Below are 144,179 nucleotides of genomic sequence, written 5' to 3' on the forward strand. Positions count from 1 at the left end.
CGCTTGTGTAATCTATACAGACGGACATGCTCAACCCCCCGTTTGGGGAGAACAAGCATACAACCCCACATGTGAGATTACAAAAGAAGTGTGGCGCGGAGGTAAACTAAGACCTCTATTAACAAAAACACACTCAGTAGAAACTAATTCAGAACAACAGACTGAAATAATAGCATTGAAAATGGCGCTAGATAATGCAGATCGCGAATTCCCGACACTTATAGTGTCCGATTCATATTACTGCGTCAAATCATATAACAACGATTTGCAGAAATGGATTCAAAACGGTTACAAAGATGACACAGGTGCAACAATAAAGCAAAAACTGCTTTGGGAACAAATAGTTCTGTTAAAAAGAGAACTACCAAAGACTCACGTGATACACTCACTGAGTCATCAGCGTGATGGCGTTCACGTTGCAGGGAATTCATTGGCTGAGAAAGCCACAGCGGTAGCAACTGAATCGGCTTCCGTAGCTAGAAAAAAGCGTGCAGTAAAATACATTGACGGTGAAACAATGCTGGCGGTGAAAACGTCATCAAAAGGCGACTGCTCAGCGTTACCGATCAGTTACCCACTCAAATATACATACATAATCGATGCAAACTCCGTTCCTTTTGCTCGAATCCCTGGAGTGGGGGATAGAGTGATTCCAAACATGGACAGGAGAGGCTTGTTAATAGCAGACGCACATATGGGCGAGGGTCTCAGACACCTCAAACTAAAAGATTCTCTGGAAGAGTTACAATCAGTGTACTGGTGGCCAGGCATGGGCCTGCATCATACCATTTTTGTAAAAAACTGCCCAAACTGTAACAGAAATCGCAGTGGTGAAAGAAACGGTATATTACCTTGGCGTTTCACACCAGAAAGGATCAACAATAAAAAATAAACCCAATATGAAAAATGCGTCGTATTAACATACAGAGACTAGTTTTCACTTATAATGTAGACCCCAACTTTCGGCTGACGCCAGAACTGTTATATCAAGATTTGCAAGTCTATAATGGCATATACGCTAGAAGCATGCTATGTACTGACCAATATCTTTCCATTGCCTCTCGGGTTTGTGGGGAGTGCTTGGCCAGAATGAGCATTGCATTTGCGGGAATCTTCTCACTTCTTTCCTGAGGGATACGGGATGGTGTAAAGAAAAAACCAAAGGCAGAGAGCGATCTATAACAGCAAAGGTATTAGGTTCGGGAGCTGGGTGGGTCAAACATCTAATAAGTGTCCAACGTAGTCTAAACAACCTGCCAAGAAATTCTCTGAAGGGATTCAGTCTGTACGAATTATTGTTTGGGACTAGGATGTTAGTCTTAGATCTTGACAGTCAGACTTCAGTGGTGAAATAAAAAAGCTTTGATATCAAAGATCGTTTGGCTATTTTGCAGGACTTAAACGAAACAAGAAAAGACCTGAGCAACATAAAGTTGAAACAACAGCCAACAACCACTGAAGAAACACCGCCTGTCCCAGCAAGACCTGTCTGGATTCCAAAAATCGTGGATCTAGTCAGAGAAAAGATCGCGGTAAAGAAGGAATTTGGGCCTTCTTACAGAAAAGCAGTTCCTGTCTTGTCCATCAACGGGACAAGATCAGTTGTACTACCGCCGCTTGCTGGTAAAAAGGAGAACCGAGTTGTATCCATCGACCTGGTAAAACCACAATCATGTGGCCGATAACAAACAGTAGGCCAAGCGGACTCCCGATAAGTAGTAGAACACCGAGGTTTGCTACAAGTACAGAGGTGCTAACTAAAAGGCTAATCACATTCGAAACGCCTACAGAACAACAACAAGGACTATGCAACAATGCAATGGAACTCACACCTCTGAAAACCCAAATAAAAACGTTTAGTAGAGACACACCAACCTACAATGAAGTAACAAATGAATATGCAAGAAACAGTAATCCTGAAGCAATTGGAACAATTGATAGAACAGCATCTGGCTACTTCATAAACTTCAATGATTCCTCTGAAGACCTCAGTGTATCAAAGACACAGCCATCAACAAAAACCCTTAATGAAAAAGCTAAGGAACTTTTGAAACAACTGAAAGAAACCTATCTGATTTCTCCATGGATTGAATTTTGGGTGTCCTTTGGTGTATTTATCCTCATACTTTGGCTCATCATGGTACTATGCTTGGGACGCTTCATTGAGGGAAAATATGCAAAAATGGACACAGCAAGCCAGAAAATCAACTTGATCCTCAAGCCACACACGTCATCACACGTCGAGAAAAGAGACCTTTCTTCAGTCAACTTCACAGCCAATCCTATACCGGGTGGGGTAGCATGGGACAATACTGACTATGAAATTTATGGTCCGGTTGAAATCCTCAAATATCCACACCAAATCAAGATCTCGTTGAGTGACTTTGTAAAACCAAACTCATTTGCTGATGATTGGGACTTTGAAAGTATTAATGACATGATGTCTGACCTAGTGATGTCTGCTAAATTTACCAAACATGATTATTTGCAGGGTTCGTCTAATTATGATAGTATGTACTGCTACAACCACTATGGTAACCATTTTCTACATAAATCTGCACAACCTAGAAATGTTTTAAATTATAATCAATGGGAACATTGTGCAACCCCTCCAAAAGGAAGCTCAAGAACCTTTTATGACAAATATTCATATTTTTCAGGGTTCAATACAAGTAAAGCTGAAACATTTTATTTTAAATTGTCAAATAAGACAGGAACAAAAACCATGCTTACAAACACAAAATTGATATATTCGGACTCATTTTTTGAACAAATGAATACATTTGGTTTTGATTATTGGGACAAAAATGTGGAAGTGAAAAGTGTTTGGGGTACAAGAGAATGGCAAGTTCAGGGTGTAGAATCATTGTTTCGAGCCTGCATGATCCCAGAACAAATTATATTCTTGAATGACACTATTCAACAAACTACCTGTCTTGGATTAGCCAAAATCAAAGACTTAAATAAACCGTCTATTCCAAAACCAACAATGAACAGCAATAACTCTGCAGATGAAGAGATAGACGTAAACTATGTATTAAACCAAAACAGAACAAATCCTGATTGGAAACAATGGTTAATCTGGCCCACAGATACTAATAACTGTCAAGACAGATTCCTGAACAAAACACAGGGGTTCACATTGACCAGGCCAGACCCTAGATATTCCCAAAGACAACACCCAGGGATAATCACCACCTACAGTGTGGGCAAACTCTGCCTTCAATGGCTACAAACTTCCACACTGACAGAAATTAAGCAACACCTAACTTTACTTACTGATGGTGCTGACTTGCGTGATTTCATTATGGGACCGCGCAAACAGCGTCATAAACGCTTCACAGCAGCCTCTATATATGCAGCTTACAACGAGGCCTGGAAGATAACTCAAATTGAGACAGCAGAAAGTATACGGGAAATTGACCGTATTAATTTGGAAAAATCGCTTTCTGTAGTGGACAATGGGTTAATGACTCTGTCCTCCAGAATTTTTTCATTGGACAGCATTGTGTCTTCAGCAATCGACATAATATCGCAAGACTTACTGTTGTTACAACACGGCCAGTCGCAATTGCGTTCTATTGTACAGCTTGGATGGACGTTACAAAATCTGCGTTCAGGCTATGTGCCTTGGCGTTTAATCAACACAACGTCACTATTCAATATCTTTAACCTTACTGATAAACAAATCAGTATGGCACAAAAGGGTGCTGATTATACAATCCTGAGCATTGAGAAACTCGAGAGATTACCATTGACAATGTCAGAACGACCTGTCATTGAATGGATAATACATGGGATAATTAATATTCCGATATCTACTTTCAGGTTTCAATAATGCCAAAAATATATACAGGCTGGCATGTACGAAAAATTGGGAAAAGGGTACATTAAGTCAACATGGAACTTGCCCTATTCACATGCATGTGTCAGTAATAAAGGACAGAAAGTGTTCCTTAGTGGCAATAATTGTGCAATGTCACTAAGCGGTACACTTCTGTGTAATGGAATTAGTTTGCATGGAGCCTGTGAAGGGAACTCAAATAACCTTTCATGTCACCAGCTAGGCACACCTGCAACACAGATAGAACCATTCTTTAAAAGACTCTATAACGGTAGTTACATCCTAATTGTGGATCGCAGATGTTGTAGTCTACTGCCCGGGGTTCCTTATCTCATAAGTACGACTGCGAAGGTCATGTGCTGTGGACGCTTATTGTTCCCCAGCTCCTTTCCAGACAGGGAGGCAAGGACATGGCCTAACTTGAAAATTACTTCTATTCGAATTGATACTTTAAGCAGAATGAAAACAGTGCTTCTTCAGACGCCGACCAGGCTCACGTCATCAAAAGAAACGTATGATCTCCTAGTCGCAAGGACGACTGCAGAGATTCACTCATTGTTATCAACTAATTCCCCCATACATTTCGCAGAAATCCTGAATGAAATCTTAAATATTTCTGATACCAGTGGAGTCTCAAATGTATTTAAGACATTGTTTTCAGGGGCATTAACACCATTCAAAGCCATACTGGGTATTTTTCCAGACCTCGTCCATTCGATTTTTGGAGGAGTTCCCCTCATTTTGGGACTAATTGCAGGAATCCTATTCTTGGTCCTTATATTTCGTTATGGCAAACCATGTCACAGACAAAACACCTGCGACAAGGGAAGAAACAATCCGAGCCATTGGATACCGGGACCGGATATCAAAAATCCTGGGACTAACTCGGCTTAGAGACCTGAACATGACTTGGTTTCTTTCATTTCGGCCGATATGGCAAAGATGTGTTTTACCTGTATTAAGGTGCATGCTGTGCGGAGAAGAATGCGTGTTGGACACCTGTCTGACGCTACAATCGGATGCGCCAATGGATGCAGAAACATTGTTGGGTCCGGTAACGGCTCATGCATTGTGCTGCCCTCAACGGCTGCCAATCCTGATGACGGCATTCGTGGAAACTTCACCACTACGATTGAGGGGTAGTGAAGATCAAGATGAAAGCAGCATCGATCAGGCACGACCTTCTGTCAGCAATACTACTCAAAACGTCAATGGAGACAATCATGCACATGGATGCATGGTTACATCTTATTCCGAGTTAGTGGAACTCTCACAGGAAGCTGTTGACAGCTTTTTCAGCAGTCTCAATGATATGATGTTCTCACCAGAGCAGAAATAACGACTCTTGAGCAAGCTAGCACACGGCGTTCCCGACACCTTGAATTTGGCCTTCAACTTTAATAATAAAGTAGCAAGAACAATTTTTTCCTCCAGTTCACGGACAGCAATTTTTTTAGCAGCCCCAAAATATTTTTATACATTTTTCGGGACACTTATCTTCTGCTTAAAGTAAGAACTATTCTTAGAGAACTAATTTCTATTTTAAACAAAAAAACTTCATAGACATTAGCTGCCCGCTGGTATGTTCATAAATATTTTTGAACTGTGATGAAGTGGTCTCGAACCTTTCTTCTGTATTAAGAGCCATTTCATGTGTAATTCTCATATTCAATTACTAATAATGTATACATATGCGTGATTAATTTAGCATTATTCTACTGCTTGAGTGCATATAGTACATGTGACTATTTTTTTCCCGTATATTACATAATTTCAAAATGCATTATGTGTATTTTGGGGTGGTAAGGTATACACGATACTCTACAGTATGTTTTACTATGCCTAGATTCGTAAATATGGCCATAGTTAGCGTGGAGTGGGTGTGATGTATTCCTATAGGTTCTGTATAGATCCCCCTATTCCTGACCCTATTCTGGTTAACAAATTAACTAGCAGCCATCCCATGATGCAGAAACCGTTATCTGATTAAGCCAGACCACGGCACAGGTGCGCGTTATCTGATTAGGTCATAACGCTTGCCATCTAATTAGGCAAGCAATATTCCTCCAGCCCCTGATAAGGCATACGGAGTTCTCAAAACAAATCAAACCTATGACAACCTGGGAAAATCCCTGCGGCCATTGTTTTGATTTCTCAAAGAACTTCAGTAAAAGAATGTGCTAACGACCAGCTCGTATGACATCCTTATTGACGTATCTATGTCCATCCTTACGTCAATCTCGGCACCTTACAGGTATAAATATTACCGACATTGCCTTAAGCAAACACACGCGGTGGTGACGAGATCGGAGCAGCGAGACTTGCCGAAGCCCAGCAGAGAGCGAAGCCCACTGGCGCTGCCCCGCCTTCCTGACGCGCTGAGAACGAGACGCTGCCTTTCTCCTGCCGAGAAATCCAGCTCTGGCGCTTCCGAGCAGCCCTTGCAGGCAGCTTGGAATATCGAGACTACAGACGAGAGATACCATCCCTCAACCATCCTAGATCTCAGGTACAGAACTGAATAACCCCTTGCAGAGAATTCTTGAGTCAGTCACTTGGCAAAACAAACTTAACTCAAAACTGCTACTTTCTACTCCAGCCCACGTATTAGGCTTAGGTCAGGTACACCGGGGTAGGCGTGGTTAGAAGCACCAGTTGAGTACGATTAGTCGAATGTATATGTGTATGTATATATTTTATCCATTTTAAATAGCATATGGCTTAGAAACCATATCAATGCTTTTACAGTATTATTTTATACTTCTGCTTTTATTGTATGCACTTTACTTAACCATAAGTATTGCAATAATATCGATTCATTTCTCTTGTACGAGAAAAGAGACTGATCAATAAATAACATCTTTTATTGAACACGCCCGTCTCTTCCTTTTCTCTACAAACTGGTGAAACTAAGAATGCACGTACTGACTGAGTAAAATAAGTTGTCTTTTGTTTTCACACGACTCTAGAGATACACTCTTGATTAGGGGAGAGCAAAGTTGTCATGTTCTATGGTTGTCAGAAACTAAATCCCTTCTTGTCTATCCAGGGAGGTTCAACTCCTCCTTGCCTATTCGAGAAAGTTTCTAGTGAACTCTGAGCTAGCTGGCAAACCCAAAACTTTAAGTCTAATATCGACAGTAGAAGACCTAGTTAACGTCTGGTCTAGGTCTATACTATTGGAGGTATTATTCCAATGCGCAGAGCCTATTGGGATAATAGGAACTACACTACAAAGTTTCCTGCACACATTCGCTGCTTCCAGCCACTGCTGCCTGCGACCGTCACCTCCCCCTGCTGCTCCTGAGCTATCCAACAACTGCTTCTGTAGTGCCACAGTCCTGGACCTTGCCATGTCGAGAGTGCGAGAGATCCGGTCTCGTCCCTTCACCGCAGCGGAGCTGGATGTCCTTGTGGACAGTGTGCTCAGCCACTATAAACGGCTCTACGGTGCCCCCGGACAGGTGGTAAGTGAAGTGGGTAACATGTTGGTGGGCGTGAGGTGGTCACTGTCTCCTTGCTTCTGCAAGCTTGGCGGTGTGCTGCTGGACCTTCACATGTGTTGTACTGCGCATGGCTGCATGAAGATACGTGTTTCTGCAATGTATATTATTGTGAAACAGTCCACGGACGTTACCCTCTTGTCTCCCATCCTGGTAGGTGAAGCTGCACCTTCGCAAGGCCGTGTGGAGGACCATAGCACGTGATGTACGGGCAGTGGGGGTATGCAATAGACGACACACACACTGCCACAAGCGCTGGGACGACATATCCAGACTCAGCAAGAACGTTGCGGAGATGACACTGGGGATCATTCCGAGAACAGTCCGCCTTGCCCGACGCATCATGACACCTCTAATGCACCGCATAATTGCTGTGACGCATCCTGACCTGTCCGCCCGGCTGAGAGGGGATCAACACCAAACTAGCGGTAAGCAGACTGTATGTGTCTGTAACTTGTGAGTGAATGCATGTATCCGTGCTCAGACACAGTAGTGACATCCGTGGGGCGTATCTTTTGCATATATTGCATGTTGGTGTCATTAGCAGAGTGAGCGGTAGCACCCATGTCCGCCAGGTGGACATACCAGTTGATTTGTATTTGAGGGTTCCAGGACATGCCGTTGAGGTCTGGTGTCCCATGGCATGACATGTGTGGTGGTCTGCATGCACTTGCCCTGTTTGTATGATGTACAGGTTTCACAGACACCCATGGATCTATGATGTGAGGATGTGTGGTAGGGGTGGTTCGTGTACAGGATGGGTGCTACATGTCAATCGACTGTAAGAAACGGTGTGACTTTGAAACCTTCAGTACGTGAGTGTGTCACTTAGGTTAACATCTCTTCCCTCTCTCTTCCAGCTTTGGCCGAGGGCACTGAGACACAGACGACGGAGATGAGTGGTGGCAATGCATCCGGATCCGAGATGACACACACGCAGACTGAGACTGAAGAGAGCAGCCACGGAGAGGGGGACAGAACCGTCCCTGAGGACTCACATGTGGAGACACCATCGTCCTCATCCTCAGACAGTGTTGGTGAGTCAGAACCGTTGTCACAGACAGGGAGTGGGCAATCGACACCTTCAGTCGGGACACAGCACACAGGGCCCACACGGCCACCCACTGCAACATGTACTGCTCGTGCTCGCCAGAGGAGGGGGAGCAGAGTTGCCTTCGGTGCAGGCACCGCAGAGCCTGCCCCTGTGACACAAAGTGCACTTTGTGCTGAGGCTGTTGATCTGCTGCGACAGATGTGTGTAGGGCAGACCAACATGATCAATGCATTCCAAGACCACGATAGGAAGTTAGGGGAGGTGGTGGCATTCATGGAGGGGATGCATGGCGATGTTGCTGGTCTCCACAGAACAGTTCAGTCATTGGCAAACACTGTGTCCTCAGCCATTGTACAGTCGCATAGACAGGGTGCTACTTCTGTACCACCATCCACACCACTTGATGTTACAGGGGAGAGTGAGTCGTCAGACCAGGCCTCTTATTCAGGTTATTACACTAGGAGCAGCCACAGGCAGCAAGGCAGGGCACGGAGGGCACAGACACCATCCCCTAGGACTGGTATATCTTTCTCCGAAAACGACGTGAGCAACACTGCAGTTGACACACAGGATCATCAAGGGGTGTTGGGGGAAATGGATTCACATGCTACACAGGCATCCCCCACAAGAGGGACTCCCAAGCCTAGGGCACCTCCCAAGAGCAGGGATACTCCTAAGGACAAGGACACGTCCAAGGAAAGGGCACCTCCCAAGAGCAAGGACACTCCCAAGGACAAGGACACTTCCAAGGAAAGGGCACCTCCCAAGAACAGGGACACTCCCAAGACCAAGGACACTTCCAAGGAAAGGGCACCTCCCAAGAGCAGGGACACTCCTAAGGACAAGGACACTTCCAAGGAAAGGGCACCTCCCAAGAGCAGGGACAATCCCAAGGACAAGGACACTTCCAAGGAAAGGGCACCTCCCAAGAGCAGGGACACTCCTAAGGACAAGGACACTTCCAAGGAAAGGGCACCTCCCAAGAGCAGGGACACTCCCAAGGACAAGGACACTTCCAAGGAAAGGGCACCTCCCAAGAGCAGGGACACTCCCAAGGACAAGGACACTTCCAAGGAAAGGGCACCTCCCAAGAGCAGGGACACTCCCAAGGACAAGGACACTTCCAAGGAAAGGGCACCTCCCAAGAGCAGGGACACTCCCAAGGGCAAGGACACTTCCAAGGAGAGGGACACTACAATAGACAAGTCTGCACCCAGGGACAGGGCACCGGCAAGGGATCAGGGACATTCCAGGGACAGGAAACCTCCTACGTCCAAGGCACATCCCATGGCCAAGGGTTCTCCCATGGACATGAGCACCATCAAGGACCGGCATATTTCACCCCTGGCTGCACTGAGGATGATGTTTAAAGAACGTACAACAAATGTGTCAGGGGTGGAGTCCCCCCATACCTCTACTCCCATCCACGCCCCGCAGAAGCAGAGGAAGGAGTACACTGTTGTTGTATCCCCCATTACACATGATGCAGAGGGCAGAAGGCAGGCCCACAGCAAACGGCAGGCAGGGTCCAGCATGTCCCCAGAGAGCAGACCACCACAAGCACATGATACACCTTTGATGTCTGATGATGCCACTCCACTTACCAGTCCAGTCAGGTCCGGGGTGGCCCAACATTTCACAAAAAAAGGAGGCACACACCAGTGACACATGACCACCCAGATGTCGCTCCAGTGCAGCTTTCCCCAGCTCCCAGGGCCACACTGCCTCCTGGCCCATACAGCCCTGTGGCTCATCATTTCAGTGGTCCTAGTGAGTCAGCTGCAGTTCACTCTCATGTGTCAGATAGTGGCACTGTGTCTATTGTACGCTGTCATGCATCATGTAGTAGCACTGTGTCAGTTGTGCCCTCGCCTGTTGCAGGTACTGGCACTGTGTCTGTCCGCCACTCTCATGTGTCAGATGCAGGCATGGTATTTGTTGGTCAGTGTACAGGGACATGTCCTGGCCCTGTGTCTGGGTCTATGGCTCATGTGTCAGTCAGTAGATCTGTGGCTGTGTCTCACACTCCTGTTTCTGGTGCTGGCGGTGTGTCTGGGTCTAGGGCTCATGTGTCAGTCACTACAGCTGTGGCTGTGTCTCACACTCCTGTTTCTGGTGCTGGCGGTGTGTCTGGGTCTATGGCTCATGTGTCAGTCAGTAAATCGGTGACTGTGTCTCACACTCATGTTTCTGGTGCTGGCGGTGTGTCTGGGTCTATGGCTCATGTGTCAGTGAGTAGATCGGTGGCTGTGTCTCACACTCCTGTTGATGGTGCTGGCGGTGTGTCCGAGGCGAGTAGTTCAAGCAGTCCACTAGATTCTATGGTGTGAGGTTTAGTTGCCACCACTCACATGTCATTTTACTTTGTGTGTAAATTGACGAATGTAACCACCCTGACATTATTATTGTCCTTGTGACGGGTCGCTTGACACACGTACTTGGGTAGCCAGTGATGTACCTGCTCTGTTGTCCACAATGCCCTGTTGCTGTTCTGATACTGCATTCTGCCCTCTCACGTGCTGCCAATGATGTAGCTGTTCTGTGCAGTGGACTGTTGATGCACTTAGCCCCTCTCATTTGCTGCCTCTGATGTACCTGCTCTGTTGTCCACAATGCCCTGTTGCTGTTCTGATACTGCATTCTGCCCTCTCACGTGCTGCCAATGATGTAGCTGTTCTGTGCAGTGGACTGCTGATGCACTTAGCCCCTCTCATATGATGCCAATGAGGTAGCTGTTCTGTGCAATGGACTGTTAATGCACTTAGCCCCTCTCATTTGCTGCCTCTGATGTACCTGCTCTGTTGTCCACAATGCCCTGTTGCTGTTCTGATACTGCATTCTGCCCTCTCACGTGCTGCCAATGATGTAGCTGTTCTGTGCAGTGGACTGCTGATGCACTTAGCCCCTCTCATTTGCTGCCTCTGATGTACCTGCTTTGTTGTCCACAATGCCCTGTTGCTGTTCTGATACTGCATTCTGCCCTCTCACGTGCTGCCAATGATGTAGCTGTTCTGTGCAGTGGACTGTTGATGCACTTAGCCCCTCTCATTTGCTGCCTCTGATGTACCTGCTCTGTTGTCCACAATGCCCTGTTGCTGTTCTGATACTGCATTCTGCCCTCTCACGTGCTGCCAATGATGTAGCTGTTCTGTGCAATGGACTGCTGATGCACTTAGCCCCTCTCATATGATGCCAATGATGTAGCTGTTCTGTGCAATGGACTGCTGATGCACTTAGCCCCTCTCATATGATGCCAATGATGTAGCTGTTCTGTGCAATGGACTGTTGATGCACTTAGCCCCTCTCATTTGCTGCCTCTGATGTACCTGCTCTGTTGTTCACAATGCCCTGTTGCTGTTCTGATACTGCATTCTGCCCTCTGGCGTGCTGCCAGTGATGTACATGATCTGTTGTACCCAGTGCCCATGCTCTTGAATAATCTGATATTATACACCTATTATGTTGAATAAAGCTAATAAATCATGTGTTGTTGTTTGTCGTTGTCATTCCTGGTTGTGTACTTAAATTGTGTATATATTGGTGCGATCGTCAATGTATTTCCTCTGACATGACACTCCCCCTTCCAAGGTCACTACCCTGGCAGGTACTCCCCTTCCGACAGCAATTGGTGGGTTAGCGTACCTGCGTCGTCGTCGATGATGGTCCATGACTTGCTGGTGGTGGAGCACGAAGAGTATCGGAAATGCGTGTAGCGCTGGGTCCATGACGGCGATCTGCTTGTGATGTGTGTCTCCGCTGTGGTGATTCCGCCGTGTTCAGGCAGGTTGTTTTTCCGCTGCGAATTTATATGGGTTTTCCGCCATCGTGATTTGGAGGACGGTCGGAGACGTCATTCCGTACGGCGGTGTGTCTGGATTGGTCACGTCCGCCGCGGGGTCGGGTGTAGTTCCGCGGCGGTGCGTGCTCTCCAACCGCGTACGGAAATTTGGCAGTGTTTCCCATCCTAATTTGGCGGACGGAGTGTCCGCGGCAGGCGAACGGAAAAAAGGCTTTTTCCGCATACTCCAGGACGGCGGACGTCCTTCCGTCCGCCATCCTAATCGACCCCCAAGTCGGCCATCCAGGCCACACTGTCCTTGACCCATTCTGCACAGGCACAGGCTGCTCGCACTGCTTTCGAGTTCTGTGCGCATGTGTACATCATCTCAAACTCGGAGTCGCAGACAACTTCCATTTTGGGTTTAGGCCGCATAGGCCACAATGGGAACTATTATAGAAACAAACACAATTAAACGTTAATTTTCAAAATATAGCCCTTCTGTTTACCTCCCCCATTCTAAGGTAACACAGTTAGTTATTACCTAGCAAATTTAGCAACACATAAGCATGGTTTACTCACCATTCTCCATCATTTATGACACAATTAGACAGACAAAAAGCATATCCATGCAAATTTTGGCTAAATTATGACACATGCGCACAAATTAACTTGCAACTTCACATAATTAGTAAATTATGGTTTGCAACATAAGCAAATTAGTATCCCACGTGTGTTTGTGTGTGTGCATTCTATTCTAAGTTGGCTAATTTCAAACCCACACAATTAAATTCATGTTACTGTGGTGGAAAAGTAATTTCACGAGGGGTATACCAGAATTTTTGTTTCCAACCTCGCTCCATCAACTCCTCCTTTGGTGATTTATCACCAAATAACTCCCAAAATGTTGTAAATTTTATCTCAACATGTTTCAAATTCTTTTAATTAGTGTGAGTTATACTCTAGTTTCTTCTATTTTCTTTCTGTCTTGATATAGTTTATCTTTGAACTCTTCCATCTCAATATCACCTCTTTCAAGTTCCCCTTTCTTGCTGCTCTTCAATTACTTTCTTCATGGACCTTTTGACATTCCTTCTCTTTTTGAGTTTACAACCTAATCTTAAAATTAAAATTACTACTATTATTATTGTTAATGGAATTAGTACTTTCCCTATAATAGATCTACCCATTTCATAAAATCAATTTTTAACGGCTGAAAAACTTCTACCAAGTTTCTCAAGAACACCGTCAACCTCCAGTGGTTCAACTTCCTTATGCAAATCTGTAAGATTTGTAATATATCTTTCAATATTTTTACTTTTGTCTGGAATGTAGGTATAGCAGGTTGTACCTTTACAATTCCACAAACTCCTCCTTCTTTTGCCGAAATTATGTCAAGAGCAAGTCGATTTTACATCACCATAGCTCTCATAGCAACCATTTCAGTGTTTACCATTAAAAATCCTTCAGCTGTATCTGTTGACAAACGATCTACTATCGTTGACAATTTCCGAATTCTGTTTGCATTAAAGGATATACCCCCTGCTGGTATCAGTGCTCCAAAAACATCACCTGTTATTTCTATCACACTTTCTCTTTTTCTACGACTTAAAGGTTTACCTATTTCATGAATTCCATTAGTACCTCTAGCGACATGGAAAATTTTAGGAAAGAACAGGCCTACATAACAGGACCCTACCAGTGATCAGGCAATTTATAATAAGCTTTGTTCCCACACAAGAAATAAATCCCAGGAAAGACTGGGTCATTGCCACCTTTAAATCCCCAACCCCCTTTTATAATATATGTTTCTTCACATTGACTTGCGCCCACAAAATAATTATCATACACAGTGTTATATCTCCAAATACATAATTTCCCCAATAATCGTGTATCTATACTTTTATACTGAATTATTCTCTCTTCAACCATATCTAGAAAGGCTTTTTCTTCATTTCTCATTTTACAAGTCAAATTACGTTTAAACCCATAATCATGGGTCAATTCTTGCACTTCCAAAAAATATTCTCCCAAAACTTTTGCAGGCTTGATTTGATTCAACTCAGCTACAATTTTCAGTTTAGCAAAAACATTATCAGAATTTGAATAATAATACTCTAATTTCCCTGTTCTATAAAATAAACTTGTTAATACACTACATGTAACTCTATACGTTAATGGAAGATGGTGGAAGGTCACACCCTCTGATATTGATGCTGGCAATTTCACACAGACAGTACAATCACTGGCATCCATAGTTTTCACATACTCAGATAATAACCTCGAAAATGTATTTCGAGAGAAATCACTGATGGAGTTATCTTGATGAATTTCAGTCTTATACGCATGCAATATGTCACCTTTTGATTCATTATTCTTTTCTTTCATACTCTCATTTACTTTCAATTTTTCGAAATCTGGCCTAAAAGGAATATTAATAGCTCAAATCAACCATACCAACATTAATAATCCAGTACATATTAACCACATTCTACACCATTTTCTGAAAATGGTACACTTAGATTTAGTTACATCATTAGTAGCCATTTTTTTTTACACAGCGGTTTCCACAATCTTTTCCACCTTTATATTGTCTCTTTTTAAACCTTTACTTTACACCCACAGTGTCCTTTCCACCAAAAATTTCAAAATCCTGTTTCTTTATGCTTTTCTCTTCTACAGTTTCCCAGTTTTAAGTATCTCTTTTCTTTCTTTGAGTCACAGTTTACTCACTTTCTTTTTCTTCACCTTGGCAACTCAGATTTTCTTGGCTGCTATTTACTTCATTTATTGGAGGCAAAGCCATGTAAGTCCACTCAGGTGACTTGTATTTTTGATTTGGTCTTCTCACTCTCTTTGGCCTTTGCAGAATCTCTATTTTCCTTCCCAACAACTCTTTTTGACTGGTTATTTCATTTACTTGATCTTCTGGTACTTTTGTTTTATTGACCAGTTTAAATTTCAATCCATCAATTTCTTTAGGCCAATTATCTCCTTTACGAGCTCTTTTGGTTTCAAGTTCGACAGTGTCACCTTCCACTCTCCAAGCTCTTTTTCTTGAACTCCTTCTTAATTGAGTTTCATCATCACTGTCATTAGTTTCAGTTTCAGATCTCTCTACAGTTTCATTTATGGTGAACTTTACAATGTCTGGTTCTTTCGCTGTACTTGTTTTCTCTTTGGTCAGTGCTTTCACTCTGTTAGGAACTTTTCCATAGCTGGTACTTGGAAGCTCATCCTCATCGTGAGTTATTTCCTTTTCACCAGTTTCAAGATTTTGGTTCCTGCTTTCAGAGCTTTGAGACTGTTCTTCAGTATTTTCCTGACTACCAGTTTTATCTTCACTTTGCTTTCATCAACAGGAGAGTCAGGGTTAAAGATAGTTACTCTTCTACCCCACTACAAAATATTTCAACAACAAAAGAGCAACTAACGGTTAGATCACTACGTGTAAGTGAAAAAACAGAATAAACAAATCATTATGGAGAAACAACCTATTTGTAATGAAAAAAAGGTACTATTTGTAAGAAGAACCCTCACTCATCCTAGTGATGACATGCTTCATCATGGGGTTCCCACGGGGGAAACCGAGTATCTCCCCCGTGTGCTTCAACGCCTGCAATTGCAGCGGAGCAGGTTGGTAGTGAAATGAGTGCTATGTGCTAAGTGATTGTGAGTGAAAATTTAAAAGTAAACAGCAGTACCTCAAAAAAACTTTATTCGTAGGTCTGCTGATCACATTAAAAATGGGTGGGGAGACCGTTATATTGATTGTAATAATCACTATCTCCTACAGAATTAATACGGTCAACATGTTTCTGCTGTCAAAAGAAGCCATTTGTGGCGCAGCTTTCATCAGGACCATAAATGTGTAATCCCCCCATGTTCAGAGAACAGCGTTTTTCCAGATTAGGTGGACGGCGGCGAGTCGCTGCGGTTGAATGGACACGCAGCGTGAAGACTGAGCCGCGCTGTTTCTCTAAGGGGCATATCTATGATCTGATTTGATGTTGGGCTCCGGTTGATTTACCGCGAGTACATTACGACACGGTACAAAACCGTAAGTCCCTTTTTCTTGTTTTTCACATAATATCTTCACGGTGTGGACGTGCCTTAGCGCGCACGGACCCCTGGGGGATTACACATTTATGGTCCTCCTGATGAAAGCTGCGTCACAAATGGCTTCTTTTGACAGCAGAAACATGTTGACCTTATTAATTCTGTAGGAGATAGTGATTATTACAATCAATATAACGGTCTCCCCACCCATTTTTAATGTGATCAGCAGACCTACGAATAAAGTTTTTTTGAGGTACTGCTGTTTACTTTTAAATTTTCACTCACAATCACTTAGCACATAGCACTCATTTCACTACCAACCTGCTCCGCTGCAATTGCAGGCGTTGAAGCACACGGGGGAGATACTCGGTTTCCCCCGTGGGAACCCCATGATGAAGCATGTCATCACTAGGATGAGTGAGGGTTCTTCTTACACATAGTACCTTTTTTTCATTACAAATAGGTTGTTTCTCCATAATGATTTGTTTATTCTGTTTTTTCACTTACACGTAGTTATCTTCACTTTGCTCAGTGTTCTTACTGGAATCAGTTCTTACCAAATCTCGACTTTCAGGTCGATCTTCAAAATTTGGTACTTCAACTGCTTCACTTTCTTCTTCAGACGCAGAACTAAAATCCGATATCTCCAGATGTCAACGAACAGGTCGAGCTTCAGTATCTGGATCTTTTTCTGGTTCACCCTCAGAATCTGAATCAGTTGTGCTTTCACCTTTGTCTTGTGGATTTTCAGGCTCAGGCACACGGATGGTGTAGCTGGCATATACCCATCTCTTTACTCCAGCACATTTAACTGCAGTCGTGCTAACCAGAATGACTTTTCTGGGTTTCTGCCAGCAAGGCACTAAGCAGTTTCTTCTCCTGTGTACTTTTATCCGAACCCAATCTCCAGGGACTAGATCATGAGTTGGATGTTTTTCTTTCGAGTTACCCTCAGTTCCCACCTGATGGAACACAGAAGTTACCACGTCAGATAGATTTTTGCAGTAATCCAGTATGATATCATCATTAATAGTCAACAGTTTATCAACTGGCACAAATGCTTGTCTCATGACTCATCCCATCATAATCTCATGTGGACTTAGTCCTGTCTTTTTATCAGGTATGCTCCTTAAGGTCATCAGAACAAGTGGTAAAGCATCAGGCCATTTCAGTCCAGTGGCCAAACAAATTTATGAAAATTCTGTTTTTTATTGTTCCATTTACTTGCTCAACTACCCCAGAAGCCTCTGGTCTGGAAGCACAATGCAATTTTTGGCGAATATCCAGTGCTTTACAAATCATCTGCATTAGTTTGTTGTGAAAATGTATTCCAAGATCTGTCTCAATAGTTACTGGGAAACCGTAGCGTGGTATAATTTCACGCAACAACAGTTTTGCAACAGTCACTCCATCATTTCTCCTTGTAGGGAAAGCCTCCACCCACCGAGAAAACAGGCAAATGATCACAAGTACATATCGAAGTCTGTTACAAGGTGGTAGCTCAATAAAGTCCAACTGCATTCGTGTGAATGGACCTCCCTCCCGTCCTATGGTTCCCAGACTCACAACTGTTTTTCTTCTTGGATTCAATTGTTGACAAACAAGACAGTGCTGACATAGGCTCTAAGCAATCATTCTAGACTTATTTATACCATATCTGTCTGAACATCCTTATCATAGCGTCCCTTCCAATATGAGCTTGACCATGCTACATTCGGGCCATGTTTGAAATCATGCTATCAGGCATTACTGGTCTTTCATCTTTATAAACCCAGATTTCATCCTCTTCTCTCTGTCTACATCCTGATTTTAACCGGATGTCTTTCTCTTCCTCACTAGCTTCTTCCTGCATTTGTCTCACTTCCTGCCAAGTCTCAAATACTGTGGTTAGCATTAAAGGACTTGAAACATGTTAAGCTTTTCTGTCCCGATTTATAGATGCAAGATTTTTAGCACAGTATTTTGCAATTGAATCAACGTACCGATTACCTCTGGTGACATAGTCATCTCCTTTCTTGTGAGCTGCACATTTCACAACAGCAATTTTATCAGGTAATTGAATTGCATCAAGCAACATTTTCACAAATTCAGCATTTCTAACAGGGGATCCTGCAGAAGTCAAATAACCTCTTTGGGACCACAGTTGGCCACAATCATGGACAACCCCAAACCATACTGACAGTCAGTCACTATGGTGACCCTTATCTCTTTTCCCAGTTCACATGCTCGAATCAAAGCAATCAATTCCACAATTTGAGCAGAACGAATTCCTTACAGACAAGATGCTTTCAGGACATCTGCCACTGTACATACAGCATATGCAGCACTCAGAGCACCTTCATCTGTTCTCATGCATGAACCATCAACAAACATTACATAATCAGATTCAGGCAATGGTTCATCCTTGATGTGAGGCCTTGGCTTGGTACAGTATTCAAGAACATCCAAGCATTTGTGATCAACTTCATTTCTCACTTCAACATCCATAACATCAGGTAGAAATTTCGATGGATTTACATTCACACATCGCGAGATTGTCACATTATCTGCACCTAGAATTGTCTCCTCATATTTTGTCATCCTGTTATTGGTAAGAAACTGCGTCTTCGTCCTAGTGAGGAGAATCTCCTCTGAATGAGGTACATATACCCTTAAAGGAAATCCCATCACTATACCTTCACTTTGTTCCAAACTCACACTTGTAGCAGCTACTGCCTTTAAACATCCTGGCAATGCTCTTGCGACTGGATCCAAAACAGCTGAGAAATATGCAATTGGCTTTCTCAGGTTTCCTTGTCTTTGAATTAGAACTGACAATGCACATCCTTCTCTCTCACTGCAACACAGTTCAAACTCTTTTTCATAATCAGGCATTCCTAATGCGGGTGCTTCACATAGACTAGTTTTTAGTTGCTCAAAAGCTTCCATTTTAGCTTTATTCAGCACTATTGGATCTTTTACATCTGCTTTTGCCAATCTCTGTAAGGGTTTGGGTGTTAGTAAAAATCCACTAATCCATTGTCGACAGTAACCTACCATTCCTAGAAACATTCTCACTTGCCTCTGTGTTTTTGGAGGCTGCATTCTTTCTGACAAAACTGTAGTTTTGATAGGGACATCTTATGTCCTTCGTCTGCCAAATGGTTCAGTAATGCAACAGTGTCTGAAACACATGCATCTTTTGTTTTTGATGCCACCAACAGGTCATCAATGTATTGAACCAAAACTTATTCTCCAGGCATGCTTAAAAACTCTAATGATTTCTTTAGCAATTGATTAAAAATAGATGGACTCTCAGTATACCCCTGAGGAATTCGGCACCATGCCGAAATACGGTCTTCAAACCAGAAAGCAAATATTGACTGGCTATCAGGATGTAATGGAACAGTAAAGAATGCATTACACAGATCAATGACTGTATACCATTCTGCATCATGTGGAATTTGGTATAGGATTACTGCTGGGTTTGGCACAATTGGACAACATGGGACAACAATTATATTGACTTTTCTCAAATCCTGCACTATTCTGAACGTTCCATTAGGTTTTTTCAGTCCCATTATAGGTGAATTACAAGGACTACTTTCTATCTCTCTCAAATTCCTTGTGCAATCATTTTGTTTATCACTGGGGTTATTCCTTCAATTATTTCAGCTGTCATTTTGTACTAAGGAATATTTTGGTAACTCACACCTTCCTTTACAGGAACTTTCACAGGATCTACATTCTTCATTAATCCAATATCTTCTCCTGTGAAATCCCACACATGTTCTTTAACTAACTCTTTCAATTCAACAGGTATCTTTTCTCGACCAAACACAGGAAACATACCACTCTTTTCTGATTCTATCAGTGACATAGTCATTTTATACAGGCTATCTTCATCTGGGGTTTGAAGCTCAATGCCATCTGGTGAACAGTAAATGGCACAATTCATTTTACACAGAATGTCCCCACCAAGAAGGTTAACAGGACTACTGTTACATACCACAAACCGGTGCATGTCTTTGAAATTTCCAATTTCTACTTCAACTGGTTTCATTAGGAATGTTTTGATCTGTCTATTTGCTGTCTATTTGCTACACCTACAACTTGGGTGCTTTCTCCAGAGAGAGGAAGATTTTGGACTTCTACTGATCTGACAGTAGAGCGGGTAGCACCTGTGTCCACTAGGAAAGTCACTTTCACATAATTCACCTTTCCATTCACAAAAGGGCCAGATTGATCTACCTCTAGAGTGGTGATGGAGCGCGCAGGTCACCCGACCAACAATTTTACCATAGGAACACTTGGGCCCATACATTTCAATTTACCATATTTATTAATCGGGTAACCTACACTCTACTACCAGTATCCCAGTTCCTTCCTATTTATTACCAATGTACCCGACTTACCAATCCTTGTCAAGGGTACCTATGATCACAATGGATCAGGGAGCTAGCTGTAAAAGATAAGCAGTCACCAAAAGACAATCACATTTATAATATTTGCATTCTTTATAATAACCACAGACTCGGGAAGTTTTGAAAATCTTTATCTAGTCTTCATCAAAAGTAGAAAGCATGAAGTTCACAGCGAGTAAACTATCAATAAGCAAGATCATGAAAATCGTGTAACCATGCAGAAAATAGATTATGCCAACCATTTAGAACTCTAAAGGGAAGGTAAAAACAGGGAACATGCTAGTAAGAAATTTCAGATTTTAGACTGGGTATGGTGTGACTAAAGGACGGGGAAAATAAGGAACATGCTAAAATGTCGCAGTTTGAGTACTCCTCGAAGACTAGAGGATTTGGGAATAACCATGTGACTATAGGGAAAGAAAAATGGAACACGCTAATAATTCAGTGTAACCACTTTAAATCGACTAAAGGATGGGTAAAGAAAAGGAACATCTATATTTCATGAACTGTATGTCAGGATTTTCTTAAAGGATGGGGAAGAATGGAACATACTAGTAAACAAACCAGAATGTAGAACTTTATCATTGGTCAGCACAGGGAGGGTAAGAAAAGGAACAACGTGCAAATAAGACTTTTAGCAGTTTCAGGAAGCAAGAAAAGGACGTAAGTGTATTTCCCGCACAGATTTATATTTACCTAGAACGGTGTGTAGACCAACCCTGGCCACGGGTCAGTAAGGACAGGAGAAACCCCAAGGAATGCAGTCGCCAGTAGGCCAGCAGGTGCAGAATGGAAACCCAGGACAGGAAAACCAGATTAGGATCAGGACAGGACCACCAAGGTAAGACCAGCACCCGCAGTTCAGTTGCAACGCCTGCGCTACACCCTCTCTGCAGCTATCAGTCAAAACCCCGATTGGGTTCTCGAATTCCCCAGCAAAATGCTTCGCCAGCACTTAAGGTTCTCAAAATCCCGATTGGGTCTGTGAGTCTGTCTGACAGAGTGCTCCGCAGCACCTCTGTTTCTCGATCAGCTATTGAGAAACAGTGACAGGTCAGCTATTCGGACAAGTCGGACAAATTCTCTAGCTAAACTAGGCTCGTTATACTGTTTTCGGGTCAGTGTTCCACCCCCCAAATGTTGCAAGTGTAAGGATCCCCAATTTCTTTGGACAAATGAAAGGACAGGTCATCACACTTCCTGGGATTTGACCTTCTCAAGCCCATTATTTGCATTTTCAAGACCGCCCCTTGAATTTCAGGTTCCCATGACATGTCTTTTACACGTAACAATGGTGAATCTATTAATTTATACATTGTAATACATTTGGTACAATTCAGCTTCTGTTTTTTCACTTACACGTAGTTATCTTCACTTTGCTCAGTGTTCTTACTGGAATCAGTTCTTACCAAATCTCGACTTTCAGGTCGATCTTCAAAATTTGGTACTTCAACTGCTTCACTTTCTTCTTCAGACGCAGAACTAAAATCCGATATCTCCAGATGTCAACGAACAGGTCGAGCTTCAGTATCTGGATCTTTTTCTGGTTCACCCTCAGAATCTGAATCAGTTGTGCTTTCACCTTTGTCTTGTGGATTTTCAGGCTCAGGCACACGGATGGTGTAGCTGGCATATACCCATACTTCAGTATCTGGATCTTTTTCTGGTTCACCCTCAGAATCTGAATCAGTTGTGCTTTCACCTTTGTCTTGTGGATTTTCAGGCTCAGGCACACGGATGGTGTAGCTGGCATATACCCATCTCTTTACTCCAGCACATTTAACTGCAGTCGTGCTAACCAGAATGACTTTTCTGGGTTTCTGCCAGCGAGGCACTAAGCAGTTTCTTCTCCTGTGTACTTTTATCCGAACCCAATCTCCAGGGACTAGATCATGAGTTGGATGTTTTTCTTTCGAGTTACCCTCAGTTCCCACCTGATGGAACACAGAAGTTACCACGTCAGATAGATTTTTGCAGTAATCCAGTATGAAATCATCATTAATAGTCAACAGTTTATCAACTGGCACAAATGCTTGTCTCATGACTCATCCCATCATAATCTCATGTGGACTTAGTCCTGTCTTTTTATCAGGTATGCTCCTTAAGGTCATCAGAACAAGTGGTAAAGCATCAGGCCATTTCAGTCCAGTGGCCAAACAAATTTATGAAAATTCTGTTTTTTATTGTTCCATTTACTTGCTCAACTACCCCAGAAGCCTCTGGTCTGGAAGCACAATGCAATTTTTGGCGAATATCCAGTGCTTTACAAATCATCTGCATTAGTTTGTTGTGAAAATGTATTCCAAGATCTGTCTCAATAGTTACTGGGAAACCGTAGCGTGGTATAATTTCACGCAACAACAGTTTTGCAACAGTCACTCCATCATTTCTCCTTGTAGGGAAAGCCTCCACCCACCGAGAAAACAGGCAAATGATCACAAGTACATATCGAAGTCTGTTACAAGGTGGTAGCTCAATAAAGTCCAACTGCATTCGTGTGAATGGACCTCCCTCCCGTCCTATGGTTCCCAGACTCACAACTGTTTTTCTTCTTGGATTCAATTGTTGACAAACAAGACAGTGCTGACATAGGCTCTAAGCAATCATTCTAGACTTATTTATACCATATCTGTCTGAACATCCTTATCATAGCGTCCCTTCCAATATGAGCTTGACCATGCTACATTCGGGCCATGTTTGAAATCATGCTATCAGGCATTACTGGTCTTTCATCTTTATAAACCCAGATTTCATCCTCCTCTCTCTGTCTACATCCTGATTTTAACCAGATGTCTTTCTCTTCCTCACTAGCTTCTTCCTGCATTTGTCTCACTTCCTGCCAAGTCTCAAATACTGTGGTTAGCATTAAAGGACTTGAAACATGTTAAGCTTTTCTGACCCGATTTATAGATGCAAGATTTTTAGCACAGTATTTTGCAATTGAATCAACGTACCGATTACCTCTGGTGACATAGTCATCTCCTTTCTTGTGAGCTCCACATTTCACAACAGCAATTTTATCAGGTAATTGAATTGCATCAAGCAACATTTTCACAAATTCAGCATTTCTAACAGGGGATCCTGCAGAAGTCAAATAACCTATTTGGGACCACAGTTGGCCACAATCATGGACAACCCCAAACCATACTGACAGTCAGTCACTATGGTGACCCTTATCTCTTTTCCCAGTTCACATGCTCGAATCAAAGCAATCAATTCCACAATTTGAGCAGAACGAATTCCTTACAGACAAGATGCTTTCAGGACATCTGCCACTGTACATACAGCATATGCAGCACTCAGAGCACCTTCATCTGTTCTCATGCATGAACCATCAACAAACATTACATAATCAGATTCAGGCAATGGTTCATCCTTGATGTCAGGCCTTGGCTTGGTACAGTATTCAAGAACATCCAAGCATTTGTGATCAACTTCATTTCTCACTTCAACATCCATAACATCAGGTAGAAATTTCGATGGATTTACATTCACACATCGCGAGATTGTCACATTATCTGCACCTAGAATTGTCTCCTCATATTTTGTCATCCTGTTCTTGGTAAGAAACTGCGTCTTCGTCCTAGTGAGGAGAATCTCCTCTGAATGAGGTACATATACCCTTAAAGGAAATCCCATCACTATACCTTCACTTTGTTCCAAACTCACACTTGTAGCAGCTACTGCCTTTAAACATCCTGGCAATGCTCTTGCGACTGGATCCAAAACAGCTGAGAAATATGCAATTGGCTTTCTCAGGTTTCCTTGTCTTTGAATTAGAACTGACAATGCACATTCTTCTCTCTCACTACAACACAGTTCAAACTCTTTTTCATAATCAGGCATTCCTAATGCGGGTGCTTCACATAGACTAGTTTTTAGTTGCTCAAAAGCTTCCATTTTAGCTTTATTCAGCACTATTGGATCTTTTACATCTGCTTTTGCCAATCTCTGTAAGGGTTTGGGTGTTAGTAAAAATCCACTAATCCATTGTCGACAGTAACCTACCATTCCTAGAAACATTCTCACTTGCCTCTGTGTTTTTGGAGGCTGCATTCTTTCTGACAAAACTGTAGTTTTGATAGGGACATCTTATGTCCTTCGTCTGCCAAATGGTTCAGTAATGCAACAGTGTCTGAAACACATGCATCTTTTGTTTTTGATGCCACCAACAGGTCATCAATGTATTGAACCAAAACTTATTCTCCAGGCATGCTTAAAAACTCTAATGATTTCTTTAGCAATTGATTAAAAATAGATGGACTCTCAGTATACCCCTGAGGAATTCGGCACCATGCCGAAATACGGTCTTCAAACCAGAAAGCAAATATTGACTGGCTATCAGGATGTAATGGAACAGTAAAGAATGCATTACACAGATCAATGACTGTATACCATTCTGCATCATGTGGAATTTGGTATAGGATTACTGCTGGGTTTGGCACAATTGGACAACATGGGACAACAATTATATTGACTTTTCTCAAATCCTGCACTATTCTGAACGTTCCATTAGGTTTTTTCAGTCCCATTATAGGTGAATTACAAGGACTACTTTCTATCTCTCTCAAATTCCTTGTGCAATCATTTTGTTTATCACTGGGGTTATTCCTTCAATTATTTCAGCTGTCATTTTGTACTAAGGAATATTTTGGTAACTCACACCTTCCTTTACAGGAACTTTCACAGGATCTACATTCTTCATTAATCCAATATCTTCTCCTGTGAAATCCCACACATGTTCTTTAACTAACTCTTTCAATTCAACAGGTATCTTTTCTCGACCAAACACAGGAAACATACCACTCTTTTCTGATTCTATCAGTGACATAGTCATTTTATACAGGCTATCTTCATCTGGGGTTTGAAGCTCAATGCCATCTGGTGAACAGTAAATGGCACAATTCATTTTACACAGAATGTCCCCACCAAGAAGGTTAACAGGACTACTGTTACATACCACAAACCGGTGCATGTCTTTGAAATTTCCAATTTCTACTTCAACTGGTTTCATTAGGAATGTTTTGATCTGTCTATTTGCTGTCTATTTGCTACACCTACAACTTGGGTGCTTTCTCCAGAGAGAGGAAGATTTTGGACTTCTACTGATCTGACAGTAGAGCGGGTAGCACCTGTGTCCACTAGGAAAGTCACTTTCACATAATTCACCTTTCCATTCACAAAAGGGCCAGATTGATCTACCTCTAGAGTGGTGATGGAGCGCGCAGGTCACCCGACCAACAATTTTACCATAGGAACACTTGGGCCCATACATTTCAATTTACCATATTTATTAATCGGGTAACCTACACTCTACTACCAGTATCCCAGTTCCTTCCTATTTATTACCAATGTACCCGACTTACCAATCCTTGTCAAGGGTACCTATGATCACAATGGATCAGGGAGCTAGCTGTAAAAGATAAGCAGTCACCAAAAGACAATCACATTTATAATATTTGCATTCTTTATAATAACCACAGACTCGGGAAGTTTTGAAAATCTTTATCTAGTCTTCATCAAAAGTAGAAAGCATGAAGTTCACAGCGAGTAAACTATCAATAAGCAAGATCATGAAAATCGTGTAACCATGCAGAAAATAGATTATGCCAACCATTTAGAACTCTAAAGGGAAGGTAAAAACAGGGAACATGCTAGTAAGAAATTTCAGATTTTAGACTGGGTATGGTGTGACTAAAGGACGGGGAAAATAAGGAACATGCTAAAATGTCGCAGTTTGAGTATTCCTCGAAGACTAGAGGATTTAGGAATAACCATGTGACTATAGGGAAAGAAAAATGGAACACGCTAATAATTCAGTGTAACCACTTTAAATCGACTAAAGGATGGGTAAAGAAAAGGAACATCTATATTTCATGAACTGTATGTCAGGATTTTCTTAAAGGATGGGGAAGAATGGAACATACTAGTAAACAAACCAGAATGTAGAACTTTATCATTGGTCAGCACAGGGAGGGTAAGAAAAGGAACAACGTGCAAATAAGACTTTTAGCAGTTTCAGGAAGCAAGAAAAGGACGTAAGTGTATTTCCCGCACAGATTTATATTTACCTAGAACGGTGTGTAGACCAACCCTGGCCACGGGTCAGTAAGGACAGGAGAAACCCCAAGGAATGCAGTCGCCAGTAGGCCAGCAGGTGCAGAATGGAAACCCAGGACAGGAAAACCAGATTAGGATCAGGACAGGACCACCAAGGTAAGACCAGCACCCGCAGTTCAGTTGCAACGCCTGCGCTACACCCTCTCTGCAGCTATCAGTCAAAACCCCGATTGGGTTCTCGAATTCCCCAGCAAAATGCTTCGCCAGCACTTAAGGTTCTCAAAATCCCGATTGGGTCTGTGAGTCTGTCTGACAGAGTGCTCCGCAGCACCTCTGTTTCTCGATCAGCTATTGAGAAACAGTGACAGGTCAGCTATTCGGACAAGTCGGACAAATTCTCTAGCTAAACTAGGCTCGTTATACTGTTTTCGGGTCAGTGTTCCACCCCCCAAATGTTGCAAGTGTAAGGATCCCCAATTTCTTTGGACAAATGAAAGGACAGGTCATCACACTTCCTGGGATTTGACCTTCTCAAGCCCATTATTTGCATTTTCAAGACCGCCCCTTGAATTTCAGGTTCCCATGACATGTCTTTTACACGTAACAATGGTGAATCTATTAATTTATACATTGTAATACATTTGGTACAATTCAGCTTCTTCTACTAGGTGAAGGTGCCTCTTCCCAGGCGCATTTTGGCTTGGACCTCTGTGTTAGCTTGGGTTCAATGTCACAGAGTTCATCCTCTGGCTGAAGACTGTCATGCGCAGAAAGGCTGTTCAACATGGAGTATTCCCGTCCCTCATGCCCAAGGATTACGATACATGAAAAGTAAATAGAAACAGTTTTAAAATACAGAAAACATGAATGCACTGTATACCATGAATCCCTACATTACTCCCATTATTTCATAATGACTGTAGCCTTAATGGTTAATGCGGAACAAACAGTGTAGCGAAAGCAGCGATGCAAGCTTGCAGGCATGTGAGAACACAAAGCAGTCATCTTATCTCTTCTGCGCAAGTGCAAAAGGTTTCCCACCAGAACTACGAGTACGTCACGTCACATGGGTATGAGCGACGCATGCGCAGAAGAAATTCCCGCGTAGCAGCAGCCATTTTAATCTGCAAGCGTATTACTATTAGTAAACACATAAGAAAGCTTCACTGGGACACCCCGATGTCAGAATAAAGGGGAAATTAGTAAAACAAACAAGTTGATTAATACTATTAGGGTTATTTGAGGTTCATGAGTACAAGCAAGTCGCATGTATGTGCGAATCCTTGCTCCATCAGTGGCGCCAAGTATGCACTCTTCTCCCTCTCTCAGGCACCATCAGAAGCTGTCATCCGACTCACTCCCATCTTCATTCAATCAATACCAAGAGCTCACATTCACTCTTGGTGATCTTATTACCTGTTCTCCTCCGCAGAATCCTGTCTCTGCACTGTATTTCTGTAGGTTTACACTGTGTGGAAGTGGAGGTTGTGGCACCTGGCCTTGTTGAGTAACTACCTGCTGCTGTGGCAATGGCTGTTGAATTACCTCATTCTACACCTGCGAATTCAATGATGTATTTTCGGGATTAACCTTTGTTGGGTACTTACACTCTTTCTTCCAATGCCCTAACCTGCTGCAATTATGACAAGGAAACTTTTTCTTAATCTCATCCAGATTTCCCATTACTTTTGTTTTGTTGAAATTTCCCTTCATTCTTCCTTGACTTCCTTCTGAGTTTTTAATTCTCTAATTGAGTTACTTGATGTTCAGCTACTTTCACTTGCGCCCACATGGCTTTCTCTTTAAGCTTTCTTTGTTTAACCTCAATCTCATCACCACAATATTTTGCATGTCTCAAGACTACATCTACCGAACATGACTGCCATCCCATCAAATTATGTTTAATCATGTCTCCTATTTCTGGTCTTAATCCAAACACAAAGCGATACACAAAATGACTCATGTCCTTTTCAGTCAACTCTTCATATCCACACTAATAGTAGTCTCTCATAAAATGCATGTACCGATTCTTTCGGTTCTTGCAATGTCCTGCCAATTTTTACCCAATCTGTCTCTTTTGGTGGGATTTTGTTTTTCAAAAACACTATTACTTGTTCATACTTTCGCATTACTTCAGGTCCAGGAGAACCTGTTTTTGGATCTCATGGATATTCAGCTCTTGGCCAGTCCACTGAAATTTTGCACTCGGACCATAGGTCTGCTGGTACTACTATGTCAAACAATCCATCTAAATCCTCCCATAGTACCTTTGAAACTTTTACAAATCGATCCAACTGTCGATACCATTCCACTGGCTTCTCTCTTAGTCTGGGGAAATCATTTGTGAACCACAATATATCCTGTCTAGTCCAAGGAACATGTACATACCCTCCTCCCGATATTTCTCTCATAGGGAATTAATTTGCTACTGATTCTTTTTCTCTTACTGGGAATGCTAATGTTATTTTATCACAGCCTTCTTCTCTTTTCTTTGCCCATTTCACTTTCCACTTATCAACATCTCCCCATTTTCTCAGTAATACAATTAGCTCTTTTATTTGGGTTAATCTTCCAGCAGTATTCATGTTTTCAATGTCCTTCTCAGTGAAATTTACTCTGTAAGGTTTCTGTAACACCTTATGCTTTGTGAAATCTCACTTGCCAATCCTTCTATTTTTTTATTTTTATTTTTTTATTTGGATTTTATTTGGCAGTGGAAAGTTGCAAAATACAAATACAGAAAGTAACTCATAATAAAAAACATAAAGAGACAAAGTAAATGCATCGGCATTTTCACATGAATAATACAAATTTGGTACCAAGTACAAAAATAGCTTTGTCCTAAAAAAGAAGGCAGGTACATTTTTAAAAAACAAAATAAATCAGTTAGATCCAGTTGCTAATAGGTGCCCATAATTTTTGACCGAACAGCCTCTTACGCCGGCCTTTGAGTTTATATACCGCATTTTCCAACCGATATACACTTAACAACTTGGATTGCCAATGATAGAAAACCGGAGGGTCTACATCCAACCAGCGTGAGGTGATACAGTATCTATACACAGACATAGCTAAAAATAAAAAGCCTTCTTCTTCAATTATTCTGATACCAACTTGTTCAGCCTGGATTCCCAGTATCACTAATTCTGGTGACAGTACTATTGTTGATTCTAGAATGCTATCTAGGAAACCTTGCACATCTCGTATAAATTGGTTCAATTTTGGGCATTGAACAAACATATGGATTGAGTTAGCAGCAACATGACCACAACGACTACATGTTGTGCCCCCTTTAGCTTTCCATAGCGCCAATTTCGATGGTGTATAGTATAAGTCGAAAACAGCCATAAAATGTTGGCTTTTAAAAGACCCATTGAATAGCACCAGACTGGCCATTTCTAAAGATCTAGAAATGTCAACATCAGCTATTCCGAAGTTCCTTTGCCATTTATCAGCAAATAACTCGAGATCGTCTTTTAGCCTATTCAACATCAATTGGTATATTGTGCCAAACCTATTTTTCCTGATACAGCTTTCAAGTGCATCCATTTTATTCATAGAACTGTTATTAAAAAGATTTTTAAACACTATGAAGCTATGGATTTGGAGATATTTAAAGAAATCGCTCCTTGTTAGACTGTATTTATCCTGCAAGAACGAGTATGGTACCATTTGCCCATTCTGAAATAGATCCCCAAAAGAGCTGATCTTAAGATTATTCCACCTCTGCATAACAGAATCACCAAAAATTTCCGGGAGCGATAAGTTTTTCAAAAATGGTGTGTAATAATTCAGCTTCGGATTAAAGCAAAACTTTTTGCTAAATTGTTTCCAAATTTGCCAGGCTGAAATCAAAACTTTAAACTTTGTTTTTTTATAATAGCTTGGTTCTAACAATCTCAGAAAGCACTGTCGGACCTCTATTCCTAGCAACATTTCATAAATGAAGGGAGCCATTGCTTCCTCCAAACAGATATCTGGAAAGATAAGAATACCCATTGTCTTTAAAAAGATTGCCCAATAGTATAGTCGAAAGTTTGGGACCCCCAGTCCTCCTCTCAATTTAGACACAGTACACCATTTCAGAGATCTTCTTCCTCTCCGGTATCCCCATATAAACCTGGAGATGGATCTCTCTAGTTTATTAAAAAAGGCAGAGGAAAACAAAAGTGGAATAGTGCGGAACAAATACACAAATTTGGGGAATATAACCATTTGTATTACATTTGTACGACCATATAATGATAAATGTAAATTGTTCAGCCTCTCAAGTGTCCTATTAACAGAAACTAATAAGGTGTCTGTATTCAGGCCAACAATATCTTCAACTTTAGCAGAGATTGTCACTCCAAGATAAGATGCTGTAGATGCGAATATTACATTTTCTGGTCTGCCTTCAACTGAATGTAAAAGCTGGGTCTTTGTCATATTTAATTTATATCCGGAGAATTCCCCATAATCTTGGGCAAGTTCTATGATTTTAGGTAAAGCAGTTGCTACATCTGTCGTGACAATTGCCACATCATCGGCATATGCGAAGACTTTATGAGCTAAATGATGTAGCATGACCGGGGTAATCCTAGGTTCATTTATTAGCCTATTTAAATATGGCTCTAGATAAAGCGCGAACAACAGGGGGGAGCAGGGACACCCCTGCCTTGTCCCCCTTGTGATCGGGAAAGAATCTGATGTACCAGTGGCTACACGCATAACAGCTTTTGGGTTATTATTTAACGCTTGAACTGCACAGATATATTCTTTGGGAAACCCTTTCCAAGGCAATACGGTCCACAGAAATCCCCAGTCGACCCTGTCAAAAGCTTTTTCAGCGTCTAGAAGTACAACGCCGACTGGGGATCCTGTGGCCTGTGCCCAGTCTAACAAAGTAATAATGCATCTGACATGATCAGTAGTGTCCCGCTTTATTATAAAACCATGCTGGATCTTAGATACTATCTTTGGCATTATATCAACTAATCTGTTTGCTAAAATTTTTGAAAAAATGTTGCTGTCTGATGTGATCAAAGAGATCGGCCTATAAGATCCCATTTCCTTACTATCCTTTCCTTTTTTCTTGAAGATCACTATAGTGGCCAAAGACCAAGAAGTAGGGGGATACCCTAAAAAAGCTTGCTGAAAGATCTCGAGTAATTGAGGTTTAAGCATGTTTCGGAATGTCTGATAAAACTCTAGGGGAATCATATCTGGTCCCATTGCTTTTCCTGGTGCTAAACCCAGAATAGCCGCTCCAATTTCTTCCCAAGAAATAGGAGCACTTACAAACATTATGTCTGAGTCAACAATGGAAAGATTATCAATGCTCCTTAAATACTCTGGTGGAGCCCTATCTTGAGTGTCCTCATCCTCCTTTTTATTATATAGTAGTTTGTAAAAGTCGCTAAACGCAGCCAGTATCCCTGTTTGCGTTTCTTGGGTTACACCAGCTAGGTCAATAATTTTTGTTACTTCATTCGAGACTGCTTTTTGTCTCAACCGTTGAGCTAGAAGTTTACCTGTCTGATCATTAAATTCATAGCATTCTGCTTTATGTTGTTTGAACTTAATAGCGACCTGATCAGCTAAATATGTATATAGAGCGGCTCGTTCAATAGTTAAGAGGCGTTGAGCTTCCTCAACTCCAAAGCCCCTGTTGATAGAGATAGCTAATTTAAGCTCTGCCGACCTAACCAGATCAGAGTTATTTTAGAATTCCTCTTGAATTTTTTTCCGATAAAAATTAGAAAAAGTAGTAGTTTCCCCTCTAACGACTGATTTAAATGTATCCCAAACAATCTGGGTTGAGGCCGTCCCGCTATTGCATATAAAAAAGTCCTGAATAATTTTAGCCATATGTAGCAGATATTGATCATTTAAAAGTAAATTCCTTTGGAACGACCATTGGCGGTTGGAATTACAGCCCTGGGAAGATGAGGATAATTCTAATATAAGTGGATTGTGCTCAGAAAGTGATTGAGGCATAATGTCAATATTAGCCCTGTCCAAAAAAAAAGAAGAGATAAAAAAATAATCTAATCGGACACATTTTTGGTGTGGTGATGAGAAAAAAGTATATCCAGGGTCAGTAGGGACAAATTATTCCATACATCAAATAGCCCATTTCCTACCACTAAAGCTCTCAGAGCTCTGTATGTCCTAATTTTTCGACCAGCATACCTCCCCTGGGCGCGGATATTCCAATCAGACTCCATGTTAATGTTCAGGTCACCACAAAGAATTAACGGTTGACTCCAAGTAGCAAGTTCTAAGTTAATAGTATCGAATACCTCATTGTCATCCAAATTGGGACCATATAAACAACACATCGTAAATGTATTACCTTCTACAATCATTTCCACCAGCCCCCATCTCCCCCATTTATCGGCTAATGTTCTAGTAAATTTCCCAACCCCTTTTCTCATGAAGATCGTAACCCCTCTTTTTATACCAGTCTGCTTAGAACAAACTAACAGGTCAAGACGCAGACTATTCAGTATGTTTCTTTTGTCCCAAGAAATATGCGTCTCCTGTAGACAAAGGATATCAATCCGTGATAGCTGAATTAATTCAGACAAGATCCCTAACTTTTTAGGATCATTAAGTCCGTTTATATTTAACGTACAAATTGTAATCTTTTTATCCATTATAAAACCAAAGTATTATCAAACTTGACATTAATGGCCTTCTTTGAGTAAAGTTTGTAACCATTATATTAACTTTTTTCATTTCTTTAACAACTACCACTGCCTTACACCCCCACCACCCCTCGTGCCTTCCACACCCCCCACCCCGAACCCAACCCCCCACCACCCTCCCCAACACATGAGGCTCAGGAACTGGCAGTTCCTGTTTAGGTATGGATACCGTACCCCCCCACCCACAGGTGCCCCAGGAAGAAAAGAACAAGGAAAAGAACAACAACAGAAGAAAAACTATACTCTTCTGCAATCAGATAGCAGCATAATGAATACATTATAAATCCTGTATCATAAGGCAACATAGCGCTAATTAACTCACAATACTTGCATAATTAGATCAAAACAGAAATAGGACTGAGTTATAATAGCTAAGCTTCTGGCTAAACCTTTTCATTAATTAATCCAGTCCTTATTTGTTTTATTTCCCTTTTATTTTTTTATTTTTTGATCCTCAGAGAGGATCCTCAGAGAGAATCTAAATGTTCCTTTGCTTTGATTTCAGAATAGAAAAATTTAGTCTGTCCTTTAATTACTATTTTTAGTTTAGCTGGGTTCTGCAAGAACACAGTGGCCCCCTTCTTTTGAAAATCGGGTATTAATTGCCTTAAGTGCCAGCGCTGGGAAACAGTGGCCTGGCAAAAATCAGGTCGCACGAAAAAAGTGCAATTCTTAGCCTCAGCTTTTTTATCAGGACGGGCTAGACTATAAATCGCTTCCCTAGCAAGAAAATTATTAAAGCAAACCAATATAGCCCTGGGGTATTCTTCCTCTCCCTGCCTAGGTTTTCTAACATTAAACGGAAATCTGTGTGCTCTTTGCACTTCTTTTGACCAATCCCAGGAAGTAAGATCAGGAAATGCATCAGTCAGTAGTTCAATAATAAATCTTCTTGCATCCATCCCTTCTTTTTTCTCTGGAATACCGAGAAAACGCAAATTGTTCCTGCGCGCCTGATTTTCCAGCCCGGACAGTTTCTATGAAATATCCTCCTGATACGCTTTAACACTGTCTAATTCGTGCTTTTGTGCCAAGGTCTCTTCCTCAAGTGCCGAAATTCTTGCCTCGGCCTCTGTTACTCTGCTGGTCGTTTCGGTACAAAGTTTGATGGCTCGGCGTACGGCGTTTTTAACTTTAGAGTAGGTTGCCTGTGTACGCTGATTCTCTAATTTACTCTCAGCGCGATGACTCATCATGGTTTGATAAATAGTGGTTAACGTTATTTCTTCAGTATTCATTGGAGTTGTCTCCTTTTCAAAATCTTCAACGGCCTTTAATCCTGTTTGATCCGCTGACTCCAATGATACAGGAGTCGTTCCATCTGATCCTTGAAATGTTTCGGGGCAGTCCTCACTGACCCTGACAATCGTGCGTTGTGACCCCTGTTTTTTTCATCTTTTGACAGTAGAGATATTTTGAGAGTGGCGATACTCCTTTAGGCCATGACCCTTCGGATTCTATTTCAGGAGAGCTGCTTTCATCGATGTACTCCGCCCAGTCTTTACTACAATCCACAGTCTCGTCTGATGAGCGGTCAGACAGAGAATAAAAGTTCTCTATTGCCTCCGGTAATATGGGATCCTCTAATGTCATTGGTGTAAACAATACTTCAACCAGGTCATGCACTTTTATATTCTCCAGCAGCACACCAGCACTAGAACCCAGCATTGCACTACACTGTTCAGTAGGAACTACATCCCCCAGAATGCAGCTGTCTCCTGTTGTCAAGACCGTTATTTCTGACTGCATTAGCCCGCCGTCAGTGACATCGCTGTTTAAGTTTTGTACAGGCTCGTCTGAAATCTCGCCCATTCTAGTTATTTTATCAGAGTCATGCAGCTCGCTCACCTTACGATTTCTAGCATTCTGTTTCTCGAACAGCGCCGGTACAGTTAGAGCCCTCACTTTCGCTGAATCAGATAAGTCCGTGTCAGCTCTGGTGCTTACCGGCATTTCTTTACCGCCTGCCAGCGCCGTATCTGTGCAATTTCCCGGAGCTCCTGTGGCAGCTTTTGAGGTAGTACTCCTGGTCATAGTTTTGGCCGGTTCTCTGGGCTCCTTAGGTGGCATTTTCTTTTTACGGGTCCGAGAGAGGAACAATCCGATCAGCATCCACAAGCCGCAGGCTGCGGGGAGCAGTACGTAATCACCAGCTGGGTCAGATGAGGCAGTAAATCACTCAATGTCAGTTACTCTGCATTACTTGCTACTTTCTTGCAGCAAACGCACATGAGACAAGCCGAGATTGAAGCCGAGATTAAAGTTTGTAAATATTCCTTCGCAGAACAGTAATGGGCTAACTGGTTGCAGAATGTTCTTCCTCCCCGGGAGCCTGGAGTAGGGAGCGAGCTGCTCACACAGCCCACGCCACGGCAGCCATCTTGCCTCTCCTTGCCAATCCTTCTAATCGATCATGCATAGTTTTCGCTCTCCAAATAATGTTTTTTACACATAAACATTAATTCGTCATCTTGGTATGCTTTTAACCTATCACTTCCAATCGTTCCAATTATTAATTCTTCCATATCAATTTTCAATCAAGCCAAATCTAATACTTTAGGTTCATGGTCTTTTACTTTCAAAGTATTAAGCCAATCACTTAATTCCTGTTCTGTCGGTCCTACTGGGGTTTGTGACAAATCAATGTTCTCTATACTTTTCTCAGGAGTCACGGAATCAGATTCCGCACCAGTTGTAAACTTATACGGAAAACTTCGGTTAAAAGTCAAGTCAGGCGTCGTCATATGGCCAGTACGCCTAACCTCAGACGAATCTGGATAAACCTTTTCTCTTACTTTTTGCAAACTTTGATTCAAGGGAATTGTTAAAGACGGTTCTTTTATTTTCTGATTTTCGAACACTGGAATCACAGGACCTATTGTTACTGGAACAGTTACAGCTTCTATATTTTTAGTGAGTTCCTGTATCTTTTCAGTTAATTCATTTGCAGAACGTATATATTCAGAAGTACTTGGTCGTTCTTCAATCCGTCTCTCTACTCTAGCTACACTTCCTCTAGTTTCATCATTTTGTTTAGGTGTACCAGTAAGTCTAGTTTCCATTAATGGGGCATTAGAATCATATGTCATTTCTACTCTTTCTGGAAGATCTCTAAAATTAGAAAATCATCTTGGGGCATCAGCAAACCTATCCTCCATTGGTGGAGCATTTGGGGTTGTATTTACAGAACTCGGTTGGTATGGTGGTGGTCTTCTATTTAGTATCTCCTCCAGCACTGTATCCTCGTATTCACAATCCTCATAACCTTTCCTTTCTGTCTCCACATTATTTCTTTTCTCCGTGCACTTACGACCTACCACTTCATCAACCATTCTAACCGGATACATCCCATTACACATATCAGCATTTCTCCATCTCCGCATTCTACTCTCATGAGTTTCTTTCCATAATCCATGAAATCTGCCTCTTGGTCCTCTAAACTCTTCAAACCTTTCTTGCTCCAATTCATGCATCTCATCTTCCCACTCAGCTAATGCTTCAAATTGAGTTGGTCTATGTCTTGGTTCAAGCTTCATCATCTTTTCTCTCAAATTTCGTAGTACTGCAAGACTAAAGGATCCTACTTCTGGAAAAGCTAACGCACCATCGTTTTTGGTATATCTAGCCCAATTTTCTAACCATATACATGTATGGTAGCCATATTTTGTCATCATGTACGATGCAGGCGTTTAAGGCGGAGGAAGCAATTGTCCCTCTCTTGTCACTATTGCCTTATCATTTTTAAATACATTTTTCAATTTTTGGAACCATGTAGATTTTTCCTTTTCTCCTCCGGAATAAAACTCAATTTTTCTGATGATTTCCTGACTTTCAAAACAATTGTGCACTCTTCTGCAAGCTATTTCTTTACACCAACCTCTCACAAGGCGGTTCACACTAACGTACCAATTAGAATAAGATACATTTCACTAACATACAACCAATGATTTCACAGCCTTAGCTAATGCACCAATAAACACTTACTCTGTCCTAGTCACGCGGACCAATCCCAGCGCGGCACTTTTGATGTCAGCCCTGCTCCGGCTTCTGCAGCTTCGACTGACCTCTCCTTTACAAAAATTATCAGCACACTGAATTTACACCTTTATACAACTAGAGCCGAACTGCACAGCACTCCGTGATAGTGACAGAGACTCTTGAGGCGGAAGCCGGGAGTCAGGGACTAAGGGCCAGATGTAGGAGCCCTAATACCGGTCGGAAACGGCCGATTTCGTCAGTTTCCGACCGGTATTAGGGTTTTCAGATGTAGGGGGCTGAAAATTACAGAATCGGTATATTTACCGAATCGGTAAAATTACCGAATCGGTAAATATACCGATTCTGTAATTCCAAATGTAGGTGGCACAGTTTACAGTGCCACAGGCCCTTAAGAGTCGGTATTTTACCACACAATCCTATTGTGTGGTAAAATACCGAATTCAGGTGTGCATGTACATCTGTGCATGCACACCTGTGCAATGTGACACACAGACATGCCCTTTGGGCATGTCTGTGTGCCACATGTCACACAAGCCTGTACTTGGGGTGCTAGAGGGTGTCAAAGTGACACCCCCTGCACCCTTGCAGGATTCGGTATTTACAGATTCGGTAAATACCAAATCGGTATTGCCCATTGATTCCTATGGGCTTCAAAGCCCATAGGAATCAATGGGCAATACCGATTCTGTATTTACCGAATCGGTAAATACCGAATCTTACAGATTCGGTTTTCCTGAATTCGGAATTACCTACATCTGCCCCCTTCCCATTTACAGACTCTTAAATACCGAATCGGTAAAATTCGGTATTTAAGAGTCTGTAAATGGGAATTACCTACATCTAGCCCTTAATCTTTTTAATTTGTCATAACGCTGTGATTTGTGTGTTACTTTTAAACTGTAGAACGCTGTGATTTTTGTGCAACCTTTTTAAAATACTGTTCTCGGGGGCGTGGCCAAGATGGCGGCGAGAGCAGACGTGTGAGTCCACTGCTCCCGCCGACGGCCGTATTGCAGCACCGGTTCTGGCACGCCGGGGTCCTCAGGCTTGGGTCCGCGGAGTGTCGGAACCGCGTACTTAGCAGAACGGGTCCGGAGACCCCGCCGGGAGAGAGGCGCCGCAAGCGCCGGGTCACCTAACACTCGGAGACCGCAAGGCGCCCATCCCCCACGGCGCTGAGAACGAGGCCCGGCTCAGAGCGGAGAAGGGGGAGGTCGGCCTGGACTTTGCAGGCCTCCGAGTTGGGCGGGCATGAGGCCGCTGCAATGCTATTGCCTGGAACGCCCAGGGGTGAGCAACATTACACCCAGCGGCGGCGGCCGAACCCGAACGGAGTGTGCTCCCGAGGCCTTGGAGACCCGGGGGACCTGTGGAGTTGTGGTGCAGCGCCGAGCGTCCCGGGGAGCGGGAGCGGCAGCCAGCGGTGCGGTGGAGGAGGCCTGGAGTGCAACTGGTGTGCGGGAGGCCCCTGACGGCCGCCCAGAGAGTTAAGGGGCCACGAGACGGCAGAGTGCACTCACCACGGAGGGCGTGCCCCTGACGGACAGGCCTTGCCAGGACTGTGGTTGGTGAATCGACAGAGGCATGTGAGGCCTAGGTCCCGCTTGACCGGTGGGGACTGCGACGCCATTTGAGGGTGCCCACGCGGTATCTGGGTCACGCGGCCTGGCAGCCCGTGGAAGCAGAGGAGGTCCAGAACTGGAGACCGTTGCCCGGTGAGCCCAGAGCAAGACGCCCACCGGCCCGAGAGCTGGGAAAATGTGAGGAGGACACCGTGGGGGCCGACTGCGGCAGTTGCAAGAGTGCCCAGAGGAGTGTGTGGCCCTCCTGGGACTGTGTGGAAGTGACCGGTTTCCCCAGAGGCTACGAGGCCGGGTGCGGAAGGGCGACGAGCGGGTGCTGGCAAGGTGCAGGGAGACGAACGCGCCAGACGTGGCGAACTGGAGGCCCGGATATTGCAGCGGACCAGAATCGCCCTGCAGGTGCGGCAGGGAAGGAGGCTAGGCCTACAGTCCGAGGGGTCATAGGATGTCGGCTGGCAGGGGACCCCGCGGCAAAACGGTGAAGGATGTTTTTGCGAAAACACAGACCCCCCCACAGAAATATACCACGGTCCAGGGCCCGAAGAAAATGGAGCAGGGCACGGACAATGGGTCAGAGCCCATTACGAAGGCGTTTTTGGAATCCCTCTTTACTTCCCTACGGGATGACATCCAAACCTTCCAAACAGAATTTGCCAGCGAAATTAAGGAAGTCCGGCGTGAGCTGGATGGCCTGGGAGAAAGGGTGTGGGACCTTGAGACCAAAGGCGACAACAAGGACACTGAACTGGCGGCCCTGCAGCAAGAAATCATCCGCCTGCATGACCAGCAGGTAGATCTTCAGGTTCACATGGAAGATTTGGAGAATCGTTCGAGACGACACAACATCCGTATTCGCAATGTTGCCATGTCCGAGGCCACCCAGGACACGTTTTGCTATGCCAGGGAGCTCTTCAATCACGTTGTGGTATATAAATAAATAATACCGGATCTATTTTTGAATGAATGAATGAATAACAGATAGCTCAATAAATAAGAGTCAAGATTCGAGGTAGTGGGAGTTTTGCAGGTTTAATACAGCATAAGGACAGGAACAGGACAACCTGCATAGGAATAGGATGACAGGGCCCAGCAGCTGCTGGGGCTCGATCTGGGATGAGCGCGCTAACTTTTAATAACAATACATGAGTATATATACATAGCGCAAACACATAGCATTACATTGTAGTAGGCGTAGCAGTGGGTGGAGCAGAAGGTGTGACGCGTAGCAGTCGCGAAAGATAAGAGTAAAAAGAAGGTGTAACTCAGACATGTGATGCAAACGTAACAGAATATGTCATGAATGGGCGGAAACATAGGAGGGGGCTACCTAAGGAGCCGGGACCTCTAACCTGGTGGTGCGCGCAAACTGGTAATGACGTGTTACGAGGAGAAGCTGGGGGCTATGAACTCTGTGCTAGGAGCAGAGACTAAAGTCTGGAGGGTCGGAGCGACATGTACCTAAACCCTATCTAGTATCTGATGTTTAGGGAACATGTTGATATAAACTAGAAGTCATGAGGGGAAAAGCTAATTGACTCTAAGACTAGAGCATGCATTTATTCTACATATAGTGCGTGATGAAGAATATTAAATGACCATTAAATACAGTATTTCTCTTAATATGGAGCCGCATAGGCTAGACAATGACGGAAACTATTGATGCAGTTCAGTAGCTTAGGAATGCAGAGAAGGAGGACTAAACTGATAGCTGGAATCATAACATAGTCTTGGCAGACTCAGAGGCAGAGCCAAGCTGCACCGGGCACTGCGAGGCAGGAAGTAAGTGAAAGGTCGAGGATACAGGTGGGGGCTGGATCGCTCCTCAGCGAGGCTTCAGGAGACAGGAGCTGAATCTGATGTCCGGGCCCTGTTGAGGCCTGGAAACGGGGACTTTATAATGAAATAACGTGCACACTGAGAAACGTGGCAACATAGCTTTACATAGGCCTGATATTCGTAGTATTCACGAGGACTGGAAACTAGCATACTAGAGGTGGACACAACTGTAATTGCGTCATTAATCGGACATGGGGAATGCATATGCATATTGATCATGCACACATAACATATGATGGATGACACGTAGGGACACAGAACATGACAAAATTTACTTTTCCACATTCCCTCCTTGTCACTACGTTTCCATCAGGAAACATCAATATTCATGATACCATCTATCATTTCATACAGTACCATTTGTTCATCTCGAATTGTCTTGGAACGAGATTTAGAACGGGGCTTGGGACTAGGAATACAAGAGGTAGCACACATTCCGCAAATCGCAGGGCCACATTGTATACAGAGGCAGCAGCTGAATATGATCGCTACTGCGATACCTAGAAAGGACAGGACTTTCCATCCCCAGGCGGAAATTATATTCCAGAACCAACCGGACCATGTCCAGGTGCCTGGATCTTGGTGTAATAGATGGGCAATTTTATGAAGTCTGGTTATAGCTGAATAAACAGACGGCGCGTTATTTGGAATAAAAATGCAACAACTGGATCCGATGACTCTACAGGCCCCGCCCCTATCGGCCAGTATGACGTCAAGGACGAGACGATTCTGTAAAACGACAAATCTCATAGCAGATTGCTCTTCAGTTAAATTACCTAGAGCGGAGGCAGTCTCACTTACTACAGCTTCGAGGGTTCTTGTTAATCTACGAATTAGCTTACTATTTACAACTGTGCCTAAATAAGGGAAAACACCTTTATCAATATCAATGAATTGCTCTGCAGCAGTTTCAGTATAATCGACAATCGGGAGGTTTCTCTTGTGTCTAGTATGTACTAGGAAGGAATTCCTATGGTAGTCAGGTGGGGCTAGGAAAACAGGTGGCAGTAGGAAGGCAATGTAACAGGTTCCCTCCCAATCGAGGGGCAGACGAATATATGCGGTCTGACCACAAATAAAATATGAATGACGTGAAGCTTTAAAAATAGATTTCCCACTGTCACTATACTTGACAATAGTAGTACAATCACTATGTCCTACGTGTACAGAACCATAATTACGGACACATAATTCGCCTTTGACTGGTAGTACTGAAATAGCAGGTGAGTCTGGAGTAGTATCAGACTGAACATTCAGGACCATGAAATTCGACGAATAATTACCTAAATTATACACTTCATTTTCTAGATCTAAACCTGTTCTGTGGGGGAGACCTTGCTTGTCTGGGAAACATGTACTGTTAAGAAAAGACATATCTGTTGAGGATGACGTTAACGTGGACCATGCTCCACACGAACCATTATGTGAAAAAGGATAAGGAAAAAGTGGCAGAACTCCCTTCGGTGTCTGGAAAGGGGGGAGTCGACCACACACCCAACAGTTAGTGGCATTGCTGGTCTGGTGTGAATAATGTAACATGCGGATAAATGTATTGTTACGCATAGCGAGGCGGTATGAATATTCGTGAGGAGGCAGATCACTAAACGTGTGTTCTACTGTAACATTAGAATGCTTATTTACATGAGGAACTGGAAAACACAGGAAAAATGCGTAACTAGTGCAGGAAATCATTATGCTGATGAATAATATGAAACTTAGAAAAAAGATACATCGAATTGAGTTTTGACTGACTCTCTCACTATGGGGGTCTATTTTATACATGTCAGAAACAGTCTAACCGTTTCACCTAGGGGAGGACTTAGACAATCAAACTGGCTGACTCAATTTACTAGACCGTAGTTTTTGTTTATACTCCTGCTGCGGAGTTTTCTCTAACAGGGGAGGGGTTGTGTCAATGTCATTTGCGGGACAGTCCTTGAGAACAATATTTTGACAAGTCTTGATATCCTGGGAAATGTTCTTGGAGACCGGCTTTAATCCGTAGAATTTCTTGACGTGCGAAAGGTGCACCCAGCCACGGCGTCCTTCCAATTTCACGGCTGTACGGGTGGTGAGGAGGACCTGACGGGGCTCCTTCCAACGTGGCTCCAGCGGACTTGATCTGTCAAAGTTCCGGACGAGCACCATCGAACCTGGAACGATCTCATGCGGTGCCACCTCGGTATTGTCTGGAAATGCGGCGGCAACCTGTGAACGACATGAGTTGAGGGCAGACATCAAGGAAGCTAGGTAATCTGTCAGCATATTACATGAAACATCAGTAATACTTCGGGGTCTAGGAGTACCCCACATGTTAGGGGGGCGGCCGAATACGACCTCATACGGGGACAGACCTGATCTGGAATGTGCGACCATGCGCATGTAAAACAAAGCAACTGGCAGAGCTACTAGCCAGTCCACACCCTTATCTTTACATATTTTGGCAATTCGAATTTTCAGAGTCTGATTATGTCTCTCGACTAGACCAGCTGCTTCAGGATGGCGTACACAATGAAACTTCCACTGGTACCCTAACAACAGGGAAACGTGCTTCATCAGTTCAGATGAGAATGGCTGACCGTTATCAGAATATACGACTCTAGGGAGTCCATATCGAGGGAAAAACTCACGAACCAACTGCTTGGCAGTGGTCGCGGCTGTGTAATCTGGGACTGGATATGCTTCTGTCCATCTGGACAAAGCGCATACAACTACAAGAACATACTTGAAACCTCGACATCGCTCCATCTGAATATAATCCATCTGGAGGACTTCAAAAGGGTGGTCAGGAGGCTGGAATCCACCTTGTTCCACCGGGACACTTTTACCTGGATTAAACTGACAACATATCATACAGGTACGGACTTTCTGCTTGGCTGCAGCTCGTAAATGCTTGTTGAACCAAATGTTCTGGATACTGTCTAACATTGCTTTTTCTCCTAAATGTGCTGGACTATGTGCGGTATTAATGATGACTTGAACCATAGAGTCGGGGAGAAACCATGCGGTTCTACCCTTTGTTAACCATCCCTGATCTGTCTGGACCCCTCCTTGTTCAGACCATTTCTTGATTTCATCGGGAGTAGCATGTAACTGGATATCTATGACATCCTGGGTGGGGTCCTTAACTGTCATACATGTAGTCAGATCTGGAGTTTGTGTCTGTGTCGGATTAACTTGAATGTCTGGAGTCTGTGCTGTAAGCTTGGCTGTGCGATCTGCTAGATCATTACCTTGGGAAATAATGTCAGTGACTTTCGTATGTGCTTTGCATTTCATGATAGCGATAGATGTCGGTAAATGTATTGCACCTAACAGAGCTTGGATAAGGATACCATGCTGAATCTTGGTTCCATGAGAAGTCATGAAACCTCTCTCCTGCCAGAGCACTCCAAAGTCGTGTACAACTCCAAATGCGTAACGTGAATCTGTGTAAACATTAACTTTCAGGTTCTTGGCGTGTATACAGGCTTGTGTCAGAGCAACTAGCTCTGCTGCTTGAGCGGACAGGGTATCAATACGGTGTGTCTCAATAACTTCGGTGTCAGTAGTCACTGCATACGCGGCGACTAGTTCTCCTGTACTTGTTCTCATACATGAACCATCCACATAAAGTGTCAGGTCAGGGTCTGGTAACGGAATATCTGTCAGATCTTGTCTTGGCTTTGTCGTAATGTTAACTACTTCCACGCAATCATGTGTGGCTGGATTTAAATTAACTGATGGTAATAGTGTAGCAGGATTCAGGATGTTGCAGCGTCTAATTTCTATGTGTGGCTGAAACAGTGTCAATTCATAACCTGTTAAACGTGCAATTGTCAAGTGCTGTGTTTGTGTTCGGTTTAAAAGAACTTCCACGGAGTGTGGGACTTGTACTGTCAAGGAGTGTCCTAAAACTATGGAATCACTTTGTCTGATAGCTAGTGCTGTGGCTGCAACTGACTTGAGGCACACAGGCAGAGCCTGGGCGACTGGATCTAGTGTGCTAGAAAAATAAGCACAAGGCTTGTATTGTCCTGCTTGATCTTGTGTGAGAACAGATAATGCTGTACCTTCACGTTCAGTAACGAAAAGTGTAAAAGGCTTACTGTAGTTCGGTGTAGCTAGAACTGGAGCTTGACATAAAGCTTTCTTTAACTCGTTGAAACTAAGTGTATGTTCAGATGTCCAAGGGAGGACAGTCGATACGGCTGCCTCCTGTGTCGTTAACTGTATCAGTGGCTTGGCTAGAAATGCATACTGAGGAATCCATTGTCTGCAATAAGAAGTAAGGCCGACAAAGGCACGTACCTCCTTCTGGGTTCTGGGCTGAGGAAGACTCGCTATCAACTGGATACGGTCTGGTGTCAACTGCCTACCCCTCTTGGACAGTAAGTGTCCTAAGTAGACCACTTGCTGGACACAGAATTGAAGCTTCGAAGGGGATACCTTGTGCCCCATCTCGGCTAGGAAATACAGAACCGTGAGTGACGCACGCTCGCAGTCACGTTCAGAACGGGCTGTGATCAATAGATCATCGACATACTGGAGCAGGGCAGTGTCAGTTGGCATGTGAATGTTGTCTAGTTGTCTCTTGAGTGCTTGACTGTAAATACTAGGACTTTCTGTGAAACCTTGAGGAGCGCGTGTGAACATATAGCTCCTTCCATTTAAACAGAATCCGAAAAGAAACTGGCTGTCTGGATGGATGGGAACACTAAAAAATGCATTCTTGAGGTCGATTACAGTGAAGAACGTGGCTTCGGAATCAATGGCCGTTAATAGGGAAGAGATATCTGGGACAACTGGGTACTGAGGAATAATACATTTGTTAAGTTCTCGTAAATCAATCACTAATCGATATACTGGGGGTGCATTTGGATCAGTACGTTTCATGACTGGAATGATCGGAGAGTTACATACATTGGAGTCAGTTTCTACAACTACTCCTTGAGCCATGAGCTCGTCTATAATTTTGGATAAGGCTGCTACAGCCTCAGGTGGCAATCTATACTGCCTGATTCGTGGTAACACTACACCTGGTTTGAGAGTCACACGATGGGGTGTGATTTGCATGTAACCTACATCAGTTGGACCTTGCGCCCATAAATGCTGCGGAACCTTAGACAGTCTGGAATCAAAATCTCGTAATACATAGTGACCCTTAAAGTCACGTAGGAACAGACGTATTCCCTCTGGGGAACAACATATAACTGCACCTAACTCTTTCAGTGTTTTAATGCCTAATAGATTTTCTGGACATGACTTAGTAAGTAACAGATCAGTAGTGCGGGACAATGGACCTACTTCTAGAGTGACTGGCTTTGAAATCTCATTAACGATAGGCTTTCCTGAAAATCCAAGGGAAACATTTCTTGAGCCTGAGAGCGGAGCCCCTGGAACTTCGGCATGACTAATTGTGGTCCTACTTGCCCCTGTATCAATCAAAAACTTTCTGTCTTTCCCTAATACTTGACTGTGAACATAGGGACCTTCTTGATCTACAGGTATCTCGATGAGAGGCAAGCCTACCTCCCTCTCTAGGCTGTTTCATGAATATGGCTGGTACTCTGGATACTCAGACTGTGCATACTGGTACATCTGCGATGTAACATGCTGTGTTGCAGCGATAGGCTGCGGTGCTGTAACTGTCTGTTGTGCATTCTGTGGCTGAGGAATCTGTGAAACTTGTTCCTGTCTAGGCGGACGTGGTCTTTCTTTAGTCTTACCAGTAGCTATGTTATGTTTCAGGACTGCACACTCATTTATAAAATGACCTGGCTGTTTACAATAATTGCAGTTCCCTTTAACGGGAGCTGCAGGATGACTGGCTTGATTCGGACCCCTCTTCTGACTGTCTTGAGGAACAGATTGTGCAACTAGTACTTTCATTTTCGTGTCTTTCATACGTTTTCTCTCGTGTTCTTGCTCTTCCCTGATTCTATTCTGGTGGTACTGGAGCATCTGGAGCATCTGGGACGGAGTATTTGCTTGCCAGGTGCTTTCGACTTTCAAAACTCGGTTTTTAACTTGTGGGCTTGAATTCTCGACTAATTTAGTAACAAAAAGGTGAGGGTATGACTCACTACTTGTCTTGAGACCACTGTTGATACTAAAGCACTTTTCAAACCTCGAATAAAAATCACTAATATCTTCATCTTGTTTCTGTTTACAGGCTGAGATTGCATCCCAGTCTTCCTTTTTCGTTGTTAATAATCTGGGTAAAACTTGAATCAATAATTCTGGTAATTCTTTACATTTATCTCCGAGACCAGTACCTGGTACTCGTATCTTATCTTCAGCTTCTAGGACTGCCCAATCGATCTTTTTCTCTCCCACCTCCCATTCTTTTTCTTTAAGCTTTTCATACACCCCTGCGGGTAGCAGAACCTTTAACATTTTAATGATATCTGGGTAAGTGTATTCTCCCATACGGAGCATGTCTTTTAATTCTCTATGGAACCCTGCTGGATCTTTGTCATGACAGGGAATTAATTTCTTCATTTCGAGGAGTTCCATCTTTGTGATCGGAGTGTATACAAACACTCGCTGCATTTCGCCACCCGCTCCTCTGACTGGGTGGACTTCTCGTAACGGATTCTGTCTGTCTATGTAGAATGATTTACTTTCTGGGGGTGAGACATGGACAAAATGCGGGTTCAAGAATGTTCTATATTTGTGACGCTGTTCTAGAATGACACTAATTAAATCGGTACCTAGACCTCTCCATTTGTACTGGAGTAACTCGTTCAGGATATCATGTAACGGGCCTGGATCAGAATGTTCACCCTCATACAGAGTAATGAGGTGCTGAATCATATACATACCCACCAGTCGCTGCTCGGCTGGGGGCAATTTCAGAAACATTTGTGCCACTATTTCGTCTGGAAAAGTGGTAGAATCAGTAATCCATCGGACTGCTGACCGAACTATTTCCTGTTCATGCATGGTACTTAACTCACTGTAACCGATTCGTGATTTCAGAATGTGATCGGTAGCTTGGAATACTTGTTCTAGGGAACCTTGTTCTGGTGCTGAATGATGGAAAGTAGACTTGGGTTCTAGACGTAAATGGCGATCTGGAAATCTAGGTTTTCCTACATACGCTATTCTGGCAGTATTCTCGTCGTCTTCCTCTTCAGGGTCAGAGGTACTTTCTTTCTCGCTTACTTGTGCGGCTTTACGCTGTTCGTGTATCTTTATCATCTCTCTACGAATTTTCTTGTACATACTTTCCATGGCACCAATGGTATTGTGCTTTCCTTCGGCTATATTATCACTCCACTTTGTCAGAGTTTTCATTTCTTCCGGGTCTTTAGACGGGTAATCCTGTTCTCTTATTAGACAGTTAATTAAGAACTTTAATATCATGCGCTGAATCTCGGCTTTCCTTTGAGACATGGCATCACTAATACTTTGTGGGTCATCCCCTGTACGGATGAAACGATATATCCTGTCTAGATCTTCTTTCATATTCGGCAAGGTGACTAGATACTCGGTCACTCTCCTTACGCGTACGGAATATAAAACCATATTAAACTCGCCTGGAACTGGGTCATAGGCACATTCGCCAAGGGCTTGCCTGATTTCTGCGACAGACTTATTACTCTTGGGAGTACGCTGTGATGCTTGAGCATGTAATTCGAGTGCTGATAAACGCTTGTATGGCGGCGGGGTTTGGGGAGGACCTCCTCCTGCGGCCCCTAAACTAGAATCATCAACTGATGCTTTCCGTCCTGGCAGGGTCGGTAATTGTAACGTGGGCTGGACTTGTATGGCGGGCTGACCCGGGGGGGCTGTTAAGGGCACCCCGGTGTCTGGAGGAGCAGGAATTACCTGGTTTACAGGGACTGGCGGAGTGCGAACAGGATTTGCATATTCGGGGACTGTGTCGTCCAGATAGGACGAAATAAAAATATCAGCTGCGGTCGGTTTGTGACGTAGCTTGGTCGGAACTAATGGTGGCGGGAAATTACTGGATGCCTCCGGGGTCGCTTTTGGCAAGCCCTCAGCAAGAAGAGGATACATACCCTTAATGAGGGCATTCCTCTGTCTGTCTGATTGCTCAGTTCTAACTCGTTCACCTATCTCGATTAATTCTCTTTCTTGGGCTCGTTCTTGGGATTCTCTACTTAGTTCTGACTTTCTGATTTCTTTTTCGGTTCTTTTATGAGCTTCTTTGCGCCATAACTCGATGGCATCTTTCTGTGATTGTCTGGCTTTCTTTTTCCATAATGCCTCTTCTACTCGCATGATGCATTCGGCATCCCATGTACCCGATACGGGCCATCTATACTTTTCTTCTAACTGTTTGGTATATTCTACCCATAAATCTAGATACAATATGGCGCTTATGCCATGTTTCTGATACATAAAGTGACCTGGACTGTCCCTGGGCGGGACGGGAACTGCTGCTTCCAGCAGACCCTTTCTAGTTTTTAACTGACGTAATTTTGAGAAGAGCGGCATGACTGGACTATAATCTGGACATAATACAATACACAATGAAAACACGAAATCACGTCGCACTCATACCACAACATTAAAATACATGAAGAACATTATGAATAACAGTTCGAACAGAATACCACCTGAAAATACTGAGAACAGAACACATAAATTTTCTCGAGAACAGAAACTGACTAGAACAGAAACTAGATGCACTGCTGAAACAGTACGAAACTTACCGGTCTCATAAAGAGACACGTCAGGACCCGCATCCACCGAAGTGGACACTTCGTTTGTGGGACTGTGTACCACCAACCCACAGACCAGAGTCAATTAAATTGACCCTGTCTAGATACCACCCTAGTAACGGTACTCACCGGGTAGCAAGAACGGAAGGCCTCGGACTGGACTGGACTGCTACGACGACAAACTTCGGACTTCGGACTTCAGTTACGGGTGGACCTCCGGATACCTCGGACCTTGGACTCTTGGCTTGGGCTCTGGTCGGGACTCGCCGCGTTCCTCCACCGTCTCGTCTGGATGCTGGACCGCCTCCTCCGTCTCCTCCGTGGGCCTGAGGGATACTTGAGCAGAAATATCTGCCACTGCGCAGAAGAGTTCCGTCACGACTGCAGAGGGTCAGGGGGTCAGCGTGGCTTCACCGACGCGTGGGGAAAGGGCAAGTCCCTGTTCGGGCGCCATTATGTGGTATATAAATAAATAATACCGGATCTATTTTTGAATGAATGAATGAATAACAGATAGCTCAATAAATAAGAGTCAAGATTCGAGGTAGTGGGAGTTTTGCAGGTTTAATACAGCATAAGGACAGGAACAGGACAACCTGCATAGGAATAGGATGACAGGGCCCAGCAGCTGCTGGGGCTCGATCTGGGATGAGCGCGCTAACTTTTAATAACAATACATGAGTATATATACATAGCGCAAACACATAGCATTACATTGTAGTAGGCGTAGCAGTGGGTGGAGCAGAAGGTGTGACGCGTAGCAGTCGCGAAAGATAAGAGTAAAAAGAAGGTGTAACTCAGACATGTGATGCAAACGTAACAGAATATGTCATGAATGGGCGGAAACATAGGAGGGGGCTACCTAAGGAGCCGGGACCTCTAACCTGGTGGTGCGCGCAAACTGGTAATGACGTGTTACGAGGAGAAGCTGGGGGCTATGAACTCTGTGCTAGGAGCAGAGACTAAAGTCTGGAGGGTCGGAGCGACATGTACCTAAACCCTATCTAGTATCTGATGTTTAGGGAACATGTTGAAATAAACTAGAAGTCATGAGGGGAAAAGCTAATTGACTCTAAGACTAGAGCATGCATTTATTCTACATATAGTGCGTGATGAAGAATATTAAATGACCATTAAATACAGTATTTCTCTTAATATGGAGCCGCATAGGCTAGACAATGACGGAAACTATTGATGCAGTTCAGTAGCTTAGGAATGCAGAGAAGGAGGACTAAACTGATAGCTGGAATCATAACATAGTCTTGGCAGACTCAGAGGCAGAGCCAAGCTGCACCGGGCACTGCGAGGCAGGAAGTAAGTGAAAGGTCGAGGATACAGGTGGGGGCTGGATCGCTCCTCAGCGAGGCTTCAGGAGACAGGAGCTGAATCTGATGTCCGGGCCCTGTTGAGGCCTGGAAACGGGGACTTTATAATGAAATAACGTGCACACTGAGAAACGTGGCAACATAGCTTTACATAGGCCTGATATTCGTAGTATTCACGAGGACTGGAAACTAGCATACTAGAGGTGGACACAACTGTAATTGCGTCATTAATCGGACATGGGGAATGCATATGCATATTGATCATGCACACATAACATATGATGGATGACACGTAGGGACACAGAACATGACAAAATTTACTTTTCCACAACGTGCTGGGGCGCCCATTGGACTCGACCCTCCAAATCGACAGGGCCCATAGAACCGGGCCTAACCGAGCATCGACAACGCCCTCACCAGATATATTGGTGTGCGTCCAGGACTTCCGTACCAAGGAGGAGATACTGCAGAAGGCATGACAGAAGCACCCACTCACGTTCCAGGGTACATCGCCATTGCTATTCCAGGATTTGGCAGCCCTCACGCTACACAAGCGCCGTCTTTTCAAACCGATCACGTCCCACCTACAACAAAAGAACATTCCATATAGTTGGGGACACCCCTTCCGTCTGGTCTTCAGGCTGGAGAACAAACAATACCAACTCCGGTCGGTTTCGGAGGCCTGCCGTCTGTTTGGACTTGAACAACCAGAGGACGAAGACGAGGTCCAGGGAGCCACCTCAGAGACGGAGGAGCGCAGGCCCCAATGGCGTCAGCAGCGGCGGCGGCGGAAAAGAGTGAAGAAACCTCCAGCGACGGAAATTGCAGCGGGCCAACGTGCAGCACTGGAGGCAGTGGCCATAGAGGGGGGTGCAGACCCCACAGGGTGAAGGATCCACCGAGGACTGGTGGCATATTTACCCGTTCAAACCACGCGGCCGTTGGCGGGAGAGTGCTCCTGGACAACCTCGTGAGACTACCCCGTGTTGAGATTTTTCCTTTTCATCTCTAGATGAAGGACTACCGAAGTTTACACCTTGGTTTTTTGGGGGGGGTTGGGGGGTGTAAGGGGTTTTTTTCATGGTAGGGAGGGGGGCTTTGTTGGTACGGGGGGAAGATTCCGGATCCGAGAATGGCTGGGGATTGCCGAGAGTGATAGAATGAGAGAGGGTTGTGAGCTGCGGAGACTAGGGGGTCCTGGGTGGTCGGGGCAACTGCGGTACAGATTATGGCTGATGTGTAGGCCAATGGCTGGCGTCTCAGGGCATGTACGGGGGATGAGTCCTCATGCCTGCAACTGAGTTGTGTATCCTCACGCTGAACGTGCGCGGCCTTAATAATCCCGTTAAAAGGCGGGCGGTGCTGTCTCTGCTGGAAAATTCTAAAGCAGATATCTGCCTCCTCCAAGAGACGCACTTACTAGCAAAAGACTGCCACAGGCTTAAGTCCCGTCACTGTCCAACGCAAGTTTTCTCCTCTGCAACCACGAAGACTGCAGGGGTGGCAGCGATTTAAGGGGAAGATGCTGCACCGGGGGACCGAGCTTAAGGGGCGACTCCTGTCCTGCAGATTTTCACTGGGAACTTACACCTTCACGGTAATTTCGGTTTATGCACCAAATGAGGGGCAAGAGAGGTTTTTTCACCAAGTGCTTAATGAGGCGGCGGCAGCACCTGATAGACACGTTCTGGTAGGGCGGGACCTTAATTTAGTTTTTAACAACCTCCTTGACAGGTCGGCGCAGCGGTCCACGCAAGCAGGTACCCTATCAGAGGGGGGACGGAACAGACTGACAGAGCTGGGCATGACGGATTTATGGTGCTCTTTCCATCCGGGTGACCGGGACTACACGTACTACTCCAACGCCCACAAAACCTATGCGCGCCTAGACTACTTTCTAACCTCTGCCTCGCTTCGAGCGCTAGCGTCTAGTGTGGAGATAGGGGCGGCAGCGCTTTCTGACCATGCACCTCTCACTGCGGTGTTCACCTTCCCACCTGCCGGGATCAGCGCGCGTTGCTGGAGATTGCGCGATACGTTATTACATAGACAGGAGGTAGTGGCCAAAATCAAGGGAGCTATAACCGAGTATCTGGTGCACAACCATCCAACGGACACTTCCCATGCGACTCACTGGGCGGCGCTCAAATCGGTCCTGCGGGGCGAATTTATAGCAACCGCGGCGGCAGAAAATGCGGAGAGGGCTCGTAAGAGGGAAGAGCTCTCTTCCCGTACGACAGAATTGGAGCAGATACATCAAAGGACGGGGGCGCCACGGGTGTGGAGGCAGCTGCGCATAGCGCATCAACAGCTGGCAGCCTTGGACCAAGATAGGGCAGAATACGCGGCACTGCGGGTGAGACATGCATACTACACAGGGGGTGATAGGTGCGGTAGGCTGCTGGGCCGCGCTCCCCATGAGCAACAACAGCGGCACACGGTGCAGGAGATCCGCACACAGGGCGGGGATATAGCGATCGAGGATGGAGCCATAGCGCAAGCCTTTAGTGACTTTTATACTGCATTATACGAGGGGGCTCGCCTTGATCCTGCGGATGGTGCGGCCTTCCTGGATTCAGTGTCCCTTCCGGCTTTATCGACGTAGCAGTCGGAGCTCCTTGAAAGAGCGATCCGCCCCGAAGAGGTTATTGCGGCGATTGCGTGCCTCAAACTAGCTAAGGCGCCTGAACCGGATGGCTTCACCGCCACCTTTTACAAAACTTTTTGCCCCCAGGTTGCCCCGTTATTGACTGCTCTTTTTAACTCCTTCTCCGACCCCGGCGCCATCCCGAGGGACCTGATGGGTGCCATGATAACAGTTATTCCCAAACCGGGGAAGGACCGAGCACAATGCGGTGCCTACCGCCCGATATCATTGCTTAATGTGGATCTTAAGCTTTACACCAGCATACTGGAGACACGGTTAAGCCCACTTATGCAGGGTCTGATTGACCCGGACCAAGCCGGCTTTATCCCGGAACGCCAAACGGTTGATAATACAAAAAGGGCGCTCAACCTGGTGGAACGGGCCTCTAGGCTGCCGGGAGAGTTCACAATGTTGCCGATCGATGCGGAGAAGGCCTTTGATCGTGTCCACTGGACGTACCTGGAGCAAGTGCTCATCAAGGCAGGGTTAGGAGCAAAATTCCGCACGTGGATCCTAAATTGCTATACCTTCCCCACAGCGTCGGTACGGGTAAATGGCTGCTCATCACCCACGCTCCCCATCGAACGCGGAACCCGGCAGGGGTGTCCGCTCTCGCCCCTGCTCTTCGCACTGTATATGGAACCTTTGGCGCAAGCCATGCGTACGGATCCCATTGTTAGAGGAATTAAATTCGAGGCATATATCCACACGATTAGTTTATATGCCGACGACGTCCTCCTCTCCTTTGCCTCCCCTGCGACATCATTGTCGGCCGGCGTGGCGATCCTGGATGCGTATGCAAAGGCCTCCGGTTTTAAAGTTAACATGGCAAAATCGGTAGCCCTCGATCTCTCCCTGGAGGCACAGACGCGCGCTTCACTGGAAGCGCAGTTCCCCTTCCGATGGGCGGACAGTGCAGTCCCCTATCTGGGCATACAACTGGCGGCAACTATGCCGGACACGGTGCGTATCAATTACGCCAACCTTAGTCGCACTATTCGTACGGAAGTCGGGCGGTGGCCTCATCACACGCTCTCCTGGCTGGTGCGAGTGGCGGCAATAAAGATGACGATTCTCCCGCAGATTTTGTACGTTTTTCGGGCGATCCCGCTTCGCCCCCCTGAGGGGTGGATCCGTCACACACAATCTGAGTTGGCGCAGTTCATCTGGAACGGGAAGCGGCCCAGGCTTAAACTGAGGCTGGCGATGCTTCCTCCGGAGGGAGGTGGTCTGGGCCTGCCGGATTTACAACTCTATTACCAGGTACCCAACCCCGGACCCTTGTGGAATGGAGTAAATGGGAATTGGAACGACATTGGCTGTTCCAGGATCAGGCGGTGGCGGGTCGTCCGTTACAAGAGGTGCCCTTCTTGCGTCGCCAGCATCCGCCCCCAAATCTATATGCCTAGTTTATTACGAGGGTCCCGCTTATGGTCTGGGACCGAACCTGCCTCCTGCACGACTTGACGACCTTTCCGTCCCCCCTTACGCCTTTGTTGGAGAATCCCGACTTTGGCCCGGGCAGGGATGTTCAGGCATTTGCACGGTGGCGCCCAGCGGGATGCCGGTGCCTCTTCCATGTGTACTCAGGTGAAGGAGTGATTCCTTTTGAAGAATTCCGGAAGACCTATGACCTACTGGAAATCGAGCGTCTTAGGTACCTTCAGGTCCGACACTGGGCGCTTCACCCCCTGACCCGTGAAGACGCAACGCGCAAGCTTAGCAAATACGAATACTGGCTTCTGACGCGCACTACAGACAAGCGGCTCATTTCAGACATATATCGGCTCCTACTGGACTGATACTCGCGCGTTTATAATGCAGGACGGGCAAGATGGGAAAGGGAACTAGGGCGGACCCTGAGCAACAAAGAATGGGAGGACATTTATTATCGCACTCGACACTCGGCCTACCACATGGGGTTGACGGACACATTTACCAAATTAGTAACCTACTGGTATTATACACCGGAACGCTTACATGAGATGGGCCAAGTTGGGGATGCTTCCTGCTGGAGGGGTTGCGGGGAGAGAGGCACATTGACACATCTTTTGTGGGACTGTAGACACATACAGGGCTATTGGAAGTCGATTCTGGAGGAGGTGGATACCCACTTTAAGACGAAGATCCCTCGATTTCCGGCCTATGTCCTGCTGGGGCTTCCTAATGCCCTAACCATCCCATTAAGAGCTCACAGGGGTCGATTGATGGCGATAGCGCTGGGCTCCGCAGCTCAGACCCTGTTGGCCCTGTGGCGAACCACGCAGGTCCCCACCCTTCAGTACTGGTTGTGGCGGCTCTGGTCTGTCCTTGGGATGGAGAAACTCTCCTTGGTGAAAGCAGGGGAGGGGGCGAAATATGCGGAGCTTTGCCAGCCTTTCCTGACCCAGCTGGCCACCGAATTTCGAGAAGTGTCTTGCCCTAGGTATTTAAGGTTGCTCCGATTGTCACAGGTGAATGAAGGAACTGTATAGAGGTGTGAGGTGGTATGCATGGTGTGAAATGTTGGATCCGGAATGTGGGAGGGGGTGGGTGGGTTGGGGAATGGTTCGGGGGGGGTGGGTTGAAGTTAAATTACTTTCTTATTGAGGCTCTAGGAGCGCTGGGCAGACTCTGCTGGTTGGGCTCGCAGCTCCCGAAGTTTGCCGGACAAAGTGACTCTATCATAAAGGGGAGCTCTGCTGATATTGCTATGACACTGGGCAAATTGTTATCTGCACTGTACCTTGATATTTCTCAGCTGTGTGTAAGAGCCTTTCTTTTTGCAATAAAAAGATTTAATACTAAAATACTGTTCTCTCCCTTACCTTCACACTCGCTCTTCCCGGGGGTCTACGCGATTTCAGGCGGCCGATTTGGGGCACCTGGGACGCGGGATTAGGCACTCAAGCGCATTTGCACAGGCGCCATCTTGGGTGTAGTTGAGGTCGGCTGGCTAGTGCTCAGGGCGAGTTGGCCCACGCACTACATATAGAGCCGAAGTGCACAGCACTCCGTGATAGTGACAGAGACTCTTGAGGCGGAAGCCGGGAGTCAGGGACTTAATCTTTTTAATTTGTCAGAACGCTGTGATTTGTGTGTTACTTTTAAACTGTAGAACGCTGTGATTTTTGTGCAACCTTTTTAAAATACTGTTCTCTCCCTTACCTTCACACTCGCTCTTCCCGGGGGTCTACGCGATTTCAGGCGGCCGATTTGGGGCACCTGGGACGCGGGATTAGGCACTCGAGCGCATTTGCACAGGCGCCATCTTGGGTGTAGTTGAGGTCAGCTGGCTAGTGCTCAGGGCGAGTTGGCCCACGCACTACAAAATGCCCCTTATAACGCGTACGCGCAGCGGACGAGCGCAGCGGGCACGCCATTGGCGCACCGGAGGTGCGCCAGAGGTAAGCCCGTCTGCGCCCATCCACGCCAGAACGGGCTTAGGGCCCAGCACTATACCCTCTAAACCTCATACCCCTCTAGAGTATTCTAGAGACTCCTTACTCCAACTGAGACAGACACCCCTGCCTCCTTGCGCCCACTCAATTATAATTGGTGGCTCCCGCAATTATTGCCTCCACTGCCCATATACGCTACCTATTGATGAGCCTGTTCTTACTCCTCATACAGTTATCAACATGGCTCTGTTGAATTGTAGATCACTGCCTAAACACGTGCTGGAAATCTCTATACTCCTAGAAGACTACCAGCTTGAGGTTCTGTTTTTAACAGAAACGTGGTTATCTTCTGACTCCGATCTGGATATCGTCCAGGCTCTGCCATCCGGCTTCCTCATCCAACATTTTGACCGCTCTAAAGGAAAGGGAGTGGGGATAGCTATGATATATAAAGAGCATATTTCATGCCTGTTGGAACCTGGGATGTCAGGTCACCTAGGGTAGCCTGGCCTAGGGTAAGACATGCAAATCTAGAGGCACAAGTGTGAAGGTTGCAAACCACCCAGCAGGAAATCCACGCAATAACACATAAAAAGGACGCTACACCAATGTTAGAAAAATAAGTACTCGTTTATAAAAATAATATCTTTGCTCTTTTCACACTAGAATTCACAGTTCAATATAATGCATTCTGTCAGGAGAAGAACCAGTACTTTTAAAATTGCCAAATAATGTCAAAACACAGTTCTATTAACTTAACAGCACATTACATTTAGATGTCTTGGAATCCGTAGTTCTACTTTCAGAGAGGTTAACTTATTTCAGTAATTATTATCAAAATGACATTTAATCAGACACCAACATTAACCAGATTTGACTTTGATGAGAAATTTCAGTTAAACTCGAAATTTCCTTAGACACCAGCAAACTCTGTGAGAAACTTCTGCCTTTGCTTAACCAGCAGGTTCCTTCCGCCCTCTATTTGCAGATGATTCCCCCCAAGCTACTCCCCACCTCGTGTCAAACAATGTAGGAACGACCAGTGTCTAAGGCACTCCCTTGTAGGCGCTAGCGCCCCTTTCCCCCTGCAGTTCACCTCCTTACTTGTACCAAAACGGGCGGTGACAGTTGTGCTGCGCCAGAGAGTGGGGGAAAACACTCGGCAGGACCAAAGGGAGCCACACGCTGGCAAGGTTCACCAGCCTCTGGGGCCCCTCCGCTCTCCTCTGCGTGGCGCCAAAATAAAGGAAGCCGTCTCAGTCGTATCTCCTAAGCCGCTTTTGGGCTCCACAGTCCTCCCCTCCCGCTCACGCCAGCCACAACAAGCGGCGCTCGAGCAGGGGAGAGAAGTTGCCACTCGCCTATGCCGCCGTGGGACTCCCGGCGTCACCCTCCACAACTCCCTCGCGCTGATCGGAAGGTAACACTGCTCCTCACGGCTGGCTCCGCCTCAGGGAGTCGAACGCACCACCGGGCATGCGCGAAGGGGAAGCGTCTCCCCGCTGAAGCCCGCGCTCTCCTACCTATGCTCTTCTCCACAACTCTGCCCACTCAGGAAGTCCGCAGGGATTCCTCAAGGTCCGCTCCTCACCTCCAAGTCGCCTCTTCAGCCACAACTCGGCGCCGATCCCCACGCTGTCACAGGGGCGGAACAGCCCGATCTCTCCTGGCCTCTGCTCCCTCAGCGCCCACCGCTCCTCTCAGTTGGCGCTCAACCACTGATCCAGTGCAGCTCACCAGGCGCTGGCTTCACTCCACAGCAGGTGAGAGATGACACTCTGTGGGGTGATTAAACTAGGGGACAGTCGCTGTAACCAGGGCAGGTTTTTATTGAGGTCTGAATAAAAAGGGGGGGGGGGCACAAGGATTAGCCCTCCTCCGTTCGAGGGAATCTCAGCAGAAGTCTTTTCACTGGGCAGAGGACTGCACCCCACAGTGCTGTAGTCTCCTTCTCCTGTCCACCTCCCTATTCTTTCAGTTCAGGGATTAGTCAGGCGCCCAGGGTCTCCCTAAATCATCCACAGCGGGGACAGGACAAGGATCCCAAAGGAGGAGTAGAGAAGTGGATTAATTAGGCTGCTTCCCAGTCCAGGAGATCAACCCTTTCACTAGCCTCCCCCCACCTTCCAAGATAGCCTGTCCTCCAGCTGACTCTCTCCGGTAGACAAAATGGCTGACCAGCATTCCGCCTTTTATAGGCTGACCCTCAGGAGTCCAGAAGGGACCAGAAGGTTCTGGAACGCCCTATACTAGTCTATGGGCAAGTTCTGGGTTTGGCAGTTAGGGCAGTTGGTAGCCACCATTTTGTGGTCCTAACTATTTTCCTGTCAGAACAGGCCTCTGGGCCTGAGGTGAAAAACTATGAGGGGGAAAAAGAACACCTATCCCCTTTACCAACATCTAGAAAAAGTTACTGGACAAAAATTATTAAAGGTATGAGGGGTAAAAAGGGGGACAAAATAAATAATAAATTGGAGGGACTACGCAAGAAGCCAGACAGGTCTAACAATGCCGTCTTCACGGCAGCCCCATAGCAGATTGCGAAAATGCTCACTTTGCCATCCAAGTATCCCCGTGTAAATCTCTCTCCGGAATCTTGATCTACCGCCCTCCAGGTGCCATTGGTCAATTCTGTAGCTCCCTTTTGGAAACTTCACTGGCTCTGCCTAGCACTCTTTCCAACCTTGTGATCTTAGGAGATTTAAACATCCACTTTGATAATGATGGAGACAAGGTAACTGCTGAATTGTTACTGGATCTAGCAGCCTACCAGCTCCATTTGGGAAACCATCAACCCACCCACACACGGGGACATCTTCTGGATCCCATCTTCTCCAATATTCCTGATCTTAAGGTGCTGGCACCGACTCCTGTTCCATGGTCAGACCACTTCCTTATCCCGTTTAGCTGGTGGATTCCCGTCACTTACTGCCCTAGATCTGCTCCCAGCATACTCGCACGCCCTTGGTCAAAAATTGAACCAGAAAAATGGAGACATATCCTGGAGTCTCCCCTCCGACCTGTGAGTCGGACCCTGTATCAGCAGACACCATGTTTTCCACGTGGATTGAAAACTCTCTGGACATAATTCTCCCGAAAAAACCTGCCCCTAAACCACGGGGCAAGACCACCTCGCCCTGGTTTACTCTGGAGCTCCGTCTCCTAAAAAAACTTTGTAAAAGATCTGAAAGGGCATGGAGGAAGAATTTCGACCCCCACAGAAAGCAGGACTACAAACTTACGATTCTAAATTATAAAAAGGCTCTCAAATCAGCGCAAGCTGCTTTTTTTTAAGAAAAAATTAGATCCTCTTCTAACTCGTCAAGAGACACCTTTCACATTGTGGAAAAGCTTCTAAAAACCCCTGTCCCTTCCTGCCCCGTGGACCCCTCTGATAACTGCTGTAACGAGTTAGCAGAGTTCTTTGATCAGAAAATTCAAAAAATTCTGAAGCATCTCCCCCTGTATAATATCGATGTCCACCTAGAACCATCTGCATCAGTACCAAAGCCTACTGAACCCAGATTGGACATGTTTGCCCCCATTACAAAAGATATACTCTCCCCTATTGTTCAATCAATTAAGAGCGGCTCTCCGTTAGACTCAGCCCCATTTAACATCTTAAAATTAGGTGCACCTACCATCCTTGCTCCCATGGTAAATCTGATTAACATCTCCCTTTCACAGGGCATTGTACCCCCGAGCTGGAAGAAGGCCATAGGTAAAGCTCTATTGAAAAAAGCCAATCTTGACCCTCTGGAACTAAACAACTACCGGCCCATCTCCCTTCTGCCAGGCATTAGCAAGGTGGCAGAAAAATTTATCAATCGCCAGTTATCCGACTACCTTGAATCAAGGGATCTGCTTAAGCCCTCACAGACGGGCTTTCGCCCGGGCCAGGGCACGGAAACCTATGATTGCGGTAGTTGAAGAGGCCAGAAAGATCATAGATTCAGGGGGATCAGTGGCAGTGATCCTTCTGGATTTGAGTGCAGCCTTTGACACCGTAAACCATCTGACACTGGTCCACCGTCTTAGGGATTTGGGGATCTCTGGACTTGCCCTGTCCTGGCTGAAATCCTTTTTACATAGCCGCTCTTTTCAGGTGGCTGAGGGCAATTTCATTTCAAACATAACCCCGGTACACTGCGGCGTCCCTCAGGGCTCATCTCTGAGCCCTACGCTTTTCAATGTGTACATGTATCCCCTTGAAAAAATTGTCACTCCATATGGAATCAAACTTCTGACCTATGCTGATGACACCCAGCTGGTTCTATCACTGAGTCAACAGGACCACCCTTCCATCGATCTTTATTCCTGTCTCAAGGATATATCTAGCTGGATGGATAGATCCCACCTCAAGCTCAATAGCGACAAGACGGAGATTCAGGTCATAGGGAATCAGTCTCATTTTCGCCCTGAGACTTTATGGCCCCCGTGTATGGGTCCGCCCCCGACCCCGAAGTCAGACATTAAAAGCTTGGGGATTTGGCTGGACCAAGGCCTTACGCTTAACACCCAAGCAAGGAAAACCGCCGTAACTTGCTACGGCCTCCTTCGTACCTCCCGCAAAATTTTACCTTTCCTGCCTATCCAGTCCAGGAAGCTTTTGATCCGGGGCCTCATACTGTCCAGATTGGACTATGGTAACGCTCTTTATCTTGGTGCACCAAAGAATGTGACGGTCAAACTGCAGGTCGTGCAAAATACTGCTGCCTGGCTCCTTACAGGCACTAACAACCACTGCTCAGCTAAACCATCCCTCAGGTCACTTCACTGGCTTCCCATACTGGAAAGAGTACACTTTAAGGCCCTCTGTACTACTCATAAAATTCTTCATGGTAAGGCTCCCCCTATCCTGAAAGATCTTATTTCCCCTTACAAAACCAACAGAGCCCTTCGGTCCACACATCTCCATCTGGCTTCAATTCCCAGGATCAAAAGGGCCCGATCTGGAGGCCGTCTTTTTGCGTATATTGCCTCCAAATTGTGGAACTCTCTTCCAATAGACATTCGTGCTCAGCCCAATCTTATGTCCTTTGGCAAACTCCTGAAAACCTGGCTGTTCCCTTAACTTCCCTCTCTCGTCCTCTCCAGCTCTTTCACTAGCGCTGGGACGCTCACGGGCAGCCATGCGCTCTAGAAATCAATAAATAAACAAATAAATAAAACCAGTTAGTAACCACATAAAACAACACCATTTGTCTGTTTTGCTAAAATCAAAGTGATAGTTTCCTCAATCACACAAGTATTCTGTATTTCCAGTAGACAGCGCTTACCTCTTCTCTACCACAGAATTTTACTTTCGCCGATAAAGTAGCACATCCCTCTACCTTACCCTTCTCTCAAGCTTAGGTTAAACTCTGTTACTCTCCTAGCGATAAGTTTTAGTCGGAAAATCCATTCTTTTGCTTAAAACCAGGATTTTATAGGTTGCCTTCACTATACATTCGCCACTTTTACACGTAAATGTCCCTAACTTGTAACATACGACTATGTCACCACTTTGAAACAGACTATGTGATGTGTGACTTACATGCCACACGTGTGAGACTTACATGCCACACTTCCTCTGCCTGCAGACAGAGTAACCAGTTTCCTACCTCCCAGAAACCTTAATTACGGATTACATATAAGGCAATACAGACTCTACATATAATGTTAGTCATAAAATCTGTACATCAAAATTCTGTATATATTGCCCTATACATTATATATGCTAGTTAACCTATAGCAACCAATGCTCTGCTACCAAGAAAATAACTGATGCAGCACAGCTCCAGAAATTCTCTGTAAACCATCCCCTTATCCTTAGAAAACTATTCACACATTACTCATCAGTGGGGCCCATAACACTGCGAATCATTTATACCCACATTCACCCTGCTCTAAGGATTTGGTGAAGGCCAGAGCAGAGCTGCTGGATTGTAGCGGAGTGTCTAAATTAATGCTAAATTTTTACATTATACACATCTGCAGTTTATCGATATTACCATGGTTTTATTTTCAAGAAAACATTTAAACACACCACCATTATTTGTCAATGGATCAGCTAGTAAAAGTTAACTAATGGACAACAAGACCAGCTTAATTCTCCATTTATTTAATTTTTATTTAGAGATTAAATCTCTTAGCATGACCTTTCTTTTATTCACTCTAATTTGATAGTCATTTAAACATCAATAAGCTAGAGAGGAAAAGAGGTTAAATTCAAACATTATTTATTAGCAAAGCAGTTCAGAAAAATAAGTCGAAAATTTATATTACCAAGATTTCAGAACACGGACATCAGCATAAGGACAGAATAGTTCCAAAAACACCACCTCTCTATTCTCTCTTGATGTTCACCTCCCATAAGGACTCCGCACCCGTTCAAAAGTTAAAGTTCGGTGAAATTTCAAAGTCCTTGCACCATAGAAAAGATTCAGCAATCCGGCAGCATGTCGGGGTGCAAAATTAAAATCGAAAAGCAAGCTTTTTTCTTACTTCCAAACGTCCTCTTTTATACCCTTTTTCCCTAACTTATCCATCTAAAAGATGTAACTTTTGGGGTCTTCGTCTGTTCTGATTGGACAAGTCGAGGGGTGGATGAGCACAACCTCATCACCTTATTGTTCGTATTTCCGCAAAGTCATCGTTATAATTAAAAAAATAAAGTCTCTATTGTCTCTTAGCAGTCCTTTCCGTTTGTGTCCTTTAATCCGTAAGTTAATAAGATTTTCCCAGACCCACGATGCTGACATTCAAATTTGTTGGCACTAAGTCGGGCATCCAGGCCGCACTGTCCTTGACCCATTCTGCACCGGCACAGGCTGCTCGCACTCCTTTCGAGTTTTGTCGCGGATGCGTACATCACCTCAAACTCGGAGTCGCAGACAACTTCCATTTTGGGTTTAGGCCGCATAGGCCACAATGGGAACTATTATAGAAACAAACACAATTAAACATTAATTTTCAAAATATAGCCCTTCTGTTTACCTCCCCCCATTCTAAGGTAACCCAGTTAGGTATTACCAAGCAAATTCAGCAACACATAAGCATGGTTTACTCACCATTCTCCATTATTTATGCCACAATTAGACAGACAAAAAGCATATTCATGCAAATTTTGGATAAATTATGACAAATGCGCACAAATTAACGTGACAACTTCACATAATTAGTAAATTATGGTTCGCAACATAAGCAAATTAGTATCCCACGTGTGTTTGTGTTTGTGCATTCTATTCTATGTTGGTTAATTTCTAACCCACACGATTAAATTCATGTTACTGTTATGGAGAAGTAATTTAATGAGGGGTATACAAAAAATGTTGTTTCCAACCTCGCTCCATCACAGTAAATGAGAGCTATGGCATGCATTGTTTGAGTTGCATAGCATAACTGGGAAATGTATGTGTGTGTACACACAACAATAAAAAGAACACACACTAGACACCTATATGCATATATATACACTTACGAGTACGTGTCACAAGCAAAATAAATTTCCGTGCTGGGTCATGTTTTTCGCAACTATCAAAGAAGTTCCAACGCACTGAATGTCTAGACAGGCGACCAAGAGGAATACTAATTAATGAGAAGCCACTCTGCAGTTTGTTTTGCACATCCAAATCAATAGTAAAGAATAATTGCAAATTAGCATCTGTCATAGACTGTGACTGACTTAAAATAAGGAATGGAAATGATCGCTTGAAAGTGTCTTCTCTTCACATCAACAATACGGTAATGCATTTTAAATGCTCTCCCTCATAAGGCACCCACAATGTTGCTGTCAAAACAGCACTCTGAAAGGGGACAGGGCAGGGAAGGAGCACACAAAGAATACATTAATAAATAAGATGTTTAAAATAGGCCTCGTTCATGTGCAGGAGTAAACCTTGTGCTCTTTATAAGCCTATGCGGAATGTGATATGCGAAAAGGCTCAGAGCCAATACAATATCTCAGAGTGGGATTATATCAAAATTCTTTACCTTCTACTCGGGATGGAACCTGCCGGCCCCCCTGCTGCAACGCTTGCCCAATAGACAAGAGGGTGCCAGCTCCAACCTAAGGCTTGATAGATATGCCTTGAGGCAGGGACGTAGATTCAGGTGGGGTGTTTGGGGTGTTACACTCCCTTGGCAAATGTATTTTTTTAAAACATAGTTGACAGATGCTTTCAGACGGGTATTGTGATATGTCTGGGATTTCAGCAGGAATTTGAACATACATACAGACAAAAACGCTCACACTTTCTCTCACTCTCTGTTCTAAAAGTCCTCAAGAATATTGGTTATATTACAAAATATTGTGTTTTCCCTCTTAGTACTCCTACCAATCAGCATTCCCCTTCCTTTCCACTGCCCCTTAGGCCCCTCTCATGCACCCTGCTTGTTGTATAATGTGTTTAAACATTCATTATCTGGCAGCCTGGGCTGTGCTCCCCGCCGTCAGAGGGAGCATGAGTAGTTTGCACTCCCTCCCTAGTGCAAATGACGACTTGGTCGGCCCTCTGGGGCCGGCCAAACAGTCATGTGCACTTAGCATGTTCTCCACTGGGCTGTATTGCCCGGTGGAGAACGTGCCCAGCCTCCTGGGTACTGCCAGAGCAGCCAAACAGGCAGCTCAGACCAATCACGGTGCTGCTCCTGTAGCGTCGTGATTGGCTGGGAGAGTCTGGGAGACTGGGTGCTTCCGGTCCTGGCGAGGACGGAGGAGAGACGTGCGGCTAAGAAGGTAAGTTTATATTTTTATTTTTTTCATTACCCCTCCCCTCAACCCCCGCTCCAAGGCAGCTGCTACTGCGACCCCCCAATCTTACTGACCAAGCTACGTCCCTACGTTGAGGTCTTACTGAGTACATTGTTGGCAGGTTGAGGAAATCACAGGGCAGGGACCAGTCCCGACATTGTGCAGCGCGCAGTCTCCCCTACCATAGATCACATGCAGTTCGGACCTGCAGGCAGGCAGTCAAACTGTGTTTTTCCTCCAGGGATATTAAACTGAATTGTCAGGTTGTGAAGTTCTTTGATTTAATGAAGGAAAGATTCAAGCACACCTGAACGACTCATCAGGACTTAATAACAACCTTGAATTGACACTAGTAACTGCTGTATTTTAAATTATTTGTACTGTCATATGGCGTTTTATATTTTTGCAAAGATTTTAATTAATCATATACAAATAAATATTACTTACTTACTTACCTACCATTGAGGCTCCTGGATCTATCCGTGCCTGTAATGGGCAGGGGCATTTTGAACTGTCTGCAGCGGGGTCAAGCTCCCACTGTGAACTGTCGATGGTAGCACATATAATGAGAGTGATCTACAAATTTGCCTGCGGCCCTCATTTTCTTTACTTTTTCCACCTTCCATTTATTTTTTTCACTTTTTTTTGTCTTTTCTCCACTTTCTTTCTGGGCCATTTACGGTGTTGCCCCTACATTTGTTAAGAGAGTGTTGCTCGGTTTAGATGCCCTCTGATATTTCGAGGTCTCATGCGGGCTTTAGAACACTGATGCTTTGAAATGGAGGGGATCTGCGTCAATGCACTGTGTTGGCACAGGGGCCCAGAAATCACTTCTTGAATATAAAGGGGTGAGTACCAGCACTCCTCAGCAGATGTGCAATATTTTAAATGGGACCAGGGATGTAGCTATGTGCAGTGGCACCTGGGCGAAAGGGTGTGAGGCAACTGCTTCACTGTAAGTGGCTGTTTTTTACTGCCCACCCATGGAACCCGGGGGCTCAACCTGCTTGCTTGTACTAGGGATCACTGATGCCTTGCTATGGCATTGGAGAGTACTACCACTTCTCAGTAGCAAACAGGTCACCTGGGGTAGTGAGTACATGCCCTTCTGTATGTCCCTCTGAAACAATGACTGCAGGGGTTTAGGCACAGCACTTCTACCCTTCCGGCTACAACAGTGAAGCACAGGATGAATAATGAAAAGAGAAATCACTTGGCAGTGAACTTGTTTTCAGTCTACTGGGTTGGGTATGCTCTCACAGCTTCCCGAGATTCCAGGAGGGGAAAAGATGTGCCGTGGGGCTGATTTTACCCACTTTTGTAGATATTAAAATTCCTCTTATTACATAATAACGAGGTTAGAGAAATCAATAGGTTGCCAATATGAGTTTACAAGACATGGGATTCTACAATCCGTATAAAAAACTGTCTATAATTTCTTTATAATACATGGAATTTTGCAGTCCCTGTATAAAAGCCCTTCTCTAATATATTTACAATCGACTTTACAGTGACTTGTGAATACCCAGACCCCGATTAGAGAAAGGCAGGTCAGGTCACGGTCATAAAGAAGAAGTTTAAAAAATAAAAGATAACATGTCTTTTGTTTTTTCATCTCTGTATTTCAACCTGTAAGGTGAAAGGAGATATTTATGGCAATATGTTTATTATTTGCACTCCTTAGGTAAATATAGAAAAGTTTGGATCCTTCTGCATGTTTCTGCACATTCTGAGAAACCACAACTTAAAAAAAATGTGATTTGCATGAAACTGATTCTAATATCTTTTTGCAACACATATTTAACAGCTTTTAGATGTGCTTACTTTTGCAATAGAAATTACATTTTATTCTTCATGTTTGCAAACATGCTTTGTCAGCTACGCACCAAGGATTCAAGTGGTATGTATTATAATGAATAAAGTACCCCCAGCTGTACATGAAAATGATAACACAAGTCAACTCGGAGTTCCATAACCTTATTAAGGAACTTGGGGCCAGATGTAGGTAGGATTGATTTACCACTTCTTAAATACCGAATTTTACCGATTCGGTATTTAAGAAGTGGTAAATATGAAGGGGGGAGATGTAGGTATTTCCAGATGTGGAAATACCGAATCGTTAAGATTCGGTATTTACCGAATCTGGAAATACCGAATCGGTATTTCCTATTGATTCCTATGGGCTGTGAAGCCCATAGGAATCAATGGGCAATACCGATTCTGTAATTACAGAAGCGGTAAATACCGATTTTAGCAAGGGTGCAGGGGGTGTCACTTTGACACCCTCTGGCACCCCAAAAATAGGCATGTGCGCCATGTGGCACACAGACATGCCCTAAGGGCATGTCTGTCTGTCACATGGCTAGGTGTGCATGCACACATGTGCATGCACACCTGAATTCGGTATTTTAACACCCAATTGGATTGGGTGTTAAAATACCGAATTTGTAGGGCCTTTGGGACTCTGAAGAGTCCCACCTACATATGGATTTACAGAATCGGTATATTTACCGATTCGGTAAAATACCGAAGTGGTAAATTTACCGAATCGGTAAATATACCGATTCTGTAAATTCTGAACCACCTACATCTCAAAAGCCAAATACCGGTCGGTAACGGCCGAATTTGGCCGTTACCGACCGGTATTTGGCTACCTACATCTGGCCCTTGGTCTTCGGCCTTGTTCCTCTATATGGTCATGGAAATGTGACATGCAATATTTTTATAATATACGACAGGGGGTATTTTATCCCATATATAATAGGTGACTTGTAGCACACCCAGTCATCTATTATAAAGAAATGATATCAGAACTGAACTGTAATATACTGCAATTGAGTTCTGATGTCACAATGCGTGCAGGCAGAGCCAGCAGCTCAGGGAAAAGGGCAGGTCAAGGACCATAGAAAAACAGCTGTTTAAGGAACAAAAGGAAATATTGCTTTTCTCCATTCTTCTCTGTTTTTATAGTGACAAGAAGAAAGGAGATATTTATGGCAACATTTATTTTTCACACTTCTGTAATTATAAAAAGTATGAATCTTTCTGCACCTTTCTGCAAATTCCAAGCTTTATATTTATATAACCGACTTGTACTTAACTGATTCTAATTTCTTTTTCCTAAAAATATCGATTAGCTTCTATTGTATGGCAGGGGATACTTTAACTTATATATAATATATCACATGTGGGATGGGTTAAAAATGTGGAGCTGCACTTGTAACACATTACAAGTACACAAGGGCAGCTCAGTCGTACCCAGCTGACCATAGGTGTAGAAAGGTAATTTTAATACACCTTGATACAAATTAAACCTCTCCTGAATTATCTACACTTGTTACGTTATCTGCATCCTGATCTCCCTTTCATAAGTAAGAGCTACTCACCATGGATTTAAGTGGTTTATGGCAAAGGTGATGGTGTATATAATATATAGGAAACAACGCGAGAGGAAGGGAAACCAACTAAGGAGTACTCTTACTCCCCTAAAAAATCTAGTTAAATCAACAGAAGAGTGTTGCTTTTCTTAAACAAAGAACAGATATGTAGAAAAACCGATTAGGTTTTTTAGAAAGCCCACACTCACCAACCTGGTTGGTGACAAGCTTCATCATCGGACTAGAGCACTCGCTGATCAAAAGAGCAAAACAAGGAAGGCCACCAAAGGTAATATGGGTCAATGGGTCTTTGAATGGCATTGGCTGTTTTCATAGGGAATGCAGATATGAGAGCTGGAATATTATCAGAGACTAACTTTCCTGCTCTGATAAAATTCCTTTGGTAGCCGTCAAAAGGACACCCTGTTGCACACCTGAAATCTGCCTATAAGTACATCTTGCACACGCACATGCCCCAAGGGCATGTGTGTGTGTAAAATGGAACTTTGAAAAATGCACTTTAGAGCATTTTTCAAAGTTTTTGCAAATTACCATGGTAAGTTGCTCCCCTTATTAGCGAAATCGCTAATTTTTTTTGTTTGATGCATCGCATTTAAGGAATCTCAATTTGAGATTCCTTAAATGCAATCGCAATTTAAGTAATCGCAATTTTGCGATTTCTAAATTGCGAAAAGTACAAAAATTATGATGCATCCCAAAAGTTCAAATTGCATTTGCAAACGGCTGATTTTTGCAATTCGCACCATTTGCGAATGCAATTTTCAATGATGCATGTACCCCTATATCCCTTAGCCACATCATTTTCTTCTATAGATCCTATAAGTGCACAAGTTCACCAATAGCAGCAAGTGAGATCAGTGTTACTGCTAAAAAGTGCACTACAAAGAGCACTGATGCATGTTTACTCCGCCGTGACAAGCTACAAAAGATTATATTTATGATACCTTTCTTTTGTCTTCTTTATTTATTTGTCTGTTACTGTTTGTCACCAAAAATTGTTTTAACAGAATAAACTTGGTTCCTCTCTAACTAGAGGGATCTTTTTGAAACCTAGTATTTTAAATAATTTTTTACACTAGTAGCCTCTGGTTAGGGTGGGCCTTAGCGTGCCCATACTGCCGAGGTTCATCACACTTTGGTCCTGATAAAACCTGATTAAACACCACACATAGGCAGAAACATGTTGACCACACTTCTAGGGATAAAACTGAACAATTGATTTAGTTCCTTATTCCACACTATATTTGTATTCATGTCTGATTGACAAAACTAATAAAAGATTTTTTTGACACAGTCTAGACATTTTTAAATTCACTCTTCACCTTTCACAATTCACCTGTTACCAGCTCTGCAGTAATTCTGGCGTTGCAGCACACCAGGGTGGCATTCGGCCTCTCCTGGTGGGGCTCGATGATGAAGCATGTCACCAACCAGGTTGGTGAGTGAGGGTGTATATAACATAGCACATGTGGGACGGTTTAAAAATGTGGACCTGCACTTGTAACACATTATAAGCACACAAGTACAGCTCATCAGTACCCATGTGCCTTCAGGTGTAGAAAGGACATTTTAAAGCAAGTACAACAGATTAAAGCTCTCCTGCGTTAACTGCACTTGTTAAAGTAAAGATAGAACCTTTGAAAGCCTGCTACCTTCATGTTCATACTATCTTTCTGACAGAATTCAGTGCTTAACTAGCTAACAGTCACAGAGACCTGTCACTCATTGTGAGGAAGACACATTTTGAGGTAGGGTTGGGCTGCCACTAACAGCAGACTAACGGCCAGATTACTAGTCTGTCGGTCCTTGGACCACCAGACTCATGGTGGCGCGGCGGTAGTGGAACCAGCCACTGCCACACCAGCGTCCAACAGCCCGATTGCGACTCGGGAAGTCGGACCCCACTAGGTCCACCGGATCTGCCAGGGAACCGCCGCTCCCTGGTGTAGGAGCGGTGGTCAGAGGCCGCAATATGTTTGGCAAGACCGCAACGGTCCTGCCAAGCATATTACGAGTTTCCTGTCAGCCAGGTACTTCATGGCGGTTACACAGCCATGAAAAGCCTGGCTGAGAGGAAACAAAGGGGACCCTAGAGGCCCCCCGCGCCTCAGATATATGTGGATGCACACAGAGGGGCATAACATGTGCCCCACTGTGTGCATGCACATCGGTTCCTGCACGGCATGGACTTTCGAGCCCATGCTATGCAGGAACCTTGTAAGGCGGTCCCATTGCAGTGCCCTTTTTAAAGGCATTGCCGCCTTTTAAAGGGCACCGCAGGGGGTACAGCCATGCCGCACGCAAAACCACCAAACAGTAGTAATCTGGCAGGCAGCGGCGACCTTTGGTGAAGTGGTGGCGCTGCGGTTTGCACCACCATGCCACCGTTCTGCTGTAAGGTCGTAATTAGGCCCCAAGTGTCACACCTAATGAGAAAGGCCAGCACCTGATCTTAGAATATGAATCGGTTTAGCACTCTGCTTTGTGCAAAGCAAATCCTGAGAACTGTAAAGGCTTCTGGAAGCTGTATCACCATCAACCCCTATCAAGGCCCTTCAGTTGATGGTATTAGTGCTGCTCCACAACCTGGTAATTTTTGTTAATCCCTGCACCGCGTGTCAGGCATCTCACCCGGTGAAGGTATTAACAAGGGGCACCTATGGTGCCCCAAGGCCCCCTACCGGAGCCCGCTGAGGCAAGGGGGCCCTGCCAGGGGCCCCCAAAGTTGCTTTCCGACATTATAAGCCTGTGGGAAACCAACATAGTAATCCCAATGGCGGAAACGCCATTCTTAAGGGATTACGTGCCGACTCCGACTGGCCGGCGGGCTCTTTGAGCCCATCGGAAGCCAGCCGGAATGACCGGCCGGTGTCAATTCCAGCCGTTGTATTCGTAATACGGCAGGCGGAATTGAAACCGAAGATGTCACGGCTAAATCTGATGCTAACACAGTAACCCTTCCTAATACACCTGCCTAGGAGAAAGCCTGTATTACAGTATCTGCACAGCAGGATAAAAGAGCCACCACTTCTAGTAAGTACATAATTTTATTACAGAACAGGAGGATCTATTATGCAATCTTTTTACCTGCTTTCTACAGCACATTTCAAAGAAAACACTACAATTCCCACAATCCTGCATTCTTGAGTAGCAAGAATTAACATCCAAGAAAGACACCCAGCACTATAAATAGGCGTGGTTCCCAAAAACCTTCCCTTTTCTTGATGCTTGCGAGTTTAAGTTTATGGCAAATCCGTGTGTGTTTGCATTTTAATGCTGCATTTTGTGCTTCGATTGTTTGTGTATTATTGTGGATCGATTGTTTGTGTATTATTGTTGCTTCACAGGAGCTATGTAATAACATCTCAGATTTCTTCTTTAATAAAATTGATGACATCTATGTGGCTCTTCAATCACAGAGGAACACTCTTAGTGAAGAAGACCTCTCTCGAGTTAAACAGCTTGAATCCTGGGATACGTCTTCTCCCCAAGTCTTGAACCAATTTCCCTTGCTCTCATTGGAGGGTCTTAACCTCCTGTTAGACAAAACTAAATCTGCTTCTCCCCTGGACCCGGTTCCTTTGAGAATACTAAAGGACTGTAGGGACACTATTCTTCCTCCAATGTTGGAAATTATGAATGGAGCTCTGGAGCAAGGTATCTTCCCGGTGGCATGGAAGAGGGCCATTGTAAAACCACTTCTTAAAAAGCCCACCCTTGACCCTGGTCTATTGAAGAACTTTAGGCCCATATCCCTTTTGCCGGCCTCTGCTAAGATGTTGGAGGCCCATCTGAATTGTCATCTCTCCAACTTCCTGGATGCATCAGGATTTTTGGATGGGTCCCAACATGGCTTTAGAAAGCTACATAGCACTGAGTCTGCACTGACGAAGGTCGCGGATAACATCCGTCGGAAAGTTGATCTTGGACAGACGACCGTGCTAGTGCTGCTGGATTTAACAGCAGCATTTGATACCCTGTCTCCCGGTACTTTAACATCTAGGTTAAGGGAGGCAGGGGTAGCAGGACCGGCCCTGAGTCTCCTGAACTCCTTTCTACACCAGCGAGAGCAACGAGTGATGCTTGGGGAGTACCTCTCCCCTGTCAAGTCGTTGCATTGTGGGGTACCACAAGGGTCGGCATTGAGTCCGACCCTGTTCAATATCTACGTGGCCCCCCTTGCAAGACTTGTAAGATCTCAGGGGATGGAGGTCGTGTCGTACGCCGACGACACGCAGATTATGGTGTCCCTGACTCACTCCGTGAATGTCACCGCGTTCAACTTTAAGTCCTGTATGCAACTGGTTGCAGACTGGATGATTTTCAACTCATTAAAGTTGAACGGCGACAAAACGGAGGTCCTGGTCTTCGGCAAAGACCAGGAAATGTGGTCAGGTGAGTGGTGGCCTTCATCCTTAGGCATCTGCCCCACACCCACACAATCTGCCAGGAACCTAGGCGTCATTTTTGACACCCGGCTCTCCATGGAGCTGCAGGTTAATAGGACAGTGGCCACCTGTTGGGGCGTCATCAGGATTCTGAAAAGAATCGCGTACTATCTCTCCCCACAGGCACGAAAACAGGTTGTGATCGCCCTTGTTGGCTCAAGGCTGGATTACTGTAATTCACTCTATGCCGGGGCCAACAAGGGCTTCCTTCAACGCCTGCAGGTTGTGCAAAATGCCGCGGCGCGCTTCGTTTTGGCCCTGCCATGGATGTCCTCCGCGACCTCGGCAAGGAAGAGTCTTCACTGGTTGCCTATCCCTTTCAGAGTCTCTTTTAAACTTCTCTGTCTTACTTATAGCGCCTTGAGGGCAGGCCCGACTGATGCCTTGGGTTCTTTGCTCTCTAGGTATGTGCCAACCAGGTGTCTTCGCTCGTTAGAGCTTAACCAACTGGTAGTCCCACGCGCTAAGACGGTAAGATGGGGGAACAAGGCCTTTTCTATTCTGGCGCCTCAGCTCTGGAATACTCTTCCCTTGGAGATTAAACTACAGCCCTCTCTTGATCTTTTCAAGAAAGCTCTGAAAACTTGGTGTTTTTCCAAAGCATATCAGTGAGCTCGTGTCTCTGTCTGCCAGCAGCTAATCTTTTTGAGTTAGGCGCCTTGACGCCCAGTGGGCATAGTAGCGCGTGAATAAATCATATTTCATTCATTCATTCATCTTAATTATATTGTTAAGAATGTTTTGGGTTAATTTGTTTTGAGACCGAAGCTGCTTCCTTCTGCCACTTCATTTCTCTGCTTATGCAATTCCGAAGAGAGGTGCCAGTGAAGCAACGATTTTGATTCGTTTTTAGGTCTCGCATGGCGTACTGCGCACATGCGCAGTTAAGCTCGTGAGATTTTATGTTTTTAGGAGAACTATCCTAGTGAGGGTTAAGGCCCGCCCCTCTTCTCCATTGGCTGGCCTCCTAAACAGTGGCCAGCCATTGGAGAAGACGTCCTAGTGACGTTCTTCTTTCTCTTTAAGCCCCGTCCTTTTCAGATTGGGTTCCTTGACTTACTGCTGAAGTAAAAGGTGTCTTATCTTCTTTATGAGTCCAGATGGCCCCATAAAGAAGATAAGGAACCTTTTACCCCAGCAGGAAGTCGGGCGCCCAGTCTGTAAGGGACGGGGCTAAAAGACAAAAGGCAGCGCTTGTTTTATTTGGGTGAGGGCTTGTTGACTTGGTCGCTTTGTTTAGGCCTGGGCTGGTTTCGCGTTTTCCCTGCTTATCTCGTTGCTATGCCCTTGCCAGCACTTGGTTGTTACTGTTATTTGCAGCCGCAAATATTGACATGGAGCGCAGCCCGCTCTTACCACCCGCACCGCCGTGGCCTTTCATTGCTGGTGGTTGCTCTGGGAGTTGTTACAGCTGCTGGTGTCAGAATGCAGTGCAGCCTGCAGTCACCGCTCTCCACCGCCGACAAACGCGATTTCCTGTGGCTGCTCCAATGTTCTTTGTAGCCTCAGCTGTGGACATACGGGGCAGCCTGCTCTCATTGCACCACTCAGCTGTGCCCTGGGGTATTACTGGCTGCTCCAATACACTTTGCAGCTACTAATCTAAGGTGCGAAGTGGTCCGCTCTAACGGATCCGCACTATGCCAGCTTCTGGCGGTATACTCTCAGCCACATGTTGTCCTTCGCCTCGCTCAGTCGTTTGGCTCCATTGGAGTCCGCATCAGCGCTTGTCTTGCCACTTTGGGCACTGTTTTAGCACAGCTTGCACTCACCGACCATTGTTGATCAGGCTGCCGGTCTTGGGCTCTGGTGGTGCCGCGGTGGTTTCATTTTTGCGTCGTGGCTAAATGAGTAAGTCTCTGGGTGCCGCCATTTTTGTTGTTTCCTTCGCCGCCACAGTGTGGTTTTTTGTTACCTTCCTGCTGTGACTCAGCGGATTTGACCTGCTTATATTGGAGCCCGTGACTTCAGGGGCTTTTTTTCATAGATTGTATGCCTTTGAACCGGATTTGAGACAGATATGCACCCCTCCTGTTTGCCCGGCATCCCCCCACCCCACACATGTATTCGGCGCTTCCTGCCATGCCTGGTGGAGCTGCCCCCGCACCGACCTACTTCGTCAGCCCGCCCCCCTCGGCCATAGCCTGACCTCCTTGATCCCCCTATCTCATACATTCCTTCCTTCGGATGGCCACTTTCCTGTAACTAAACCACCCCCGCTCGACGTCTTCCCTGGCTGCTCTAGGTTGGTGCCCCCTGCCCCCACTACCCCTGCCGCGCTTTGCCTCCCTCCCACCTTACTCCCTTAGCACTGCGCCTTCCAACGTTGCACTGCAACTCCCAACCCTCCAACTAATAGGCTCCTGCCCCCCCTGCCTCCCGACCTGCAGCAGCCCTAGGACTCTCCTAGAGTCCCCCCTGCCGCCAAGTCCATCTCCTCACTTAATTCCAATCTCCGCCCACCCCATCTCTGCACAGCCTGCAACCCCCCGGTTCTGCCATATGGAAAACAGTTTATTTATTTATTTTCCTTCCCCCCTGGATGCCTACTAACCCCCCCACGTCCTGCGCGAGAAGGCACTCCGAGCCAAACACCTCCACCCTCAATCTTCTATCCCTAGCGCCCAAACAGCCATCCTCCAGCATTCGTTCTTTGCCATGCCCTACCAGCCTAGACCACCATCAACGCATCGTATTCTGACCAGCGCCCGCAGTGACACCGCACCGCCCCCGATCCCTTGGCCTCAAGTCTGGCATTTTCCCTGGGGCACGTCAGCCCTCTCTGGACCAAGGGGCAAGGAGCACAAAGAGCCTCACGGGCGATCCCGTCCCCCACTCCCAGGTCGCTAATCACCCCCTACACTTTGTACTTAGACTCCTTGCGGCCTTTTTCTTAGTTGTTCACTTCTGTACTCATGGAGCATTTGTGCACCCGGCTCCTCCCACCTTTGAATCCCAATATGAAACACTTTGCTGCAACAAGCACCAACACCGCATCCTCCATCCCCCTCCAGCTCGCGCCCGCTCCGTCCCCCTATCGCCCGCCCAACTGCACTCCAATCAAAACCTCCTCAGAAGAATGAAAGGCCCCCTGCATGCGTCCACCCCGCTCATGGAAGGTCTCTCCTGCAAGCACTCCCCCAGCTCCTCCCGCGCACCGCCAACCGCCACTCTCTTCTGCCAGGCCCAGGCGAAACCGCAACCTAACGCACCCGTGGGTACAGTGTGGGAGCGCTCTCGGTTATGCATAGGCATGTCACATAGAGCCCCCAAGAAAGTGTGGTGCTCCGTCCTGCTGCTTGCACAGGCCATGTGGGGTTGTTGTGCTCTGCCAATGTACAGTCAATGGATGAATGTGTCTTCTTGTGTACACACTTTGAGCTATCACGGATTCAGGCACGTATAGCGCTTGGCAGATGGGGAGTCGAGGCACATGCAGCCCGGTGCCCACAGGAGGTGACATGCGCATGGGACGGTTTGCCTCACACTTCACAGTTCAGTTAAGTTGTGGCTCTGTGTTTTGCACCCAGTCTCCAGTTTAACCAGTAGCGCTTCTCTTCATAAAGCGCTACACCCACGTGAAGTGGGTGTTGAGTTATACTTTGGTATGTGATGATACGCTTTATTATATTCTGCCATGTGTATGTTATGTGTTGTCACGCGCTGCGCTGTATGCCATGGTGCACATCGTGCTGTGCTCTGGTATGTTCTATGTTTTGCTTTGCTATTGGATGCTATATGCGATCATATGTTTGTTATATATTAGTGTGTGCTATGTACCACTGCCCTGTGTTATGTGTCTTTCTGCGCTACGCTGTATGTTATGGAGTAAATCATGCTGTCATCTGGTATAGTCTATGCTATGATTTTCTATGTTAATCTATATGTTATGAAATGTTTTGGTATATAGTATACTGTGCCGGGGACAAAATCATAAGCCAATTGCGTTTACGAGGCATGAGGACACAATGTCATGAAGAGGGGTCGGGCTTTGGTCTGAGATCTGACCCCCAACATCCCTCCCCCCAAAACAAAAGCTTCTGAAGCTACCACTAATGCCCTGGGGAGTATGTAAAAAAAGAAAATGCCCACGAAACGCAGCAGCTCCCACCCTCCAGATATGAGCTGGAAACCCACATCCAATTCAATTCTTTATTTATGTTTTGGAACTCATAAGAGATCCACATAAAATAAATACAACATATATTTGTACATACACAAATTTTGCATAAAACAAATACTGACAAGCATTTGATTCCCAAGCCCTCTAATAAATATCTAGAAAACATTTAAAAAAGTTAAATATATTAAAACAGAACATTTCATTGGGCAGATTGTACAAAGCATTCAGAAAGGAACTCGCCGTCAAGAGACCCAATTTTAAACATATATGTCTAAACCACTTTCTACGTGATATCCGCAAGGCTGGACATATAAAGAGGACATGTACAATATCCTGGGTGGACATATTACAAAGGTCACAAATTGCAGGGGACCCATACCATCTAGATGTTAAATTATTTAGAGGAAGAAGGTCCTGCCTCAAGAGGAACCAAAAATGCCGTATACCGTGAGGTATATTCCAAAAAACATACGGTTGCATTTTCTTATATAGGCAGGAGTCAAGAAATGGGGAAGGGCCTTTTTTTGCAAGAATTGCCTCCCTGTCTAGGCTAAAACTCAATTTCCAAGTGGCCAGTTTTAAAACAGCCTTCAACTGGCCTGGGGACAATGTGAATAAAGTTAGTTCATCTAATTGCAGGTATTCAACCGCCTTTCTAAAATTCCTCACAATTCTAGAGTGTTCTTTTAAGGATCCCAACAATTCTTTTTTCATAAGATTCCGCATAGTCCCTGAGTCTGCCCGGGCCAGGCTCGACACCCAACGAACAATCCCTGCTATAGCCTGCACCCAACTACTGCGGATTCCAAACTCTAATCTAAGGGCAGCCACTGTGCAGGCGGTATTAACTGAGGCTAATTGTCGGAGAATTTTTCCTCTACAGTATTTAGAAAACTCCATTGCCCCAAATCAATTAGTTCAACACCATAGAGCAGGGATGCTGAGATCTTTGCGCGAAAAACCTCTTGCAAATAAGGGAAATGTCTTTTCCCCGTTGCGCAATAAAAAGCACTCAGACTTTTACCCTGAGCCAGAGCCTTTCGAGAATTGTTAGCAACATGATCCTTATCGCTCAAATTGGCAGATATTATCTTCCCTAAGAACACATAGGAATTCACCACCTCCAGTCTATGTCCTCCCACCATCCACCTAAAGTTCTCATATTTCGTCTTTCTCCTACCAGCCATACACATGATTTTACTTTTTGCTACGTTTATTTTCAGGTGATGATGTTCTGCATATGCATATGCCCAGAGATTAGGAGTAGGACTTCACCTCATCTCCCACAAAGAAGAAAGAAAGGACTCTTCTATGTCAGCTGACCAAGCAGGAGGGGGGGGGGGGGGGGGGGGTTCAGCCTAAGCTTGCTTTCCTCTCCCCATGTAAAAGTGAGAGGTAGATGGGTTCAATTTGTGCATTGTTGGGATATGATTTCAAGCGATCCATAGGTGCGTAAGACAGTTTGGTGGTTTCATATACAGTTGTAAATTACCCTGGTGCAGACAACAACTCTAATGCATATGCAGTTTTCTTAGGAGGGCCAGAATTTTGTTGCAGGCGAGGTTCGGGAGTTATTTTGGAAAGGGGCAATAGAGCCTTGTGTGCTGCAACAAAATGGCTTTATCAGTAATATTTTCCTAGTACAGAAAAGGAACAAAAAATACAGACCGATAATATATCTTAGAGACCTGAATTAGAATGTTTTTAACTAGGATATCAAGATGGAGGCTGTGGTCAGTCTCAGAGTTAATTTTCTTCCCGGGATCTGGATAGTGGCTCTGGATTTAAAAGACTCTTACCTGACAATACCGATATTCCAGCACTACATTAAGTACCTGAAGCTCCTGTGGCAGGTGCAAGTCTTTCGGTTTGCTTCCCTTCCTTTCAGACTGTCCTCTGTACAATGCTGTTTCACTAAGCTTCTGAAGTCAATGGAAGTAACTCTTATGGCATAGGGATTGAGGATGATTATTTATCTAGATGATATGCTTTTACGGGTTCAGGACAAATTAATTTTGTTACAGCAGGTAGCTGGAGATCTGATTCAGTTTCTGTGGATTGGCTGTCAGCAAGGAGAAGCCAGATCTTGTTCCTTCAAAGCAGATGACATTTTTGGTGTTCCTGGTGGATTTAGAATAGCAGGTTCTTGAAGTCAATCAATAGGGAGTTGAGAATGACACTAATTCAGCAACAGATTTCTCTGCAATTGGCAAGGATAGTCGGTCTTCTCTCATTCTCAATTCAGGCGATTTTCCAAGGTCTTCTTTATTACAAGGTGCTTCAGAGATTAAAGATAAACAAGGGGCCTGCAGTATGCAGAGATGGTTCCTTTAGATCAAGAAGCAAGGGAGAAGATAGGTTGGTAGTTAGACCCTAGAAAAGAATTGTCCAATGTCCCCAGATCTTGCATTAGAGTCGGATTAAAATCTATGGGGATGAGGCGTAAGATGTGGCATGTACTTGACTGGAGAAAGATGGTCCAGGAGGCAGACAATAATGCACATAAATTGTTTAGAGCCTCTCTCAGGGTCCTTTACAATTCAAAGTCAAGTAAAGGATAGTGTAAGATGTTCAGTGCTTCTGTGAATGGATAATCTGATGGCAGTCAGGTACATAAACATGATGGGAGGGACAAGGTTGAGAATTTTGGCAGAGTTGGCCAGGTCACTGTGAGAGTTCTATCGCTAGCAGGAAATGTTCTTGATGGTAGAATATCTTTTGAGACACTCCAACACAGTGACAGACTGGTATCAGGACCTATTGGAGTGAGGCCTACATGCTCACTCACCTTTTTAAAATTTACTCTCCTGTGTGTTTAACTTACCCTTGGCCTAAAAGCAATCATTTGGCTGGACATTGATTTATTGTTTGTACTGTTTACATTTTGAGTTATGAGTCGCGTTCACTGATCTGTACCTACATCCCCCCCCCTGAGGGAGCCTTCACTGCTCGACCACAGCTACCATTGAGAGTCAAGTGCAGAAGGGGTACTTGGCCCAGTTGAGTGTGATCCATTATAGGTCGGAACTGGGACATCAGGAGTAAAATGCTTCAACCACCACAGTTGGGCCCAATAACCCCTGCGTGCCACTTGGCCCACTGAAAGGTGTTCTGACACCAGACCTCTCAGAGTCAGCTTCCAAATATGTCAAAATGTTTTTGGCAAAAGGCGCAGCTAGAGCTCACAAGTCGGCTTGGGCTTTCTGTTGTTGCTAGTGTGTGAGAAGGTACATTGATCTTGTTTGTTCAGATGTTGCAAGTGTTCTGAACGTCTTGGCGTCTTTTGTAGCGAGTCAGAAATCTTACACGATGGTTAATGCCTACAGGGCTGCAATTTTAACAGGGCATCAGAAAGTTGAGGGTAAGGAAATAGGTGAGCATCTTCTGGTGTGTAAATTGTTGAAGGGCATTGAGTATGAGGATCCTGCTCAGCCTAGATATTCTACGCCGCCGAATGTTAATTTGGTCTTATAAGTCTATGAGTCATGGAAAGAAAATGACAAATTATTATTCAAGTGTCTGTCAGCTAAACTGGTAACACTGATTCTTTTAGGACAGTGTAGGAAGTTAGGGCTTTGGATGTATCTGCCACGCATTTTTCACCAGTTGGGGAACACTTTACAATTTCAAGGTGTAACAAAAATTATTCTACTACTATTGAGCTTCTTTCCTTTCCCATATACCCTAGAATTTGTGTGGTAAGACTTTCAACAATACACATTGGTAGTTGATGGGTTGAGGTTGCCGCTTCGCAGTTATATATAGCATGGCGAAAACTCTGCTCCGGTGTCCTCAGCCATGTTGAGTAGAAAGGTGAAAGAGTAATTGCTTTGGCAGGTGTAAACCCAAGTAATGTTGGTGCACACTCAACATGGGGAGCTTTTGCTTCAAATACCTTCTGGCTGGTACCAGGCTGGGTCAGCATATTAGTCAAAGGTTTTTGTATAGAAAACTTGATATTTTAACCCACTCAGCATATTGAAATGGATGTGGCGAGGAAGCTTTGAACTTCCATAATAGAGTCCCCGGTCTTGTAATATAATTGCAGAATCTCCTATCTATTAGTGAAAGAGTCCTGATTTTATTAAAGACATAGGAGGTGAATAGTACCCTACCACTATATGTATTTGTTTCCCTCCCTATGCAGCAGGTGATTAATAGTTATTTTGAGCATTTCTAGTACCGTTTTCAACGAATCAGATGTGCTTAAAGGATCAGGCCTGACTGGAGTGGTTAAGAAGGATTCCTCATGCAAGAAAGACTTTTGTATTAAGGATTTTGGTCAAGGGAAGGAGGAACTGCCTGGCCTGTTTTTTGGTTGTTTTTTTTTTTTGGGGGGGGGGGGGGTGTTATGTTTAGATTTCCCCAAGGGATGTAACCATGGCCCATCAAGGAAAGAGGGCGTTTGTTGAAACCTTACCTATTTATATATAGTGTTGGGTGTCTTTCTTTGATGTTAATGCTTCCTGCTCGCGAATACAAGATTGTGGGAACTGTATTCTTTTATTTTTATTTTTTATTTGAATGTGCTGTGTATATATAGAGCAGGAAATAAAATTGCACAATATTCGACTACTTTGTCTCTAAAAAAATCAGGACTCTCCTTCACTAATAGCTAGCAGAATCTGCAATTTTTTCACTTCATGTGGCAACGCCAGATAATTGTAAACTACATGTCTTGAGTGTGTTTTATTATTTTTCGAGAGGCAGTGCACCCTAAGTGCTTTATTGCCATACTTGTTTTGTCTGTTTTGTGCTTTTCCCTCTGACTGGAAAGAAAAAGAACGTTTTCGCGTGTTTACATCATTTTTCAGCTTTGTACTGTGTTTTGCAAGTGTTAGATTGCCCTCTGATGGGCAGCACTAGTATATGTTAGAACTGGAATAAAGCAGCTGGTACATATGATGTGGATAAGAAGCATTTTTGCTCCCAAAAACATGAAAAATGATGCATAGTGCAGCATTCATCCATCATGATATTACAGAAATTGAAAAAGAGAGCCAAAGTAATGAATGCTGGTCAGCACTACTGTGAAAAAAACAGTGTAGAAGATGGGTAAAGCAGACACACTCCACCGACATGTGGTCGAGACAGACCCAAATTGTATATTACAGAAAACGTTCTAGGGCGTATTGAACCATGTGGGTTTCTTGGCACAGTAACTAACGCAAAGAAAAAGCGGCAGTGTGATTTATACAGATAATTGTGGGAAAAGACAGGTTTTAAGGGTGTTCTTGAACTGAACACGATTGTGTATCAGTTTAAAGTTGGTAAGCAACGAGTTCCTTAAACATGGAGCCGGCAATGAGAAGGAGCGGTCACCTTAGTAAGCGCTACATAATATTGGAACAGTCAAAAGTTAAAGACTGGATGGATAGAATTTGGCCTGGCGTTTGGCCAGAAACTGAGGACCCTTGTGTAGTGTCCTTCTGGACACGTTCTAGTTGTTCACTATGTAACCCCACACTTTACACCCACCCACCACTGGTGTCACGAGTCACGTGACCCAGTCAATAAAGAGGGCGGAGTGCACGTGCTCTTGGCCCATTCTCTAGCCAACTATCCTGGTGTCCGTGTCTGATTACTAACACATAATGTGGGCCTAGTGCCCAACTTTACATTGGCGACGAGGACGGAGCTGTTCCCAGCGTGCCACAGCTGAAACTTCGTGGGGAAAAGGGGAGAGAAGTGTAGGGCGACGTCGCGCCCCCCCCCACCCCCGCAGGATCGGCGCCAGCCGCCGAGAGGCCCGCGGGGCGTGTACCGAGCCCCGGGCCTGCATACCAATGAGACGGTGACCGGGAGCCCACCCCGCACCTCTCAACCCTGCCGTACGAAGAGCGGACCGACTGGAGCCCACCCGCGTCGGCCACGATGAGGTGAACCCCAGCTGATGCGGTAATTCACGCGGAGCCCACCTGCGTGGATGAAGAGGCCCGCCAGCATGAGATGTGCCCCAGAGGGAATGCGGACCGACTGGAGCCTACCCGTGCCGGCCCCGACAGCGTGGCTCCACCAGAGAGAAGTGCGGACCGGCCAGAGCACACCTGCGCCGGCCGCGATGAAGTGACCCCACCGGGGAGGAGTGCTGGCCGGGCGGAGCCCACCCGCCACGGCCGCTACTGGTGAAAAGACGAAGGTGAGCGCGTGGCATGCATCTGCCATCGACTCACCAAGCACCCCCAGTGAAGTGCAGCCGACCCTCCCCCGCCCCGCACAGCGGGTGAACTGAGCGGCTGCTGCGGGCGGGGGGGAGAACGGCGAGGGAAGTGAGCGTTGAGCAACCCGCGGCTGACGAGAGAGACACACAACCCCAGCAAACCCACCTGCCCCCGCGAGGACTGGGGGAAAGCCCCCGCGGGCAGGGAGGGCAAAGAAACAGGGCCGCCGGCACGTGACATGCCCCCACCTCCTTGGTCCACCGCCCCCCAGAAGAGCAATGAAAGCCTGTAAGCGACCAGCGCCGCCGAAATGAATCCTAGCTGTGCACGAGAGGGCACTAGCTGCTAGTGTGCCCCCCCTCCTTCGCGCACGCTCACGCTCACAGAAATGCCTCACCCCCGCTTGGCATCACAAGGGAAATGCCTGTGCCCTTCTTCCTCCCGAAAACAAAAGAGAAAAAAAACTCACCGGGAGATGAGGTGAAGTCCTACTCCTAATCTCTGGGGTTAACAAAGGCTCCAACCCCCCCCCCTGTAGAGCCGAGAGAAGCAGGTACAGAACGGAAAAAAACCACAGGATGAAAGTCTAGCAGCTAAGAAGGCTGCTGCCAGACCAATGTCTGATCCTGCGTTGCGACCTAGTGGCCGAATGCAATATTGCACCTGCAATGCGAACTGAACTGAGCAACCAAAGCCACCGCACTGAGGTGACGTGCCGTGAAAAAACCACAGCTGTCCCTGCCCGAGAAGGAAAGGAGTAGGCACAGGACACACACAGCTGCGCAGGACTGGCACACAGACGCCACACAGTGAGAGAGACACCAAGCCACCGACAAGTGAGCGCGCAGGAACACGCCAGGGGTGAAGGAACTCCACACACCAGGAGGAAAAGTAACAGCCCATCACTGGTGTTAGGAGAAGGGCCAACTTCCACGGGAGCGAAGACAAATCCCCACACCTCCAAGACACAGCAGCAGGAATGCGCTAACAAGGTAGACCACACTCCTATCTGTTGTATCCTAAAAGTATGAGGGAATTTACCCAAGGAGTGTCCACCACTCTCCTCATACGTGGGGTAACAGAATAGTAGAAAAGGCGTCTCCGGGAGGGGTGGTCCAGGCTAGGAAACAAAGATTAAGTTAGGAATAGACACAATCCCTATGCTTACATGAAACACCATAAAACATTGACAAGTGTGATCACTCATGGATCTTACCCCAAGTGTAGATCGGGCCGGCGTCAACGATGAGTCCAGGCAATCAGGGAGGGGTCCAACAGGACTCACGAAGGACTCAACACACCTCTGACGCAAAGCAAATGGTAAGGGTAGGTGAGGTGAACTGGCCGGCTGACTAAAGAGGACCAGGCCAGCGGAGCAGTAACACCAAAACACCAGACAAAACAAACACTAAACAGAAAAGGAGTGAGGGGCACCGACCTGCTGCACAGGGGGCGAATACAGCAGAGCAGCACCCACTCAGGAGGTGAGACACCCGGCCCCTAGGAGGATAGGGCGGAGCGCTCACTCTCAAGAGGAAAAACCACTAAAGCAAAGGGGCAAACCAAAGAGGTAACAGTGGTAGCAAAACCAGTATAAAGCAGAGAGTGAACCGATAACGCCCGCAAAATGCGTGAGGAATAGCAGGGCGTCGCGTTCACTGAAAACGAAGCGGAAAAGAATACCGCTTTCACAACCAGACACCACACGCACACTCACAGGGCAGAAAAGCGAGTAGCAGAGGGTCAGGAGAATCAGGTATCAGGCGACTAGAAGACAGAGCCCAGCAGAGCTCTAGACGGCAGCAAAGCAACTCGAACAGGAACCAGGAAGTGGGAAGGGGGCGTGGTCACAGCAAGTAAGCCAAGCAATGATGGGAGGGCCCAGCTCCTCCTTATCCCACTTAGGGAGCGTCAGGAAAGTACGGATTTTGACGCTAAGGGGTCAACTGAAAATGCACGAACCAGAATGAAGCACACTTGCCAATGTTAATTCCTAACAGTACCCCTCCTTAAAGATCTATTCACAGGACCTGGCTTTGTGGGGTGCAATCTGTGGAACTGTCGGATCAACCGCACTGCATGTATGTTTTCAGCAGGTTCCCAAGACCTTTCTTCCGGGGGATATCCCACCCAATCAATGAAGTACTGGAGTTTGCCTCGGATTCGTCTGGAATTCAATATTTTGCTGACTTCATATTCTGTTTCTCCGTCTATCTGTACTGGAGGGGGAGGGATTTCAGGGACAAGGGAAGGTATGTATTTTTTGATCAAGGAACTGTGGAACACAGGATGGATCTTCATACATGGGGGGAGCTGGAGTTTAAGTGTGACAGGAGAGAGAATTTTCTCTATTGGGTAGGGTCCTATGAAGCGGGGTTGGAACTTTTTTGACCCTTCCATTCTAAGGTTTTTTGTGGACAGCCACACCTTCTCTCCTATCACGTATACTGGTTCCGTTCTACGATGTTTATCTGCTTGTCTCTTCATTGCTTCTTTAGCCTTTTCTAGCTCTGTCTTGGCTGCTTCCCATGTGCTCTGTATGCGGGCATGTTGTTCCTCTAAAGCGGGTACTGTGTCATCAGGGGGTAACACAATGGGGAGCATTCTAGGGTGTTGGGCTTGAACAAAGTAAAAGGGAGAGACCTTGGTGGCTGCATGACTGGAATTATTGTAAGCAAATTCAGCTAAAGGGAGTGCTTGAACCCAGGTAGAAGGAATAGTAGTTAACAAACACCTCAGAAACTGTTCTAAAGTTTGGTTGGTTCTTTCGGTTTGCCCATCTGTTTGAGGGTGATATGCGGTAGAAAGCCTGTGATCAATTCCCAACACCTCACACATTCCTCTCCAGAACTTAGAGACAAATTGGGGACCGCGGTCGGAAATGATAACTGTGGGCAACCCATGTAGTTTCACCACAGAGTCCAAGAAAACAGCCACCAGTTCTTTAGAGGAAGGCACTTTCTTTAGAGGGATGAAATGACTCATTTTAGACAAGAGATCTACTACTACGTAAATGGTGGTATAGCCCTGACATGGTGGTAAATCAGTCATAAAGTCCATACTGATAGTATGCCAGGGTGCAGGGGGTATGGCTATATGCTTTAACAGCCCTGTAGGAGCACAATGAGAAGCCTTTTGGCGGGCGCATATGGCGCAAGCGTGTACATATTCCAAGACGTCTTGAGACAATGACTCCCACCAAAACCATCGGCGACATAACTCAAGAGTCTTCCGCCCACCCGTATGGCCGGCCAAAGGGCTACTATGACACCATACAATGATCTTTTGTCTCAAGGGTGAAGCAGGCACAAACATCTTGTTATCATGGTAATAAATCCCTTCCTTGATGGTGTGAAGAGGATTTTGTAACCATTCATCCGATGGGATGGTGGGTAGTAGGCTTTTGAGGTCTTCTAGAAGTTTGTGATCTTTCTCTCCCACCCCAAGGATCTTATTTTCTGGGATGATGGGAAGCGGTTGTTCTCTGTTGGAATGGTCAGCTAGTCCTAGCCGGGATAACGCATCTGCTTTCCCCTGTTGTGTGCCGGGCCTGTAAGTGATCACAAAATCATATTCACTAAAAAACAAGAACCACCTCATCTGTCTGGGCGTGAGTGCTCTGGCGGATTTGAAAAATTGCAGATTTTTATGATCGGAATAAATGGTGACCACATGAGGAGACCCTAACAAATGATGTCGCCATTCTTGGAAGGACAATTTGATGGCCAACAGTTCACGCTCCCCTATGGTGTAGTTTCTTTCTGCAGGCAGCAAGGTCTTGGAAAAATAAGCTATGGGATGCATTTGACCTGTATTTGTGTCTCGCTGGGATAGAATCCCTCCTACAGCATATTGTGATGCGTCAGCCTCCACATAAAAAGGTTGAGAGTTGTCTGCGTGACGGAGAATAGGAGCTGAAGTGAACTTCTCTTTTAAGGCACAAAATGCTTGTTCTGCCTCCAATGTCCAAACAAAAGGTACCCCTTTTTTCAATAGTCTTGTGATGGGGGAAACTGTGTCAGAAAACCGATCAATAAAGCGCCGATAAAAATTGGCGAATCCTAGAAAGGATTGTATTTCTCGAACTGAAGTGGGGCTTTTCCATAGTGTCAATGCCTCTACCTTTTTAGGGTCCATTTGAAGGCCACCAGGTTTGATGGTGAAACCCAAGAAATCAACTTCTGAGGTATGAAAGGTGCTTTTGTCCAGTTTGGCATATAACTGGTTCTCCTGCAACTTCTGTAAGATTTTCCGGACATGCTCTATGTGTTCTGCTTCGTTTTGAGAGAATATAAGTATATCATCGATATAAACTATAACGAAAACATCGATGTACTCCCTCAGAATGTCGTTAATAAAATATTGGAATGCCGCCGGGGCATTGCATAACCCGAACGGCATTACACAATATTCATAGAGACCATATTTTGTGCGAAAGGCAGTTTTCCACTCGTCGCCCGGTTTTATCCTGATCAAATGGTAGGCACCCCTGAGATCGATTTTAGTGAAGATTTTCGCCCCTTTTATCTGGTCTAGAAGGACAGGAATAAGAGGAAGGGGATACTTGTTCTTTATGGTGATTTTGTTCAGGGCTCTATAAGCCAGGCATGCCCTGAGCCCTCCTTCCTTCTTATCAATAAAAAACAAAGGGGAAGAAACAGGCGACGAGGAAGGACGGATGAAGCCTTTAGCAAGCATTTCCTCCAGATAATTTTTTAGATAGTCATTTTCTGAGGGAGTCAAGGCATAAATGCGACTGCAGGGTAAGTCAGCACCGGGTATCAGGTCAATCCTACAATCATAACTCCTGTGTGGAGGCAATTTGGTGGCTTCCTGCTCACTGAATACGTTTGAGTATTCGGCATACTGGTCAGGTAAGCATGCATCCACCCCTGCTTGTACTGCACAACATAGTGGCAAATCTGGTTCCTGGGCTTCTTGGTAGCAGTGTTGCCTACAGAAAGAAGAACCCAACGTAACCGTTCGTTTTTCCCAATCAATCGCAGGGTTGTGGATCTGCAACCAAGGGACACCCAAGATGACACCAAAATTGGGAGCATCAATCAGGTCAAATACAAGGGACTCGGAATGTCCATTATTGAACACAATGGTCAGTGGAGATGTTTGGTAACTAATCATTCCAGAGGATAATTCCGAACCGTCTACGGCCCAGATGGCATCAGGCTGAGGTTTAGCTACAAAGGCAAGCCCCAATTGTTTGGCTAGGTGGATGTCAAAAAAATTACCTGTAGCACTGGAATCTAAGAGAACTGACATGGTGTATGGTTTGTTCTCTAAATACGTGAGAGTAATGGGTACAATGAAATGTTTAACCACTAGGATGGGTTTAGAGGAGATCTGTGGAGGTTTTGAGCTTAAGGAATCGATCTCTCTGTTCCTCAAGCTTTCGAGTTTTCCGAACTAGTAAGACTGCTTACTGATTGCCTTGGATTTTTTGGACGCACAGGACATTCTCGAGCAAAATGCCCTCCCTTGCCACAGTATAGACACAGATTGAGCTTCCTTCTTTTCTCTTTTTCCTCCGAGGATAGAGGCCCGCGTATTCCCCCTATTTGCATGGGCTCAGGGGCGTCTCTGGTTATGGGTTTCTCAGTTCTGTGGAAAACCATTTTGGGCCCAACAGTGCGAGGCCTTTCTCCTTTTCGCTCATGCAATCTATGGTCTAATTTAACAACCAGGTCAATAAAGGAAGCACAATCCTCTGGTGGATCTACTATCTGGGAGAGTAGGTCTTTAAGTTCTTCACCCAACCCCCTGTAAAACAAAGAAGTTCTCTTGTCTTCAGGCCAGTGGGTTTCGGCTACTAGGCGATTAAATTGTGTTATGTACGAGAGCAAATCCTTCGACCCTTGTTGAAGGTTTAGTAACTCAGTGTCACTGGCTTGCATGTAGGCGTGCTTAGCAAAAAGACTTCTCATTTTTTCTTTGAACAGGTCAAGGTCATATAACAAGGGATCGTTATTCCGTACCAGCGGCACCGCCCATTCTGCCGCATTCCCGACTAGATAGGATATGATAAACGCTACCTTAGCAGAATCGTCCGGAAAGGACGCGGCTTTGCACAAGAACTGGAGTTGGCACTGGTTCATGAAAACTTCGTATTTAGAGCTATCCCCTGTAAATCTTTCGGGCATGGCTAGGGGCACAGGGTTAGGGGTGTTTACCGTGACTTGCACAGGGGAGGCCTGAGGATCAGGGCTAGCTCGTGGGTCTTGTTCTGTTGGGGAAAGTGTAAATTTGGCAGGCTGGATATAACTTTTGCGGACTTTAGGGATGGTGCCTGTTCTCAATTGATGGACTTCCGCAACTAGCCTCTGATTTTCTGTACCTAATCTTCCTACTTCTGTCTGTAGGGCCACAAAAGCTGCCATTAAGTCTTCCATGGAAAGGGTCTGTGGGACAGAGCCTGACGCCTCCATAGATGTGTCGGAATTCATCCTCGCTCAGGGGAAGGAAAATTCGTGGGCTTGGCTTTCTGTTAGGAGAAGGGCCAACTTCCACGGGAGCGAAGACAAATCCCCACACCTCCAAGACACAGCAGCAGGAATGCGATAACAAGGTAGACCACACTCCTATCTGTTGTATCCTAAAAGTATGAGGGAATTTACCCAAGGAGTGTCCACCACTCTCCTCATACGTGGGGTAACAGAATAGTAGAAAAGGCGTCTCCGGGAGGGGTGGTCCAGGCTAGGAAACAAATATCAAGTTAGGAATAGACACAATCCCTATGCTTACATGAAACACCATAAAACATTGACAAGTGTGATCACTCATGGATCTTACCCCAAGTGTAGATCGGGCCGGCGTCAACGATGAGTCCAGGCAATCAGGGAGGGGTCCAACAGGACTCACGAAGGACTCAACACACCTCTGACGCAAAGCAAATGGTAAGGGTAGGTGAGGTGAACTGGCCGGCTGACTAAAGAGGACCAGGCCAGTGGAGCAGTAACACCAAAACACCAGACAAAACACACACTAAACAGAAAAGGAGTGAGGGGCACCGACCGGCTGCACAGGGGGCGAATACAGCGGAGCAGCACCCACTCAGGAGGTGAGACACCCGGCCCCTAGGAGGATAGGGCGGAGCGCTCACTCTCAAGAGGAAAAACCACTAAAGCAAAGGGGCAAACCAAAGAGGTAACAGTGGTAGCAAAACCAGTATAAAGCAGAGAGTGAACCGATAACGCCCGCAAAATGCGTGAGGAATAGCAGGGCGTCGCGTTCACTGAAAACGAAGCGGAAAAGAATACCGCTTTCACAACCAGACACCACACGCACACTCACAGGGCAGAAAAGCGAGTAGCAGAGGGTCAGGAGAATCAGGTATCAGGCGACTAGAAGACAGAGCCCAGCAGAGCTCTAGACGGCAGCAAAGCAACTCGAACAGGAACCAGGAAGTGGGAAGGGGGCGTGGTCACAGCAAGTAAGCCAAGCAATGATGGGAGGGCCCAGCTCCTCCTTATCCCACTTAGGGAGCGTCAGGAAAGTACGGATTTTGACGCTAAGGGGTCAACTGAAAATGCACGAACCAGAATGAAGCACACTTGCCAATGTTAATTCCTAACAACTGGGGCAGGAACACACAAGGAGTGAAGGAACTCCACGCACCAGAGGAGGACGACGGAGCAGTGGCATAGACCACCGGACTCACTGAGCCAAACGGAGACCTGCCAAAGGCGGAACGGCACCTGATGGCCACAGGCTGTCGTTGCACCGCAGGAAAAGAAACGGCAGCACCACAACAAGGAGGCACGGTGGCTCCAGACTTGGCACCAGGCAGGTGCGACACAGTGAGGAAGCGCTAGAACCGCCGACACTGCTCCAGGGTCCCAGAAAGAAAGCAAGCACACCCCGTGGGGTAACGGGGAGCGACCTGAACACGAAGAAGGTCCAAGGAGCGGTGACGTAACCCTCCTGAGACAGCGAGCGCAGGAAGAGTGCACGAGAACATTGCCATGCCCGAGGGGTGCAACTTCGCTACACTGCCTTTAAGGAAAAGGACACGACGCAAGAACGCGCCAGGAGTGAAGCAGCTCCACACAGAACACAAATGGGACGCGCAGCGAGTGCGCCCAAGAAAGCGAGAAGCACAGCCATCAGCGCACGAAAAGAAAGACCAGACACAAAAGTCATCGGAGCGGTGACGCAACCCTCCTGAAGCACTACACCGACACCAAAGCCGGTACCCCACACGGGAACGCCAGCAAAAGTCACAGGAGCGGTGGCGCAACCCTCCGGACACAATGAAGCACCCGAAGAGCGCGGACAACAGCGCGCCAAAGCAAAAGCACCGCAAGCAGCAAAGTGCAAGAACCACACACGCGCCTCAGGACAGTGCAGCACTGTGCAGGAATGCACCAGGAGTGGAAGAACTCCATGCACAAGGACGTGCAATGAAAGAGTTCCGCAAGATGACTACGCAACCAAGGAAGGCGAAGCAACCAGGTACGGTTAACGCCCCAAGAATACGAGAAGCGCAGACAGAAACACGCCGACGCAAAAGCACTGCAACTGAAACAAGTGGCGATCCCAAGGATCACCGGAAGCATGAAGACTCACCAGGAGAAGCCGGCCACCCAGCCTGGTCGCAAGGACAAGAAAGCCGGCCACCCAGCCTGGCCGCAAGGAGAAGAAAGCCGGCCACCCAGCCTGGCCGCAAAGAGAGGAAAGCCAGCCACCCAGCCTGGTCGCAAGGAGAAGAAAGCCGGCCACCCAGCCTGGTCGCAAGAAGAAGAACACCAACCACCCGGTCTGGTCGCCAGAGAGAAGAATCCGACCACCCAGTCCGGTGGCAAAGGAAAGGGAGCCGACCACCCAGTCTGGTCGCAAGGAAGGTAAAACAGACCACCCAGCCTGGTCGCAAGGAGGACGAAGTCACAAAGGAGAAGATAAAGCCGACCCCTGTCTGGTCGCCAACGAAGATGAAGTCGCAAGGAAAAAGGGTGACCACCCAGCCTGGTCACAAGGAGGACAAAGTCAGACAATCGCATAAAAAGAAAAGGAGAGTCCAACCAGCAGATGGTCGCCAGCGCAGAGAGACCTGGCAGGAGGTCTGCTCCGAAGACAGAAGACGTCCGTGAACCACATGCCCAAGAGAGTGTCCGGAAGAGGACCCGAAGGGACGGATGCAACACCCACAAGAACCAGAAGTAACAGGAAGCAAGAAAGATTGCAACGACCGGTCCAGTCACAGAAGAGAAGAAGACAGTGTCCAAAAGCCAGGACAAGACCAGAGGGAAACAGGCGGAGTGCACGCTGCCTGGAGAAGCCTAGTCAGGAAGATAAGGACAGCGAGATGACCAGACCGTTTCGCGAAAAGAAAAAGGGGAAGAAGAAAGGAGTCTGGTGGCACGGCGCCATCAAGAACAATAACATCCAGAAAGGTGAGGAGAGGTGTGACAAGTCTACACACCCACCTGAAGAAGAGGTGACACGCACCACAACACTGCGTACAGTGACCCACATGTTCAGGAGAACATTGATGGCACTAGAAACAGAACAGGCATCGACTTACGAGTTCCCCGACGACCGGTCGACTACAGAAGAGTACATGCTGGACCATTGGTGACACTTACCTTTGGGATTGAGCGGAAGAATGGATGCGGAGAGCGCTCAGATGTCCGGCAGAAGGAGAACTGAGGGAGAGGGAGACAGAGGGAAAGGAAGGGAATGAGTGGGAGGTAAGGGGAGGGGGAGGGAGGGAGGGAGAGAGAGGGAGGGAGACAGAGAGAGGGAGACAGAGAGAGGGAGACAGAGAGAGAGAGGAAGACAAAGAGAGGGAGACAGAGAGAGGGAGACAGAGTGAGGGAGACAGAGTGAGGGAGACCTCAGAGTGAGAGAGAGGGAAGGAGAGAGAGGGAGACCTCAGAGAGAGGGAGGCCTCAGAGTGAGGGGGAGGGAAGGAGAGAGAGGGAGACCTCAGAGTGAGGGAGAGGGAAGGAGAGAGAGGGAGACCTCGGAGTGAGGGAGACCTCAGAGTGAGGGAGACAGAGGGAGACCTCAGAGTGAGGGAGACCTCAGAGTGAGGAAGACCCCAGAGTGAGGGAGACCTCAAAGTGAGGGAGAGGAGAGAGAGGGAATGAGGGAGAGGGAAGGAGGGAGAGGGAAGGAGGGAGAGGGAGACAGAGTGAGGGAGAGGGAGACAGAGTGAGGGAGAGGGAAATAGAGTGAGGGAGAGGGAAATAGAGTGAGGGAGAGGAAAATAGAGTGAGGGAGAGGGAAACAGAGTGAAAGATAAGGAAACAGAGACAGAGGGAGACAGAGAGAGAGAGCGAGAGAGAGACAGTCAGAGTGAGTGAGACAGAGGAAGAGAGGGAGTGAGACAGTCAGATTGAGTGAGACAGAGGGAGAGATGGAGAGAGGGAGTGAGAGGGAGTCAGAGAGTCAGAGTGAGTGAGACAGAGGGAGACAGAGAGAGAGAGGGAGAGAGGGAGGGAGAGAGAGGGAGGGAGAGGGAGAGGGAGATAGAGAGGGAGGGAGACAGAGAGAGATGTGTGTATGCCGGGTCTGGTGGCTCAGTGGATAAAGGCGTCCGTTGCAGGGACCTGTGATCAACCTCATGGTCACAGTTGTTTTGTTGCTCTAGCCCCACCCCTTCCCCACTGACCCCGCCCCCACCGGTGCGGCCCTCAGACACAAACCACACTGTAAATTTGGCCCCCGATAGAAAGTTTGTGAGTACCCATGACTTAGAGGAATGGGCAAAAGGAATAGAAAAGAAAAACAAAACACCACAAAATATAGATGTAAGCAAGTTGAAAGTGGATTTGGAAGAAATTATTATTGATACAATAAGTTCAGACAGATTAGGTACATCTGGAGATTATGATTTTTTTTTGTGCAAAAGTATAACCTGGAGGGCAAAGAATCTTCACTAGAAAACAGTAGAAGTGGCTACAGAATTTGGAATAGATGTAGAAAAGTCAAAGATATTACAAAAAACGTTTATATCAGAATTTACTGAGAAGGATTTGGAAAGTTTGAATGTGTCAGGTAAGAGATTACAAATAAAATAATTAATGTATATTTTGAAGAAATGGGGAGATGCAGACCAATGGAGGGGTAGATGGAAAAGAAAGAGGGATAAAGCAGCTACAAAGAAAACATCTACTTTCTTAAGGGAAGAAGAACAGGTTGAAAGAGTGTGTCCAATGAGAGAAGTTCCTGGTGGTGGATATGCTCATGGTCTTTGGACTAGACAGGATATTTTGTCTTTCACAAATGATTTCCCTAGATTGAGAGAGAAACCAGTTGAATAGTACAAACAGGTAGAGAGGTTTATGAAAGCTTCAAAGGTTCTGTTGAAAGATTTGGATGGCCTGTTTGACATAGTGGTACCAACTGATTTGTGGACAGAATGTGAGATTACTATTGATTGGCCGACTAAAGATTATCTCAGAGACGCAAACACAGCTGCACCTTCAGAAGATGTGATGAAAAAGTATGAACAGGTGATTACTTTCTTGTAAGGCAAAATTCCTCCAAAGGAAACAGATTGGGTTAAAATAGGTAGAACAACTCAAAAACCAAAGAAGTCAGTGCACGCCTATTATGAGAGGTTATTGCAGGTATTTAAGCAATATAGTGGATTTGAAAATATTGGTGATAAGAATATGGGACATTTTGTGCATGGATTGATATCAGGAAGTAGTCAGATGATTCAACAGCATAAGCTTTGCTGTCAAAGTAAGCCCATAGATGATATCTTAAAGTATACAAAATATTGTAGTGACGATATTGATGCAAGACATAGGAAGCTGAAAGAGAAAATTATGTGGACGCAAGTGAAGTTGGCAGAGCAACATGAGACAAATCCTGGTTCTCAAAATGATAACCATATGAATGGTCAGAATCAGAATAATCAGGTATCAAATGGGAATAGAGGAAAAGGACGAATGAGTAGAGAAGAAGCGAAAAAGAAATATCCTTGTCACGCATGTGGAAAGCATGGACATTGGAAGAATGAGTGTAGAAATGTACAACAGAGTAATGGGGTAAATACAATTTAAAATCCACAGATGCAGAATGAGGTGGTTGTGAACCACAGCAAAAGCAACATATAGTTACTCCTCAATTACAGGTGCCACAAGTCCCTGTGCCCAAAAATGTGAACGCTCAGGTGCAGAGACACAGTGCGAACACCGGATTTCATGGAGAGAGTGGTAAGAATACACAAACGGTTCAACAATATTGGATGCGGAGTATTGAGAGTGATTTGACACGTCTCAATGACGGTGCCTGAGGTGGGAGGAAGAGTGTGTGCTTGGCACATCCTTGGAGGTAGATCAGTCAGGTCTGTTTGTTGATGGAAAAGTGGAAGGTAATGACATCACTTTCCTAGTGGATACTGGTGCTACCCGTCCTACTGTGAGAGCAGTAGAAATTCTCGGGAGAGACTATCCAAGTTGTAGGAGTCTCGAATAAGCAAATCAAGACTCTAGTCACAAAACCAATAAAGTGAATTTTGGAGATTTTAAAGACATGCATCGGTTTGTAGTATGTGATTTGAGTCCAGTAAATCTGTTGGGGAGAGATTTGTTGAGCAAGATGAATTGTACCATCTACTGTACACCTGATGGTATTGCTTTCCAAACACCTGATGAAGATGTTGCTTTCAAAAAGATGCTAGCGAAACAAGGGACAGAAGTGGATGAGATGTTTTCACTTCTTACTGAAAACAATTTACCTGAGGGACTGAAAAACCCAGTGAGATCAGATGTGTAGGATTTTTCAGGAAAAGAGATTGGTATGATGGCAAATGTAGACCCAATTAAAATCATGGTGAAAGAGGGTGCAATTTATCCGAACACACCCCAATACAGGATGAGTCCTGAATTTAAAGCAGGAGTTGCTACAGTAATTGATAAAATGTTTGAACAAGGTATTTTAAAAGAAATATTGAGCAGGCCTTTGTCACTCGCCAATCATGGGGCTTAAAAAGCCTAGTGGTGGAGGGGGCATTGCCTGGCACCGGCCGTGATGGCGGCTTAATCTCCGAGCTCCGTCAGCGCCTGCAACGAAGCTCGCGATATCCGCTTTATCTCCAGCAGCCCACGGGGAAAAGTACCAGTGCTGTGCCCTTAGAGGTGCCCTGGGGCGAGGGAGCTGCTGTTTTGGCCTTGCGACACAGGTTAGCCGCTACAGCAGGGCGAGTCTCGGCCCAACAGCGATGCGGACTCTTCGAAGCTCAGGGGGCGGAGTCACATGAGGTGCCGGCCCACGTTGGGAACCAGTGGCCGGGGCTCTCTATTTTTTTTATTTTTTTTATTTTATTGCATAGGAACAAAAAAGCATACCTACGTACATCATTACACGCCTACATCCCTCGGGCCGGCAAATTACTCGTATTAAATACCTTACACAGCTTTTAGGCCAACAACCCTTGTCGGGCAGGCAGCGTTATTGGACTGGCCCCATTTTACTGTTCCCCATAGTTCGTGACTTAAAGCACCCGTATGCAAACTTCCATTGAGTTAACATTACATACCACAGACAGGGAGTGTTTAGTCATCATTAACACCCACATTAATAGTGGCCAGCAATATTTGTTTAATACCGAGTTTCTGCAGTCCCCGCCTCCCGCCCCCCCAGGCTCCCATCTCAATCCACCGCACCCCATGCAAGGAGCGTCTTAACCATGACATTACAACTCTTAGAACGCTCTAGCTAGTCTCCTCCTATCCTCATATTGGCTCGCTAGTGTGTGGATCTTCCTCTCTGTGCTCTGCCGTATCCTCTCCACCCAGCTCCCCGGCTCTATTAAGCTTATATGCCGTGTATAGTCTCCAAAAGTTCTTAGGTCGCCTCCTAGGTGGGAGCAGTTCACTGTAATTCTCCAATTGTCTGCAACAGTATAGCATATCATGAGACCATTGCTGAATTGTTGGCACCGGTCCTCTCATCCAGTACATTGCCACCCTACGATTAGCAATGAGTAGACCCATATCCACCATCCTGCGTATCGCTTCAGGAGGGTTTTTGGACTATCCCAAGAGTGCTACAGCTGGATCCAGTGTCAGCTCCGACTCCACCACTCCCCCTAGTTCTCGGAAAATGTCCTCCCAGTAAGCATGCAGACCCTGGCAGTGCCATGCTAAATGCATTAAATCAAGCTGTCAGGCATGGCATCTCTTGCAGGTCGCCTCATCTCGGAGCCCAGACCTGCATAGTCTCTCAGGAGTATAGTAGGCTCTATTAATGTACTTAAAGTGTATGAGTCTGTGCCTGCTGTGGAGCGAGATTTTCCTAGTGTTCTTACAGCAGTAAGTCCACATAGCATCATCTATTGTTATCTGTAGATCTCTCTGCCATGCAAGTCTAGCTAAAGTGTATCTGTTTGTCTGAGACCTCTGTCACGCGAGATCCGAGGCGCACGGCCTCTACCAGACTGTACTGCATTTGCCATTTTGCACGTGCTAAATTACATGTTGACTTCGATCCATGTAATGCTCTGATCTTCCATTTTGTTGCATCGCACTTCCATCTTGTGCTGCCTTGCCTGTAGTTACACATGTAACATAAACATGTTTTTCACGTAAACAAGTACAAGCTGGTGCAAGGCATCTCGTGAGGTGATGTTGTGCCTTAAGCTTGTTTTCGTGCATTCTGTGCTTATCTCTAGGACAGAGGGAGGATACGCCGTGCAAAGCTCTTCAAGGCCGGAGACAGGGAAAGGAATGTTTTTGCCTCTGTACACACAAACAGAATCTGGACAATTCTGTGTGGGTGAATCTGATGCAGAGATGGGACCAGCACCTGTGAATAAATGGGCAAGAGCGCCTGCTAGAGGCTTCTCGAACAGGTTGACTTAAACTATAAAAAGCGGTGTCTGTGGGGTGGAGCTCAGCAACTCAGTCTTGGAGTGGACGCACTCGCGGGACAACTTTGGTGCCCGGAGAGATTACTTCCTGTGCCCCGGTCTCTGCAGGGTTCCCGACTTGGTGTTTCAGTGCTTAGCCAGGGATGTTGAAGTCTCCGGTGCAGACGCATCTGGTGATGTGCTTTGTACATTAACTGTTTATATACCTGTATTCACTGTTACATATTTATAGATATATATATAGTGTGGTGTATTCACTGCTTATTGCCTTTCACTCGGTGCCTACGAATTTATTAGCTTCAATGACTTATTGCCTTTGCCTACAATATTAATAAAGCTAATTTTTTCCTCCAGAGGAGTGTTGGAGTTTCTGTGTGAGTAAGTGGTGTGCGTAAATTTAGATTACGCAAGTGGGCAAAGCAATACATTTTGGCGTAGTCTGCAGGATTCGTAAATTACGCGGGAAGAAACATGGGAGAGGGGTTGGCCTAACGGCTAAGGCGCTCGACCTTGGACCTGGGGATCTGGGTTCGAGTCTCGGTAACGACGCCAAAAAACCTCCTGTGATTCTGGGCAAATCACTTAATCTCCCCGTGCCTAAAAAAAAAAAAAAAAAGTGTGTCCTCATGTAACGTAACTGGTGCTATGTAAAGCGCTCTGATACCTGATTCGGTTCGGGTCTAGTTTGCGCTATATAAAACTCTGCAAAAAAAAAAAAGAAACATGTTTAAAAAGATGAAAGGTTGTTTTGGTTCCCTTTAGCCCCCATGCAAATTCCTGGATGGGAGGCGACGCCGTACTCCGCGCTGGCGCGTGAGTATTCTAAAAGCTCAGGAATAAGTGAGAGCTGATTTGACTGTCTGGGCGAAGCAAGGCCAGAAGATGTTTTAAATTGTTTACGGAAGGTTCCTGTGGAGAAAGGCAAAGAATTATGTACAGTAGGTCACAGAGGTTGGGCTCTCTTGCATGCCTACCGTCAAGTTTTTGACAAATGTTTATCTCTGCAGCGAGAACAGTTGAGCTTAGAAAAACAACTTATTGTAGCTAAAAATATTTCTACGATGCTTTCCTGTCAGAATAAGTTATTACAAGATAAGTTAGAACATATCAAACGATAGCAGAACGGACTGCAGTCCATGTCGCTGAATATAGATACAAGAGAAGGAGGAGGCGAGTGAGTAAGAGGAAAGTCCATTTAGCGATTGTCAAAGCAGGCTTAGATTTTGATCCATCGACTTGGGACTCCAATATCTGGGAATCGTCAGAGTTCTCCTCGGAAGAAGAGCAGCCCTTGCAGGGGGAGAGAAAGGAGGAGGGAAAAAATGCTACGAGAGTGGAAGCGCAGCCCATTCTAAGACGGAAGCTTCAAATCGCTCCAGGGAACCCAGATGGAGTAATGTTAAATAGCCTGGAGGATTTTACTCAACAGGAAATCAGTGATCTGTTAGTGAGGTTTAGACAGAAGCTTGGCGAGACGCTATTAGCTTGGATGGTGCGCCTCTACGATCACGGTGCTTCTGGGGTCATGTTAGATGAGGGGGCGCTGCCAAATTTTGTACTCTCAGTACTGTTCCCACTGTGCAGGGATACTTTCGAACTTTCCACGGTGATGACCAAACTACCCTGTTGCAGCTAGCTTCACGGGGGTGTGGTCACAAGTACCCCACAGATTCAGACTGGCCTGGGAATGAAAAGCCATGGTTCACCCTAAGAGATGCATCACAGAGAATTAAGGAGGAGGGGATGAAGCTGGCTGTTCTTGTAGGTGAGGCGCATAATTTGATGGGCCAGTTAATGACTGTGTAGATGCGGAACAAAATCATTCGTTTGGTGCCCCCTGCATAGAAAGCTGTGATAATGACTTTGTTAATTAATCAAACTGGTAATACCATAGTAGAAGTAGTCAAGGCAGTCCGTGAGCTGGGAGAGCTTGGGGAATGGGCCAAGCCAGACAGGGCTTCACGCTCAGAGTCCTGCTCTGATAACAACCGAGTCACCCAACGTGATATGTTTTTAACACTGCTAAAGGATGGAGTGTCAAGGAGTGAGATTGATGGTATTGAGACCAAAAGCATGTGGGAAATGTACTGTAAGCGAGGACTGGATAGGAAGGAGGGGAGTAGGCATGTGAATAGAAAAGATAACAAGAAAGTGAGTCGCAGGGAAGCGGAGCCTGAGGAGAAGCATGAAAAAGCAGGTCAGGAGAGAGAGAGAGAGAGAGAGGGGGAATCTCATGTGAGAGTGACAAAAGAGAAAGGTTAGGACCGAGATTGCACAGATTCAGATGGGGACCGGGAAGAAGAGGAGTTGTTCCCTGAGGGTTACCCAACATTGTATTCAGATCTGCGCCGGGACCTGCGCCGGGCAGATGCAGAGCTGCGCAGGCGAAAATTAGATTAAGAAATGGGCCAAGCTCCGGTGCAGAGATGGGCTCACAAAGATAATAGACCACGTGTGAAGAGAGCATACACTGTTTTGATTGTGCCTATTCCCGAGTACATCATTGGCTTTGACATTCTGAAAGGTATGACCCTATACTTAGATGACGGATGCTATCAGTTTGGGTCAAAGCAGTACTTCTCTGGGGCTGATGTGAGGGTGGGGCGCTTGAAAATTCCCCCAGTGAAGGTGCCCCAGGCAACAAAAGTAGTTCACATAAAGTAGTACACGATTCCAGGGGGACATGATGAGATTACCACAACGATACAGGACTTGGTGGAGGTGGGGGTGGTGAGACCGATTACCACGGCGTGGAATATCCCCGTGTGGCCCGTGCGCAAACCGAACGGAAGCTGGTGCAAGACAGTTGATTACCGCGAGCTTAATAAGCATATGCCCCCGTTGTCAGCCGCGGTCCCAGACACCATCCCTTTGATTGAGAAAATTCAAAAACACAATGGGACATGGTATGCAGCACTTGATATTGCCAATGCTTTTTTTACAATTCCAATTGCCCCCTAGTCCCAGGAACAATTCTCTTTCTCATGGAGTGGTAGGCAGTTCACATTTCAATCCCTGCCTATGGGGTATTAACATAGTCCCACGATCTGTCACCGGCTGGTGGCAGAGCATTTGGATGAGGTGTCAGTGATTCCAGGAGTACAACTTTGCCATTACATCAATGATGTGTTGATTCAAGGAGAGACCCAAGAACAGGTGTAGGCTCAACTAGACAGAGTTGTAGAGCACTTGCAAAGCAAAGGGTGGATGATTAACCCCAAGAAGATGCAGGGACCCTCCCAGAGTGTGAAGTTTTTAGGCATTCAGTGGCATCAGGGACACAGGGAAGTGCTGCCACAAGTGAGGCAAAAGATCAAAGAGTTTGCAGTGCCAAAAAACAGGAAGAAGGCGCAGCGTTTCATTGGATTGTTTGGTTTTTGGAGGCAGCACATTCCCCATTTGAATCAGATTTTGGCCCCTCTGTACAAGGTTACACGGAAGATGCATGAGTTTGAGTGGGGGGAGGCCCAGCAACAGGCGTTTGAGTCAGCGAAGGAGGCTATACAGCGTGCCTTGGATTTATGGCCCATACGAGAGGGAAGCATTGATTTAAATGTAACTGTCCAGGATTAGTATGCAGCCTGGAGTCTGTGGCAAAAGCAGGGGAGACAGAAAGTGCCGCTAGGGTTTTGGACAAAGAAATTACCTGATGCTGGAGAGCGGTACACTCCTTTTGAGAAGCAGTTGTTGGCATGTTATTGGGCTCTGGTGGATACCGAGCAGTTGACCCTGGGGCACAATGTGTTTTTGAGACCTGAGATACCTATCATGCAATGGGTGATGAGCTCACCCAGGACACACAGGATTGGGCATGCACAGGAGGCTAGCGTCATAAAGTGTAAGTGGTACATACAAGACAGAGCACGAGTCGGTCCTAAAGGCACCGCAGTGCTGCAAGAGCAAGTGGCGCAGACTCCCGTAGCAGATGCAGGAATGTTGCAAGATGTACCCAAAGTGCGAGAGTCCCCGGTGAAATGAGGTGGGCCTTTTTCAGAGTTGTCTGCTGAGGACAAACAGCATGTGTGGTTTACAGATGGCTCAGCCAGATATGTGGGACTAAGAGACATTGGAAGGCAGTGTCATACAATCCTGTGAACAAAAAGTTGTCAACTACTGGAGAGGGAAGAAGTAGTCAGTTTGCAGAATTGTATGCTGTTTACCAGGCGTTAAAGCAAGAGCTCCCTGGTACATGTCTTATTTACACTGATTCATGGTCTACGGCCAATGGGTTAGCCACTTGGCTTCCCACATGGCATGCACACAATTGGATGATTCACAATAGGGAGGTTTGGGGAAAGGCGTTGTGGCAGGAGATTTGGGAATTGTTGTCCCAGAGTACAGTCACAGTTTATCATGTTGATGCTCATTGCTTGACTGACTCATTAGAGTGATGGTGCAATTCCTTTGGAGACCAAGAAGCGAAAATTCATGACGCTGAGGTGGAGACGCAGGATTCTGACTTGGTGGGCATGGCTAAATGGGCGCATCAGAAAAGTGGACATTTGGGTGAGCGAGCCACTAGCAGGTGGGCTGAAAGTAGAGGGATGTATATTCCCCTAGATGTGATTAAGACTGCAATCATTCACTATCCTGTTTGTCAGCATACTCAGCACAGACCACTTCCACAGGTAGTGAGAGGCCAGTTAGGCAGAGGGAAGTTGCCAGGGCAAATATGGCAAATTTATTTCATCGGGCCGATGCCAATGAGTCGAGGATGTCAGTATGCATGCACGGTGGTGGATACCTATTCTGGCTATCTCATCGCCTTTCCATGCAAGAGAGCAACCCAGTCTGACACTCTGAAAACGTTGAATTTGTTGATCTTGTATTACGGAATTCCATTGCAGTCCAAAGTGACAATGGGTCACACTTTAAAGGAAAGATGGTGCAAGATTTTTGTGTGCAGCAGAACATTGAGTGGATCTATCACATACCCTATTACCCACAGGCAGCAGGTTTGATTGAAAAAATTGTCTGATGGGCCATTGAAGGGTGGAGGGATCACTTGTCTGATGCATTGCAGATTTTGAACAACCGACCCCTTGCTGATGCAGAGACTCCTTTGATTTGCAGATAAAGCCCCATGTGGCCACAAACACGATTCTGTATTGGGAGACAGCTCCTGGAGCTTTGGCTCCCTATCATGCCACACCAGAGGCTGCCGGTCTTGATTTACATGCCTTGAAACTCTATCGAGTGCAACCACGAGACATTACCTTGATTGAGACAGGAATTGGAGTTCAAATTCCCCCTGAGCATTTTGGGCTGATCGCTCCTCTATCCGGGCTTGCCCTTAAAGGCATCCAAGTTTTAGGAGGGGTGGTTGATGCCGATTACCAAGGGGAGATCAAGGTTATCCTATTGAACAGTGGAAACAATTATCTGATTGTGCAACCCGGTGACCGTGTTGCCCAAATGGTCATCATGCCGGTTTATGGAGGAAATGTCATGAAGGGGACGGCCCCAGCCCTTCTAACAGTGCGAGGAAAGGGCGGGTTTGGATCTACTGACAAGAACCCAGGGGCAAAATTGTTGGTGGAGTCCCCAAACAAACCTCCTGAACCTGCAGAATTGATCGCTAAGGGCAAGGATAATATCCTAGTCACCATGAAACCTGGACAGGAAAAGTGGGAAAATGTATCTGCTGAAAAATGTTATTTGCGAGAGTGATTATACCAGTTTGTTTTCTGTTTCTAGATCACAGTATTGCTTGCCGCTGTGATGCTTGGGCTGTGTGGTCGGTGTTTGGGCGTGTCCGGAGGGGTCCGGGAGGGCCCGGAAATACCGAAGGGGATTAATTGCCCGAATCGGATGACAGCATTGTTGCAGCAACTGGATAACATCTGGACCTACTTGGCCGGGAATGTGCTGAACACTTCCCACTTCTGTATGAGAAATATTCAGAGTACAGCTGATATAATATCCACTTGTCTTGTCGCCGTACCTACTGCTGCACATGTGCTTCTGCACATTTTCAACCAAACTAACTTTGATGGGGTAGTGGAGGAAGTTGATGTTCGAACACATCTGAGTCTTTATGAGTACTGTCGCTTTTGCCCGGAGGTTACAGATAGCCTCCGGAGAAACATGGCGAGTATTGTTACCTACAATATCTCTACTCGAAATGTTAGCTATCAACTAACTTGCGATCCTGCCAACATTGGCAATTGTGGCCAATTAAAACTAGAGAAAAGTAAACAATTGACCCCTGATCATCAAACATTATGTCAGTCACGACATGACAGTTTTTGTAGTAATGTTACCAATTATATGATTTGTAATCACACAGTATTAGCCACTAGCCATGTTAACCATGTGAAATTACCTAAAGGATGGATGTTCTCGCGTGGTAATATTTCATACACTTACATACCAGCTAACATAACTGGAGGACCTTGTGCCTTATCACGATTAAGTCTTATGCTATTTCCCATGCATTCTGCTACACGTATTCGCTCTTCTAGAGCCGCTGTTAATTTACCTAAGGATTGTGACTCCAATATTGATTTGCTTTCTAGAACAGAATACACTAGCTTGGCTATTTCTATTGTAGGAGTGCCAGGACTGTCCATTTATAATGCAAGAATTATTGCAAAGCTTGCCTGTTTAATTGTGAAGAATCTCAATCATACTTCTGCCGCTTTAGCTGAATTATTAATAGATGTTCAAGGAACAAGAAAAGCTGTTTTGCAAAATAGGGCAGCTGTGGACTATTTGTTGTTAAAACACATCCACGGTTGCGAGGATTTTGAGGGACTCTGTTGTTTTAATTTATCTGATCATTCTACATCTATCCATGCGCATATCAATGCCTTAAAAGATTTAGTGAAAGGGGTAACCCAAGACGTTGACCAAGGATGGTGGGATTGGCTGTTTGGGTAGCTACCTAATTTTTGACAGCTTCGTTATATCTTAGGTATTATTTTAGTGATTATTTGCGTTTTTATCTCATTATGTTGTTGCATTCAATGCATTCCTAATCTTCTCTCTCTTCTTCGTCACAGATCCATGGTATATAGGCCAATGGGGTATGATGGGTGAATCAAAGGTCAAGTGGTGGAATGTACTGCATTTGCCATTTTGCACGTGCTAAATTACATGTTGACCTCGATTCCATGCAATGCTCTGATCTTCCATTTTATTGCATCGCACTTCCATCTTGTGCTGCCTTGTCCTGTAGTTACACTTCAGCAGTAACAGAAACATGTTTTTCACGTAAACCAGTACAAGCTGATGCAAGGAATCTCGTGAAGTGATGTTGTGCCTTCAGCTTGTTTTCGTGCATTCTATGCTTATCTCTAGGCAAGAGGGAGGATACGCCGTGCAAAGCTCTCCAAGGCCGGAGACAGGGAAAGGAATGTTTTTTGCCTCGGCACACCCAAACAGAATCTGGCCAATTCTGTGTGGGTGAATCTGATGCAGAGATGGGGCTAGCACCTGTGAATAGATGGGCGAGAGCGCCTGCCAGAGGCTTCTCGAACAGGTTGATTTAAACTATAAAAAGCGGTGTCTGTGGGGTGGAGCTCAGGAACTCAGTCTTGGAGTGGACGCACTTGCGGGACAATTTTTGTGCCCGGAGAGATTACTTCCTGTGCCCCGGTCTCTGCAGGGTTCCCGACTTGGTGTTTCAGTGCTTGGCCAGGGATGTTGAAGTCTCTGGTGCAGACGCATCTGGTGAGGTGCTTTGTACATTAACTGTTTATATACCTTTATTTACTGTTACATATTTATAGTTATATATAGTGTGGTGTATTCACTGTTTATTGCCTTTCACTCGGTGCCTAAGAATTTATTAGCTTCAGTGACTTATTGTCTTTGCCTACAATAATAATAAAGCTCATTTTTTCCTCCAGAGGAATGTTGAAGTTTCTGTGTGAGTAAGTGGTGTGCGTAAGTTCATATTACGCAAGTGGGCAAAGCAATACACAGATGCAGACCCGGTGATACTTACCAGCGCGGCGAGGGTGTGCCTTGTGCACTTCCCAAGAAGAGAGACCAGTGCGGAGGACTCCAGCCGTAGCCAGAAAGTGTGAAGTCAGGAGATCCGGTCTGCACCTGCTCTATGGAGGTGAGGGGATGGAGGATTATAATGTTGTAGGAGACTGAGGTCCAGCTGATGCTGTGGGCCCCCGCTGTGAGCCCCTGTGGGCTCGATGGCCCCTCACAGAGCATCGAGGTTGGTGCGCACGGGGCGGCCGCCCTAATGGATGGATGCTGACGTACACACCCGCTTTGGGTGGGTCAGGGCCTATGATCGGTGGCCCCTGGGGGCTGATGTGAACGAGACACAGAGCGCAACCGAGAGCACATAAGATAGCGAGGACAGTCCTGCCCTGAAGGACTGGAGAAAGGCACACCCAAATCCCAGTGCCCCCTCCTTACTGTAACCGCATTGACATGGTCGACACGTCTGGTGGGGTTCAAAATAGCCTTATTGGAGATTGCCTGCGCCATAGTCAAGTACCAACGTGTTGTCCCGTGGTGCCGGGAGATTGGGACCCCCTCCGGGGAGAGTGGGCGCTGAATGGTGCTTCTTGGGGGACTCAGGAAGAGGTGAGCACCATCATCCCAATACTGCACGCTACCTATATCCAGAGGCAGGTAGAGGGACAGGGGTTACCCCTCGGAGGCCGGGTGATGTAGTGACCGGTCCATCAATCCCCACCGGAGACATTCCTCACCATGACGAAACCGAAGGGGGCCGGGGCCGCTATACAGGCTAACATTATGGACAAGTATGTGGTTCCAGGACAACTACACTCTGAAGAGGGAGCGCAGGGCGAAGTCTTCCTTAGAAAAGAACCATCCCTCAGCTCAATCATGGTGGCGATACAGACGGTGGGGACGAACCTGGAAACCAAAATCAACAAGGTCACAATCGAGATGAATCTCATGAGGGCAGATATGTGAAAAACATCCGAAAGAGTCACCACGACGGAGGAACACATAGGGGAGCTAAAGTCGATGGTGCACAAACTAGAGGTGTGGGTGCAAAATCTGGTACACCAACACAAGGCAATGGCGTTGCAGCTGGACGATCAAGAAGGGAGAGCACGCCGAAACAACATTCGGGTGGTGGGTGTGCCTGAAGGGGCGGAGGGCTCCAGTGTGGACCTCTTTCTTGAAGGCTTCGTCCTAAATCACCTCAAGCCCAAGAGACTGTAGCCATTGTTCTCTATGGAGAGGGCACACAGAGCCCCGATCCCCAAACCAAAGCCTGGGGCCCCTCCTCGAACCATTATCGCGCATATTCTGAACTTCCGGGACCGCAGTGCAATTTTGCAAGCGGCCAGAGTCAAAGGTGATCTCCGCTATGAAAACGCGACGATTCAATACTTACTGGACTTCACCTTGAAAGTACAGCGAGAGAGACGTTCCTTCGAAGGGGTGAAATGAGTCCTCAGAGACAAGGGACTTAAGTATATGATGTTTTCTCCTGCCAAGCTGAAGGTTATGGAGGGCGACAAGTCCTGGTTCTTCACGACAGCCAAGGAGGCTCAACAATGGCTGGATAAGGACCCTTCCCGGGTTAATCGCCGGTGAGTTGAAGCGGGCTGGAGGGACGACGGCCATCATTCCTTGGAATCCTCAAACGGATGAGGAGAGAGGGTGCGGTCCGTGTCTAGATCTAGGAGTTCCCGATCTGCAAGCCCCACCAGTGATGCAGCGCGTGCTGGAAAGTGAAAGACTTGATATACTTTGCTGGTCTGTTGTCTATTTTACTGTCATAATTCAAGGTATAGTTTTTCCGTTGCTGTCGTACTCTGATACCTTCTTATGTTTACTACAATGGACTGGGATGGGGCCGGGTGGACTATGGACTTCTTTGTTTAAAAACACCCTCACCTGTGGTAGGGCAGAGTTGCGGGCTCAGAGGGAGGATGCTGCTGGGTGGTGGTGCCAGGCAACCCTCCATTTGACATTCAGTTATCGGACGACAGGTGCCCTGCTATTGGGGATGTGGGTAGTTCTAGACCTACAAGGCAGGGTTGCAGGGTGGGGGATACTGTTATGGTGTTTTTTGTACTTCAGTTTTCTTATCTTTTGGGTTGTGAATGCTTGAGAACAGTTGTTGCGCTCTAGAAGGGATGAGACCTGTGATTTTATGTTCGTTCTGACTATCTCTAAGAGAGGGGCATTGGGACATGGGTGGGGTTGGAGGAGAGGGAGGGACCATATAGGACACCCTGCATGGTGACACGAAGTATGAGGAACTTAACAATTCTCTCTTGGAACGTAAAAAGCCTGGGGGATAAGATAAAATGCACCATGGTGCTCCAGTATTTACGTCGACACTCCCTGGATTTGGTACTCCTCCAGGAGACCCACCTCAAAGGCACCCATTACTGCATTTACTGATCTTAGTAGGCTGTTCCTTGACTTACCATAGGGGACCTTGATCCTTGGGGGGGACATGAATGATACTATGTCTTGGGATGTGGACAGGGAATCACATTCATCCAGGGCTAGGGACCCACATTCTCGGTCTACGTTTGCACATGCACTGGGCTTGACAAACCTCTGGAGGAGTCATAACCCTGACCTGAAACAATACACACATATATCTGCGACTCACAGGAGCAGCTCGCGAATAGACTACATTTTCACACATTCAACATCGGTGGGACTCTTCAGGGTGAGGATGCCACAGGACGCGCAGTATCTCTGACCACTCGCCGGTGGAGGTTCATATGTGCGGCTGTGTTGAGAGCACTCACTCCACCAAGGCTAGAGCCCACTTTGTTTAAAGATCAGGATTTTAGGGAACAGTTTGGGGAGCGCACGGACCAATATGTTGCTGAAAATGTTGGCTCGGTAAGGTCAGACTGCATACTTTGGGAGGCATACAAAGTAGTGGCTAGGGGCTTTGTACAAGTGGCTAGTGGCGTTAGACGCAAAGAAAAGCGAGCACAGTGTGATGCCCTTGAGTAGGAGATCCTAACTCTTGACCGAATGCTAGATTTGGGTCCTGAAAACACAGCCTAACACCCACACCAACTCAAACAGAAAGAGCTTAGGGACCTGGAGGAAAACGCTGCTCGCACGCATGTGCTAGCAACGCAGAGGAAGATTTATGATCTGGGGGACAAGGCCAACAAACTTATCGCGTGGCTTGAACGACGGGATAGGAGCCGCAACTGGGTGTCTGAAATGAGAACTGGGGAGGGCGTGCGCGGCGGTACCTGAGCTGAATTGGCGGAGGTGTTTGCAGAATATTACCAAACTGTCTATCGCACGCAGACCACGCGGGGCGGGAGGAGGGAGAATCCTCTGATTTGCACATGCGGGCAATTGGGGATGACAATAGAGTAATGCTAGACTCCGACATGACAGTAGAGGAAGTTGAAAATGCCATGCTAGATCTGCAATCTGGTAAGGCACCAGGCCCCAACGGGTTCCCGACCGAAATGTTTAAATGTGTAGCAAGCAAACTTTCTTGATATGTTCCATGGAGCGAGAGACGAAGGTTTGCTCCTGGAAGATTTACGCATGGCGACCATAATAGTCATTCTTATAAAAGTGAAGCCCCACGATTTCTGCAGTTCCTACAGGCCTATCTCCCTTTTGAACTTCGAGGCCAAAGTTTTAGCTACAGTCATAGCTACCTGTCTAAGCTTAGTCATTCAATCCCTAATACATTCAGATCAATCCAGATTCATGTCACACAGGAGCACTAGGCTCAATTAGCTCCGCCTTTATAGAGTGATGCAGATGATTCAGAAACGCACGGTCGCACCGGCCGCGCTTCTGTCACTCGATGCGAAGATGGCGTTCGACAGTATTGAATGGGCATACCTATTCGCTGTCCTGAATAAGATTTATTTATTCAACAATGGATACGGCTCTTGTATACTGACCCGATGGCACAAGTTAGTGTCAATGGCAATATTTCTAGATCCTTCACGCTTCACTGGGACACCCGGCAGGGATGTCCTCTAACGTCGATGAAGTTTGCCCTGGCGCTGGAACCATTGGTTCTTTGGATTCGGGGGATCCAGCAGTGAGAGGTATAGATCTAGGGGGCGGTTGGTAAGAACGTATATCTTCATACGCAGACGACATTCTGCTGTATACCCACAACCCAAGACAAACATTCCATCGTCTCATCCATATAATACAGTCCTTTGGTACCTATTCAGGATATATGCGTTAACTGGGATAAATCCCTGGTGTTCTCATTGGAGGGAGTGCTACCGCCCTTAACGTCGGCATGTTAGGAGTTGGTCCCTAGGGAAACGTTTAAGTACTTGTATATCTGGATCACGAAGAATGAGGATGACTTTATGCGGCTCAATGTACAGGCACAATTAGTACGATTGAGGGAGGACATTGCGAATTGGATTTGGCTCCCTGTCTCCTTGATGGGTAGGGTGGTCCTTTTTAAAATGATGGCTCTCCCTCGTCTATTATACGTAGTCCCGAATACTCCGTACCAGATCCTGGAGACATTTATTTGATCCATTGAGTCCAAGCAGCATCTATTGCTATGGGGGCGAGGTAACCCCCAGAATTGCACTGAAGAAACTCCTGAAAGGTGTGTATGAAGGGGGCCTCGCTGTTCCTGACATTAGGAAATACTACTGGGCATCTCAGCTCGTCAACATTAATGGGTGGGCCTTTTCCCCATTAGAGGAACCAGCATTTAGGGACGATCATTTCGCTTTTGGCAACAACAGTTACCTAACGGAACTATATAGGAAAGAGAGAGGTAATTTGCTCTTACCGGTACATACCCGAACAGTTACCGACGCCTAACATAGAGCAACCAAAATGACCGGGTGGGCAAATAAACTTACAGCACAAACTCCACTCTGGGTGGGTGGCCAATTGGGAGAGTTGACGCGGCTAATGGGATTCCGGAAATGGAGCCTTACAGGGATTGACCACTTGGGGGATGTCTGGAAGAATGGGAAAATGTTGAACTTTGACACACTGCAGAGGCAGTTCCAAATGGGGAGGGGGGAGTATCTACAATACAGACAGATGTGCCATGAGCTTCATTGTCATTTGCAAGAGGAGTCCAGTCCCTGTTACCAGAATATTCGCCACTTGAGGACTGCCTGCTCCTGGATCCCATGATCGATAAGGCCATCTCTCTGACTTATTGGAAATTGATTAACAACACCCGAGACTGTTTGGGCCCATTGAGGGATGCCTGGGAGACAGATGTGGGCCTCTTAGAGGATGATGATTGGGCTGAAGCACTACAGACACCCCGGGAAATAGCTATAAGAGCATGGTTCTGACTGATTCACCCAAGTATTCTCCATAAATCCTATGCTTCCCGAATAGCTTATGTTCGAATGGGCAACTGTGAGACCAATGAATGTGTACGGGGATGTGGTGAGGCAGGGTCTTTCTTCCACATACTTTGGTCATGCCCCAGGATTCAAACGTACTGGAAAGGTATAACTCGAGTGATGGCACAGGTGGTGGGTGAGAGTGTCCCGCTTGACCCAAGGTGGCTTATCCTGGGAGTGACTGGAGAAACAACATGGCCGCAATGGGCCAAGACTTGGCTGGCCCTTGCAGGGGGGTGGTCAAAAGAAACATTGCCCGAGCATGGGGAACAGGGGCAGCCCCCACACTTACAGCCTGGAAGAAAGACCTGGACTGGTGCTATGGGGCGGAGGGTGTTATATATCAGGGCCGGGGCTGCCCATGTAAAGGTTAAAAGATATGGAGTGCCTGGCAGAGTATAGAGACCTTTGATAAAGGCCCTGAGAAATGTTATGTGCTAATGATGCTATGGTTACGGCGAGAAAATGTGGGTATTTGATAGCAGGTACTGCCGACGGGGTACATTTTAAAAACGGTGCAATTTGTCTCAGATGTCTCTCCTAACCTGTCCCTTTTGTATGGGTATTGAACTGAAACTTGTTTATGTTTAATAAAAAAGACAAACATTTTTTTGAAAACCCTAGTGGCAAGTATAGAATAGTGCAAGATTTGAGGAAAATTAATAAGACAGTAGTACCTTGTTGTCAAGTAGTACCAAATCCAGCAGTGATTTTGTATCAGATACATTGGGATGCAGAGGCACACTGGTGCACAGTGATTGATTTGTGCCAAGCAAGTCAAGTCAACAATAAGCTTTATTCAGTTAAAAAGTTTTTAAAACCATCAAAGCGCAGTTCCACACAAAGGTCATAATAATTCACTATATACATAAAATACAATTAATACCAACATACATGTTTCATAATTATTAAGAGAAGACCATTTGAGTAACTTGTCCCTTACGAACATAATACTTAACACTCAATAAATAGTTAAAAAGATTGTCACCCACTGAATTTACATTTTTAAAAACTACATGAGAATAAAAATTCATGTCAATAAGTACTCCTTAATAAGTTCTAGTGCAAAAATAGAAGGTACATATCATAATGACTACATCTTGTTTCTTCGTCTAATTGCCCCTGAAATATAACTAGCCACTCCAAAACATACCGTCAGGGACCTCAGACATTGCAGGTATGTCAAATCTGGCCTGACCTGTTCAACGTTGCATTTTTTTAACAATGGCAATATGAATTTCTTTTGTGCCAAGCATTCTTTTCGATTCCTTTACACCCGGATAGCCAGTATCTTTTTGCATTCCGGTTCGGAGACCGTGTTTTGGCATGGTGCCGAGTTCCTCAAGGGTACACAGAAAGCCCCTTGATTTTTTTATCAGATTCTGAAAAAGTGTTTGGAGACATTGGTCTTGCCAGGGAATTCGGTTTGGTTCTGTACATTGATGACCTATTGGTGGTATCAAAGACACGAGAGGCCTCTGTCACTGACACAATTGTTTTACTGAACCATTTGGCAGAATGAGGACACAAGGTGTTGCCAGAAAAATTACAGTTTCATTAACAAGAAGTTCAATATTTTGGGCACAAAAAAGAAAGAGGAATCAGGAAAGTGATGCCAGAAAGAATAAAAGTGATTCGACAAATGAGTCTGTCTAAAACTAAGAAAGAAGTGCGAATGGTTTTGGGAATGATTGGATACTGTCGTCAGTGGATTCTTACTGCTTGCAAAGCCTTTAATAAGATTGACACGAGAGGATCTGATAGATACGATTGAATGGGATGACGAAAGTGAGGAAGCATTCATAAAACTGAGAGATTGTTTGTCTCAATGTTAGACCTGGCACCATTGGCATGGGTCTCCCTTACATTTTCACTGTTGCCTCCTATCTTTTTTTGCTATGTTTTTCTGGTCTAGATGCTTTGGGCACTTTGCCACTGCTATTCAGTGCCAAAGTGCAAGTGCTCCCTATTGTAAATTGTTGTAATGGATTAGTGACTCCATAATTGGCTTATTTGATTTACTTGTAAGATCCTAGTACGGTGCACAATGTGTGCCCAGAGCCTGTAGATCAAATGCTGCTGGTGGGCTTGCAGCACTGCTTGTGCCACCAACATCAGCAGGCCTGCCATTGCAGAGCCTGTGTGCAGCCAGGCCTGCTATTGTAGAGCCTGTGTGCAATCTGGGACTGCCATGTCGACTTGGCAAATGCACCCACTTGCCAGTCCCTAAACCTCCCCTTTCTACATGTTAGTCACCCCTAAGGTAGGACCAAGGTACCCCCATGGGCAGGGTGCATTGTATGAAAGGTAGGACATGCCCTGATGTGTGTGGCATGTCCTGATAGTGAATTACAGCCAATTTTGTTTTTTACCATTGTAAGACTACCTGTTCCCATAGGCCAGAATGGGCAGTTTGGTTATAACATCTTATAATCCTAACTGACTCAGGGAACTAGGTAGACATTTGAGTTTAGCTTACCTGAACTCTGAATGTTAAAATACATCTTTTAGTGAAGGTGGTTTTTAGGTTGAGCCTAGAGCAGCGCATGCGCTGCTTGCTCGACTGTAGTAAGCGAGTTTTCAAAGTGCTACCCACAGGGTTTTGCTGGCCTAATGCCTGCGTTCACGAGAGCGTACACGTGCACAGCTGCCATCTGGGTTTTTTCTAATGGCTCCTTTGCTCGCACTCCCCCTCCCTTCTCCCCCTCCCTTCTCGTCAGCTTTAATCAGGCTTCTTTGTTTCCATTACCCCCTCCCTTTTCGTCCGCTTTATTGAGGCTACTCTGCTTGTTTTTCTTTCAGCGAGCGCTTGCGCACAATCCACCCTGCACACCCCCCCTCACTTTTACTTTTGTTGCTCGCATCGGACTTCAAGCCTCAAGGCTTGTGTTTTTTAACAACAGAGCCTACTGTCAATGGGCCTTTTTCATTTCTTATTTGAAGGGAGGTTTTGCTTTTATTGTAGACAGCTTTCTCCATAGAGACGTGGTGTTTTTCTCAACATTTTATCCTGATTGCCTGTTGTGAAATGTGCCTCTGGTGTTTGGTGCCCCTTATAATTCTTTTTAGTGCTTCCCACTCCGCGGACGTTAAACAAAACAGGTTGCATGTAAACACCTTGAACCGAAAATCTTCAAATCTCCGAATATTGATGAGTTTTCTTACAGACTGAAGCAACAGAGGCTGGCAGGCTGCCAGCGCTAGGTGCTCCCTTGCAGTTACATGGAAGGGCTGGGCTTCCTGGCTGACCGAGCAGATGATCTCTCCCATTGGTTTGGTCTCCCCCTACTCAGAGGGGAGCTTACAAATACAGCTATAAGCTCTCCCCGTCGGTTTAGTCCTTCGCATAAGCTCCGTAGGGGGAGACCAAACCAACGGGGGAGAGCATCTAGTTAGCTTATAGCTGTATTTGTAAGCTCCCCTCTGAGTAGGGGAGACCAAACCGACAGGGGAGATCTATCCTTTCACCCGTTCAGGTTCCCTGCTCCTTTCTTCCTTCTGAAGCTCTTACTCTTTGTTCTCCCTTTGATTTCACCTTTATATTTCTTCCCCAGCCTCTTTAATTCTGCCTTCTTCTGCTCTCCTTTTCTCCTTAGGTTGCTCTTATGTTCCTCTGTTACTCCCATTTGTATATCTCCCATTTTCCAGTTTTTTTAACCTTTCTTCTTCCCTGTTGTGTATTTCCTGTGTCTGTTTCCCATCTTTTGCTGTCATTCGTGTCTGTCCTCATGTTGTTTTGACGCTCTTGCCCTCAGCTGCTCTCATTCGTTATTGTCTTTCATGTTTCTGGCTTCCATCTTTCACTCTTTCACCTGCACTCATGCGCTTTTTCGTCACCCTGTGCATGGTTTTCTGGGTGTTTCCTCCCTCTGCTGCTCTCGCTCCCGTTTCCCCATTTTTCAAATCACAGTGTCTCCACCCAACTGTTACACTAACTCTGGGCTCTTGTTTCTCTTTACTCTCTTTTCTCCCCTCTGTAGCTACTTCCCCCTCTTTTGCTCTCTGACAAGTGGCCGCCTTCCTCCCACAGTCACATTTATTTAATCCATGCTGTTCATGTTGTTCTTTGTCTCCCCCTCCATCAGCGGCTCTTATTCTCTTTCTCTTTCTCCTTCTTAGTTCTCATGTTTTCTTCTAGGGTTTGAGAGCCCATCCGTGCACCTCGGGTTTCTTTTGGTGATTGGTGACTCTAGAGCGCCGCACCACCCAGTGTCACACTTCTGACTGTTTCTATACCTCCCCCTCTCCCTCTGTTCTGTGTGTGTGACACACGCTTGTAGAGTACTTCCATCTCTGGGTGTCTTGGATTGCACTGTGGGATGTTTTGCCTTGCCCAAACCCGGAGACTCCTGGGTGAGCTGCTCTCGCAGGACTATGAATGGACCTGTCCTGTCAGGGACTGAGGACATGCACTTCTTTCATTTGAAAGAAGCACTTCTCGGCAGAGCTGCCATACTTTTAATGGGAGAGTACCAGCACTATTCAGTAGGACATAGGTACACAGGCACTGTGAGTACTTGCACTTTTATATTTCCATTTCATGCACTACTCTTGTGTGATATAGTTACAGTCCTGTGAACCGCAGTCCGTTCCTCGCTATGCAACGTTGTCATCGGAGCATGAGGAGAGGGACTGTGTGTCGGTGAGTACCAGCCTGGGCATCTACTGGTGCAGTGGCCAGAACCACAGAGTCTCCATTCTAAGGTGGATCCCCATGGATCCATCCTGCTTGTCTCGCTTGGCCCAAGGATGAGCAAAGATTAGCGGCTTTATGGTACCAAACTCCACATAGGTCCCTCTCTCCCTGTCCTTGCCCATTGTGGGGACGGTGGATGTTCCTCACCATTGACTTCTTATCTCTTTCACTGATCTCCTTCCTGTCTCCACCGCTGTCATGTTCTGCTACTGCCTTTGTGTTTTCTGGCTCCATTCACCTCTAGTACTCTTGTATTTTATTGCTCCCTACGGTTCTTTTAGTTCTTTCTTGCTTCTCTCCTGCTTACCCTCCTAGCTCGCCGTCCATCCCTTGGCTCTAGGATTCTGTTATATTCTTAGCATCACGTCAATGTAATAAAATGCTTTTTTTTCTCTCTGCCCCCATCCTTTCTCCATCTATTGCCTTCATGTAGTTTATAAACTCTTCTTTCCATCTTGCCCAGGGTAATGGTGGATCACCCTTTGTTTGTAAAAATTTTGCTGGTGGATCAAATTGTATTGCCATGTCTCTCCCACAAATATGAATTGACTACTTACGATGTATAATAATAAGAACAAAAATAAATAAATAAATGAAACAAATAAATGAAATAAATAACCTGTGTACGTATTTATCTCTTCCAAATCACAACATGAATCTTTTGAATGTTCTTTTTTTTAACACTCTAACTGTATTAATTCTCTTTTCATTTAAAACTAAGAAACATCGGTGGAGTTGCAATGTTATTTTTTTTATGCCTGGAACATCCTTAAACTTCCTAAATGCTCCTGAAATGTGAGGAAACAAACTTACTTCGTAAGCTTTAAACGATTCTTCCGATATGTCGGCTATGAAACGGTTGATAAGGAGTTATTTTTGGTGGCCGGGAATGGATCGCATTGTTGATCGTGTGGTCAGAGAGTGTGAAATGTGTTGTGCGAATGATAAAATGCTTAAAGTCAATATTCCTCCACTTAAGAATGTGGATTGGCCAGAGGAACCTTGGAAGAAACTGGCATTTGATATTTCAGGTCCCTTCCTTAATTTACCACTTGATTCACGTTATGCTTTAGTGTTAGTAGATTACCACTCCAAATGGCCAGAAGTTAAGTTGGTGCCAATGGCCACTACCAATAAAGTTTTGGAGTTTTTTAAGGAAGTTTTTGCTAGAGAGGGATGTCCCTCTATCATTGTCACTGATAATGGGGTGCAATTGATTTCGAATGATATGGAGGAGTATCTTAAGTGTCAGGGTATAAAGCATGTCACCACATCTTTGTATGCACCCCATGAGAATGGACAGGTGGAACGCTTTAACAGGGTTTTGAAGGATTATATTTCGGAAGTAACTAAGGAGAAAGGTGATTGGAAACAGTTGTTGAGGGAAAGATTCTGGATGTATAGGATTACACCACACTCTACGACAGAAGTTAGTCCTTTTCAGTTGTTGAAAGGTAGGGATCCTGCTTCAAAAAATTGTCCTTGGTGGCTCAAAGAGAAATGTGAGGGTAATATTATAAATGTTTATGACAAAGTACATACCACCCTAAGAGTTAAGGAGAAACAGAGAAAGTACAAAAATTGGTTTGACAAGAAGTGGAACACAAAACAACATACTTTTAAAGTGGGAGAATGGGTGAGGATAAAAAAACCAGGTATACAAGCCAAGTGTTCCAGCAAGTTTTATAGACCTATTAAGATCACCAAAGTGTTCAGAAATTCTATTATAACTCAGGATGGCAAGTTGTGGAACATCAGACGGGTATCTAGATGCCCCGAAAATTATAGGGCTGGTGATACATCCCATAATCTTGTTCAGGGTAACTCGGAGTCTGATTTGTGTATTCCGGGTACTTCTCATGACACCCAAACCACAGGTAGGACTGATGAATCCATTGCTAATAGGGTTAAAGATTCTACACGCTTGAGATCTATTCCTGCAAAAATGTTTGACTATGTTAGATAATTTCTTCTCATTTACTTTATTGTTTATGCTTTATGTTTTTCTTTATATTAGGGAGATATGTTATATCCTTAGCATCACGTCATCTTTATGTGTTGTTTCTTGTACATCATTCTAGTTCCATTAGAATGCTGCTTCATGATTCCAAGCTTCCAGGCAGTCAGTTTATCTCTGACTCTGTAAGCCTGAGAGCTGTGTTGCTGTGCTGTAACTTATATATTAAATAATTTAAATATAACTTTGATATTGGATTCTTTTAGGTTCGTCTGGTTATCTAATTCCTGGCTCACTTACATCTTTCTGGCTCTCATTGGACCGCTCTTACTGTTAACTGTTTGTGTTTGTTTAACCTGTATGTGGTCATGATTCAATGGATGTACACAATCACTGCTCCCAGGCATGCAGTCTTTGCTCCTGACAGACGAGAGTGCTACACATATGACTTAAAGGACAGTTATAATTTTTTAAGAGAGATATAAGTTTGTGACCCTAAATGGATTGAGATCTGTTACTCGGGCAGAGCCTAGTGTGTATTTACAATTACTCTATGCTGCTTGGATATATAGTAGTCCAAACAATGCTTAAATATATACAAATAAAAACAATAATGAAATATTTTTTTACATATATTAAACTTAAAACATTAAACATAACACAAAATTAAATATATGTGCAACTGATAATTTATCTAATTGTATTTAAATATTAGAATTAACATATACAAATAGTTTTAATTCATATTTTAAACTAAGTAAATAGAATATATACATATATATATTTAAAATGTAAGCCAATATCTTAACAATTCAAAAATACATAAATAATATTAACAGCAATTAAACAAATGCTATTAAAAAGCATATATAAACAAATATGACACATTACTACATTTAACATAGAAATAATTTTTAATGAGAAGGACATTTTTCAAAATAAAATTATATAAAAAAAATTTGTAAAACATGAAATCAATAAACAAGCATAGCCAATAGGTCTCGCCTTTGGGACCTTATATGTGTTTAGTTATCCGCACAATATCCTTGGTGCAACAACATCAAGTGTTGCATGACTAAACACTTATAAGGTCCCAAAGGCGAGACCTATTGGCTATGCCAATTCTTGTTACATTCTGTGTTTGAAAATAGCACTTCTAGAAATTAGGTATTTTCTTGCCTAACCATCCAGCATGCCTCTGCTAGGTTTGTGTATTCCATGTCTGGTTTGCGAGTAACAGGGTTCTGGAGAGGGCTTTGGCTCCAGCAGTCTGAGGGTCAGGGCTGGGCTGAATAGGGCCTGCATTGAATAGAGAGTGGGGGCAGAGATTTCCTTCCACTGACCTGAGCCCTCATAGAATAGAGAGTAGGGGAGGAGATTTCCTTTCAGCTACCTGGGCCTGATCTGCTCTCAGACAATGCTGTCTCCGCCTCCTGCCAGGAAGCTGCACCCAGGAGAACAGAACTGGCTTTGGCTGGGCCCAGGCACCCTCTGCCTTCAGAGGACAAAGGATTTACTGGCATAAATATTGGGGCCCAGACCCCATTATTTTAGATCACTTCTGGGAATTAAGATAAACCTTTGCCTAGAAGAAGAACCAAGGAAGCTGAAGAAGGAGACTGCCCCTGTGCTGTTTTGCTATTTCTAGGGTTGGCATGCAGTGGTTACTTTATTTGCCAAGGAAAGGGGAAAAGGACTTTTGTGAACTTTTCATAATCTTGTAGAAGAATCTCCAAGGGCTTGAAGTGTGCTTGCCTCCTGCCTGAAGTTTCAGGGATACAAGACTTCACCACCAGCTCCCCTGAATTCCCTTGTTGGGAATTCTACCTGCAGAGAGGCGCCTACTGTTGTTTGGGCCCTATGAGAAGACTGTGTGTTGCTGGGAGCAGGAAGCGCAATGACGAGAAGCGTGTCACCCCCGCAGCAGCTGCCGTTGCATCGCCAAAGGAGCATGCCGCTGCCACAGCTGTTCGCCGTTGCATCACTGGAGAAGCGTGTCGTATCACCGGAAAAGCGTGTCACCGCTGCCGAGGTCACCATCACATCACCAGAGAAGCGTGTCGCAAGGCCTGTCGCTGCTCAGAAGTTACTGAGTTCACTGCAAGGCCATCGGGCATGCACACATTGCATCCAACGTTGTCGCATCGCCTCAAAGACGCCATTTTGTCGCATCCAACCTGATCATCGCATCGAGGCGCCATCTTGTCGCTTCATCACCGGGCCACATTAAGAAACAACACATCAGGTCCCCACACAGTAAGGAAGCAAGCATCAACTTCCCTGTGCAGCAGTAAGGAATCAACTTCTCTGCTACCCTTTTGTTTGTTTTGCCTGACGCATCCAAGGTATTTTGAGAGTAAAGTGTTGCATTTACCATCTACATTGAACTAAGCTATTTTCTACCGTTTTAAAGTCTTATTTTTGATTACAGTATTGTGGATTTTTGTTGTTTGGTCTTATGTTAAGTCTAGTAAAGATTACTTATTTTTCTAAACTGGTGTAGTTTCCATTCGTGGTGTTTTCACTGTATTACTATATGTGTTCACAAATGCTTCATACACTGACTCTGAGATAAGCCTGTCTGTTTGTGCCAAGCTACCAAGGGGGTGAGCAGGGGTTATCTAGGATTGTATCCCCCTTATCCTGACTAGAAGCAAGGGTCCCTATTTGGTCAGAGGTACCTACCTCTGCCAACTAGAGACCAACAGTTCTAACAGTCAAGCACCAGCATTGGGAATGCCAGACTATACGAAAGAATTTGCCTTCTTCTGTTGTGAAAGGGAAGGATGTGCACTTTCAGTATTAACCCAAAGACATGGATTGTCACGACTTTCAGTGGCATATTTTTCTGCCACTTTGGATTTAGTGGTTATGGCATTGCCTGGCTGCTTAAAAGCAGTAGCTGCTACTTGTGTGAGCCTGGAACAGAGTGAATCGATTGTAATGGGACATCCCCTAAAGGTATATGTGCCACATTCAGTCAAGATCCTTTTAACAAGAATTCGTACTCAGAACTTCACCCCTAATTGACTGACTATGTATGAAAGAGTGATTTTGGGTGCTGAAAATGTGAGTGTAATAAGGTGTACCACAGTAAACCCGGTGACCTTGTTGCCTGATCCATACTGTGAGGAAGGAAAAGAGGAAGTTGATCATGATTGTTTGGATGTAACAGAAATGTGTACAAAGCCAAGCCCAGACATTCGTGACATCCTATTAGAAGAATCAGATTATGTTTTGTGTGTTGATGGGTCATGCTTGAAGAAGATAAATGGAGAATTAAGTTCTGCTTATGCTGTATGTACCGTATCTGCTATTCTGGAAGTATCCTGTCTAAGAGGAGTCAAGTCTGGACAAATAGCCAAATTGGTTGCTTTGACAAAAGCATGCAAAATTGGGACGAAATTGAGGGTATGAACAACAAAGAAACCTAGGGGTCTAACAAAGAGGGAAAAAAAAGGAACCTCAATCTGTCATCGGCAATGTCTAGACTAGTACAGCGATGATCAACATTTAGTTTGTGGAGTAGGATAAACAGTGCTTAAAACAAAAGGTCTGTTGTGATTGTGACTAGAACCCGCAAGGTGTTCATAGGATACCCATCAAAGTATTGTATGATCAATTTTATCATCTGGTCATCCAACAAAGGTAATAAGTCTCTTGATCATTGAGACCATATTCTTACCCTGTAACAAAGCGGGGTCACTACCCACAAGCACTTTATGACCAAGTGATATTGAGCTGATGGGTAAATGTGCAGTGCAAAAAAATCATAAATGTGGTGAATTAAGATAGGATAGAAGACAAAAAAGAGGGGCAATTTTATTAAGAATATGACCTCTTCCTGGTTAAAAACAAGAACAGTGCAAGAAAGCAGTGTTTAACAAATAACTGCGTAAGGGCCAACATGTTTCAGCCTAGATGGGGAAGACCCAAGGCTTTCTTCATGGCCTCTCTTTGTGACGTTGCTACTGCAGAGTGAAAAAATAAATAGTCAAATCAAGACCAAAATAAAATATAGAATAAGTGAAAAAATCCAAAGGATACAATAGATCAGTTACATATCCTCCGTGTTAGTGGATCCTCCATTAAATCTGGAACAACAACAAACAAAGCTAGTGTTAAGGTAAAGAATATACTACTCACTTCCTCTGTAGGATAAAAATAATAAATATAAAGTTAACACTCACCCAGCATAACCGGGGAATAGACCTCACCTCACCTGGACACAGACTCAGGAATAATGAGGCCACGCTCTAGGGAGATAAGGATACAAATGCTTAATGCAAACGGGTGAAAAAACTATTTCCACTCCCCTATACACTCCCATAAAAATAACATTATTGTTTTTCCTTATTCCTAGTCTCTTTACCATGTAGGTAACCACAAATCGCTAGGGTCTCAAAACCTTCCTAGAATACTCTCAGCTAGTGGTCACATGTAATACTGTTTGCTCTTAAACAAGGCTCTAACTGCAGAAGGGACCTCATGCCCCTCTACCTCAGTTGAGCAAATTCTAACAGTACAGGGCACCATAAGCATCTATGTATGTCAGGCATGTTCACCTTACCTCTCCGTCGTTGCCTCTGACAAGTCCCAAGTCAGGGGGAGGCAACGTACGGATTGGAAAGGGGAGCTTTCAACGTCATGGTAATCATTAGGAGACCAATCGCAACTACACACAGCAGTTCAAAAGGGTGTGCGAGCCACGCCTCGTATTTCATACACCAAGTTAGTGGCATCAGTGTATTGACGTGTTGATGTCGCTTAGCCTACTTTAAAATTGTGGCAAAAAAACATTTATTTAATGTAAATGTATAAAAGAAGCAACCTACCCCGTCTTTCACCACCACTTCTCGATCTCATACCGGAAGAGCAAAGACGCGCGCATAGTCTCGCGATAATACGAAAACTACCAAAAAACGTCATCATCATAGAGATGGTAGTTCCATTAAGTGTCAGAAGCGTCTTCTGTGCGCTTTAGATCTGTGTATGGATAAATCGACCGACTCTATTCAATGGGCGACTTAAGCCTAAGTTTTAAGATTTTAAAACGAGATCAAAAGGGAGAATTAACTCTTATGATGTGTTATAGAGTGGGACCTGCTCCCTGGATGTTGAATAATAAGCAGCTTTGCTCCCAAACTTCAAATAGTTATAGTTATAATGTAGCCAAAAGAGATAATCATTGGGCAATTTTGACGACATATAGGTACAACGTATGGGTGGCAATATAATGAATAACACTGACATACCTAACTAAGAATAGTGATGTATAGTCAGGTCACAGCCATCAGATGCAGTTAATTGTAATCATAACGTGAGTTCATAAATTAGTCCAGGGTATTTCATCATTCAGCCCCTGACTATCCAAGCGCAATTTATATATCCATCTTTGTTCCTTCATGAGAAGAAATTTAGACACATCACCAATGTGAGACGGGATATATGGCTTTTCCAAGACAGTCCATCTGAACTCAGTTTCTTTGTGATTATACTCTAGGAAATGTTTGGTTAGTTTTGACACCCTCTTTTTGCATCTAAAGGCGCTCTTGTGCTCTAGCATGCGTGTGCGAACCTTCCGGGTTGTCATCCCGATGTACCTCTCATTGCACGGGCAAGTCAATAGATAAATTACATTGGAGCTGTTACAATTGGAGCAATGCTTTAGTACCCAGGGGCGATTAGTCCCTATAACAATCTGAGTGGTTCTACACGTCTGAGCACATACGGAACAACCACCACAAGGGTGGTGTCCCTGTACTGCTGGTAGATCCCACAAAGTACCGCTAGTTTCTTTTGATATCTCCTTTGGACGGGTGTGTACCAAACAGTCTCACAATTTTCTTGAACGTTTAAAAGCGAACAAAGGTTGCTCAATCTTGTCATTTGTACAATTAAGTACTCGCCACTGGCGTCTCACAATCTTCTGAATTTGATTAGATTTAGCACTAAAAGTGCTGACAAAGGTCAACCGTGTAAGAGGTGGCTTCTCAATCGAGGGCTCCAAAAGGGCCTCGCGGTTGTTGTTACTGGCTCGTTTAAGGGAGCGTTTAATCAATTGCCTGGGATAGTGTCTGGCTTGAAGTTGACTTGTGAGATTAGCCGCATGTCTAGAAAAAGTTTCTGTAGTAGAACAGTTCCTTCGTACACGAAGGAACTGCCCGTAAGGCAGATTGTCACGAAGCGACTTGGGATGTTGGCTTTCATATAACAGGAGTGAATTCCTAGCCATGGGCTTACGGAATAATTCACTCTGAAGTCCCATCGCGGTGGCATATATAGAGAGATCCAAAAAGGCTATTCTCTCCTTGTGTACCTCCACCGTGAAGCGTAGAAACCTATTGCAGGTGTTGAGCCATTCATGGAAGAGTGTTATTGAATCCTTCTCACCTCTCCATACCACCAGAATATCGTCAATATAGAGTTTCCACCATATTATTGACGACAAGAATGGATTGCTGGCTGTTAGTACTTGCTCTTGTTCAAAAGTATGAACATAGAGATTAGCCAGACTTGGCGCAAAAATACTGCCCATGCTCGTGCCCGAGATTTGAAGGTACAGCTTATCCTCGTATCTGAAATAGTTCTCCTTCATGGCGATTTTAGCTAACGCCATTATGAAAGAGACAGGAGTGATGGTATCTAGATCAGTAGACCCCAGGATGGAACAAATGGTGTCTAAAGTCTCATCCTGGGGAATAGAGGTGTATCGAGATTCAACATCCAGAGAGACCAGAAAATCTGTCTCTTGGTTGAATTCAATCTCAGGAATTAATCGTAGGACATCTTTTGTGTCTTTGAGGTAGGTGGGCATAGTCTGCATTATAGGTCTCAAAAAGTGGTCAACAAACTCAGAGAGTGGCTCCAAAACAGAACCCTGCCCAGATATTATGGGCCTGCCTGGTGGAGGTCTCTGAACTTTGTGTACCTTCGGCAGAGTATAAAAGTAAGGTACCACTGGATGTTGGGCCGGCAAAAATTGTGATTCCAAAGGAGTGATCCAACCTTCCATAAGGGCTTCTTCCGCTAAGGATTGAATCTCACTCATCAGCCTTTTGGTGGGGTCTATCAGCAGAGGTAAGTAGGCTGTCCTGTCACTTAATTGTCGTAGGCATTCATTTCTGTAAGTGTCTATGTCCTGTATCACAATAGACCCCCCCTTGTCAGCAGGTTTAATCACTATGGTGGGGTCCTGTGACAAAGTTTGTAATGCCTGACTTTCTTGTCTAGATAGGTTGCAATAACCATTGTTCTGATATCCCGAAAATGGACCCATGGGTGGTTGAAATGGATATGGAAAAGGAGCTGGGTGACCCCAAGGTGTTGGTTGCCACCAAGGGTTGCTTGGACCAGGTTGTTGACCTCTGAAATTCTGTTGACCGCGAGATCTACCTCGACCCCTGGCTGTGTATGATTGGGGGTTTGTGGTGTCAGAATCGCTGTCCGGGTCAGTACTAGACCCTGAATAGTTAGATCCATACCTTTTCCATGACAGATGAAGATACTTGGTGTTTGAATTTGGACATGAATGTTGATGTGAATCAATCTGACTTCCATTTAATCATAAATCTCCCATGGCAACAAGGTGAAGTTTTACTGTTTCACAAGTTTTTATTGGCAGTTTCCGGAACAAAATATAAATACAAAAACAAACAGTAATAGAGAATCATGAAGACATACTGAGTCTGACAATCTGAGGAGATAGGCAATGAAAATGCAAATGTCATCATCGTGATATCTGGTACAAAAGATTAAATAAATGGAGAAGGGGTTGAAACAATACAAAACAGAGAGGGGTATATCTGCAATAACAAAACATAGGCAATAAAGCGAAGGTGATATGATAACGAACATTAAGTATGTGGTGGGATGCACCCTATGGGTGCTGAGTATGCTGCACACAACATCTTCCCTCGCGCGCGGCCCCACAGAGCAGGCAAGAGACCTGACAAGAGGCTACTGACTTAGTGTGGAGAGGGTTGAAGTCGGACCCAGAAGCGTGGTGGGCAGGGGTTACAGATCTAGGGCTCATGGGGGTTTATGCAAGCTGAAGTAGTTGTCAAGAGACGTCCACAATCGCCGGTGGGCGGGTCTCCAAGGGGTATTCTGGAGAGAGATACTGTCAGCACCTCTTAGGTAAGTGAGCCAGTTTAGCCAGCATTGAAAGGAAACCTTGCTAGTGTCCTTACAGTTATTCAGGATGATTTGTACGCGGATGTGAACCTGAGATCAAGTAGGGCTTTGTCATCATCTGAAAGTGGGGTAGCTTTGACGAACCCAGCCACTATAGTGGAGAACTCTCTGGCCAGGGAGTCGGAAAAGACCTTTGTGATAAGAGCAAATAGTTGGTCCCAAAATTTCTCAACACACGCACAACTTAGAATCAGGTGTTCAAGGTCGCCATCTCTATCATTACAATTCCAACACTTGACGTCCTCTCTGATGTTGTGCAAGGAGACATGCGGGGGTCCAGAAGGCTTTGTGGAGTAGCCAAAATTTCGTCTGGGAGAGTGTAGGGCTTATTTTATGTCTTGTGGCAGATTCCCAAATTTTGGACCACTCCTCTTCTGAGATAGGTGTTGACGAACTAGCTGCCCAATACTGCTGGAGCGCTCTAGTAAGGTTGGAACGTTGAGGGCGAAGTAATTTATAGAGTCTGGAGACCTGGTGACCTAAAATATTGAAGGAGGCTAAATACTTCCGGAGGGAGGATATTTGGAGAGTTTAGCTTTGGTAACTGCCGATTTAATATTTAAAAAATTCTAAAATTCAGCAGAGTCTAGGCCTATGCAGTTTGGATGTCCTTGAATGAGAGAGGGTAGCTGTGGCAAAACAGTTGATGGGGGAAGAATATCCCTCTGTTGATCCACGTCTCATTTTGGAGGGGTACGCCTTTGTATTTTATGGAGAGATTGTGCCATAGTGATTCCCACTACGAGCCTCGTATCCGATTCGGCAGCAATTTGTCAATTTTGAGCAGGGCAGGTCTCGTGTGTTTAAAAACGGGAATTGAGCAACATGGTGTTTTTGTTTTGACCGTGAGGAGGGACGCCGGGGCGAGATTTTTTATAAGGGTTCTCTCGATAGTGAGCCAAACCGGAGTGTAATCGGCCAGTGGCGCTAACCAGTAGGAGCCTTGTTTCGCTAGGAAGGGCGTCTGATACAGTTTGAAGTTCGCTAAATTGATCCCACCCATGGTTTTATCGAGGCGCAGTTTTTTTAAGCTAATTCTGGCTTTCTTCCCTTTCCACAGAAATTTAGAGAGAAGATTGTCAAGTTTATGGTGGAAGTCCTGGGATAGGGTAAGAGGAAGCATCATGATGAGGTAATTAACCAGGGGGGAGATCATCATTTTAATGGTTTCGGCCCTACCCCACCAGGTTATAAAACGGGGGACCAGCCATCCAGTTGCATTTTAATTTTGTTTAGGGTAGTGGATTCGTTATGGTGGAGCATTTCTATCAGGGAGCTGCCGAATTCGATTCCCAGATATTTAATGAAGCCAGTTTGCCAGGTAAGGCCGGAGGAGCCTAGCATGTCCCTAGTGCCATGGATGTTTAATGGTTTTACTTCCGATTTGTCACGGTTTAATTTATACCCCGAGTGGAGGGAGTATCTGTCAATGGTGTTCATAAGTGCTTCTATGGAAGTCTCTGGTTTTTCCGTGGCAATTAAAATATCATCAGCGTAAGCTGCTAGCTACACCTGAGTGTCTCCAAATTGGACTCTGGGTATATCCCAGTTCTGTTTTATGTCTAATAGAAGGGGTTCAAGGGCTAGCAGGAATAGGGCTGAAGAGAGAGGGCATCCTTGTCTGGTGCCCTGTTGGAGGCAGAATGAGTCCGAGAGGGTACCATTGACGGCGATTCTGGCAGACGGTGAAGCATACAGGGCCATAACCATGCTGATGAAGGATTTCCCTAAATTGAAAGCGGTCATGCAGTGGTGTAAGAAGGACCAGGAAACCCTATCAAACGCTTTTTCAGCGTCTAGGGTTATGGCTACTAGTGGATCGGGTGTTAGCTTAGCTTTCTCAATAATGTGGCAAAGGTGTTGTGTGTTGTCGTTGGACATTCTCTGTTTTAAAAATCCTACCCAGGAGTCACCGATTATTTTAGGAAGGATGGCGTTTAGTCTACCCGCTAGAATCTTTGCATACATTTTGCAGTCCAGATTTATAAGGGAGATGGGACGATAATTTTTAGTTAGGAGGGGGTCTTTACCTTCTTTCAGAATGACTATAATGGTGGCCTCACTCATGGATTTCGAGACACTACCAGCGGGTGCTATCGAATTGAAGAGTTTGTGGAGCATGGGGGAGAATTATTTGTCGAAGGACTTATAGAAATTCGCAGAGAAACCATCTGGCCCTGGGTCTTTATTGCTCTTAAGTGATTTGATAGAGGATAGGATCTCATTGTCTTTAATGGGGGATCCTAAAGCAGCACTCTATCCATCAGATATTTTGGGTAAGTTCAAGGCCTCTAGGTAGTCGGAGCAGGCAGTTGGATCAAAGGGCATCTTATTCTTGTAAAGGTCCTCGTAGAAGGATTTGAAGGTATCTACGATCTTCCCTTGTCTGGTATGGGTGACATTAGATGAGTCCTTAATCGAGTTTATGGTAAGTAGTTTATGTTTATGTTTGAGATAGGAAGCGAGGAGTTTCCCAGCTTTATTCCCATCGCACAATTTCAGGGCTTTGAATTTATTGACCCAGACGCCAGCGCGTTTGCTGACAACGGAGTTACACTCATATTTTTTCTTGGCAAGTTGTTCTAGAATCCTCTTGTTATCTAAGTCGGCGGAGTGGGAGGTTTCTAGGGATTTGATGTCTTTTTCTAGTTTTCCTAGATCCTGATTTAGCTCCTTGTTTGTTTTCGCTCTAATACCTATGATCACCCCTCTAATTGTGGCCTTCAATGCGTCCCAAACTGTGGAGGTGGAATGTCCAGGGAATCGTTCATAGTGATGTATTCAGTAATGGCGTTTTCTATTGACTGCCTGTTTTCAGGTACTGATAGAATTTCATCATTAAAGCGCCATCGTTTTGGGGGCATAACAGAGTGGGAGCCTGCGAGCTTAACGCTGATGCATGCATGGTCAGCGATCAGTTTTGGGGCAATATCAGTTTCCTCAATGAGATGAGTACATGGGCTAGATATCAGGATGTAATCAATTCTGGAGTGTGAGTTATGGGGGGCTGAATAGAAGGTGTAGTCTTTACCATCAGGGTTCTGGAGTCGCCAGGAGTCTTTTAGCAGGAATTTATTGCAAAGACGCACTAGTGAGTCATGGGATCTGGAGGGTTGGAATGGGAATCTTGAGTTGCGGTCTAACAGGGGGTCCGTGGGAAGGTTGAAATCCCCACCCACCACTATGAGTTCATCCTGAGGGATGTTTTCTATGGCAAGGGAGACTGATTCCCAAAAATCAGGTAAGTCCGAGTTGGGGCCATAAATATTAACCACATGGATCGGGTCATTGTCTCTTAACAAATGGGTAACTAGTTATCTACCCTCCATGTCATGTGTATGTGAGGTGACCGTTAGGTTAGATTTTTTTGAGATTAGGGTTAGCACTCCCCCCTTCTTATGGACTGCCGAGGAACAAAGCGTGTGAGAGACCCAATTAAGGTTGATAAAGCGTATGTCATCCTCTGACAATTTGGTCTCTTGGAGCAAAATGACATCCCCTTTTGACTTTGAGAGATATTCGAAGACCTTCCGTCTTTTCACAGGGTGGTAAGCCCCTTAACGTTCAGGGAGACTACAGTGAGGTTCTCTGTTATGGAGTTAGTCACAGCCATCTATCCAGTCAATATCCCCGAGGGAGTCAGCCCTTGTAAAATGATGGTTGGCAAAGGTAGAGCTGGTAGGTGTGTGAATCCAGGTACCACCTCTATGTGTGGGCATGCGGACGAGCGCCTTCTGTGCATAGGGTGCATAGTCATAGCCATCATAGCAGGAATAACCTTCGCAGCAGGAAAAAAAGAAGAAGAAGCAGAAAGCAAAGTAAACGGAAACGGCCAGTAAGGTGAAAAACCTCGAATTTTGACCCTCCCCTCCCCCCTCCCAACCACCCTCTCCTTATCCCTCCCCTCCCACCCTCCCCAAGATACGAATTTGGAGTGTGCGACGACAACACCGTCTGCTACAAGAACAGAGGTTCTAAATCAGGCTATGGAGCTACAGGCTAGTCAAGTTATGTAAAGAGCCCTTAATAGCCGTAACGAACAGGTGGTGGTTCAAGAACTAACTATGTAATAACATGTAACATTAAGTACAGGTGTCGGCACTTAAATAGTGCCAGAAACATACGTGGCAGGTGCCATCAGCCAAACTCTCAACTACTATATCATGGCATTTCGCGCAAGCATTGGTATGAAAGGATACATCCATAGGCCCCTTCGGTGCAGAAAGCACATTGAGTGCTGCAGACTAATGGTAATCAAACAGGGTAGTTGACAACAAAAAGAAACAGGTCAAATTTGTAGACATTGCAGTCATCTGGGCCAGATGCGTATTATATCAGGTGTTTGAAGTGTCATGAGAGTCCGTTTTACGCGTATTGGATGAGCCGCTTACAGGTCCATGTTCTGGGTCGGACAGCCGTCTGGGTAGCTTGCTAGTTCACGTGGATCAGAGAAGAACAACTGCTTGCCATTGTCGGAGATTCTGAATTTAGACGGGCCAGCAAAGGAGAACAGGATACTTTTCGCCTTCAGTTTGTCTCTGAGTCGGAGAAATCCTTTTTGTAGATCTACAGTTTCTTTGGAGAAGTCCTGGGTAAATATTATCTTCTGGCCTTCCCATGAGATCTGGTGATTCTTCCTCGCAAACTGCAGAATGGCTTCAACGTGCTGATTTATGAGAGGCTTGAAAATTAGGGGATGGGGGTCTTTCCTACCTTGGTTGTGGAATGTAGGGATTCTGTGTGCTCTGTCTAGCTCGAACCCATGTTGAAATTTTATCCCTGTGATCATTGGGATCCATGCTTCTAGGAATGCCACGCATGAGTCTGCATCTGTTTCAGAATTCTCCGGTACGCCAAGATACGGATATTCCCCCTCCTATTGCAGTCTTCCAACTCAGCATTTTGACGTATAAGGTCAGCTGTAGTAGTTTGGAGGCGCTGTATTAATGTTGAGGATGTTGAGGCTTTATCTTCCACATCACTCAAGTGTTGTTCCGCTTCATTAAGGCTCTTATTCATATTGCTCATATCTGCTCTGATCGCTGTGAGTTCCAGCTGCATGGAGTCTGTATTGTTCTTGGTGGACTTAGCAAGATCATGTACTTCCGCAAGTTTCTTGAGGATCATGTTCATGGTGGCTCACATGTCAGCCCTCGCTTTGATGGGGGAGTCTGAGATTGCAGGTTCCGGTCTCACTTTTTTAGAGTTGTTCCTGCCTTCTATGTCCACCATTTCGTCAACTAAAGCAGGTAAGTGGATTGCAGGAATAGCCCGTTACTTGCACGTGCCAGAGGCCTAGTAGATGAGGCACATGTGGGTGGAATTCAATTGAGGCACGCTCAATCCATAGGTCGCGACAGTTGCAGAGGAGTGAGGAACCCTCTAACAGGGTTCAAAAAGGTTCACCCAGGGCTGGTAAAGCAGTGGCTTGTCTTACTTCGCTGGCCACACCATTCGAAGCGATGTCTGGGGCCCACAAACGCATCTTTTCAAACCATCCCTGAATTTTCCCTGACGCTCCGAGGAGTTGCATGGAGCCCTAAGATGGCGGCACGTACCCGATCGATCCCCTGGTGCACCTGAATTCGCCTGCCTCCCGTCGTCGGCTCTTCCCGCTAAAGTGCTGCAGTGATATTTTGGAAACGACGACTTCTGTGTGAGGTGGGTGTCCATACCCAACGCGACTTTCTCCCCGATACCCTGCCGCCGCAGTGTTGTGCCTGACCCCAAAATGGCGGTTTTCGTGACACCCTCAACCGACGCTGGCCAACGACGCTGGCCAATGATACATGTAATTCTGTTGTCTGCCCTATCTCATGTCTTGCTGGACTGTGTGATCACTCTATGCTACCAGACCTCATTGCTCCAATGGTCCTGAGCATGATCGCCCTCCCAGGAGCTTCACCATAGCGCTAGTAGTTGCACGCTCAAAATGGCGCCGCACTGACACCCAAGGTGAAGTTTTATATGAGAGTTTGAAAGATGTGGATCACATTAAGAGCACCCCTTCCTGATTGAGACAATAGGCATAATGAAAATATTTAGTGCCACAGAACCTGGGCGTACTCTTTCAAGTTTTTTAATATTTCTATGGGACACACTAAGAATTGCCTTATAAATCTCATCGTTGTTACCAATTGTTTTTTTAAATGTCCCAGTTGCCCATCTATTTTTCCAAATTTCTAAAGTGAGAACACCTATGAACGTCCCTTATGATAACGTAGCTCACTTGTTTCACGTGCTTCATAACACCAAAGTTCACACATCACCACTTTCAAAAGTCACCAACCTCCACTGGTATCATAAGTACACAAAATAATTCCAAACGAGTGCATGAATTCAGCCAATGGTCTCACATTGAAACCAAAAACTAGCGTGACCTAGGAATTCCAGAAGAGGTCTTGTAAATCTGAGAGTTAAAAGATCCTGGTGTGATTTACTGAGATCTTCCAGGTAAGAAAAGAGGTCAGCCGTTTAACCACTTTCCCTTCAATTTCAGAATTACTTTGGTCAAGGAGCAAATTACAGTCAACAGTATTAAAGGCTATGGATAGAACTAATAGCATCAGAACAATGACATTGTCAGCTTGAGACACAAGATGGTTATCATCAAACACAGCTAATAATGCCACATATCTACTATATCCAACATAGAAACCCACTTCAACATCGTCCGGGCTGTCATTAAATTTCAAGAATTTGTAAAGTTGTTTAGGTACCCAGTACTCAAGAAGCTTAACCATGGTAGGTAGCAGCATTATCGGACTATAATTAGCAGGACTGGCCAGATCCAGCTCCAGTTTCTTTCAGCAAAGAGACTACCATCCCTATTAACAAGCATTGGCATAGCCAATAGGTCTCGCCTTTAGGAACTTATAAGTGTTTAGCCATGCAACAGTTAATGTTGTTGCACCAAGGATATTGTGCTGCATAACTAAATACTTATAAGGTCCCAAAAGCGAGCCCTATTGGCTATGCCAATGCTTGTTTCCTACTTGAAATCTAAAATTGCTATCTTTGCACTGCCATACAGGCTTGTAGTCCTGAACTACACTATTTCATATATTTCTCAGTGCCTCTAACCTCATGATCTTTCCCAGTGATGCCACACACTTCCAGGGGCCATATATAAGAACCAAACAAATGCGGTCAACTTTTTCTGTGCCAGGGTCACACAAATAGGTATGAGGCAGATACATAAAGTCCTCTCAAAGCAGAACTTGAGTATCTATGCAGCCTATTACAGAATTTTCAAGTTGTTTATGGGGAATTGTTCCTCTTTGCCTCACCTGGTCAGCCCCTCTAACCGCTTCCATAGGCATGTTCAGAGTTCTGTTGGGGTTTAGAAGCGCCCAATTGGGGGGGGGGGGAGGGGGGGAGAGGATGATTGGGTCTTAGGGATCTCACAATAAAGCATCCTGTAAACTGGTGCCCTCAATGGATGATATGCAACGTTGATCTCAGTTATTGTCCTTCTCGGGCAGTTATGTTCCCCTGTTCTGTAGTGTCCTTCTCCATGGGCAGACTTTCAACACTCATCTGAACAGCAATGTGTCCTTCAAGTCAGATGCAGCAATTCTAATAGAGTCATGACCCAAGTTCCTTAGTCACACAGCAGCTGGGCTGGTGATGCCCCAGTTTCTGAAACCACGAGGCAGCTCCTCTTGTTCCGGGCAGTCTACAACTCTCCTTGAATGGGTCTTGACCCCCCCAACTTGAAGAGAAGTCTTGCAATGAAGGATCCTACCTCGGTGCATAGTTGTGTTCCCCGTTACAGTGCTATTTTACTGCTATCCCTGGCGCCCTGAGCAGAGAATTTGCCTAGTATTTATTCTTTGGCGGACCAGTCACAGTTTGTGTCGCACTTAGATTTTGAGGGGCTCCTCCAATTAGTTTTCTCAGACACTGATGTGATTTCCAGGAGCCCCTCTCCTAAGCTGGTTTGGGGCGCTTCCTTACTGTTTGCGTATCTCAAACAGACACACTTCATTCACAAAGAGCTTACAACTTATCAAGGCATTTAGGGCCCGATGTAGGTAAATCTAATTTACCACTTCTAAAATACCGAATCATACCGATTCGGTATTTAAGAAGTGGTAAATTAGAGGGGGGGAAATGTAGGTAATTCTGAATCGGTAAATACAGAATCTGTAAGAATCGGTATTTACCGATTCTGTAAATACCGAATCGGTATCCCCCATTGATTCCTATGGGCCTTGAAGCCCATAGGAATCAATGTGGAATACCGAATCGGTATGTACCGATTCGGTAATTACCTATTCTTGCAAGGGTGCAGGGGGTGTCACTTTGACACCCTCTAGCACCCCAATTACAGGCTTGTGTGCCATGTGGCACACATACATGCCCTAAGGGCATGTCTGTGTGTCACATGGCACAGGTGTGCATGCACAGATGTGCATGCACACCTGGATTCGGTATTTTACCACCCAATTGGATTGGGTGGTAAAATACCTACTCTTGAAGGCCTGTGGCACTCTTCAGAGTGCCACCTACATCTCTATTTACCGATTCTGTACATTTACCGATTCGGTATTTTACCGAATCGGTAAATGTACAGAATCGGTAAAATTACCGAATCTGTACTTATGTAGCCCCCTACATAAGAAAACCGTAATACCGGTCGGAAACGGCCGAATTCGGCCGTTTCCGAACGGTATTAGGGCTCCTACATCGGGCCCTTAATGACTAAAACCTATTACAGAAACTTAAGTCACTTGATAAAACTCATGACTAACTGCTCAAGACAGATCAATCAACATATATTGAGTTTCAGATAGCAAAGAAAATACACAGTTTGCAGAGCAATTATAAGCACATTATTTCTTTGTGGTAGGTTGGCATTTTGATATTGACAATACAACTAAAACAGTTTTCGAGCCAATTATTCAAAAACTCTTTAGTATTAGGTGTTAACTGTTGATCTTCATTTTGGTATAACTTCCGGTAATAATCTTGAAATGGCGCTGCTATACCTTCAGAGGAGGTGTGTTTCTGTCCTCCGTATTCAATGGTTTGAATGGAATTGTGTGATTGCTTCTGGCGGGTTCTAAGGGCCAGATGTTTCCCCACATTTTCTCCGGTTTCATATATTTTATTCCGGTTTACCTGGAGAGTTTCTGCTGCTTTTTGTGAAAGATCGCATTTAATCTCAGCTTTTAAAACCAAAATCTTACAGAGAGTATCTTCAGTTTGTTCCTCAAGATGGATCTGGGTAGCGTGTAAGTGCTCTAAGTTTATTAGTTCATTGTCTAATTGTGCAGCCAGCCTATCACGGTCTTTTTTACGCGTGGCTACAAAAGAGACAGTTTCTCCCCTTAGAGCTGCTTCGTAACAATCCCAAACAACCACCATGGATGCGCTGTATTGGTTAAGCTCAAAAAACTCTTTAGTCCATAGCCTTATGTGTGTTATATGTTCTTGATTAGCAAGAAGCTTACGATCGAATGTCCATTGAGGATATACTCTCTTGTACCTGGCAACATCAAATACTACAGAGAGAGCGTTATGATCTGATAACGTCTTAGGGGCTTTAGTTATGACAGCATTTAGGGCAATGTCGGCAGTTGACATTATATAATCGATACGTACGTATTTATTATGGGGATATGAAAAATACGTGCATCCCGGGTCCCCTTTATTCTTCAAAGTCCAGATGTCACTTAAATTGTGGCTGGCCATCAGTGGTTGCACTGCCCTAAATACCTTGGGCTTACGTCCTACGTAAGTATGCTGAGCTTGTCTATTCTGTGGGTGGCCCATCGTTATATTGAAATCACCACATATTATGAGCGAGCCGGTCCAAGATGCCAGCTAGAGTTCTAAGTCGTTAAATAGACCAGGCTCATCCAGGTTTGACCCGTAAATCGAGCAAATGGTAATGGTAATGCCTATGTCAAGCTGTATGATAGTCCACCTGCCGTGGGGGTCTGCCATTTTTCGCATTTGTTTACCCAAATAGGCTCTCGCTAAGATGGCTACACCCCGAGTCTTAGATGTCTGTGTGGTTGAAACAAGAATGTTAAATCCAGGGTTTTTTAACTGATCTATTTCGCCTATTGGGATATGGGTCTCCTGTAAGCATGTAATATCCCATGAACTTTGGTGTATTGCTTGACATAGTTGTGCCCTCTTCCTCCTGTCGTTAAGGCCCGCTACATTTCAACACCCGAGTTTTAACTTCCCCATAGTTTCTTTCCAAAAATCAGACCATACCTAGTGTTATAATAGATCGTTTGTTTTCTTGATTTCATACATTGAACCTCCTTTACTGCCTCAACAATTGTATTAATTACTGAATTAATTGTACCCTTTGACCTGCTCATTTTATATTCTTCCCCCCCCTCGTCCTCACCCCCACCCACCTCCCCGACAAAGCCCTCCCCCTTACACCCAAAAAAAAGGCAATTAGACTCTATAAGAGTCTGTGACGATGGATTAGTGCTGCCTGACCAGTACAAGACAAGCACACAGCCATGAGAATAAGAAAAGAAAAATAAGAAAAAGGAGAAAAGGAACTGAAAAGAGAGTGAATACAAAAGCAATTATAAAACTAATTTCATATTGCATAATATCTTAGTGAAGCCATCAATTGAACATTATTTATACATTGGTATCATCCCTGCTCAAAACTTTAGTGTTGTGTACATTCAAGACTACACTACCCGTCAGTGCTACCAAAAGTATCTATCCGCCTTCCAGGTCTGGAATCAAAGGGATGTAGTTATGTTTATTTTATGCTCTCTAAGTACTCCTTTGCCTTGATCTCCGAAGTGAAATACTTTGTTTGCCCACCATATATAACTTTCAGTTTGGCTGGGTTGTTAAGATACACCATCGCTTTTTTATCTAGAAAGGGCTTAATTAACTGTCTAAGGCGCCATCTCCTTTCCACTGTAAAGTGGCAGAAGTCTGGGCGCACAAAATACGAGATCGCTTCTCTGCTGCGACGTTTATCAGGTGTGACTTTATCCGAGATGCAGGCCCGGACTGGCCGTTGTGGGCACCGGGCAATCCCCCGGTCGGCCGCATGGGTGGGGGCCGGTTTTGGGCCCCAGGGGGCCGTTTTTGTTACAGGTTATAGCTGCAAAAACGGCCCTGTAACAAAATCGGCAGAAAACCGGCCCTCGCAAAGAGTGCGGTCGCACCCCCAGGGTAGAGGCGGGGCCGGCTGAGCACTTTGCCAGGGCCGATTTCGGTCCCCAGTCCGGCCCTGCCGAGATGGCTTGCCGAAGTAAAAAGTTCCCGAAATAGATTAGGACTGCTCGTGGGTATTTCCCTGTTGTTGCTGTGGTTTTTAATGTTAATGGAACTCTGTGGGCCCGTTGTACCTCATAGCTCCAGTCCCAGCTAGAGAGTTCAGGAAGGGTGTCACGAAAAAGCTGTATAATGTATAAGCGACAATCCTCCCCTTCGCTCTTTTCGGGAATACCTAGGACGCGTAGGTTGTTTCGGCGTAGCCGATTTTCGCAATCCTCGAGTTTCCATCTTACGTCCTGAAGTTCAGCTTCATGAGCCTCCACTCGTTCATGAGTAGTAGCTGCCTCTGTTTCATTTAAAACTATTCGGTCTTCCATCTCATTCATGCGGTCGTTAAATGCACCTACAGTTTTAGTGAGCTTGCGGACTACACCTTGGACTTTTTGTAGTGCGGCCCGTGCCTTTCGCCCATCTTTAGATGTTTCTTCACAGTGAGATACAGTAGCCTGTAGTACTGTGTCCATAACTTGGGTTAGTGTGGCCCGACTGTTCTGGTTGATCCACTGAGAATGTTTGGGCAGGGTGAGAGACTTGTGATGGTTGGGAAGGGTGCAGGTGGCTTTGGCTCAGTCCGTGACTTGTTGGAGTATAGTCCCATACCAAGTCATTTGCCCCGTGATGACCTCCCTTTTTCTTCTTTAGTACTGTCTTCCGCCTGTCCCGTAGCCCCTTGGCACGTAGGTCTAAATCACTTTCCGTGCTGATGACTGATTCCACATCGTCTTCCAATTCTTCCATCTCCCTCTCTGTGTCCCCCGACCAGCTAATGCTCTCTGAAAATGAGTAAAAGTCCGTGGGGTCTGCGAGATCCCTATCTGTTTCAGTCATTTCAATCATCTCAGTTTCTGTGGCTTCAGTTGCATTGCCCGGCAAATTAACCATTTTATTCACTTTATCAGTTGTATTCTCTTCGGTGAACGCCTGGTGAACTTTACAGGCAGGCTGTGTAATTGGATTAAGACTCTCCCCACCGGCGTTTTCTGCTAATATGGTGGATATGGGTATGGATATGGGTACATCCGTGTCCAACCGGGTGGCACTGCCCCCAAAATCACTGGTAGAAGGGATATTCGGCCCCTGTATATTATTGTGAAGAGGTAGAGTAGGTATTGCAGGTAACTCTGATATATATGGAGTTGGGTTTAAGGTCGCACTAAGCGCTGCGCGGCCATTACCCCCAGGGGGCATACCTCTTCCTGCTTGTGGTTCCAGGAGGTCCCCTGCTGTTGCGATAGGATTTTGAATCTCCAGCCCAGTTATCGCTGTGGCCTCTTGGCTCATTAGCTGCTCAAGGGACTTCAAGGATCCGGATATTTCCAGACATTCTGCCACAGATACAGGCGAGGTATCTAATGCATTTCTCACTGTGTACTCCGCCACAAGCGCTGATGTTTCGGCCTGTAGATCCGCACTCAGAGGTTTTGGGGGTGTCGGCAAGGTATCCGTTATTTGTTTTGGCTGTGCATTTGGAGCTTTCTGGCTGGGGGCACGTCGCAGCATTGCAATCACGGAAGGGGTAGGAGTATTGGACTTCGCCGCAGCTTTCCGAGTAGGTGTTACCTCTTCTGGCCCCATCGCCGTGCTGCTTTCCGTGTTTCCAAGACCAGCCGCTCTGCGTTTGTTCATGATCTCTTGGTCACGGAGAGCTTGTTTTGCAGCTCTGGTTTTCGCCGCGGCTGCAATAACGGCAGAATTCTTCGGGGCCATTGTACTGGCAAGAGTGCCGTCCTCAGTGCTTCCCGCCTGCTGCCGAGAGGGCTGTACACCTGGGGGTGGGCGGATACCACTCAACAGCCGTATCACCGTGAACCCGATCAGGGAGGCGAGGAGTGAGAGCTACGCTCTCCAAGCCGGGTTTTCTCCTGCGTTAACCGTGCCTGCCTGTCTCTCTGTCCGTGCCGCCGCCGACATTCTCTCCCTTTTAGTTCTCCTCAGCCATTCTGCTTAACGTCGACCGGAGGATCGAGGAGCACAGAGCAGGTAATTAAGCTGTGGAAGGGTCGTGTTCAACCGGCAATGACATTGTAGCATGTTCGTAATATTTCTCCTATTAATCCATCAGCACGCTCATCGAGGCTGGTCAGGAGCTGCTAACAGCGATCTAGCAGGTCGCCGCCATCTTGCCTCCAATCGAAAAAACAATGAATAATTGGCTCATAGAAACAAATCTTGGTAAAACCATAGATGAAATAACAAGGGAAGACCTTGAAAAAGAAGTCTCAAGTTCTGAGGTAGAATTAGCTCTAGCAGAATTGGCTACCAGAAAAGCAGCCGGGCCAGACAGAATACCCTTAGATCTGTATAAGCTACTTGGTAATCTTATCCTCCCATTCCTTTACGACCTATTTCTTGGTGTGCAATGGCATGGCAAACCCCCTGAGTCTTGGAAACACACAAATATAGCCATCTTCCCAAAAAAAGATAAACCACCGGAACAAACCTCCTCATACTGCCAAATCTCACTCATCAACTCAGACTCAAAGATTTATGCCAAGATTTTTGCCAATCGTCTCAGTAGGATTGTCGAACATCTGGTCTCCCCCTGGCAGCACGTCTTTATTCCTGGTAAGAGTATGATAGACCATACTCGCAGAGCCATCTCCCTATTTGACATCATGGGAGTAGAGGGAGGCCAGATGTCGATGATCCTATTGGACGCAGAGAAGGCCTTTGACCGGGTCTCATGGCAGTTCCTCTGGGAGGTGTTAGCGATCAACAATCTTGGCCCGGTCTTTATAAAATCCATTAAGGCCCTCTATGTCGACCCTAAGGCAAAAATTATGGTAGGGGGTAGCGAATCAGAGTTTATTAACATCCAGAGGGGCACGCGGCAAGGCTGCCCGTGCTCCCCGTTACTCTTCGCCCTCTATATCAACCCACTTATCATTAAACTTATTACCTCACCAGTAATTGAACCAATTAAAGTAGGCTTGTATAATACCAAAGTATTGGCTTATGCCGATGACGTGGCGGTATTAACACCAAACCCCACAGAGGCAATCGATGAGATCGAAGAAATTACACGGTCTTTTGGTTTATACTCAGGATACTCCCTGAATAGGGATAAAACGATGGTTATCTGCACCGAGAATACATCTTTTGTTAGCCAATATAGAGTTAACAATGCGGTGTATCTGGGTGTAAACATCTCGCCTAAAATAAGTGAAATCAACCAGCTAAATTATGACCCACTTATTAAGAAAGTTAAGAAAGATCTTCTCAGAGTTAATAATCTCCATCTTTCTATAATTGGCAGGGGTCATTACATTAAAATGAGCGTGTTCCCAAAAATACTATACCTGTTTCGGGTAATCCCCCTTCTAGTCGACAATGATATAATTAAAAATCTAGATTCTGCTATGTCGAGATTTATTTGGAATTATGGCAAAGTTAGGAGAGCACTTCCTAAGCTAACTCTACCATATTTTAGAGGAGGATTAGCAATACCAAATTTAACATACTATTCATGGGCGACCCTCCTGCAACAAATGACCATCCTTTTTGTTGCTCGAGTGCCAGTAAGTACCAACCGGGATCAGGTTATACCCTCAATATATGAACTATCACTAGGAGATAAGGCCAGAGGTTTGCTGCTAAAACAAGTCGAACCATCTTACTTCAAAAAGATTAAATTCAAGATCATTACAGACACTTTGAAAACTTGGAAACGAACCGCTAAACTTCTGACAATACCAAGATATACCAACTATACACCCCTGTGTCAGAGCTCAATAATTCCGATCCAACTTAACGACAGCACCTCTGGGAGGTGGGAGAGACTAGGGGTAGTGACAGTGGGAGATTTTCTTCTGGGTAGAGAATATATACCATCTGTCGAAGAGCTTTGTGCAAAATATCAAATCCCTTGCACTGACTATTTGAAATTTATACAAATCTATACCTCCCTTAGACAGTCGGTATCGACCATAGACTTAAAAACAATACCGTTATTAAACCTCATAGGCAAACAGACAACTCGGATAGGCAACATTTATGAACTATTCATAAAGAATCATTCCGATGATCTGGAACAAACGGAAAGAAACTGGGCCAATAAGTTGAATAATTCAAACATTGACATAGATATGTCTCTGACTTTATCATCTAAATTACTCCTGGCCTCAAACCTAAAGGCTCAAACTTATAAAACAATATATGATCTCTACTTTACCCCTGCAAAATTATTCACCTGGGGCAAAAGAGTAAACGATCAATGCCCAAGATGCTCGCTGGGCCCAGCTAACCTTATTCACATGCTTGTTGAATGCCCAAAATTAGACGCGATTAAAAAAGGCATGACCAAGTACTGGGCTGAAATCTTTGGCCACGAACTAAGAACATCAGCGACTCTTTTTGTCCTAGGCTATGATGACTCCTTAGGGCACAGCAATAAAGAAGCAATGGTTACTTTTGTAGGTACGGCTGTTTATAGAATCATTTTGGCAGCACGGTGGAAAGACCCAGATGCCCCTACATTCCAGGGGTGGCTGAGTAGACTATTGGGTATTTCCAAGCAAGAGGCTGCAATCTATAGAACTAGAGGGAAAAAATCGAGATCACTTGGTGAGCAGATATGGGCTCCAGTAGCCACCTGGTTTGACAACCACAGAAACACATAGCTCCCGTAATAGAAATCGCTGTATTAAAGTACCACTTCCCTTCCATCTCTGGAACATACTGGAGTATCCTCAGGAAGAGACTTTGAAATGACTTATGTCTTATTGTACTGCCTGCTTATGATTGCTTGGAATGAATAATGCAATGAATTTTTCTCTTTCTGTTTTTTGCAGTATTACGATGTGTATACTTTTATTTTTTTTATATATATTGTACCTTATAAAGCCTTTATCTCGGTTGTACCGTTTGAACCTGCTCAAAAAAAAATATTATAAAAATAAATAAATAAATAAAACAGTTTTCGAGTGGTCAGTTGACTCTAGAGATAAGTCTAAGGTGGAATAGATACATCTACTACTGATATGGTCATAATGGCGGAGGTTGTTTTTAAAAATACAATGTTTCCAAGATTATCTTGCGAAGAAGGGGGAATGTTTGGCGCCTTTCTTCAGAGCCTACTGCAGAGCAACAACAATCATCAACCCAATAAGCAAAGTAATTAAAAAATGAGTTTAAGTAATGACAGTGGCAACATTACCACTGCTTCCAAAGAACATGGTTAGAAACTTACCTATGCAGCAGCAGGCACGAACCATAATAGAGATATGATATGCTACAGTGAGACAAGAAAACTTAAATACAGTATGCCGCAATTAGACCCATGGTGTACGATCCTATTCCTATCTTTGCCTGACTTTGCAAAAAGAGTCAATGGGGTGCCAAAGTCAGATTGATTGGTAAGTTTTTATAAGGGAGGGGGGTTTGCAGAATGTTGTACTAAATGAGGCATCAGCGATTCCAGTTTCTTCACATGTGCACAAATTACAACAATCATTCAAAAAGCTGACTCCAATTCCCCCCAAAAACAGAAATACATCAGGTCCATCAAATAATTGTGGGCCTGGGGGTCAGAGATATCCAATCTCTTTATTCTTTATTATGGATGCTGAGATAGTACAAGGTTAGCCCATACTAAGGACTAAGGAAGTCTGTAGGACTGATACAGATGAACATAGCATAACTGATAACCCAGTTATGAGGCTGCTGGGGAAACAGTTGTGAAGGTGTTCGGGGGACATTGGTTATTAGGATGCTATTGAATTGCATTGTGGCCTACTGTATTTGGGTATTGTTTTGGTTTCATGCCTGAGTGGCTAGAGCGATGCTCTGATCCTGTTATAAGTCGTTGCACCTAAATATATAATGTCAGGAAGGGAATGAAAGTGTTGGGATGGGACTGTCCCCTGCATGGTGTCCAGTTGCGTTTCCCTGCTCTGAGTGCCTGACTGAGGGTCTGATTTATATCTTGGTGTGAAGGGAACTTCGTCACTACGGTGAAGGAGTTCGCTCTCCACCAAGACTATATTTCACCTGCCCAATTTAAATTTGAGCAGACCATAGTTTGATGACACCGGAGACTACTCTGTTTCCGCCATGGTCATACTCCTCTGATGGTCTGACAGATTAGGCCAATGGAGTTTAGCTATATGTCTGCCCACCTAATTTAGATGGGCAGACCTATAGCTACTTTTCAATGCTTGTCACCACAGGAAAAACTCTGGCATTCAGGGGCACTGAAAGTGTTCAATGTCCA

Source organism: Lissotriton helveticus, chromosome 2_1, assembly GCF_964261635.1.
Source record: "Lissotriton helveticus chromosome 2_1, aLisHel1.1, whole genome shotgun sequence".
Lineage (NCBI taxonomy): Eukaryota > Metazoa > Chordata > Amphibia > Caudata > Salamandridae > Lissotriton > Lissotriton helveticus.